We start from the raw sequence: 144,179 nt of genomic DNA, 5'->3' as shown, positions 1-144,179 counted from the left end.
ACATGAAAGTGTCAACTCACGGAGGACAAAATTTTTCTCAGCCGCTGTCCCGAAGACGTCTACATGATCCGTCACTTCTGCGGAACCACGCCCAGCATCAAAGGATTCAATCTCTCCAAGACCGCCATGCTTTTTCTCAAACATGTACTCAGTAAACGTTGAAATGTATATTTTTTCCCTGTCTGTCTGAGATAAAGCCGCAGCCGGGCCGCTGCCGAGTGCGCCATCTGGCGGGCGCTAACGAAGGCTATGTTCAGCAGCCTTAGTCAGCCAATCAGTGGGCTTAGAACGGGCCAATCGGTAGGCTTAAATTGGGGACGGCCAATCGGAGGGCTTAGGAAGTCTGGAAAATGTGGAGAGTGATCAGTAGGCTTAGAATGGACCAATCAGGTGAGCCGGTTAATTAGCATAAAGGAGCAGAGCTGTGCTCAGCGATACACATGCACCAATCAGCGTGAAGTGGGCGGAGCCGAGTAATGAGCATAAAGGGGCGGAGCTACAGTCAACCAATCAATGAGCAGTAGGCTTAGCACGGGCCATTCAGCGTGAACTGGGCGGAGCCAAGACAACAAATTAGCATAAAGGAACGGAGTAACGGTCAGCCAATCAAAGATCAGTAGGCTTAGCATAGGCCAATGAACATGAAGTGGGCAGAGCTAATGGCAGCCAATCAGATGACTTTGGTTTTGGCTTGTGTTGGATTAGAACTGGATTATGGCTTAGAGTTGGGTTCGATTTGGATTACAATTGGATTGGAATTGGATTAGAGGAAACTCTTGGCTATAAGACATATTTATACTACTGACAGAATGAATAATAGCACAATGCAGGGTTCGACGTGATAACTGAAAGATAAAATCGAGCGAAAAAGGCCTGCACAGAAAGTGTAGTGCGCAAGCTACTTCCTCGTAAAATCCCCAGACGAAGAGTGGGTCGTCATTCACTGTAGAGACAACTACAGAGGACAGCTCATCTTTTAGCAACGTACTAATACGATGCTTCAGGAAGGGGTTTTCTTCCTCACAAAGGAAGCTAACGCGCCACACCAACTGTCTAGCAAAAAGGTGAACCAAATGAAGACCACTATTCAACAGTCAATGAAAGAGATTACCCCTTTGCATCCTATCAAATTTTGAATTCCATACTTAGGTGGCAAAGACTCTGTGCATTTTATTGACAGAAGTCCTGGCGAGAGGCACTGGGACAGAGGGACTGTCAGGCAGAGGGACTTGCAAAAAATACCCCACGCGAGAGGCAAGCCGCGTGTTACACACAAATGACCGGGCGACCGGGTGAATGTGGATAGCTCAACAGCGTTCCAACATGGGCTCAACATGTTTATATGAAAGGATACAGAGGTAGCAAGCGAGCGGTGGTATAGATCCGTAACTTAAAACCCGAGACTAGGGGTAAAAAAACGACAACAGGTGTGACACGTTTGAGACCTTGTCTGTGTTGTCGTTTTTTTTTGTTTGTTTGTTTGTGGGGGAGACGTCATTTGGTTCTTTTTCGACAGATGGCGTCTCGGAGCAGCTTATAGCAGTGCCGTGTTTGCCAAAGGAAGTCTGGCCATTAAAGGAGTACAGAGGGCCATCCAAAAAAAATTCAGATTAAGACTTCTGATGAAAGTGTGTGTGTCATTATACCGAATAGCGCGAAAGGTTTTGATGTGTGCAATTTGTTTCCCAGAAAAAACTCACATAAACATAGCTCCGCGCGACCACCCTTAACTCGCCACTCCAGCTATAATGAGGATGAGGAGGAGGAGGTATGATGCCACGTCACCGATGGCGGTATAAGAGGGGATACCAGCTCCAAAGGCCCCATGTATTTTCTATGGAGCACGTTTCGTCCTTAATCTCGGGTAATATTCGACAGATTTTCACCCGGTTTGTTTTGTACGATAACTTGTCCAATGCTGCATTTGAACTTTATTGTCGATTTTTGATTATTGCTCTTGACATTTTTCTAGGCGTTGCGAAAGCACGGGAAAAATTGAATGCAACTTTGAAGCGCTCTTGTTAAAAACTAGAAAGAAAAATGAAAAATCCGCATTGAAACTCGGATGTAGAATTCTTTCCAGAGTATTTTGATACCATGCTCATTGAAATCCGCTCACCCGTTATCGAGATTAAGGGCAAAATGCAGAGTTACCTAGAGCCGTAGGAGATGGTCCTGTCTTCCCCCTGCATGGTAGCGCCTTGCCGTGGATTAGAAGGGAGAAGTACCACTCCGTGTAAGGAAGCCCCCGTATTCCAAACCCCTATCCTTCCTTCTCGTGGTTTGAGTCAGAAGGGATCAGAAGCCCATTGTAGGAGGCCCACTTGGTGCCTCAAAAAGCGGATTAACTGATGGCCAAGGTGGCCAACCGGCCCTTGGTAGGCTTTCCGAAGTGAAAACGGGTAGCAGCCTTTTGGTCGGGGACGTCTCCATCAACGAAGGAAACGAAAAGGAGCTCACATGTTATATTATCAATTTCGCTTTTGGTAGCGGAAAAGACACAATAAAGCAGATCAAAAACTGAAAACACAAAACGTTATTCAGAGATTCCCGTAAAGATTCCAATAATCCGTGCGTTGACAGGAATACTTGTTCAATAAAAACGATAGATGCATGACATTTCACACTGCCTCATAACAGAGATTCATGTCCACTTTGATCGAATGATTTCTTGTTATCTCTCGGCGGAAAGCTGTATGCGAACGTTTCACGAGTATTTATACAAATTAGAAGCGTATGTGTATGGCTCAAGATGAAAGTTTCGATGAAGGCTAAAGCATAAAAAGTTCAAGATCAAGGTAGAACGGCAACAGAAGGTGGTTTTGTGACAAATTTACAAATAGTGTCACGTCAGGAAACGTGTCACATGACTCAATAAGAAACAAAAAAAGAAGGACAAGGAACGACGAAGCGAAAGTCAACGTGGACGAAGGGCGGAGCGTAATGGAAACGGAAATAAAGAATGTAGCAACCTGAAGCTTATCCGAGTTTGTGTGAAGTCACGTGATTTCCTAGTTTTGCAAACAAATTCCTCTTCTGCCAAAGAAATCCTTTTATTGCCCCACTCGTGAAGAAAAATAAAAAGGAAGGGGAAGAAAAAGAGGACACACAATATATATGCTTTTGTATTTCATTGTTGCTTCCTCGTGTCTATCGCCATATTCAAATCTGACGCCGGTGTTCCATTGTATATGTTTTTCTGCTCCATCGCCGTTCAAGTTGGGAGCCGGAAAAAACGTCCCCGGAAAGAATGTCCCCAGAAAAAATGTCCCCTGTGGAAAGGTTACCGTGAGCTCCCGAAAGAAACAAAATAAGGGTGTTGAGGTTAGGATCGCATGGTATTTAGACGACAGTTTGTTGCACCACGTTTACTGAGCATCCTGTCATTGTTAATGCTTATTCTGTGCTGTGAAATGAGGGCCAACGTATTTCCAAGCAATAAGCTGAAGGTCCCCGGAAGAAGTATCCCCTGTGGAGAGGTTACCCAGAGTTTCCCCAAAATTGTTCACAACTACCGTCTAAGGATTCATTTGCTGTCGCATTTACATGGTGATACTCACACAAGTCTGCTTTAATTCATCAAGAAGCAATAGGAATACCGCCGAAAAAGCGTGTAAAGCTGACGACAATGAATCTGCAAATGCGGCATTGGAATCTTTGTATGCAATAAACACCGGGAGAGAAGAGCCTGGAGCAATTTCTTCGCGGCATTGGACGGACGATATGGTTAACGTCAGCCGAACACATGTGGATCATGAAGTGCGTGCATAACTATAGAATAGCAGACAAAAATAAAGAAATATAATGGGCAACATTTCCTTCTGCTCGCCTCACCATTGTTTCGTGTGACAATGATATCCTGTATTCACTCTTGTAACTTACTCTATTCCACCCGCAGTTGTAGGTATGTAGTTGAATTTTAAATACTTTCTTTGGTATTATCAAATCAAAGTCGGTGCATTGTTTTGCGCTATAATCCTTCCTGAGGGGCTTGGAACGTAGACATTTTTTTCCAGAACATTTTTTGGGGGACATTTTTTCCGGGGATATTTTTGAGCATAATAAACATCCGAGCATAATAAATAATAAACTTTACTTCGGTGTGTCTTCTATGCCTTTGTGCAAATTCAAACACAAAGAATGTTTTTCCTTTTGGACGTATGAGAACGCTGGAATACACAGACACTGTGCACATGAAGTCACACGAGAGGATTTCTTTTCTGTGGGGTCTTTTAGTGCACACTGCTTCTCGCCTATTCTAATTGAAGTGTGCGTGAACAATAAAAAAAATCGATCAAACGACCGCTGCCGTTTCGATCAAACGGCGTTCGACCAAATGTCTCGCATTCAATCAAGCGACCTTCCACCAAACGGCGTCCAATCAAATGTCCCGGAACCTGAAAACACCGCAGATGATTTTCTATCGACGCACTTTTTGTTTTCGCTGCTGCTAAATAAATAAGGTACTCTCTCTAAATGGCGGGATTAAGCTTTAGATCTTTTCACCAAACACTTTTCGAACGAACGCGTCGATCAAATGTCTTTCGATTCGACCAAGTGGCGTTCGATCAAACGTCTTCAATCAAACAGCGTTGGACCAAATTGGCGGACCACGCGCTAGCCGTGTTAGCCACCACGTGCCGATTTCCGATTGTCGCTAAAATGTAGTTCCTGAAGGTGTTCTTTCATGGGGTAGACGCTCGGAGACCATCGCATGCGAAATTCATAAGTTAATTTTTATTTAATTGTCGAGAGTATACAAATGAACGTTACACGGCATATCTTGTAGCCGGTGCATCGCTAATAGCAACCCGAAAGAAATTATTTCGCCAGCATGAACCGTTTTCGAGTCGTTCAGCCGGGAGATCTTAGTGAGGAGCACGGTGTAAGTCAAAAGCAGCAAGACGATACACAAGTCGTACAGAGCGCGAACCAAGGAAGAAACCACAGACACATTTGTCCCACAAAGCTGTATTCCCTTCAAGAACCCCTCTTTTCTTAGGAGATTAGCCGTACATTCTTGTCGATCCGAACAAATGCAACAAGGTCACGCGTATTGTTGGAACTACATGCCCCAGCGAAGTATTGCGCACTTCCTGAACAACGGTACTGGTTACGGCACCCAGCGCCTCTAGCGCCATCTGGTGGCTGTCTAGACCCCGGCGCCATCCCGTGCCGAGAGTCGGCGAAACTGAGCGGCTGGTATCCCCTCATAAGGAGAACTCGTTCTGGTTCGCCGGTCAGTGGGTGTCAGCGCCTTGTCCCTTTGCCGCCGTAAACCTGTTTTGCCAGTTCTCCCGGAGAATTGGGAATAGAAGGAGCGGCCGAAGCATTACCGAGCAAGAAGAAAGGCTTTATCAGAACCCCGAACAGCCGAGTAGCAGACGACAGCCGAGTAGCAGACAACATTTCTCTAGGCCAATCGGCGAGCGTTCTCCTTATAGCGTCAGCGCGAGGTTCCAGGCGGATCACAGGCTGGTACTGTTCTTCACCACCGTTGCGCAAGATCGCTTTTTCCGGCGTATTTTAAATTCAATTTCTGCGATAATTATGACTCTGTGGTGTAAATTACTTCGCATGGTGCATCTTACTGGCCTACTTAACAGTTTTATAGGAAGAAACCTGGGTGTTAAAAATGACTTCTGTGCTATTTTAATGGGACCTGCTTATACCTGAGGCACCACCCACCTTTTAAGGTATTTAACCAATCACAGGCCGAAATACAGTTGTCTATTATTACACCTTTCCAGTACTTATACCTCACCCTTACTTACTGCGTGCCACCATTTTGTGGAAACTCGATTGATTCGGATTGAAACGGATACCACCGGTGAGAGACCAAAACGACGGATTTTGCCCCACTTTTATCAACGCCATCTGCGTGGAGAGAGGCATGTTGGGAAGGCTCAGAATTGCAGAAATGGTTCCTGGCAGAAGTGATTGGCCAGGAGAGCCGTACAACCTCTTCTTCGTAGCAGACGACTGCTCCTATGAAGTTTTAAATCACGTAATTTAAGTAGATCGGAAAAAAAATGAACAAAGATGTATGTATAAATAAAATGCAAATATATAATGCAACATCCTATGTAGAAGGGTCGTCCTTCTTGCTATTTTCTTGCTATCACGGTCTTAAGAGGCCATACCAGTCGGCGAGCAACTCCGATTCACGATTTTCCCGACTCTAGATGGCGCCACGCTCGCCGTCCTTATCACGCCGTTCGCCTCAGACTCCGAAATAATCCCCATTGTGCATGGTTGACATCGCGAGTTTAAGGCGGCACGAACCCTCTGCGCTGTTTGTCGTGAGGTAAAGTGTCGGACTTTGACACAAAAGGTCCGCAGTTCGACTCGAGACATTCACGTCTTTTTGCGTGTCTCCTATTGCTATATGAGTACTTTGTTATTTGTATTTTGTTGTTATATATTTATGCTACAATTATTGTTTCCACAACTCACTGGCGTCTGTACTGACTGATTATGGAATTTTTAGTTGATCTTCGTATTGTTTTACTAGTGCATACGAGTACAAGTGTGATCGGATAGTACGGATGGCATTATGGGCAGTACACACACAGATGGTATTATAAACAAATGTTGCCAGCAGGGTAGTTTCATTTTAGAGGAGCAGTCTAGAGGCCCACAACTTTGTTTCTGTTTTTGGTCAGTACGGAATGTTAGGCGGCCGAAAACAGTTTTCCCACAATTACTACAACCGTAGCGAAATTAGGACGCCTGCAATAGCTCCCCGAACCTCCCGTGCGCGAAACACCCTCCTTCGCCTTCACGATAGGCACGTGATGAGCGCCACCACGCGCGTCACTATGTGACGCAAGTGGTGAGGACACTTCTGATTGGACCTGGGGGGCCCTATCCTCGTCAAAAGTAATCGACCTCGATTACTTTACGTCACAAGCTGTAGGGCGGGGCTGCCACGAAATACTCCGCCCTTAAATTCCGGCCGTTTCAATTGAAATTTATACCTAGTTTTCCTTCGCAGCCTCTCGGCCCTAATCTCGGGCCGTGACCCTACGTCATTTTGACGTAACAATGACGCAAAAGATTAGTTTCAAAGCTGAAAAGTAATGTAGCGAAAGAGGGTCGATTACTTTGAGCGGCGATGGGTTTCGTGATGGGTCCGCATGCGCATTTCCGTTTATTGTGTTGTATAAAGTCTGTATGTGCTCGTCACAACAAAAAAAATCATATCTCCCTTCGTTTTTGTTTAATAATGATAGAAAAGCACCGCGTAACACCGTTTCTCTGCTCCGATAGCGGCATCGTATGCGTGAAAGTGGCGGGCTTTTCGAAGCGTCGTCTGAGCCGTACGTCGTACAATCAATGTTGTTGCAACGTAGCGGTGTCCACACGAAAAACTCATCGATCAAAGTTCACTGTTTGTTGAGTAAAACTATCAATGCTCATTTGCGGTATCATTACCACCCCCACAGCTCACGAGCAAAAGAAGCATATTGAAATGCGAATTATCATTTCGCATATCGAGCACACGAACACACAGAAAAATATAAAGAAAAGCTCATAAATAAAGCTCAAGATTTAAAGCACGAACCGATTTCTCGTAAACGCGTTTACGGTTCGCGCCACACTGTCCGTTCGACCCTTTGCAATGATCCTTCGCGCTTTTATCGTTTTGTTGCCTGCCATCAGCGCCATCTCACGGGCACATACCGAATCATAAATGCAAAGTACAATCACGGTGTCACACAAACATTGCCGTCTTGCACACCTGTACGTCAAGAAAAATGACAAACAGCAAAAAAGGAAATTACGAGCGTGCTTTTCCACGCATTTTCCACGAAATTCAATTTTACGCTGGTAGAGTTTTCTGTTTCCCACACCTAAGAACCGAAGCAACAAGGCAGGGCGGGCAGATCACAGGTGTGGCCTTCGGATTCTCAGGAGGAAACACCGATAAGGCGGGTCGCTTTCCAAGATAGCACGTGGGGTGATTAGTTGATAGAAGGTGTCAACCACTTTTAATATTCACACCTTGTGCACCAATTGTGCACTAATGACAGAAGAAATTTCAAGTAATCGAGGTAGATTACTTTGACCAGGATAGGGCCCTGGGATCACATGATCGAGGTGAGCAACATAGCGCGGGCCGGAGTGTCTGGTATCGCTTCTCCAGCTACGTGATGTCCGAAACGGAGGGTTTGAAGGCTGTCCACGACACAACCACGATTTTTTGGGACCGCAGACACCACGGGAAGAACGACTGGTGCAGCCCGAAATTAACTGTGCTTGTAAAGCGAAAACCCCGTGCTTCCCGCGCAGTTGGTTCAGTGGCTAACAGGTGGCGCCACAATACCGCCGCCATCAGAGCCGTATATTAAAAGGGAGTCTGGCCATTGGGAGGAGTCACAAAAAGAGGCTCGACCTGTCAATCACAGTTTCGCTCCTCTGATTGGTTTGCTTTTTACCAAGGGGGTCGCCATGACACCATACTGCCACCCAAAATGGCGACGAAAACAAACACACTGAAGCGGGGATTTCGTGACAAAAAAGTCTCACAGACTAACCTGATTTTATGCTGCAAATGTACATCCTAATATAAATTTCTCGGAAATCAGTTTCAACTTATGCTCATCCATCAATATCTAACTGAAAATAATACGTTTTGTCGCCGGTGTTAGGCCTAGTGAACACGGCGATCACAAGGAAATCATAACAAAAACGGCGCTGTGCTGTACGATCTTATTTTTAACAGCTGGATTTCATGGATATAAACATTATTGCCTCTTATATTCCAACTATTCATGTAGATTTGTTTAAAAATCATACCGACAACAGAATGTGTCCCAGCATGTGGTTCTGACGGCAGCGGTACAACGACGGAAGCAGACGACAATTCCCAACGTGCCTTACGCTCCCTAGGTGGCGCTTATCAAATTTGCACCAACAATCCACTACTTTTGCAGATTGCGAGAGGTATCCATTTCAATCCCATCCAATCCAATTGCCACCCAAAATGGCGCTGCCCATGTTGAATAGGGGGGCAAATAGTGAGGATAGGCTGATTGATAGCGCCCCATATTTCAAGACTTCATTGGTCGGACAGCTGAAAAAGAGGGTGGAGCTTCAGGTATAGGCATGACCCATTAATGGCCAGACTCCCTTTTAATATACGGCTCTGGCCGCCATCGCTTGCTTTCTGCTACTGTGAATTCTGAGATTGCACAGAAGCCACGGATATATTACTCTTGTGGTCGTAATCTTATTTTCTCAGGCTGCATATATGCTTCGTTTTTTTTAGAAAACGTGATATTAATCATATAAAGAATCGAAGTCAACAAGAAACAGCTCGCAATGTTCGTAGCAGACGGTTTTTCCTACGAACGAATGAGGGGCTCTCTACCACCAACGTCACAGTAGAGTGGGTGTGGTCTGCAGTTGGAGCGCTCCGGCCTGTCACCGCGGCAGCGATTTTCCAAATGAATGGACCATTTCCGACAACGCGAATGCGCATGCTCAGCCTCACGTCCGCCATCTTTGCGTGGAAAACATCGGTATTGTTTACTGCCGGCGCTTGCGTGGTTCTTGATGGCGTATGAAATATCTGGCGTGTGACACACGATGCCTGAGAAGTGTTGTGTCATCCGGTGCCGAAACATGAAAGGAATAAGTGTTGGTGTACGATTTTTTCGCTTCCCCCTCGAAAAGCTTCACCGAAAGAAGCGCGATCTGTGGATTGCCGCTATTGGGCGCACGAAGAAGGACGGCACGGTCTGGGAACCGGCAAAAAGCACTCGCGTGTGCGGAGAACACTTTCAGAAAGGTAGGCATATGCGTAAAGGTGAGCCATGTGCTGACTTTAAAAGCTGCTTCGACATGCTTCAGGCGAACCATCGGCTGTACCGTCCGACCCTGACTACGTGCCAAATGTGTTCGGAGTTCCCCAAACATCGTCCTGCGACTTGGAAAATCGTGCCGAAAATGACGGTGAGGCCTTCGGAAGACATTTTTGAGTTACAGTCGTCAACCACACTTGTTTTCAGTTCTGCACAACGGCCGTTTAATGTTTTGTCGTTTGTGCTTCTAAAAACAGGCACGGGAGGAGCTCTGGCGGGCGTGTGTGTTGAGGTGTGTGTGCGGGCGTGTGTGAGGCTGTGGCCTTGCGCGCCCCACCCACGAGCACGCGACCTTCAACCTCTTCTTTGCTACAGGTGTCCCGCTGACGGAGAAATCAATGACCACACTGCGTGGGCTTGCTGTACTGCCCCAGAGCATCACTTTACCTTTACCCAACGATCTCCCAGTTCCGTCAGGCTCATTCAAACCGTGGGAGAGTACATGAGTTGCCTGTGCGCCCTTGACGAGAAGCCCCAGTTCGACGAACGTATCGACAAAGCAGTGAGAAGGAACGAAGCGCTTCGTAAAGATCTTTATCCACTGGTAACATGGTAGCTTTTGTTTCAGGTTGCCGCCAGTCCCCCAGGCAGTGTGATAGTCACATCTTTTTCATTGGTAAAAGTACGAAAAACGAAAGTTTCGGAAAACATAAAATGTGCCCAGTGAGACCCCTGCAGGTGATGGCTGCCACCATTGGATTAGCATCATCCGATAGCTTTAGACATGACTTCAAGCGCATTCTTTGTCCGCCTAGTATCGCAAAAGCACGAGTGGCACGCGAAAATTTTGCATGTTCTTAATTATTGCTAAACATCCGGAATATGTTTCACGATTTATTCCACAGGGGCAGAATTATGCCGGTACTTTGTGCTGCTGGTAAGGTACCTTTGCTCTTTTTGATTGAGACGCAGGGCTACCTTTCCGTGGAGCGATTTTTCCACACAAAGGCGCTCTTCGTATGTTTACCAGCGCGTTTTGCTTCGTAGTCTTTGTTTTATAATTTATTGCACTTGTATATAACTTATTTTGCACTTGTGGTGCGTATGTTTATTTCTTCCTTTGGAGACGCAGGGCAACACTTTCGTGGGCGACTTGAACTATCTATTACACACTTTCATGGGAGTCGCACGCACGACGTGTGCGTATGCACGTGCGCATATTCACTATTCTCCCGCACATGTGCTTGAGGCAATGCACATACGTACGCTATGAGGCTGTCGTGCGAGTTAATATTAGGAAGGCAGAACTACGGCCACAGGGGAGAGAAAGTTACAACACCTGGGAATACAAATTTGTGGCCGCGTGGTTGCAGCCGCCTCTTGGCTTGGGCGCGATAGTTCTGAAGCTGTGCATGCTCTCTTTAATTAATTTCATGCTCCGTAGCGTTATTCCGGAACCACGACGAGTGGTACAAAACCCGTAAGACCGCTGTGATGACAATATGTTGCTGCTCTCAAGTATAACACGTTCGCCCTCCACGAGATGTGTATTGTCATAAGCAGGAGTGGGCAAGTGGCAGTGCCACCGTGGGAATCAAAATTTCCGACAGAACAACGCACAACTAAAATCTCTCGTTTCCTGTAGCCGTAGGTACCTTAAACCATCGGTGTGGTCTTCACTAATCCTCTTGGCATCCATGCGCTTGAACCCAGTCACTTTATATCATGTGAAAGGTCATGTCTAAAGCTATCAGATGATGCTAATCCAATGGTGGCAGCCATCACCTACAGGGGTCTCGCAATGGGCACATTTTACGTTCTTCGAAACTTTCGTTTTTCCATAACTTTAAAACCCGAGACTAGGGTACAAAAAAACGACAACACAGACAAGGTCTCAAATGTCTCAAGGTTGAGACCTTGTCTGTGTTGTCGTTTTTATGTCCCCCAGTATCGGGTTTTTAAATTAAGAATCTACTGCAAACGTATCTTTATTCGCGATGTATTAATTTTCGCGAATTTCGCGACCGCTAAAAAATCGCGAAAAATTGTACTCGCGAACAGAGCTTGACATTGATCCCGCGGAAGGAAACAGACCAGGAATCGCGAAATTAAATACCCGCAAATAAATTCCCAAATACGATTCGCGATAATTAATACATCGCGAATAAAAATACGTTTGCAGTGTACCACCAGCTCGCTTGCTACCGCTGTATCCTCTCGTTTCGGTTTTCGCACTTTTACCAATGAAAAGGATGTAACTATCACACTGCCTGGGGAACTGGCGGCAACCCGAAACAAAAGCTACCATGTTACCAGTGGATAAAGATCTTTACGAAGCGCTTCGTTTCTTCTCACTGCTTCGTCGATATGTTCGTCGAACTGGGGCTTCTCGTCAAGGGCGCACAGGCAACTTATGTACTCTCCCACGGTTTGAATGAGCCTGACGGAACTGGGAGACCATTGGGTAAACGTGAAGTGATGCTCTGGGGACACTAAAACAAGCTCACGCAGTGTGGTCATTGATTACTCCGTCAGCGGGAGACCTGTAGCAAAGAAGAGGTTGAAGGTCGCGTGCTCATGGGTGGGGCGCGCAAGGCCACAGCCTTGTGCACCGTGCCTGACAAAAAAAAAATCGCTCCGCATCTCTCAGGCAAAAATAAAAGATTCTCTCACTTGGCGTCTAAAGTAAAGACATGACGCCACCTTTTCAAAAATAATCAAAGAAATCGAAGATGGCATTTTGAGAAAATTGAGATGCAGCATTGGCAATTTTCGCCTACCATGAGCGATTCTCAAGCTAATAAACACAGAAACTACTGGGCTAAGAAAAATGAACTCTATATAGCACGAAAGCTCTTTCAATGTCCTATGGAATGGCACTAAGGTCGATGTTTTCAGACGTTCCGTCATGAAGCAAATTGGTAACAAAGTTTGGCCTTTTTAAACGTTTACGCCAAGTTTGCCATTTTTTAACAGAAAATCTGTGGCTCTCAGAGTTCTGTGGGTGGCTGTCGACGGTGTCTATGGTGCAGCCCTTTGATAGGCTCAATACTTACACTCAGTCAGCCTAAAGAAATGCATTACATTCAGCAACAGCTATCCAATTCAGAAAAATAAAAAAGGAGAAGAAGGAAGTTCCTAAAACTCCTTGAACTCCGTCTTTATGTATATATGAACAAGATAATATGAAAGGAACTTGACGCGCGAGGAGGTCTCTGAGCACAAGTTCCGTCTTATAATGCGCTGGTTATCACCCGGAAACTTCAGTACTATATTTTTAGACACTCCTTGGTTGTCACAGGGTACTTCACATTACACCAGACCTCTCGTTCAGCGTAGAGTCACTAGTTCAGCGGAGAATCAGTGGCCCGGAGCTTTTCCTTATCTTCCTTAGAAGCCCTCCCTTTGTTCGCGGTGCAAAGACAGACGGGTACAGGTTTTTGGGTCATCCAACGCGCAACCAGCAAGGAGTGTCGAAAGATGGAAAATCGAGGGAACCGGTATCGAAAAATTGGGCGTATCTCAAAATAACGTGATCCAAGTCCCCGTTCACAAATAAACAACATAAACATGAAAATGCAAACGCCGAACTTTTACTAACCTAATAATCAACTAACTAAAGTGCTGTTCCGTCGCGTCCGCCCCGCTAAGCCTAAGCCTACAAAAATGTGGATTTCGTTCGCTAAAATGACTTGGACAGACATCGAAATTTGTTGAGTTTGTGTGGTAAATAGTGATGTCGGACTTTTAACGACGGCATATCATCGTAGGATGCAACCGAGCATTGTCGTTGGTTTTCCTTGTTTCGCGAACGTGAATTTGGGTTCCGGAAAAGACGGTTGCTCATTGCGTGGGCGGATATAATTCTGTAGTGGCCGCTTGATTGATTTTTCTTATTGATTCACGTGGAGCGTTGATAAAAAATAATAAAGATAAAAATAAATCGATCGATAAAAGAAAGAAAGAGAAGAACAAAGAAAGCTGGCAGTTCTAAATGCCGTTATCATGAGGAACATTTATCTGTGCGTAATCCGCTTGCTCGCTGTTTCAACATTACGAACATTACAGGGCAGCCCTGTTGAACTTTACTGGAGTGTTTGTAAAGTCGGCCTTCCACTAACCGTAAATACGAGAGATTCTCGTTAACCTTATGAAACAGTTGACTGAGTCAGCACAAACCCGAAACGGCAAAATCGGGCAAATTGACGTTTCATGTGAAGCTAATAAACTCATCTCACTTCTCTATACGCGCAGCAAAACAAGAACAGGGTTGTTGGTCTCGGTGTGCTTTATCTTTACATTACACGAGCCGCGACAATTCTGGCTCAGACAATAATCCCTTTACGAGCAGCTAAGTAAGCTTTTGTTCTGGTCTCCAAGGCCATGCCCTAAGTCAGCGGTCCATGAAAGTAAAGAGAGAGGAGCCAGCAGTACGGTGCGCATGCGCACCGCTTGCTCGGCGGAAGGATACGCGCGGTTTTCCTTTCGCGTCACCAGATGGCAACACCGAATGACGTGTTTCACTAGGCTTTCACTAGGTGTTTATGCGTGCTCACATTTCATGCTTTTTTATAAAAACGAAAAGTGGTAGACATATAAATTTGATGTCTATCGATTCCTGAAATATTTCGAGAGAAAGTAAATCGGAAGCTTTTTTCGAAATAGCTGTAGAAGTTTAATAAAACCTGTTCAAAGAGGAAGGTGAAAAATTATGTATTTTTTTCACGTTCGTGACGTCGCCGTAAAATACATACGAGATGTATCAGAAATGTATTAACATTATCCTATTCATCTCGTCTTCCTCTTTATAGTGAAACAACCCGCGTTAAAATCTGCGCGGTGGTTACCGAGAAAAAGCATAAAATATGTTCCATAGGAAATACATTGGGACGGAGAGCTGGTATGCCCTCTTAACTAGGCCTAACGTTAGGGACGAAACATTACATTTTCGCCTAAATAATGATGGCGGAGCGAAAATTGAAGCTGATTTTGCAGATGCGTACATGAGGATATATACTCACAGTATGAAATTAAAGTAGTCCGTGAAAATTTTTTGTCACGAAATCTCCTCTTCGCCGTTCCAAGCACCATCCTCCATCTTGGAGAAAATTGGGTGTCATGGCAGCTCCCACGGAAAACGGTAACCAATGAAATGCGCCTAAGTTTGATTGACAGGTCAGACTAATGGCCAGACTCCCTTTGGCATACACGGCACTGGTTTATAGCTTGTTTAATAGCGTCGTCACGAGATGGCACCACTTCCATCAAATTTTAAATTTACCGCCGCAGCATTGACGTAGTTGCTGCTCAACAGATGGACTACTTCCTCCGAAATTTTAAATTTCCCGCCCATAGAATTTCGTGTCATGTTCAACAGATGGCGCTACTTACGCCACATCTTAAATTTCCCGCGTCTTGTGACTTATGGCGAATTCCCTTCGACTTTTTCCTCAACAGATGGCGCTATGTCGAATTTTAAATTTCCGGCAAATAAACCTCTACCCGACAAACGTCATCATGACGTTGGTAGACAGACCGAAACCAAAACAGATCGGAAGGGGAAAGCTGGTTTCCACGAATGAGCAATTGTTCGCTGAAAGAAAGTAGGACCGAAGATCGCGTCCCTTTCAGAGACCATCGTAATCCCCTCAAGACCGTGGCTTTCAGGCGCGACCTTGTTCGCCACTAGCTTTGAACGTAGTTCGACTCTACCAAACTCGTGGCGCTGTCGAACATTATGACGTCATTTGTTTACAAACAGGTAGAGGTCTATAGTCTTCGCTCTTGCTGAAGAGAGTCCTCACGATGATTTCATTTCAGAAAAAAAAAAAAGAAAAACGACGAACCACTTCTACGTCAGTTTACTGTCAGCTCCGCGATGTATTTCTCAGTAACACAATGAGCAAGTTTAGAATTAAACTCGCTCACGCAGTGCAATTGGATGGAAAGTGGGAGGTTCCCCTGGCTGAGGTGAATGTCCCATTTGCAATTAACAATGTCACGGATATCGTTAATGGTATATTGTAGTCTGGCCTCCTCGATACTGTCAGCATCACGGAGCAAGGACAGTTTCTTGCGAGAGAAAGCATTTTTTTACCCCTCCCTCCACTGCTAACAAAGCACTGAAAAAACCATAAAATAACGAACAAATCCAATCTGTTCTTTTTTCTTTTTTTTCATGGCACATTTTTTGTTATAACAAATAGATCACAGATATCTTTCAAGCATATTGTCATTTCAAGGAGTGAGCAAAGCATAGTGCTGCTCTAGTTAAAAAATCAACAGTTGAACATCTACTGAAAACAGTAATGGCTTTCATACTCTAATTCATCCTGTTATGCAAAGGAAGTAGCCGACGTATTGTAAGGCAATTACACACATGTCTTGCTGTATGGATAAATATTTCTTCTATTGACATTACATAACACAGTCAACCTGACACAGCATCGGATCGACCTTTAAATTAGGTCAATCTACACACCGTCTGAGGACGACGATGAGGCAATGCTGATTTTGAGTTGAGATATCCAAAGAGCATAGCGAACAGAATGCCCAACAGATCGCTGGTCTGTTTGTAGAGTTTCTCCGAAAAAAGGCCGTCATATCACACACAAGTCTTGACTGATGAAGCTGTAGGACGACTTTCCCGTTGCATGAGAGAGGTTATTTTTTAGAAGGCTGCCTCGCTAGTGTCCGGTGAGGAGCGAAGTAGCTCTACACGTGATTGCTCATGCCGACGAGCTGCTGAGGTTTCTACAGTGAGCCAGATGGTATGAGGCACGAGGCAGTGACAGAGACAATCGTGGAGTGTCCGTACTGCATTCCGTGACTGCTACAACGAACTCAGATGCTATGAGGGAAAGAGACAAAGCATACACACACACCAGAGGGGGCTCTGTCGCATCAGCGATGGAGAGAATATTAGGAGGTGACAGGGCAGACCAAGAAAGGCCACGTGACTACCTCCCTCTGGATTGGAAACTGTGCTAGGAGCTCTGTTGAATGTTTCAGACATCTTTCTGTTAAGTGTTTCTTTCCCCATGCTTTTATTGACAACTTCCACGTGACGACAGCGTGCGTTGTAGACGTCATAGACACACTGTAATCACTTTTCCGCAAGGGATACGCCTGTTTTGAGCGAATAAAGGTGTAAAATGATTTACTGTGTATGCCAGAACTTCAACGCAGAGTACGGAACCGCCGCGTAATGGCAAGTCCCAAGTAATCGAGAACAGAACGGTGTGGAACCGTCTTCGTCCGTGTGTCTGAGTAGATCGGGAGAGAATCATATTTGTTCTCAGTCTTACTTCACCCGTCTCAAGCTATCGGGAAGCTGTCGGGAAAATGTTGACAATAACCGCCAGTTCTGAGCCCATTGCGACCCCGAGCTTCTCCCGGTCGGCTGTGCTGCTCGGCACAGCACGGTTGACTCCGGTGCCATTATGCTTTCCTCGGACATCACAATAACATTAATACAGCGGGGATTGCCTTGGTACAGAATGACTACGAGTTACTGTGCATATCATATACTGATGTATACAAAACACAACGAAACTGTGGCACTACCGTCGGTTCTTTTTACTTCGAACTTGGGCAGTGCCGACTTTTCCACCAAGCACCCACTTTGCGAACCAGGTAGGAAATCCTCCTACGAGTCGAACGTGAAGCTAGCGCACAAGGTGGTGAGACTGCAAATCCATACCCGGTGACCGAGACCATTCTCGTCTTCGTCGTGGTACAAGATAACGTAGCTTCCATCGCGCGTCTACGCAGACTGAAACACAGCACTGTGTACCTTGTGCTTGCCTTGAGTGCGCCGGCTAGTGTTTTGTCATCAAGCACGAACGATTTAAAGGGATAGTCGCATCCGGAAGCGTGTTCCGGAACTGTCATGGTCACGTTCCCTGTCGTTCATAATGTACCCCGGCAAATTTTCTCCGCACAAATCCTCTTGGTTGACTCAGAAACGATTTTTAAATGTTCGCGCTTCCGGCGCGCACGGCAATCCCCGCAAGGCGCCGACCATGGAGGAAGGAAAGCTAAGGAGGGAGCGCAGCGTGCTTTTCTCGCCGACTAAGGGTGTGGCAGAAGTGACGTCAGAGGTTATCACGTGACTCGGACGGCCAGCCAATGTAAATTTCCGGGTCTTTAGTGCCGCCATTTGTTGTGGGCAAGCAAATTGCTATCACGAGGGAAAAACAAGACGGACGTAGAAGTTGCTCAAAAGTAGATTACTTACCCGAGCATACCGCAATGCAACATTGTGGACAGTCTTTGAAGAAGACTGTGATTAAACACGGATTTCATCTTCCTCAGTTCGTGTGACGTAAGTGAACAACACGATTTTGCGCCAAATACTGTTTAATGCGATGAAAGATGTCAATAAAATAAAGTAGCCTGCTCAAGTCGTGGTCATGTAAATATATACATACGAGTACACAGAGAAATATAAGAACGTATATTTGAAATGTAAGATATAGGGTGTGTGCTGTAAAAGGTCAGTCATATTTTTGTGCAAGACGTGATACCTCCTTGACGCGTACCTCTGATACGCACAGGCTTAAAGAATGTTTGCTAGAGGAACCTACGAAAAATTTGTGGTTACCTAGCACTCTGTAACAAAATAAATATGACCACAAGCTTTCGCCTCCATCCATGGGTATTGCGCATAGGAAAAACATGAAGTTTGCGTGGTCGTATTTCTTTTGTTGCGCAGTGGCTGGTAACCACGATTTTTTCGTACGTTTCTCTGGCATAAATTATTCAGTGTGTGGCAGCAGAAGTCTGTCTGTCAAGTAGGTATAGCGTCACGCGCGAAAATGTGACTGATCTTTTATAGCACACACCCTGTACATAGGTATCCGGGCGCTGAACGTACCATGGTTAGAGAAGGGAAGCGAGAAATCTGGCACAGCTGGCAGGGCGCCGCTTTCGGTACGGTTAGCTGCACAGCCTGCACTCACACTACTGAACGTATCTACTGTCCCTTAAACTGTGTTAACTTTGTGTACATTTGCCGGACCCTCTGTACGTGCATGTTTTGGGACACTTCTTTGCCAGCATGGTGCAGCCTTATTTTGATATATCTATGTGCTACTGATTTGATAAGGTGGACAAGGTGGTTATCAAGAGGTGAACTTTCAAACATGTGGTCGTGGACAGATGGAAAGAGGTCCTGGTCGTGCAGGTCATGAACAACCTCTGCAATTAGTACCTGAGAAAGGTTTGGCGTGGATAATTTGTTTTGAGAGATGGCGTGACGGACAACTTTCTCACACTTTCTTGCAATCTTGACTACTCCGTCTGAAGGAAATAACAGTCCTCCTCTGCTCTTGCGATGAATTAAGGAGTATGTTGATGAATCGCTTGCATCTATAGTTAGAACGTCTGAGCATGCGCTACACATCAAGGACCTCTGCAACTGGCGCACAACGAAACCCGCAATGTAGGTGATTGCCCTTCCAGCAATGTCTGTTATTCGTCCTGGGTCCAGGCAATAATCATGGTCAGTAGTGTCGTCAATGTTTGATTCCTCAGAAGATGTCAGGAGCTGTCTGCGCGGAGTTGTCGAATTGATGACTTGTTCGGGAGATGGTACACTTGCGCTACTGACACTCAAAATGGATACTGACTCTAGTGGCAAACAGTTCCCCGTGGTGACCTGCTGTATCTCGTTCTGGACGATCAAACGTTTAAAAGCAGAGCTGAACTGTCTTGCATTTGGGTTATTGTTCTGACGACCATGTGATCTGATAGCGCCGAAAAAGAGTTCCAAGTGGTCTTGGCATATCTTATGTGCTGGAATGTACTTGAGGACCTTCTTTCTTGAAACTGTTTCTTCATATAGCTGCAGCAGGCTATGCATAGCAATTTTAAATCCCAGGAACCCAGTCTTTCGATTTGTGTTGAGTATCTTAGGTCCATTTCAGTTCTCTCTGAGGTTGGACAAGTACTGTTGCACTGATTCGAACAAACATGTCACCCTTCCAATGTTGCTGCTGTTTAGTGGTTTTTTCAAGCTCTTCTGGTGAATGCTCTGGGAATTTAGCACGTCAAAGATATCATTGATGTGTCTTAGAAACTGTTCTGTCGCCTGAGACCCCTCAAAGCCCTGTACATGGTTGCAGCGGCACTCAGCCAGAGCATCTGCGACGGAGGTACTCAAAACCTGGGCTGCCAAGCTAACCTTCATTGGCTGTTTGCGCCAGTTGATGTGTGCAGCACGGAGACGGTTGGCCAGGTGGAGACCTTGGTCCCTCTGGATCTGGTGCAGCTTGTCTATGTAGTGCCAAGAAACCATCCTCCCAGCTGCACTCTAAGAAAAAAAGGTTGAAAACGGGTAGAAGCGCAACAGTTCTCCCCGACCTATTTTCTTTCTACCGACTGCAGGTTCAAGTTGTGTTGTTTCTACCCTTTTACTCAACTCTCTCCCCCTAACGGTAGAACCACTGTGGCAATCTTGTCACTATTAGGGTTCAAGTGACTCTTTTTTCTTTTTGTGTGTTTCGTAGCAGGGTCACTAATGGAAGTGTAAATGAAGTCACCCAAGCGACGAGAATAGTTGAGGTTTACTAATCCTGCGCACAAAGGCGTTTGGTCCAGCTTCGAGGTCACTGTTCAAGAGATTAGCCAGAGCGACCAAACACAGAGCGGCTGCGCTTGCGCGGAATCGCTGATTGCGTAAAAGGGGTCAGTATAGAGACGAACGCTGGAAGTCACAGACTGTCGGTTTGAACGTGGACATTGCTGCACCGAAGGCCATGCGTGCGGCCTAATGGCTATGCTGAGTCGGGTATTCGCATGTCCATGGTGGAAGGTGTTATCGGTTCAGCTGCAATGGTATGAACATAAGCAAGGTGGAGTTAGGACAGAATCAGGTGAGTAATTTTGATATTCAAGATTTTTCATCCCGAGCGTCTTATATGCAGTGATCAGATGTGTTTTGCGCATTGCGTGTTCGGGTTGATCGGCATGTCGTCTGACACTTTTTCAGCATCCTATGAAACTGCAACATGAGCAAATGCGTTGGTGTAATACACGCAGGCCACCATGACAACTTTAGCACGGCACCTTATCAGCGCCCGCCGGATGTGATTACAGGATCCACTTCGAAAATGAAGAAACGGAGCCATAACATACGGTGAGCCACTGTTTGATGGGAGAAGGCACTCATCGCTCGAGTCATGGTTTGTTAGATGTGCTCTGTGTTATTTATTTATTTTTTTCTTGGCTTTTGTCCACTGCCGGGATAGCCTTCTTTTTGCATGCTTATTTCTGAGGAAATCACACATGTAAACATATTTCTGAGGAGTGAAACATGTACCGTCGTTACTATTTATCGCTTATCTTAAATGCTCTATTTATGCCATTTACATTTCAGTTGAAATCATCCGTCCTGCCACGTGTTCCTCCGGGCAGATATTACACACCGAGCGGAGATTCGTGTGTATTTAGAGCGACACAGTAGTGTGAAGTCTCAAGCCCTCAGAAGTTATCCCGATGCCCTTGTTATGGTGCATGCATGTGGAATTTATGTGCAAGACAGTCTATGCAAGTGCTGTGTAATCTGATGGATGCAACAATGGAGTCGTCTGTGTTGTGTCGTGTTTTCTTTCGTGTCTCCGTGCTCAGGCTTCTTCAATATGGATGTACCTTTCGCATTGGTAAGCGCAAGTGTACGATTCCAATTGTGACGTGGTAATAAAATGCTGTGACCAGTAACAGTTGTCTACGTATATATTCTATCTCATCCACACAAATACTATATGTCAAGTTCTTCTCAAAAGGGCAAACGTCCTTCATGAAAGGCGGAGTAAATATTTCCCTACAAGGTCTAAATGCCCCGTCATTACGGGTAGAGATATGCCACCGGTAGGCACAGCACGAATAATAGCAGAGATTCTTACCATTTCGGGTAAAAAATTATCTTCCAATAAGGGAGAACAGTTCTACTCACGGTAGAACTGTCTTCCGGGAAGGGTTGAATATTTAGCGTCAAGATGGGCAGATATTTCTCATCCTTGGGGTAGAGGTGTCTTCCATATGGAGAGAAAAGATGACCCCCCCAGAGGAATAACAGTTAACCATGTAGGGGCAGAATTTTGCCACTAACAGGGTAGAATTCTCTTCAGACTCGGGGGTAGCACCGTTCCACCAGTGGGGTAGAAATGAAGGGGTAGAAGTGTTTCTACCCCTCACTTTCTACCCCAAAAGGGTTGAGAATCTGTAACAACACACTTCTACCCCAAAAGGTAGAAAATTACACCTTTTTTTCTTAGAGTGTGGATCAATTATGACCTTCTTGTCACAGAGTGTATTCCTGACAAGCTTAAGCATATGGCACGGGTCCATGAACGCTGCAATTGGCTCATCAGTGCACGGGTGTGGAAAGGGCGTCTTCATTTTTTCGGTGTCACTAAAGCTGCATCCCAAGCTCCTAAACATTGTGAAGTGAGCTGGTGCACCATCACACGTTAGGGAAACAATGGTGGCCCCATTGTCATGAGCATGGGTGAGGCCCTGAGAAACAAGACTTGCACGCTGTTCACCACCCAAGCCATCAACAAGAAAATAGCCAAGGGGCAACTTCCAGCGTCCATTGATGCCGACCACCATTACTACAAATGCTGCTTTGGCTAGTGGTAGAGTGTCGCCCTCAGTGCCTGTGCCCATGTCAACGTAGCCTTGAAATTTCTTTCCATCCCATTCCAGCTGTTGTCGGATGGACATTTCATCTACCATCATGCTGCAGAGTGTTGGAATTCCAGCTTTTGAGTTGGCTTTCACTTTCATTTTCAGTGCAGCTAATGCCTCCTTAGAAAAGCCTGGTGCTCCATCAACAGTTTGGTACAACTTCGTTAATGTTTTAGGATGAGGGAGGCAAGTGTCAAAGACACTTCGGACATAATTGTACGCTCTTGGCGAGTAGAAATTCAATGTAAGTGCAAATGCCCTAAGCTCCGGGGAATACTGTGTTTGCAAAAGTTTTCCACTGCGTTTAGCTAGCTGTCTTTTCAGGAGATCTTGATTGGCTGCGCCCAGATTTTCTAGTACAGTTGCATTTTCTTCGAGCAAGATGTTTTGTCGTTTTAGGTCCCTGATTACGTCCCTGAGTACAGCGTTGCGCTTTTTCAGTCTACGGTGAGCTTGCTGGAGCCGCTTTATTTGCTTCCTGCTCTTGGCTTGTTGCTGAGTGTACCATTTGACTCTTGCTCTAAGGAATGCCTTTTCTGGGGTGTCGACGGGGGCTGTTCCCTACAGTAATAAGGGGTGATAAACAAATCTTCCCTCTTCAGAATGAAAAAGAAAATTGAATAACAACATGAAATTTTGTGGGACGATGCAGAACCATGTACATTTGCTAGGAAGCTTTTAAAACAGTGGGCTCATCATGTCGCAACAGGCACTTGGTCCTACTGGAGGCACCCATGTTCAAACTGACTACTATTGTTTGTCTTTGTTCATAAGTCTAGCATAACCAGACCCTCTCTTGCTAATCACAAGTTGTAGCGGCTGCACGATAGCCTTGGTACCATGATGAACACACCTGTTCTGCTTCGAAACCTTACTCCCACCCTGACTTACTTGAATCACTTAAGTACTGTTGGCAGTCACGTAATGTATAAAGAGTGTTGCAGGCCCATTCATAACTGTCACAGAATAAGTCAGCAATAATACCAAGTAATTGGGAATTGATTGATTTATTGATTCATTTGAAGAAAATACATGCACAGAACATAGTAGTAGATTTAGTAAGAAAGGAGAATCAACCATGCAAATCATCACATTAAATCAACATGCAGCAAAGTGACTCCGTGTCACCTGACTGTAGTGGTAAATATACTACCATCATGCAGTTTATCTGCTTCTCAAACAGCACCATGTTAGCTGGACTTCTGTATATCCCAGTGTTGGCCACTATCTTACCAATTGTAGCTGGTCATATGCCTGAGGTTGCAGATATGGCTGAGATGTCCACTGGAAATCGGTGACAGAAAATTCAGCCGAGCACATTGTGACAAGTCATGTTCTAAAACGTTCACTGAAGAACTCTTAGTCACAGTCCCTAGGAGCCAGCGGTATAGTAAATAAGATAAATGAATAAATAACGTTACATACATCCATATCCTGGTCGGTGGGAGGACTTTGGTAAGGTTGGCGTGGGGACTGGAATCATGTGCTGCCCTGTAACATTATGCATAGGCATGCGACAGATCATCATGTATGTATCATGTAACATATGCAACAGATGCGCATGTAAGAAATATCGATAACTACTGGTGTAATATGGAGTTTAATGGTTACGTAATTCGTATTTCAAAGGCAGTGCATAGCTGTTTAACACATCACAATGCAGGAATGGCACTCTAGGCTTGCCACTTACCATGTCATCAGCACTAACAAGTGGGTGCCAAAGGAGGTCACCTATTTCCTGCAAATGCAAAATTTGACCTCTCTGACTAATGACAAATGAAAGATTCACATACAATTATCTGTCCCATGCATAAAGAGTAAGGCGCCATAATGTTGGCACTGCGAAGTGTTTGCTCCTGTGCACATTACACTTAAAGTTGTAAGCTTCTCTCAGTATTACTCAACTGCTTGTACAGAAGGTCCCGGCTGTGCTTCGACAACTGCAATGCTGGGTACAACAGCTGCCTGTATCTGGAACTGAAAATGTGGGTCACATCGGTTGATTCTATCCATGAGGACATGACGGACAACGCCTAGCACAAGAAAGTCCATGCGCCATAATGTTGGTGCTGTAAGGCGTTTGTACTGCTCCCATGCACTTTACACTTCCTCTTGTCAGCTTACCTCAGTGTCGCTCACAATGGATTGCGTGGCAGGTTCAGGCTGTGCTTCGTCAGCTGAAACGTCAGGAAGAACAGCTGGCTGTATCTGGAACTTAAAATGTGGACCACGTTAGTTCCTTCTATCCATGAGCACACAATGGACATCACTTAGCCCAAGAAAGTAATTGAGCATGTCACGTGGGTCAAGCAAATCCTGTCAACCCATTTCAGTTTCTGTGTGTTGCGCACTGAACAAAACATTACCGTGTCCACATCCGCAGCCTCACTTGAGTATCCAGGTCCCATGAATAGTCCAGGGGCCTGTCAAAATTTTAGTCTTCAATTTCAGTAAGCAGCATTGGTAACAGATAGTGATGGGCAGTACCTTAAATACCAAGTACTCAAGTAGTACTTTAAGTACATTTCAGTGTACTTGTACTTTACTTTAAATACATTTTAAATCGTGTACTTTGTACCGTACTTTTTCCCGAGTACTTTCCCATCAAGTACTCAGGTGCCCAAACTTGGACTCCAGACAAAAAATCACAAAAGAGTATCAAATGACCACCCTACTAAAAGCGCTAAAGTGACAACAAGAAAATGAAAACACACAGATATCGGTATCTGTGTGTTTTCGTCGTCTTACCTTAATTTTAGCGCTTTTAGTGGGATGCAGTACGAGGAGTCCCAGTCTGACATTTTACCAAAAGGATTTTTGTGCTGTTGAAGAGCATATTTGTTGAAGCAAATCTATTGTTGAGATTGAGATTGTTGAGAAGTTGTCATTTCAATTCTCTCAATGCAGGGTTATATGCTTTTTTTACATTGTTTCCTTCAGTAGTAATTAATAATCATTTGATATCACAATGTGTGATTGCATTACATGATAAACACTCTGAAATACGTGCTTTCATATTTACATTGTAACGTTTTTTTAACTGGTCACATGGATTACTTTGCTGCAGATTACAATCGTATAAAAATGATGGCTTATATTGTGCTTGATCCTTTTTTACTTTCTTCATATTTTTTTAAACGTGGTGTATTTCGAAAAGCAGCATGGAATGCCTAGAAATATATAATGTCCGTTGGCCTGTACTTTTTTTTTTCTTGAAATTTCCTATCCTGTTATAGCAGAGGATTAGCACTTGATGAATACTTGAAGTACATTTGGAATTGGGTATTTTGTACAGTACTTGAAGTACTAATGACACCAGGTACTGGGTACTTTACTTTAACTATAATTTTGAGGTACTTTGCCCACCACTGGTAACAGAACATATTATGTAGAGGTCTGTGCAAGCATAACAGTAACATCGCCTCTGCACAAACGGCAGCAGTACGCAAAAATGTACCCAGTTTCGCTTCAATGCAGGTTGCAAACATATGCCAGGTTTTAGCCACACGCACACTTTTTCGTACGGTTGCTGTTAGTACAAGCGCCGTGTTAATGCCAAGTGTGCGCAGACCTGCGTACAACACTCCTCCCTGTGCCCTGTCAGCTCGTACCTCAACCATGGGACAGGTTTCAGGCACTTGTGAAGTAGTTTCGGGTGGTGCCACGCTGGCTGCACTTCCTGAGGCTGAGGTCGCAGGCTGAAATTATGTAGCTTCTATGTATTCCTATGACCAACGAAGACCATGTCACATGTGTCACTTTTTCCTACTTGAGATTGGTACGCAGCAGTCGGCACTGCGTTCTCTCGAAGTCGGACATTGGTTAGCGACGATCGGTCTATGTGCTCGTCTCGAAAATGCAGGGAACACACGCAGGCAGACTTCGGTGGTTCCCGCTCTGGAGAAAATCCCAAAGACTGAAGCCATGCCATACGCTTCTGTTGATTTCTGGGTAACCTGAGCGAAAACATTTACTTTCTCAGATCTACGTTTCAGTACTTCCCGCTGCGTCGGGAACACTTACCTGTGAAAGGTGACTCCCTGCAAACGCATAGTTGAACGATTCCTGCACCCGCGAACTATACAACTCGGCATGGTTGTTAGATGGTTTGAATCGCACCCTCACTTTGCAGTAATTTTCCTTGGAGTCTACGACGACATGCCATTTAGTCGCACAAGTGCGGCGCCAATTCGTCCACACAATCGGCTCAGCTGATCACAACACCAGCCGATGGGCGAGAGGGCGGGCGAGGCTTGGGAAAGGGGCAGAGAGGGGGTTGATTGCCCACAAGAAATGGCGGCCAGGGAGCTTCCGGCGTCCCCTTTGAATGACGTCATGCTCCCTCCTTAGCTTTCCTTCCTCCATGGCGCCGACGCTGGATGACGTCACCCGGATAAACCAACCATCAGGAGGCGCTCCTTCCCGCCGGAGTTCGGTGTGTGTCTGAGCGTGCGTCTGACCCTTTTCCTTGTTGTCTTGTCGCGTTTACTTTGAAGTACTTTGAACCACAGCGTGTGCCCTAGGATTTCACGCCGTTGACGTGCGATGTCACAGTCAGGAAATCGGTGCTACGTGCCCGGGTGCACAAAGACTTATAATGTGAATCCCGAGCTTACATTTCACCGACCTCGCAATGGCGAGACGAAACGAAAGTGAGAGGCAGCGATCGCCAGCCACTACTGTGGTGTGTCCCAAGGATTGAATGTTTCACGCGTCGGTTCCTGTCATTTCGCCGACGACACCTATTTCGATGAAGATGTATTGCAAGTTCGGCTCGCTCTACGGCAGAAACGGAAGCGGCTGAAGATTGACGCCGTGCCTACCATATTCGATCAGGAACAAGGGCAGGAACCAGTAACGGAGGTAAGTGACAATCCTGCGTGGTCACAGTTACGCTGCGATGAAAAATATCATTTGTCACAGTAAACATCATCGCGAACACCTGGCCTCGCCGCCGATTGTAACGTCACATCGGCTACTAATGTACACAAATTATTACAATGATTGCAGCATCCTGACGCAATAGTACGCGTACTTTCGAGAAAAAAGATTGGTGTGTTGTTGCTGTGCTAATGGTCGCCTGTATTATGCAGGAGTAATAACGTAACACTCCCACATGACAGCGTTATTCTAATGTTATTGCAGCTAGTGGATGTTTCTGCAGTTCATAGTGTAAGCCTGATGGCAGCATTCAGGGATGTGAAAACATCGCAATCTGTGTTTGGCTACGTCCGAGACACTTCACGTTGCATCAGTATTCGACTGCAGCCTTGTTGCTAATTTCTGGCTCTATTTCAGGCGGCAGCAAGCACGTCAACGGAATCAACTGGATTTGGTATATTTTGTCAAGCCACGAAAATATTGGAATTCTTTTTGCACGTCCCACAAAATAATGGATATGTACGAGCCCTGAAAATTGTCGAGTTCTGTGAAAGGTATCTTGTGTGATGCGGCTGCCAGTGTTTATAACATAATGTGGACAGGCAAATAACTGTGCCAGTGAAACAGGGACCGCAAAGGGGAAGATTTATTTGCGTAGTCATTTTTATGTTTGTTATTGTACCCGCTAGGCCCTCAACGTATTCTTTTGAGTGTTAACACTCAAGGCCATATTTCAGATGCGGAGGTCATGGCTGAAGCAAGTGCTGGGGACCCACTTCACGGCGCATCTCACAAGGGGGTTGTTATGCCCTGATTCCAGGAAGAGGAAAACAAAGGACACAGACTTGCATAGTGTATTACTACACCAGATAAGGATCTGACAACATAAACCCTCTTAACATTCCTGTGGCAGCATACCTGTAACCACCCAGACTTCACACCACATTGATTTAGAACCACAGCACAACATAATAAAATAGCTTAGGTTTATTTGCCTCCCATACATAATGGGAGGCAAATAAACCTAAGCTATTTTGTTATTCCCACTCCGTCATACTCCACTGTATAATAAATCGATACAGTTATAGGGTCATTCTTTATTCCCGTCACTACACCGCATTGACAATCGGCACAGAGTTCAAAATATTCCCACCTCGGCACTAACTTAGTGCAGTACAGTCTGGATTTGATGCCAGAGCTAATACCGCCACGTGTAGTAGTTTTTGCTGTACAGATGGGTAGACAGTCTGTTGACTGCAACTGGAGATACAGAGTGACAAGAGAAAACATCCCCCACACTGCAATGATGAAAAGATGAAAATTTTGCCGACATAGGCACACTACGTGTAAATGAGCCCTTGGTCATCCCCCTTGCCTCCCATCAGAGGTTTTCGAGGATACTATAGGTGTGTGGTGTACGGATAGGTTTATCCTACACCACACACCTATAGTATCCTCGTCTTTTTTTCAAAGCAAAATTTTCGTCTTGCCACTACAAGTCTCCAGTTCCAGCCATCAGTATGCACCAGCTTGTCTCTCATGTCAACACCCCCAGCCTTGATAACACGTAGACGGGAACTTCCTCCTGATTGCTTGGACAATGCATCCAGGGCATCTTGTGAATGACGAGTATGCCGTGAACCTCAGGCAGCTGGAAAAGACAACTCCACATGACATTTCTTTTTGTTTAGCATCATATCTTGTGGGCATTTGCATACCTGCCAAATCTCCCGCAGTCTTGGGAAGACAATGGCCAGAACAGACACTATCCCAACCTTGGAGTTCAAAGCCTGTGCATTCCTCCCTTAGTTCCAGGGTCTCCCGCAATTTGAATGTGGAAGGTTGGCAGGTGTGCAACATAGTACAACAGAAAAATGTCCGCCTTTCAGGATGAGCCCGATTCCAACTGCTAACTCCCTCCCAAACCAGCTTCCCTCCAATTTCGGCAAAATCCATTTTCTCCCAAAATGTGTTACTCTTCAGTAACATGCTTCCCCCCTTCATTGGTACCTCAAATGCTTCTGTTTTCAGACTTGTAAGACTTTCCTTCGGAGTTTAAAATTCCCACTGGATATCTGTCAATCAATCAGGGTTTTGTGTTGCCAATCAGGCCATGGCTAACTGGCATAATTGAGAGCATGTCGAGACTAGCTGAGGCGGCTGTGTTGCTTCACTTTTCCTAATGGAATTGTTGGACCAGGATTCTCTGGATCGTTCCACGGCTGTCGTCCAAGCTTATGATTTATGGGGGAAAACTTGTGTAGGCCAAAAAGCTGCTGAGAATAGTCGCCCTTTTGTATACAGCCCTTGTCCACTTTAGGTGCGACAATTTGCGTAACCAACAACACCCGACTAGCACCCGAGTTTACCCTTCCGGATCTTGATGGGGGGTCATTTAAACCGAAAAATTCATTACGGTCGTAATCATATAGCAAACGGGAGAGCACTGCAGCAAGCTTACCTGTGGTCCTGGGGATTGAGTCGCCTAAAATGTTGATCATAGCGGCAGAATTGATGCGCGTACACCACTAGAAGCTCTACGGAGGCAGATGTCCCTGAGTAATGGGTGTTGTGTTATGCACTGCACGGCGGCACTGTTGCACTTTTACAACCTTGGCAACAGAATGGCAACACAGGCGCTCGTCGGGCTCCTGTGGGTCGCAGACTCCACACAGACACCTGCCGATTTCAACATTCTCAACTGCTTCGCACATCCGACGGCAACCATGCAAAGAGATACGTCACCTAAAAATGTCATCCCGCGGGTTAGCCGCAGCCACATCTCGTGGATGGTCGGCGGGTTCCAGAGGCATTGGGTCCGTAGAGTATGGGTCATCATCCACCATTAACTCGTCGCCGCTACCGCTAACATGTTCGTCAGAATCTCCCCCAGACAGAGAAACATCACTCTCGTTTTCCGACTCCATGTTTGCTCCCTTCGCTTCGCGATCGCCAAAACAGGCGCGCGGCTCGCATTTGCCCAGGGCGCACGCTGATTGGCCTTATCCGGGTGACGTTTGCTCCCACTTTTAGAGAGCGAGGACGCAAGCATTCCGGTTTCTTTTTCATCGGATTGCGCGGAAAAATACGGGGTAAACGGCACTTAAGTGAGAACTGAATTTTCCATCTTGCAAAAATATTTTCGTTTGATTTTAATTAAAATAAATTTAATTTCTTTAATTGAACTCCAAAATTTCCCAAGTCAACCTAGCGTTTTTTGTTTTTCTTTTACAGAATTAGAGAGCCCGTAGCGAACTTAGTCCGATCCACCAAGAAATCCGCTCGATATTGCAAACGGAACTGCCCAAAAAAAGTCCCGAAATTGAGGCTTCAAAGTTACGGGTATTCAACGGCGCACCAAATCAGACGCAAAGATTAGTGGAGAGGAGGACATGCTCCTGCCCCCATGAAAGATAGAAGGTCGAAAAAAAACAGGGCGGGAAAAAAGAGGCGGAATCATTTTTGTTTGTCGCTTATCAACGTATGGTGGAATGTCACCCGCCTTGTTATCGGCGTGTCTCGTGCTGCACGCCGGTCCGGCGATAAACTCTTCTAGCTTCATGGGGCAGGAACATGTCCTGCCCTCCGCGCATTTAGCGACTGATTTGGTGCGCTGTTGAATACCCGAAACTCTGAAGCTTCAACTTCGGGACTTTTTTGGGGCAGTTCCCTTTGCAATATCGAGCGGATTTCTTGGTGCACTCTTAAAAATGAACTTCACCGCATAGCACGCTCCAAGCCAACCATCATCTCGAATGATACCGTTATCTGCCCTGATTTGTTGAAAACGGGAGGCGTACGCCTTTTTTGTGACACTTATGCTGTTCATAATTGTCACAAAAAAGGCGCACGCCTCTCGTTTTCAACAAATTAGGGCAGATAACGATATCGTTTCAGATGATGGTTGGCTTGGAGCGTGCTATGCGGTGAAGTTCATTTTTAAGAGTGTGGATCTGACTAAGTTCGCTACAGGCTCTCTAATTCTGTGAAAAAAACGTGAGGTTGACTTGAGAAATTTTGAAGTTCAATTAAAGAAATTCAATTTCTTTTAATTAAAATCAAATGAAGATATTTCTGCAAGATGGCAAATTCAGTTGCCACAAAAGTGCCGTTTACCCCGTAGTTTTCCGTCGCCCGCTTTTTATAAAGCCCTTATGACACGTTTTTTGAAACACCCTGTATAATGCTGTTCTACTAGTACCTTTAAGCATGGCCATTCTGTTTTCATGTTTGCAGGTGATGCATTTTGCTTAAAATGCGATCTTCAGTAAGGGGGCGTTCACACGGGCCAACTTTCTGCACCAACTCGGGCCAACTTTGGAGTTGGTGGCAGTCGGTGGGAATCGGTCGCCGAGCGAAAACTTCGGAGAGTTGGTGGTTGTCTAATCAATCAACGTGAGGAACATTGCCACGTGACCCTCGACGGCGTCAAGCGATTTCGTTCCTGTCGTACTGCCAGGCATGGGTTCAAATCCTACAGGGGCACTTGGGAATTTTTTTTTTATTTTTTGTTTACTAGCGCATATAAACATATCATAGACATTTTTTGGAGATAATGATGATCTTCTGGCGAAATAAAATGACTTCGCTTCCATTAATGACAGCTAAAAAAAAAGTCACCAGCGGTTAGACTTGAACCCATACACCCCGATTGCCGTAAGGTTGGTTGTGGGCGGAGCTAACGAGTTAGTACGTGTGAATGTGGAGACGGTACCGTCTTGAAATTGGTCCAAAGACGTTGCTTCGAGTTGGTCTGAGTTGGTGCTGAAAATCGGCCCGTGTGAACGCCCGCTAAGGATCAAGCACAGGCTGGAACGGAAAAGGAGAACTGCCATCTTTGTTCCCATGACACACTTCAGTAGGCGAAATGGGACTGTCTGGCACATATATTAGGCGGAATGGGACGCCGTGCAGTTCTGGGTGAGGGAACACGGCGAGGGATTGGGAGATAATCTGATAAAACGCGTTAGGCGAAATGGGAAGACACGACTGCAGCGCCAACTCAGCTTTCGACATTCTTCGGCCTTTCCGCACCTCCGGTAGCTATATACTACACTCTTAAAAATGAACTTCGCCGCATAGCACGCTCCTAGCCAACCATCATCTCAAATGATATCGTTATCTGCCCTGATTTGTTTAAACCGGGAGGCGTACGCCTTTTCTGTGACAATTATGAACAGTATAAGTGTCACAAAAAAGGCGTACACCTCCCGTTTTCAACAAATCAGGGCAGATAACGATATCATTCGAGATTATGGTTGGCTAGGAGCGTGCTATGCGGTGAAGTTCATTTTTAAGAGTGTAGGTCTACTCTACGCCTCTCGTGCTCTACGTCCTCGACTGGCCTGCTGTCAGGGATGTGCATAAGTACTTTTGTTCTTTTCGGTATTTAAGTATAAATACAAAATACTTTGTCGAAAGAGGTATTTAAATATTCCTCATAAATACTTTTCCATACGAGCATTTAGATACAAACATAAATAAAGTATTTATATATCGTAACTACTAGCATAAATAATGTGAGAGGGATATCCACTGGAACTACAGAAATAACGATGATCGTAACAAGAAATGAGCAAGGAACAATACCATGTATTTGTTAGACGATTTTTACAACTTTCTCCAAGAGTTCATCATCCAGGCGTTCTCTCCACAGGTGCCGATGTACAATGGCTCGCATTAATTCTGAAGAAGATGCTTCGTTCAACTGGGTAGTTGTGTATAGTAGGGCCTGTTCGGGTTTCTTCTAGGACTTCTGCGCCTTTAGGTCATTGCATTTGCATTTCCACTTGACTGTGGAAGCGATCTTCGTAGTTGAAGAAATCGACCTCGGCTGCCTGAGTTCCTACTTTCGTGTCTGTCCTTGATGGAGGCATCCTGCTCTGCAGCTCGTAGCAGGAACTCTGTCATTTTCTTCTTTTCACCAGCCAGCTCTTTGGAAAACTACCTAAGCGCATAAAAAAAAAAAGAAGGAATACAGATGCAAGCACGGCCGCTCATTGTTGTCTTCAACATACACGTGAAATGTGTCTCGAAAACCCGTTAGAAACTGCCGCACATGAGTCGTCGCCCATGAGTTCTTCGCGACATAATTTCCACACGAGGACATAATGCTGAAATGTCTGACACAAGTCCGTGCGTGCAGACGTGCTCATCCTGGACCTGGACAAACTCAACAACCTTAAAGGGATTCTGGCCAGAAGTTGCGGGAGCTCTTTCCTACTTGCAGTCGATAAAGCACCCAACAAGGACTCTCCGTACGAAAATTCATGCATTAAAACCCCACGGTTTCCCTAAACTCGAATTTTAAACATTCGACTTCATCCGAGTGCAGCACGCCTAGCGTCAAACCTACAAAACATACGTTTATATAGAATATCCACCCCGGCCCACCATCAAGATGACGTCAACACGGGGGCCACTCGCAACAACCACAATTGGCTCAAACGCGTCACGTGGTCACGCAATACCTGTCAATTTCCTTCACGAAATGGCATTTCTATGTTAATATGTTTTATTACAGAGCCTCAAAAAGAAAAATATACCCTGCATTTATCACCTGCAACAGTTTCTACGATTTTCTTTTCAATCTGTACACGCGTTCCATATATGCTTGCGTATCCGGTCACCTGTAATGGATGCCGTATGCCGAGCTTGTGAACTGCGAACTTGTGTGACTCCCGGTTCATCCTCTTTGTTCGGGTCATTGGGTTGGTGTTGGAGTTGGTCGCCATATTCTGAACATTTCACCTATCGTTGCGGTGTACTGTTCTTGATCTGCTGCGAAGCGACGAACCGCAACGGCAGTCACTCGTCTCAGCGAAATTCTGTCTGCTGCATCTCAAAGGAGCATGGGGACCTGATGATACCTTCAACTAACGAAACCAAGTGTGCTCTCGTGTGGTCCTGACGGAAAAGTAGTTTCAACAAGGTTAGCAGATTTATTTTTCAGTTCCAAGTCTACGTACTGAAAACCATGCAAGTGCAGTCGATCATTCTCGTAGCTGTTGTGTAACGCGTATGCTTTCTTACGTATCCCACAGAACCCTCCACTTTTTCAACCAAGTTATCTTTATGAGATCCTTCTGATGGCTTCTTACTAGGCTATGCCGCTCCAAAGCATTGAGATGACGAAGCGTCGTGGTAGCTGCACGTCCGCTTTCGAAAGATGTAACAGTCTTTCCAGACTGTGCTTACTGGCTTTGTATAGAGTCTGGCAAATCCGACAGACTTGGACTGCCTTTTTCAAGAAAGTTTGAAATGTAAGTATGTGTATATTGTTTTCACATATCCACCACATATTGAGCGTGTGTATGATTGTACTTTATATGCTACAGCATATCAGCGTACATTATTATTCAACACGTAGTGTGGCAAACTCGACATCAGTCACACAAACCCAACAATTGCCTTTTCTTCAATTGCTTATTCAGCAAACTCGCAATCTTACCCTTTCAGGGTTCTGGCTATTCATCACGATACTGATGAGAGGTCTACCGCAAATGAATTTTGCAAACTGTTTACTAGGCCATCTGTATCATCCACGACAACTGCATATCATGTATCAGTGGGAAATGCCAAACGGAGTACTGCGTTGACCGATAACGCGCGGTGTGCGGCCCTGGATGCTGATTTCAGCCTAGCAGAACTTGACGCCGCTTCAAGTTCAAGAAGATGCAAATCGTCGCCAGGTCCCGACGGCGTTACCTACAAGCATATAGGCAGCTTACACATCAACGCTCAGAAGACTTTATTAAGTCTAATCAATAAGAGCTGGAATGAGGGCAAACTTCCTGCGATATGGAAAATCTCCAGAGTAGTGCCCTTGCTGAAACCGGGGAAATCTCCCAGGGCCAATCCTTCAGGCCAATTAGCTTGTCGAGCTGCGTGTGCAAGGTAATGGAAAAGATGGTGTTAAGTCGAGTGGAATGGGTCATCGAGACACAAAATCTGCTTCCAGAATGCATGTCTGGCTTCCGTAAGGGCAGGTGCACTATGGACAGCGTACTAGACCTGGTGACCTTCGTAGAACATGAACGCGCGTAAGGTCGCACGACAGCGGCAGCATTTTTAGACGTCAAAAGGGCGTACGACACGGTCAGTTACAGCCACGTCCTATATGATCTGTATAGCCTAGGAATACAAGGTCGGTCTCTACGATGGATCGCAGACTACCTTGAAGGGAGGTCAGTGTATGTGCAAACCGAAGACGGGAATAGTGACAGGCATGGCCTCACAAGCGGGGTGCCACAGGGCGGCGTGTTGAGAGTCCCCTGCTGTTCAACGTGGTCATTGCGAACCTACCGCAACGGTTGCCGAAGAACGTGCACATTAGTATGTACGCCGACGACATCTGTATATGGTGCTCTGGTGTGCAGATGCCCGCATTGCGGCAGCGCCTTCAAAATGCCTTAGATTGTACGGTCTCCTTCTTAACGGAGAGGGGCATGGACATATCAGTCGGGAAAACCGTATTTCTTCCCTTCAGTAGAAAGAAAATGAAGACTTTTCAACTGAAGCTTGACGGCCAGCCAATAAGGAGAGTGTCTCATCACCGGTTCTTGGGAGTAATAATCGACTCGCAGCTCTCGTGGGCTGCGCACATTAAACATCTCAAGGAAAGAACTGACACACGTATCAACATCCTACTGCGCATCAGCGGCTCCCGCTGGGGAATGTCGACTGCGTCTCTTCTCGCCATACATAAAGCACTCATTCGGCAGATGATGGCCTACCATTTGCCCGTACTGCATGGAATAAGCGACACGTCAGAGAGGACACTGCAAAGTGTATTATCGAAAAGCTTAAAAGTCTGCCTCGGTGTACCTTGTGCAACTTCAAATGTCCTAACTACAGTAGAAGCCAGAGAACTTCCATTAGATGTACTGAGGACGCAGGAAACAGTGCGACACTACGTTCGTCTCTGCACGCGGCATCACAAACACCCCCTTGCAAGGAAGGTGGCACGTCGAAATTCGCAATTCATCAACGTGATCGCTCCATATCGCAATGCTTTACCAAAAGCACAGTTGACATTAACGGCGGTCGACCCTCCGTGGACACTGCAACTTCCTCGTATCGCGCTGACTGTTCCTGGTGTATATCACCAAAAGGCTTCACTACCATCTCCAGTGTTGAAACAGTACTGTCTGACTCTGATAGAGAGCCATCGTGCTAGGACCGCAATTTTCACAGACGGGTCGACGTCAACGTCTGGGTCTTCATCAGCGTTTGTTGTGCCACAGCAGAGTAGAGAAGGAATGGCAAGGCTTTCCCACAGAACATCGTCGACAGCAGCGGAATTGGTAGCCATGCAGCTTGCAATGCAGTATGTGGCCGCACGCTGGAGCCCGCGCAATGGGTCATATATTGCGATTCAAAGGCCGGCCTCCAAGCCATAACATCATTCTTGGGAAGTGGCTGTATGGCGCCAATAGTACGGGACATTCTCATCGCATACAAGAAAGCAGTAGATACTGGCCACGACATACTGCTTCAGTGGATTCCTGGACATGTTGGCATACGGGGTAATGAAGCTGCAGATGAAATGGCGGATATAGCGCACCTATCGTCAACGGAACACACGGTGACATATTCCACGTCAGATGTGAAGCACATGTTAAAATTGCTGACAGAAGACATTTGCAGAAGACGATGATTACAAGTCGACAGGCGGCCATCCTTGCTTCATCAGATTGACCCGGAGCTGAAATTCCGTGTTCCGTCCAGCATACCGCGACCTATACAAACACTTTTGCATCGGTTTCGCCTTAACGTTCCGTATGGTCAACAGTTTCTCCATAAAGTCGGTAGGGCTAGTTCAGCAAACTGTCCAGTGTGTGCATCTGTGGAAAACACGGAACACATCGTTATGCACTGCACAAGATATGCATCCCAAAGGGCTACATTGAAGTTTGCTCTAGACCGCTTGGACAATAGAACATTCGATATAGTCAAGGTGCTGGGTGTATGGGAACCCGGGAAGAGAGATGCGGCGTTGTCAGCGCTTGTCAACTTCATAGTGAGCAGTGAGATGGTATCTGTATTTTAGGACCGCATTCTAGGCATGTGTCGTCGAGTTCCCCGTTCCTGTTAGTTTCTTAGCTCACTTCAGCTCACTTCTACGGGATGTAGCTACGCATAGGGACGTACAGTTCGGTGACTGGGAGGGGTGATGTCTTTCTATTTTTACCTTTTCATCTTTGCAGTTTTCTTTCTCCTTTCATTCATTTCTCAGTCATTTCATTTCCTTTGAGGGAGTAGCAGAATTCGTCTGTGACTTATTCAATGTCTTCCGGTTTTTTTTCTATAATCAAACTCAAACTCAACTCAATTGCTTATTTTTATCATATCGTGTTTTCGTCTATATCTCAATTTACCAACCAACAAAGTATTATTATTTTAGTATAATCGTCTGATATTTAACAAGTCACAGTTTTACCATGGTTTTGGCGCACTATAGCCCGAGTTGATTATGTGCCATTAAATTGAATCATCATCATCTTCAACTGCCATTATTCAATTGAAGTGCCAGGTGGATATAATGATATGGCGAGATATATTTTTTGCTGTCATCCTGGAATTGCTCATTTCAGAAGAATAGTCACCGTGAAGTTTGTTTTCGTTTTCGGAAACATTAAGATGACTAAAACCAAACACTTTTCTTTCAGAGCATCCCTTATGCACCTGCATTTCAATTCCAATCTGTATTACAAGAATGGCAGACTACTCAACAGAGATGAACATCTGAAAGTGAAAGAGCTGGAACGAAGATACATTAATCTGTCTGAAAGGTGCTTAGTATGTGTGTGAGTCGAGGACATAGGTCTCAAGCTGATTCCTGTCTTCAGAAGAGGTGACAACTATGCTCCTTCTGTCTATTAACCAGCTCCACTTTTTAGGGTTCCCTGTAAACTAATGGAGCACATCATGTACTACCACGTTGTCAACCAAGTTGAGTCTGTCGATTTCTTTTTTTAAATTCCAGCATGGCTTTAGAAAAGGGTATTCAGGCAAAACTAACGTAGTGGAATTCGTTCACAGCATTTTGAACTGTCTTGATTTCTGGGTCCATGTAGATGTAGTATTTTTTTATTTTGTAAGGGCTTTTGACACTGTGCTCTATGCTCGCGTGTTTGCCAAAGTAGCCTAATTAAAATTTGATCCTGCTACCTGGATATGCAGTTTCTCAACTAACCATAACCGTGGGGACAACTCGTGAGGAGAACCTATCATATCGCCACCATGCAGCATTTATTATGTTACAATCGCTTCACATTTTAATCTAGTCAAAAGCAAGGCCTTTTGGTGATCGGTCTTGTATGATTACATGCCCCTCCGTTATGTAACCCCACACTGCGTTCTTCTACCTATGACAGATAAATAAATATATTGCCAAGTAAATTGTTTACAAGGCTCATTACCCCATCTCACCACATTACCTCAAGCAATTGTTTTAGTAGTGGCCCAGGGTATGAAGCTCGCCACTAATCATCATTCAAACAAAGTTCATAATGTAAAATCCTTTACTGAGAACACCGGCTTAACACAACAATTAAGAATAAAGAGAGTAAACATTTCATTGCCTATCCAGGTGGCATCATCCCTACAACAGAGAACAATCAAAAACAACATCAAAGGAGCCAAATCGGTGGTGCGCATTCCTTTCATCCAACGTATTTCATACGCTATTTGGAGGGCACTGTGCCCATCAGGCATTTTGACTGTGCATATCAACTTGAGTGTATAGAATGTGATGCAACCTACATTGGCAAGATAGACAAAAGACGCGGGACAAGACTAAAAGAGCACACAAGGGACGTTGCCAGGGCTACTAGTGCTTAGCTTAACTAACCAAGACCGAATTAGTCTACTATTGCTGTCCTAAGGGACATATATTTTGATGGTGCAGTAACCTATGCACATGCCTAGCGATGGGGCCCTAGAAAGTTCCTAGAATCCTGCTTTATCAGGTGTGATGCTTCAGCCTGTAATACAAACCGTGGCCCCCTATCGGATGTGTATGATGCCCTCTTAGATAGGCTGATGTGCTCGTCTTTGGCCTTTGTTGTACTGATGATGCCACCCGGATAGGCGACAAAACGTTTACGCTCTGTTTTTAATCGTTGTGTTGAGCGGTGTTTGCAGTAAAGGACGCTACATTATGAGGTCGTCACCCGGCTTTTGGAATATATTTTCAAATAAAGTTGTTGTTTTACAAAGCTCAATACATTGCAGAAATCATTCTCATTGCCTATCATTTTGGGGGTGCCATGCTTGCAGTCACATGAAGCACTGAAGGGCCAATTAAAAAAAGTAAACGCAGTCTGATTTATGTTCTTGCCGACATTGCACAGCGTATGTACGAGGTAGCTCCATTTCAGAAGCCTGAGAACACTCAACGCAATTAGTGTGCTAGCATCAGATATGGTGTACAGCATTACATATTTGCTTTTGCTTTGGTTATAAATAACAAGAATTCATCTACCAGAGGTCAGTGTTTCACACATCCTGCTTTCCATCAACACTATTAAAAGGTGTGACCCCCAAACCTGCACAAAATTCCTGGAGAGTCTTTACTGGACACTGTTGCTGTCCCTCTCACCAGGTGCTCTCTATAAACCTGATTCACAGTTCTGGATGCACTGCCTGCATGCACTGCCTAACTTCAGCATGCTTTCCCAACACGAATGGTAACTGCTATGAGGAGTGTTGTACTTACTGACAGCAACATGAAATGCTGTACCTTGACAGGTAATGTTGATATCCTTCTTAAGACCGTAGAGAGATGTTCCTTGCTCCCTTTATTCCAAATTGTACTATCAGACGCAAGCCCACTTGCCACCAAGCCAATGAGTTGTGCCTCACAGTCAGTGCAATCAAGGGAATCTATCACTCAGGCTCAGGAAAGCTGTTTTCCATCGGGATCTGATCCAGGACTGAGCTGTGAGTAGCCCCGTGAAAGCACCAGGGTTTCTTCGAATTTTAGATGTGCCAGCTTTTGTTTTCCTCCCCCTCCTCCTTTTTATGTAGTAGCTGATTACTTTAGCCTTGTACTTTTTTTGGGATTGAAGATGTGGAGATTATGTAAGAGGTGGAACTAGGCTTTAGGCAAAATGAGGCAAAGTGTGACTATGTACAAATCTTCTGAGAATGTGTATGTATCATTCACACAAAGAGAGGATAGGCGTTACATCTTTTTCCGGTTTTGATATTTATTTATCTATGAATATATCTCAAAGGCCCTCGCGGGCATTACATGAGGGGGGACATTAACATGGGTCACTTAACAAATACGGAAGTTACAAGGAACATACATATTTGGAAGACAGACTCTGTTTTTCGTTTGTTCATCAGTCTTGCTCAAGAAATTGTTCACTGTAGCAATGGTACACAATGTCACGAGAGGAGTGCTCATCTATCGTTCCGCAAGACCCATTAAAAAGGACTAGTGTTGTGTTTCAACACAACATATTGAACTCATGAACCATGCATCATCCTGAGAGCTATAAATCATCCCAAATACCGATGCTGAATTATTTTAAATGCGATAGACGTGCTGTGCGAAGAGGTACCTCCAGTTAGGATCTTGGGTACTTGAAGCCTGTGGCATTTTCTGTGGGAAAGGCTTCCCAGACCCTCTTCACTGCACAGGCTGGGATGACCATGCTCTTGTTTTTCGCAAGCTTATGCCATACTCACCTTGCAAACTGGCGATACGCAGTGTATCTGCATCGTCTACACAGATGTACATAAAATATAGTTTAGGCAAATAGGTAACCGGTTACAGTACAGTGTGTGCGCAGTGTCATTTCTACATGTACCTGAGAGCAACTGCAGTTTACCTGCCCACACCCTGTATATTACTACACATGCTGTGTTCTTTTAGAAACCAACATTGTTTTACTTTTCACTGAATCGACAATCAAGAACACTCAATATCGCTAAAAACCTACGCTAAAACCTTATGCACAGGGCACTGCATAAAAACGTGACTCAGGACACAGCACACTGACAATTACAAATTTGCCTCTATTAGTTTTCTCCAGTTCAGAGTTGTGTACTGTATAGTCTTTTTATGTGCTGCGCCCTGTACTGGAGTTTTTAACGACTTTAATGCAGGACCAAACCAGTTTTGGGCGCCCAAATTTTAACATCGTTCGACAAGGACACATGTGACTTATTTGTGAATATAGTCGCTCATAGGTTCGCGCTGCCCACGGAGTTCAATATGCGACCTTCAGGACAGTCATATTGAAGCATAGAAGTTGGAAATCTTCGTGGGTTGTAATGCACTCATACTGCAGTCATTCGGCAGTGTTTTCGAGCTCCTGGCAGCACAAGCATTCGATCTCCTTCGGCATTATGACACACCAGCCACACTGGCACCATGAACAGCAAGTGCGCATTAAATATCAGAACACGAAATTTCAGAGAACGTTTACGTGTTCGATCACAGTGCGCGTTAAAAAGCTCATCGCTTACCTGAAGACAGGCGACTCATGCTGTTTGCTCCATCTGTGACCGATGTTCGTAGAGCTCTAACTTCGTCTCGCATTCGCGGCATCGGCGACGTTTCGAAAGCCTACCGAGCTGTTCAGCACGCAGAATTTTCTTCTCGATCGCAGAAAGGTCAGAACGAAGTTCCGGGCTCGAAGTCTCCGCATTTCTTCCTTCGACGTCCATATTGAAGATCGCTTTCCGGACGGATGCCGGCGCTCTCACGAACTCACTAACAACAGAACTTCCGGTCCGGGCGCCCAATGAAACGTGAACCTCGTGCTTTCGTCACGCACACGGAAATTGGAGGATGTCCACTACAAAGAGGCTAGATTTCGGCCCCGATTGAGCGAGTTGAGGAGGAAAAGCGAAGCCAGTTTTCAGCTCGCCGTTTGGCAAACTTTGCCGCCGCGCACAGTCAAAATATTTCGCGTGTGGCTTGGAGACATACCTTCGTAATAGATGCAAACGAAAGATTTGTCGAACTTCTGGTCAGAGTCCCTTTAAGCATTTTGGGAACGCGATATTTCGTATGTATGTTCCTGACACCGCAAGGGTTACTTGCTATGTCACAATCGTTGTGGTGATTTTGTTGCGGAGTCCCACTTCAACGAGTTTGATCCTCCTGTACGTCGCAAGTTCCGTTGTTCGCATTCAATGTGATTTCTCCATGGCTTTTAATGACGACGCTCCTGATGTGTTTGTACTTTTGCCCACATTCAAGCCCTTTTTTAGGCGGGCCTTCTTTAGTTTCTTTAGTTAGTCTTCGGTTTTATCTTTGTATGCTTTGTTGGTTTGTAGTTTGAATTTTTTGCACTGCCCAGAAGGCATGGTCCGTTGGCGGACGCATAAAATAAATAAATAAATAATGTGTATTTGGGAGTACCATTTATAAAGTATACGCAAAAATATATACCTGGAACTGGTTTTGAAATGTAATTATAAACACATTTTTCAAATCCGTACTTAAATACAAAATATAAATAAACGTATTTATATTTTGGATGCAATGTATTTCAAGATTGGCCATACGTGCCTGCTGCTGCTGCTGACTATACAGCCGATACGTAGCCGACTTCTGTTTCTTTATTTAGGCCCAGTGTTATGCGCATGCAACGAAGTTTTATTGCCGCCGTACACTCTTAAAAATGAACTTCACCGCCCAGCACGCTCCTAGCCAACCATCATCTCGAATGATATCGTTGTCTGCCCTGATTTGTTGAAAACGGGAGGCGTACGCCTTTTCTGTGACAATTATGAACAGCATAAGTGTCACAAAAAAGGCGTACGCCTCCCGTTTTCAACAAATCAGGGCAGATAACGATATCATTCGAGATGATGGTTGGCTACGAGCGTGCTATGCGGTGAAGTTCATTTTTAGGAGTGTACTTGACGAACGATGCAGTTTGTAGTGGTTTCGACACATTGTTGCCCGTCCTCTTAAATTTTAATTTTCTAAACGGCAATTGGGCGAAAATTCTGACGTAAGAGTGTGGGTGGCTCGTACTCTCCAATTGATATATTTTCTGGGAATGCAGTTAACTTGAACAGGATAATGTATGCTCAGAGGAAGGAGAGTTGCAAATACGATAGGAATTCGGAACTCCGTTGCATATAATTGTAACTTGAATTATTCCATTCACAGGCGTTACTAGGGGGTTGTGACATGGGCAGCCGCCCCGGGCGCCTTGTCAGAGATGGGGCGGCGGACGGAAGGGGCACGGAGAACTGTAAAGCTGGATAATAAAGCCACGATCTTTCGAGAGAATTCCCACTAGATAGGATTAAGAATAGAATAGTTCTAATTAATGTGTACTCGCGATTTTTCTGTAGATCTTTCAAGTTCCTCGACAGAATACGTGCTTAAGTTGTACGCAAAACTTTGCTTTCTGGGTACTGTGCCATCTTCACGCACTGCTTCTTGGGGGAAGCTTTACGGCCATCAGGTTTCAATGTCATCTCAAAATGGCTCCACTCAGTCATTTATGACAGCACAGTGTTACGTTATTGTCAGAGCAGTAGCGTGTGTCTTCAAGTCGTCCTTCATTTCGTCAGTCGCTTTGCATCAGCGATTTCTTATGTTCCTCAAAGTAGTTTGCAGAAACATCCTTCGAAGAAACGCAGCGCGCCTAACAGTATATTCATCAGTGTATTACTTTAGGCCAGAGCTCGGCTTGAGACAAGCTCAATCGCGCGCCAAATCTGGTCGAGCGCCGCACTCATCTAGCAACTGTGTGCCGGGGAGGACAGACGGTCAAAATAGCAGACGAAAACCCGGATGAACGCTGCGAGAGATCCCTAAAGGACGAGTATTTTTAATTTCGGTAATTCATGATTCCACACTCCTAGGAAATACTTACTCCTCACAGTACAGTGCTCATCAGCCGCAAGAATATCAAGTAAGTGGATTGCGTCGCAGCGAAGCTGCGTATCGACTCTCGGTGAAAAATTCGCCTTCCCCGGTTGTCGCGCAGCGGCATGCCTTGGAGGAAAGGGCGATCCGCAAAAAGCGCTTCGACGCAGCGTGAAGCTTGGATCTTATTTCTTAGCGGTGGGGTTAGGAAGGCCAGCCTTTGATTCAGTTTGTGACCTCCCCGTAACCATGAATGAGGAAAATCCTGCTCTCTTGCAACATTTCGTTAACGCGATACAGGTGTAAGCGTGCAATGTGTGTCGCGAGCGGACAAAAATAACCGTCCACGGAAAGTGCGTGTCGTTCAAGGTGTATCGGATTCGTGTTTGAATAGAGCACTCTTATATATGGGTATGGTGACCCCGAATGGTGAAGGAGGCGGTGATAAAAGCGGACCGTCACCTAGCCCTAATTTCCACATTTCTGCGTGTCTCTTCTTTTTTGAGACGAAGGATACTCGATCGAAGATACAACACAGATAGGAAAGCATTATCTTGCAATACTGGATATCAAAGCCTATTTTTCTTAAAGCACGAATATTGGTGTCCTATTTTTCGTCGCTTGTCTGGATTTCATTGTACACTTAACATTCTGCTGCTGGATCTATCGTGTGCATCCACGGAGATTTTGCCGATCTTCTTATTTCAATTGTTTTCCATCCCAGTAATCGTATAAACGAGACACCGCTGCGGGCGTTTATAACAAAATGTCAAGGTTATAATGCTCCAAATCGATTACACGTTAACCGATTATGCGGAATGGGTTCAATATACGTCGGGTAGTGCTGAGAACGAAACTGCCTAACGCGTACAATCGCTTAATAAAAACTGGCCGTACAAATAGAGAAGACAAGATCGTCCTGAATTTCTTGAAGCCCATTCCACCGGAATGCGTAAGAGTGCGAGGGAGAATTGAGTGGTCGTGGATTGTTCGGGGAATTGAGCCCGTACATTGGAAGGGCGAAGTCTTGCACTGGCATTGCACGTGATGCGTATTATGCAAATAGGTCGAATCACTAAGGGAATAATCGCGTGGTCTAAAGTAATACGTACATTTACGAGTGATTTGCGACCTTCTTCACGCTACTCGCAGCGCAAAATAGCTAATGAATGCAGGAAGTGCGACGCGCGCTGAATTATGCGGAACACGTATAGAAACTGAACGGTAAATATACTTGCACGAAAACTGCGAAAAAGTATCGGTAGCAAGCCCCCTTTTCTTGACGAAGTATTTTTGTATGGACAGTCGCATGCGACATTTAACGCAATCTGTTCAGAAACTGGATTATAGTTATCAATCATGAAAGTACCGTCGTTATCGCCTGTAGTCGCTATCCGTCGCGAATAAGGCATGGAGACGTCGCTGCCCATCGCGACACACGTCTAATCGCGCTACGCTACTTTTTCAGACATCGCCTGATGTGCTAAGCAGTATACGTACGTCTGCCGGCATTTCAAACATTTCCCGCTTCCTGGGTGTTCGTTCCTCCGGTACGACATACGCAGGTCCTGCAGGGAATTCAGTTCCGTTGGAGTCAATATTGCATGAAGGTCGACTTTGTGCTTCTCTGACATTGCGCGTATACTTCCAAAGGGTAAAATATGGAACACGTAAATCGTGCGTCGTTGTTTCGTCCGTCTTTTTTTTTTTCTGCTCTTTTTCTTTTCATTCCTTCTTCTTTTTTTTTTCTGTTTTGCCTATATGAAGCGTAAATTGCCTGAGTACTGTAGCTTCAATCCACTTGGAGTATTTTTCTTCTCGAAATGCGCCACGCCACCCAATGTAAGCTATACACTGTAAACTTTTTCACACCTCTAAAGGTGTGCGCTATGAACATTCAACCTGGTTGCGTAACATTGCATCTACAGGATGATATTTTACCAAATTTGGAAAGCATTACTAAAGATCAAGTGTCAGTGCAAATCTTGCTTTCATTATGTCTTGGATATCGTAGGTACGAGCTAATGCATATATGCATCGCTAACGATAATCGAGCACGCGCAAGTGTCTACAATACTGTTGAACAATGTTGAGATGTTGAAAGACTGAATTTTTGGAGGACAGACAACACTCGAGTACAGAAAATTTGTGCGAAACCGTGCTCCATTATGATGTTACCAAAATTACACCTAAAAAGGCGTGCGCCATGCACGTTGTTACACCTTTAAAGGTGTGAAAAGATTTAGAGTGTACCGCAAAGAAGGTCCCGCTCTAACTTGACACGACGCTGAAGCGGTTTGTTGACCAAGTACCAATGTACGCACGCTTTTGCTCGATAATGTAATCACCCGCATACTTAGAAAAGACATCCGACGAAAAGTGAGAAGGTGGCGAGGCTGGCCACGCCGGGGTGTCCAGTGTTCGTTTCGGGATCTTCTGGTGTAGTCGTTCCGTGAAAGCATCTCGTTCGTATACAGGGTGTTTCAGTTAAATCCCCTGGCTAAATAATTCGCGAACCGGTGCACCAATCGAATGACTTTCTTTTTTACAAGTATCTGTCCAATACCGCCTACAAGATGCGCACCGCGTGAATGAACGGGAGGCGCTCATTATTTAAATAAAAATGCAAATGAGTTTCGTAAAAAAGCGTAACTTCTAAAGCAGGGCGCTGTCGGTATTAAAATGGGTACTACCCCTTTTGGGACCTTCAGTGGACACCTTTCAGAGAAAAATCTGCCACCGAAGCGGGTCATTTGTTGCAGTAATTAATCGGTTTCGGTTTACGTATTTTTGTCGCGGCTGGTCGCGGCGAAGTGCAAAAGGACGGAATTCATTGGTGTAATTCATTGGTGTAAGGACGTAATTCATTGATGGATAAGGGAGTGAAAGAGCGTCTTTTTGCGCTTCGCCGCGACCAGCCGCGACAAAAATACGTAAACCGAAACCAATTAATTACTGCAACAAATGACCCGCTTCGGTGGCAGATTTTTCTCTGAAAGGTGTCCACTGAAGGTCCCAAAAGGGGTAGTACCCATTTTAATACCGACAGCGCCCTGCTTTAGAAGTTACGCTTTTTTACGAAACTCATTTGCATTTTTATTTAAATAATGAGCGCCTCCCGCTCATTCACGCGGTGCGCATCTTGTAGGCGGTATTGGACAGATACTTGTAAAAAAGAAAGTTATTCGATTGGTGCACCGGTTCGCGAATTATTTAGCCCGGGGATTTAACTGAAACACCCTGTATAATTATTATGAGCAAGCACTCTTCGTATTAAACATTTCGAGCTGTTTACGTGGCACACAAAAGTGAGTCCCACCCTAATCAATGCCATATGCACAACGGCTGGATGCCATTTCCATCGCAAGGCGTTAGCGTGGTTTCTCGGTCTTTAGCGCCGTAACTTCCTCGGGCTTTCCTATACATCATCATTTCCTAAATGTGATAATGTTTCCTATTTGCGTCAAACCAAAAATTTGCTTTGTAGCAGTCAAGCGTAATATTCCGGGGGAGGGGATCAGTGGTCGGAACACACGTCCAAAACACGATTTGTCACTTAGAAGTACGACCTATATATACCCGGGGAACGGAATGCTTCCTCTAGTGAATGGCATTTCCATTGACTGTCATTCGTGCGGTTTACAGCGGACAAACAAAATCGCGCATGATTAGGTTTAGCGACCCGTAAAGTACTGAACCGCATTATACGACGCTCTAATTGCAATATTTTTGTGGCTTTAAAGGGCTCCCTAAATACGTAATACGGTCAGGGCCAACCTTTGCACAGAATGACATAGTTATACCTCCTGATTTGTGGAAAGCAAGGGGCGCACGCCTTTTTTGCGACAATCAGCATAACTACATAAGTGCCCCAAAAAGGCGTACGCCTCCCGTTTTTAACCAATCAGGGCGCAGAACGATGTCGTTCGTGCTTATGGTTGGCTAGAAGTAGAGTCACTAAGCTTATTTAGTGACGCTAGGGCTCTAGAAGTGTGCCATGTCCATTTACATTTACAATACATTAACTTTTTTTTTCATTGTATTAAACATATCCCCCTCGCCTCGTGCTGTGCCGTGAAGTACGGTTTTTAGAGTGTAGGAGCAAAATTTCAGAAAGTATAATTTCTCGCCATTATCTGCGTGTTCAACACACCCTCAATAAATGAATATGGCCGACGCGTTGCTCTGAGACTAAAGTTAATTCCGGGGACGAGGTTAGTTCTTTTTATTCTTATTTTCTTCGTCAAATTCTACGAAGTTCGTCCTTTTTACTGCCAAAAGTATCATTTTACTAACTTTTATGGTGTCTTTTTTTCTATCTTTTTTATTCGTTACTGTTTTTGACCTTGCTGTTTTCTACACTCTTAAAGATGATGGTGGGTGGTGGTGATAGGGCTTGCCGTTGTCGGCCTCACGTATATGGGCAACGTCACGACTGACGCCCTGGGGGAATGTGCGTCCTGGGCCGACTTCTAAGGGAACTGTGCCGACATATGTCTGAAAGCGTCTGAGGAAAACCCAGGAAAAACTCTTAAAGATGAACTTCACCGCATAGCACGCTCCTAGCCAACCATCATCTCGAATGATACCGTTATCTGCCCTGATTTGTTGAAACCTGTGTCAACAAATCTGGGCAGATAACGATATCATTCGAGATGATGGTTGGCTAGGAGCGTGCTATGCGGTGAAGTTCATTTCTAAGAGTGTACTGCGCTTCCGGCATCAAGAGCACGTAGTTCGCGCGGAGCAAAAGCGAATGATTTCGCTAGACTAATTAGGTAACCGAATGCCATTCCCGTGTGAGCATACTGTACATACCCGTGTGGACAGCGAACGAATGGCATTAAGTGTTAATGTCATTCGCTGGAAATGGCATTCAATATCCCTTGTTACAGGGGGGAGCGCTCTGCAGAATCAATCGACGTACTATAACGAGATTTCACACCGAGTCGGGCAGGGTGGTCCAGTCTACTTCTCCGATTTTTTTCTCTCTAGCATATATGAAGGGCTACTCCCTAAGAAGCATATTGACAGTGAAAGGAATTGGGAAATAGTTGATGGTTATTTTTTCTGTTAATTACCGTGGCATTATGCAGTTCATAATTGGCCACAAAAACAGCGTTAGCTTTCGCCCTCCGTTCTCGGCAAATCAAGGGAGAGAACGTTGCTGTTCGGGATGATGGTTACAGCGCCCTTTACTGAGAAGTCGCTGCAGTTATACTTTGCGCCTCTGAACTTTACGCCCATCTCCGACACAAAGTATCGTTTGATGAGCTATTTTGAGTCGTCATGAACAACGTTCGTGAGAGATATGAACGACGTCACGAATGGGCATATATGTGGGAGGCGGCGCTGTTGAATTTACCCATTTTCCGTAGCCAGCCCATCACAAAATGGTGGTTGGGCGCGTTGCCCCAAAATCACAAAACGACGCGCTTGCTACGAGAAGAAACGGAATTTCGAGGCAAACACAATGGCATAAATTACTTTTAGGTATCCTAACCGACGGAAGGTGAGCGAGGTGCCGAAAAAGTACAAAATTTTACAAGTGAGGAAATTTTGCGATTTTTTTTTATTCGACAAAGGAGACCTTCCAATCTTCAGAATCTAGGATACAATGCGACCTATTTCTGACAGTATGTGCAAAAAAAAAATCGGCTGAGTATGTTGAATGGTTATGACGCTACGCGGCGTCAAACTTCATAAGAAGCGCTGTGGTCGAAAGATCCGCATCTGAGTAACAATTGATTTAATTGAACAATTGATTGAATAACTACCAACTATTTTCAATTACTTTCACTGCCAATATGCTTTCTAGAGACTAGGCCTTGGCGTGTATTTGATATATGTTTGAAAGAAAAAAATCGGAGAGGTCTAATGGACCCCCCTGCCTGATTCGGGGTGAAATCACCCTATACTCACTGAGGAGTTTGAGGAGCTGTGAGCTTCAATACAATGCCGTGTATTAAAAGGGAGTCTGGCCATTAATGGTACCTGCGTATACCTGAGGCTCCACCCAGTTTTTGAGGTATCTAGCCAATCACAGGTCGAAATACAGTTGTCTATTATTACATCCACACAGTACTTGTATCTCACGCTTATTTAGTGGGTGCCACCATTTTGGAGAAATTCGATTGATTCGGATTGAAACGGATATCACTGGTGACAGACCAAAACGACGGATTTTGCGTCCACTTTTATCAACGCCATCTGCATGGAGAAAGGCATGTTGGGAAGGCTCAGAATTGAAGAAATGGTTATTGGCAGAAGAGATTGGCCAGGAGAGCGGAACAATCGCTTCTTCGTAGCAGACGACTGCTGTGTATGAAGTTTTAAATCGCGTAATGTAAGTAGACCGAATCAAAAATGGGCAAAGATATATGTAACTAACATTCAATTATAGAATGCAAACTCCTAAGTATATAAGGGTCGTCCTTCTTACTGTTCGTAAACTCAGCGTAATAAACTTACATAATGTGACGGAGAACACCTAATGTTTCCAAATTGCAAGCCCTGAATTGTCCCCAATCCACCATACAACAATGATCTGTGTTCTGTGTTCGCGTTCATCATAATTCATCCTCTCATATTAACATCTGTGAAGCGGGGTAGTGTCCTGAGGCCATCACGGGGAAACATCCCATGTCATCATCACTTCTCCTTCATTTATTGTTGTTGTTCCCGAGAATCATTAGTTTCTCCTGACGGCTACTGGGCCAACTTCTTGCCTGTTAGACCCATACTGTTACACTCTTAAAAATGAACTTCACTGCATAGCACGCTCCTAGCCAACCATAATCTCGAATGATATCGTTATCTGCCCTGATTTGTTGGAAACGGGAGGCGTACGCCTTTTTTGTGACACTTATGCGGTTCATAATTGTCACAAAAAAGGCGTACGCCTCCCGTTTTCAACAAATCAGGTCAGATAACGATATCATTCGAGATTATGGTTGGCTAGCATCGTGCTATGCGGTGAAGTTCATTTCTAAGAGTGTACGCGCGTGCAACACAGTTTTGCCGCCGTGCACCCTAAAAACTTCGGCCGTGTTGTCGCTAAAGTAATCATTTAGTATCTCGCCTGCACTCTAAAAACAGAACTTCACCACATAGCACGCTGTGCGCCAAATATTGCCAACAATTATCGTTATCATGTTAGCCGGGTTATCGTGTTTGATTCGAAGAGAGAGGGGGGCGTACGCCTTTTTGTGGCAATTTTCATATATCCAAATTGCCCACAAAAAGGCGTACGCCCACCTCTCTCTTCGAATCAGACGCGATAACCATATCATTCATTGCAATGGTTGGCGCACAGCGTGCTATGCGGTGAAGTTCTGTTTTTAGAGTGTGCCCTTGGCCGTTACGTGAAGAAGGCGTGACGAACTGAGGTGATTGCCACGCGCCCTCAGCCAATAACTGAGCATTTTATTCTGTGTTCTTCGTGCTTTATCTACACTCCTAAAAATGAACTTTACGGCATAGCACGCTCTTAGGCAACCATGATTTCGAATGATATCGTTATCTGCCCTGATTTGTTGAAAATAGGGGGCGTACGCCGTTTTTGTGACACTTATGCTGTTCATAATTGTCACAGAAAAGGCGTACGCCTCCCGTTTTCAACAAATCAGGGTAGATAACGATATCATTCGAGATTATGGTTGGCGCACAGCGTGCTATGCGGTGAAGTTCATTTTTAAGAGTGTAGGGCCCCAAGAGGGTGATGGTGGTGGTGCTGGTGAGACTGCTGCCCGTAGTCTGTCACGCTAAAGCGGGCAACGTCACGATTACCGCAAGGGGAATTGTACGTCCTGGGCAGACTTCACGGTGAACTGTGCCGACATTTGTATTGGAGCGTTTGAGAAAAACCGAGGGAGATAAATCGCCCGGACACAACAGCCGACGCCCTGACTCAGTCCCGGGTCGCCTCCCATTCTCGTCGTGGAATGCCGTCATCGTAGTAGGTCACGGGGGCTGACCTACAACAGAACTTCCCTGCATAGAGCGCCAACTATTTCCACCGGGTCATCGCTTCTGATTGCGAGAGAGAGAGAGGGGGGGAGCGAACCTTTTTTGTGTGTGTCAATTATCATGTATCCAAATTGACACAAAAGGGGGTAAGTTCCTCAAAGCGATACCCCTCTCATTTGTGACATTCGTTGGCTCAAAGCGTGCTATGCAGTGAAGCTCCGTTTTTAGAGCATACACTCTTAGAAATGAACTTCACCACATAGCACGCTCCTAGCCAACCACCATCCCGAATGACAACGTTCTCGCCCCTGATTTGTTGAAAACGGGAGGAGGAGCCTGTTTTGTGACATTATGCACGGCACAAAATAGGCTCCTCCTCACGTTTTCAGCAAATCTACGGCGATGACGTTGTCATTCGGGGTGATGGTTGGCTAGGAGCGTGCTATGTGGTGAAGTTCATTTTTAAGAGTGTACATACGTTACGTGGGAAGCCATAAGAATTTTGCTTACACAAACACGTACCCTCAAAAAACCAGCCGTATTTGGCGTGGTCTAGGAGGCCTCTTCCAACCTCCTGCGGGATGACGCTATCAGACCCTTTGTGGACCAGACCAGCGTGGAAGAGACACGCGAGATTTCATTTATTCCAGCCCATAAATTATTCCACGCCAACACTGGGATGGGAGATGATCCGGGTTCGAACCCGTGCGCCGGCTGTGCTGTCGGGGTGTTTCCTTTCGGTATCTACTCAGGGGGCTTTGAGGGGGAAAATCACTTCTGCGTTTTTGTTCATTCGTCAGAACGTTTGTTCGCACAGCGTTCAGAAACGGCGCAAAATATCGTCAAAACAGAAGTACTGGCATGTTCTCCTTGCTTTGCCCTCGCCAATGACACATTTTGTGGAATTCCAGAACTGTCCGTCGATTCCTATTGAGACCGAATTCGCAAATATTTCAGTGTGCGACACTCTATCAAGATGGCAGCGCATGTTCGAGACGCACCAAACTTTCATTTATTAAAAATCAACGGCTAAACCTTGTCCTCTAAAAAAAAAAATACGTCATTGACTAGAGAAAAGCTAAGACACCACGCCAGTGCCAATCTTATGATGATAGTTTAGAGCGCTCACGTGTCATGTGCGAACGAAAATCACCCATAGATTTCTGAAGAAGTGATTCCCCCTTAAGACAAGTCCCGGCACAATTCCCTACGAAGTCGGCCCAGGACGCATCATTGTCCCCTAGCGTCATGCGCGGCAGGGAGAGCGCTCGGAAATAGCGTGCACCCACCACTAGCACCACTGAAAATTGCAGTGATGGCCACTAACAACTTCTACAGTAGTTTAACTATAACTACTAACTACTTCGCAATGGAGTAGTTTAACTAGTAGTTCAACTACTATTCAGGTGAGATAGTTAAAACTACTTCTTTAACTATTGCAATGTAGTTTAACTACATCTCTAACTACTCAACGTTGTCTATCAACACGAATCCCATTCTATAGTGATGAAAGGTGAAAGTCAGAACATCAGTCCTCAGAACATCAGTTCTTTCATGTTCCGTTCTATAGTGTTCTTGAACACCTAAATATGAATCACAGGCAGTGATGAATGTGAAGATTTCGTGTGCATGTACAGCACAAGCGCATTGCTACATACAGCGCATTACATTACGCATTGCTACATACAGCGCATACAGCGCATTGCTCTGCACCTCCATTCTCATCAAACGTGTAGCTCAAGGTAAAAGGCGGAAGCACAATCGTGCAGTAAAGCTTGCGGCAAAATCGGAAGTAAGAGTAGTTGGCGCCTGCAGTAACCTAACTACTGTAGTTAACTACTCAAAATAGTAATTTAACTAGTAGTTGCACACTACATTTCTGCAAGTAGTTGATAACTACTTTTTAACTACAATCAGGTAGTTTAACTAGTAGTTTAACTACATGTAGTTAACTACTGGCCATCACTGGAAAATTGTTCCTCTATACCGACACTGTGAGGCTTCCTGTGTGCGTCACAGCGAGTGACATCAACCTGACTCATTCGTTTTGAGGGCTTCTTGAAGCAGTTAAGAGGTTTCGAGAGAAGTGAGCAGAATTCGCGCGTGCTAGGGTTCAGCTACGGAACGGATATCGTCCTTGCGCGAGAGTGCATATTGTTGACTGCGCAATCCGCCACAGTCCGCAATGGAAACGCGCTGATGGAGCTGTCTCTGCTTCTTGAAATCTCATATTCGTCCTTGACACGGTAGCGTCGTATAGTACGTAATAGCCAGACTGTCACACGTACGTCATTCAGCGATCATTACCCAAGCAGCACAATGTATACTGAAAGTCGAGTGCAATAAGGGTGGACGGTATATGTCTTATCGGTGTCCCGTAGTTTCAAGAGTCGGTTCAAGGTCTTCCACCTACCCGTCCACCCCTATTGCACTCGACTTTCAGTACATTGTGCCGCTTGGGTAAAGTCCATTGAAGATGCGTCACCTGCATTGGATTCAATGTGCCCTGACACGATACCTGGATGTTCAATACGCGCAGAAAGATGAGAATGACACTCACGAAGAGCTGACTTTAGGCTCGAGTACAGCCCTCATGGACTGTAAGTTACAAGTAGACTCATAATGCAAAATTTATCCGTGCAAACTCTCATAGTTTTCTATAGATGAACAGGAAGAACGAACCGCACGTTCAGACCTGGTTACGTAGGCATTACATACTGCGCCCTGGCGGACGTGAATGAGCTCTGTTCCCAATAGTTGGCTTCACCATAGCTTGATTGCCAATCGGAGGCTACAGGCCATGACTTCATGGCGGAGAAAACGCCGGTTGAAGAAAAAAAGTCATTTGTAAATAATTGATTGGATTCCCATTTGATGTAAATATTTTGCGCGGGCACTGTGGCCATCGTAAGATTGTATGCGACAGCGTTAGCTGATTTACGTTAATCATAGACAACGTCCAAAATCTGCCGTTCGCAACGCTGTCGGCGAATTGGAGCTGCGTTTCCAGAACATGGGTAGCGCATAAATGTACTCCATGACGTTAAAAGCTATCTTTACGAGAATGGTGTCATTGTCTCCGTCCACGAGCGAAGGACATGAATACTTTATTTTTTGAAATCACAATGTTTACGCATAATTTCGCCACCTAACGCTATCAAGAGCCAAACGTTCGACAGACTGATATCGTTCTCTCTCCCGATTGGTTGAAAACAGGATGTGTAAGTCCCACCTCTCTCTCTATCTCTCTCTCTCTGTTACAAGATAGGGTGTGCCAGTAGCCCCCTGTGCAAGCGACCGCGAACCATGTGATCATCGCACGTGCCACTTACAGGAGGGAGCGTCACTTGTTGGCGAACTACTTTGCGCGGATTGATTTTGGGAGCGTGGGACAAACGAAAGCAGACGTCCGTCTTGCGACCCTTCATCAAATTCCTGGAAACTGTACCGGCCTGATCGACTCCTTCTAATACCCCTTTCAGCGTCGTCAGCGTCATCCTCATCACCATCCCCTCATTTTCCCCCAATAACAATGGGGTACTGCTCAATGAGCGGAAGTTATCCTCATATCATCGTCATCATGTATTTCTCTCTCTCTCTCTGGGTGAGGGCTGTGCTGTCTGCGGTTTTTCCTGGGTTTTTCTCAGACGCTTTCAGACATGTGTCGGCACAGTTCCCTTAGAAGTCGGCCCACGACGCACATTTCCCAGGGCCGTCACTCGTGACGTTTCCCACCTCCGTGAGGTCGATAACGGCGAGCCTTTTCGCCATTTGCACCACCACCACCACCTCTCTCTTGATAAATGCCGAATGTAAATTGTCCAAACAAGGCACACGCCTCATGCTTCCAATAAATCGGACCAGCGAACGGTAATATTCGGTACGATGGTCGACAGTGTGCCCGGAGTATTTGTGAAGCGGTTTAGGTATGAAAAAATGGCAAGTTTTAGCATATTGGGATGTCTCTACACCGGTATTGTCCCTAAAAAAAAACATGACGTGCAGAGCAACAGTGTCGTCGAAACAAACAAAAAAAGAACGCAGGAAGGGAGTTGCCTCAAGACAGAAGCCGTCGATATTTCGAACAGAGACTGTTCTTCTTCTGGGCACCGTCCTCATCATTGGCATGGTATTTAAAGGGTTAGGTGTGACGTGTTTAAAGGTTCATGCGAATTGTGGGTCAACAGCCCGGAGGGAAGAAAGGGTCCGTACGGGCTTCTACGGCCGGAGTGAATGGCTGCTTTGTTAGAGTGTGCAAAGCAGCCATTCACTCCGGCCGTAGAAGTCCGTACGGATCCTGTCTTTCCCTAGGGCTATTGACCGACAATTCGCATGAATCTTTAAACACGTCACACCTAACCCTTTAAATACCATGCCAATGATGAGGACGGTGCCCAGAAGAAGAACAGTCTCTGTTCGAAATACCGGCGGCTTCTGTCCTGAGGCAACTCCCTTCCTACATCTCTACCGGTTCGCTGGATTTCTACCCATCTAACAAAAGAACGCGTATTTTAAAATGGACTGATTCGTTAACGTATCATTGTCAACTTGCTTACGGTTTCACGTAACTCTATAATGCTACCAATCGATGTAAACGTGACAATATTTTCGATATTTCACGCTTAAAAGCGTTATCTCTCTTACCTTAATTTTTTTCAAGCTGAAATGAGCGAGTACCGGTCGCAGGAATCAAACTCACACCTGTCTGATAGCCGATCTGGGGGCTTAATCGCTTCATCGTCGTTACGGTCGTTACAAGCTAACGAGTGGCGGGAAATTCAAAAAGACGGGCGGCAAATTGAAAAAGGTGGGCACGTGATAAAACACGTGCACGGCGCTCTTCGCGCGATACGTGAAGGCCGTGGTACACGTCACATGCAATGTGTCACGTGCCAACCTTTTTGAATTTCCCGCCACTCGTTAGCTTGCAACGACCGTAACGACGATGAAGCGATTAAGCCCCAAGTGTGCTTCCATACTACACTGCGCCGACATTGCGCTTTCGTCAACGTGACCGCCATCAATCAATCAAATCAATCAATCAATCAATCGTCAACGTGACCGCCACGCGCACTCGCTGTTTTTTCATCAACTGATGTGCTTGGGAACCATAGCATTTTTGTTGTTTTTTTTCGAGTTCATGATGCACTATCTGCAGTTAACGTTACCCTGTTTTCCCTCATGTGTAACTGACCCTCCGTAGGGGAATGCAGTCAGAACTGAACTGTTTTCTCAATGTACTCCATGATGTTCGCGTTTTTATGCGCCCTTGGCATAATAAAGAGGACGTTCCAAAATTGCACAATGGGACAGTAAGTACATGACTTCGCACGAAACCTGAAGTGAGGCGAACACGGACGACGAGAATCGGAACGACACGATAAAACGGAGATGAAATGTCATTTGAAAACAAGGATTAACAGGGATACGAAGCTGTATCTTAATAGAAAAATTGGGAAAAGATAGACGCATAAGTGAAGCGTCTTTTACCCTCACGAGTGAAGTGATAAGTATAGGGTTCCGCGTTTTCGATTTTTATTTTTGGGCTGATTCCGAGCGTATGTTTTTCGGCGTTATTGATTTCCACGAAATCGGCGTTTTTCGATGTTTTTTCCTAGCGTGTACGTGGTTTACCTGACAGTTATCGGCGAATAGAAATCCAATGTAATTTCCGCACGACGTAGCTGCGGTGGCGTTTTACGGCTAACGAAAACGTAAACGGACATCTTTCACGACCATCGTATATTTCTGTACGGTTTTATAATCTGCATCGACAACTTGCTTGTGCATGTGCTGCAATTTTTTTTTTTTTTCTGTCATTATTCCTGGAATGTCCCTCTGTATTCGATGATTTTTATTTTTGGATTAAAACCAAATGAAGGTAAACTTACCTGGCGTATGTTTTTGGTTGTTTTCCGATTAAAACCGAAAATGCGGTACCCTAGTGATAAGGTAGAGAGACTTTAAACTTGAAAGAAAAGAGCAAGTTCCATTCGTCTTCCCATTTCGTCTTGTGTGCCGACGGTTCCTGTGCTTCACCATTACCTTCTCTAAGTGTCGTGCAAACTTGAGGAATTTGTGTCGCATCAAAAAAATTGGAGCCCATATCACTTTGTATGACTGTCGTCTGTGTTCGCATCGCAGCAGACCTTCCAATACGCTGGCCGTGACGATGCGATAGCAATCCCCCCTTTGTAACTCATGTCTCGAACGAGCACCAACCCGAAGAGCAAACTGTTTCCATGGCGGAATATGATCCGGGAAGGAACACTTTCTCCCCGACGACATTGGCGATATCGATTTCTGGCGGCGAGGAGGAGATTTTCCGCGGTGTCTTATAGAACGTGCATCGCAGCCACCCATTTCTACATGCAGGAAAGCACCTGTTTCGATGGAACTTGGAAAACGTAATCCGATAAAATAGCGCACATGCGCGGGCAACCTGATGGGGGAGCTTCGTGATTACGGTCTGACTTTTTCGAGCGAAATGCCTTAACCGGTGTCGGGGAGGGAAAAAAGCTATATTTCAATATAACTTCTATATTTTGCTATATTTCAATCTGTAATTCCAAGTGAAATTGGATGCTACCGAAACATTCGGGTAGGTGATCCGGTTGTTACGTGTGGCGAATATCACAACGTGTAATAACGTAATGGAGAATGTTGTTGACGATGCCAGTCAACTGTTTTTTTTTTTTTTTCGACTGTTCATGTGAGCCACGGGGGCTTGTCAACCAGTTCATGTTATTTATGGGGCACTGCACCTGCACCCCTCGTTGGAACGTCCCCGAGTGGGTCAGTGTAACCTGATACCCAAAGCAACGTCTTCCGAGAGGCGCATCTGGTCACTGTTTCTGGTGCCTCTGTCTGTCCCTTCTTTTTGTAAATAAAATAGTCGTCTCATTTCAAAGCTACGAAGTGGTCGTGTGTTTTCTGGTCTCTGCGAAGTTCGGGCGCCCCCCGACGTTTGTGTTCGACGGACTTACATACGTGTTGCTTTCTGTCCAGCAAGCCGTCCGCGGGTAAATTGCATATATGTTGGTGAAACATACGAGAGGGGGGGGGGCACATACCTCGCCATTTAATAGGGACCAGCAGCACATGTTGTTACATCAAATGTGTTTTGCATACTTATTGTTGCACTCAACAACTATCGACATCACGCATTCGTATATAGATCGCTAGAACTAACTGGTGCCCGTGATACATGGTAAAACAGTCTGTTACGTGATTGGAATTGGGGGAGAGATCTGGTTTGACACAAATGGTCCTAAATCGATTCGGCAGGAAATAATCGGGGGCAATTGGGTTTTGAAATGGTTACGCACGTTACAAGCATTAATTAGAGCAGCCATGCGCAGTTTTCGCCACCATGTATGTTTTGTTTGTCTCTTTTTGGTTTGTTGTTAGCACCGCGAAACATAAATGCGCATATTTTGCACCAAAAATAAGCAAACTGACGCGGTCGGTGTCGAATAAATGACGTATACCGCTAGAACTTCCGGTAGCCATTGGCGAGGAAGGGCACAAAAAGAGCCAGGTATATCCCGCGTCGAAAGCGAATCAGTCGGTGCCTTTTTGCCCGGTTGTAATGGAACGAGCATCGATTAATCCAAAAAGTAATCGATAGAAGTGGGCGACCACCAAGCAGATGCTCTCTCAGTGATTAGAAGAGCTGCGCTGCCAGAAAGGTACTCTTATTCCAGAGACGACAAGATTTAATCCTTTCTAAGTTTACCCTCGCCGCGCAATGGACCAGCAGGCGGAGAAAACCCCGTGCTTTATACAACCTTCTCCGGCTTGAGACGATTATCGAAGCATAGAGATAAACTTGCTCCTCGTAGCCTACAATGCTGGAAGATGCGGTGCATTAATGCTACACTCTTAAAAATGAACTTCACCGCATAGCACGCTCCTAGCCAACCATCATCTCGAATGATATCGCTATGTGCCTTGATTTGTTCAAAACGGTAGGCGTACGCCTTTTTTGTGACACTTATGCGGTTCATAATTGTCACAAAAATGGCGTACGCCTCCCGTTTTCAGCAAATCAGGGCAGATAACGATATCATTCGAGATGATGGTTGGCTAGGAGCGTGCTATGCGGTGAAGTTCATTTCTTTTCCTGGGTTTTCCTCAGACGCTTTCAGACATATGTCGGCACAGTTCCCCTACACTGTTAAAACAGAACTTCACCACATAGCACGCTCCTAGCCAACCATCATACCGAATGATATCATTCTGTGTCACGATTTGTTCAAAACAGGAGGGAGGCGCCTATCTGGGACAAGATAATCTGTCCCAGATAGGCGCCTCCTCCCAATTTCAACAAATCAATGCACAGAATGATATACTTCGGAATGATGGTTGGCTGGGAGCGTGCTATGTGGTGAAGTTCTGTTTTAACAGTGTAGAAGTCGGCCCAGGACGCACATTTCCCCAGGGCCTCAGTCGTGACGTCGCCCACATACGTGAGGCCGACAACGGCAAGCCCTTTCACCATCACCACCACCACCACCATCATTTCTAAGAGTGTACACTCTAAGAATATATCCGTGCCGGTTGTTTGTCCAGAATTCCAAACATCGGGGGGGGGGGGGCGTACGCCTTTTTTGCGATAATTATGAACAGCATAAGGATCACAAAAAGGCGCACGCCTCTCGTTTTCAACAAATCAGGGCAGATTATCTGTGAAGGGAAAGTCAACGCCTTTCGGCTAGCTGGGAAAGGATGCATGAGCTCTTCGGCGGTTTCGGTATGGCGAAAAATGATCTAAATAGGAAAGCTGCGGGAGCGGACATCTTGCACGATGAGGAAATGTCCAATGGCTCCAGCTGAATCATCTCCGTTTTTCTTTTACCAATCCATCAATCAATCAAGCAATCAACCATCACTGAGTGGACTATATAGACGGAGAACTACACATGGTGTTGAAAAATGACGCAACGCACATGGCACACTGCAGCTAGCTGGCTATAAAACGATGCAACAGATATTGTCGTTGTATATAGTAAATTACAATAGACTAGGAAACGTAGCGAAGGAGCGCACAAACATGATAAATAATTAGGAGTAGATCTGTCGAATAGACAGACGACAAATTTATCCACAGCAAGAGTAAGGGATCGTCTCCGTATCAAACTTCACATATGTGTTTCTTGTTTCTGTGTGATATCTTAACGTTTCCTGGTCTAATGTTTTTTTCGTATTGTATCCTTGCCACCATCTCGCATGTATTTTTATCATTCTTTCATTAACAATACGCGCGTTGTTTCGTAATTTCATAATTTAGAGTAAGAAAATAAATCTCTCCAGTGTCCATTTCATTGCGATACACTCTAAACTATTAAGCTTTAAGTGTTGTTTTTTAAACCAGATATTTGATTACGGCTCGTATTGGTCTATGCACTTAGCACCTGCGAGCTCTGCGTGACTATCGTGAGAGATCCTGTCGCAACCTTGTGACTGGATATGAGGATGATTTCAAGGCCAATTATTAACCAATGAATGAAGGTAATGAAAGCACTCCATGTGAGAGGAACGTAGGTGCTAGTTGCGGCGACGGAACTGCTTGCCGTAGTCGGCCACGCTCAGGCGGGCAACGTCACGTTAACCTCAGGGGTATTGTGCGTCCTGGGCAGACTTCACAGGGAACTGTGGCAACATTTGTCTTAAAGCGTCTGAGGAAAACCCGGCGAAAACACCCAGATAGTTGAATCGGTGTCATCTCCCAGTTTCGGCTTGAAACGCCATCATCGTAGGAAGAACACAACATTCCACGAACAATCGAATAGGCGACCTCCTTGCTTGCTTGGCCAACCGACCTACTTTCCGGTGTTGCGGAAGGCACGTTGCCCTGGGAGGACTGTACCTCCTGGGCCAACTTCATAGGGAACCTTACCGACAGCTGAGGAGAACCCAGCGTAAATACCCAAGGCAGCCGTGTCACCTCCCAGTTTCGATTATCTTAGTCACTAAGCCAAGGTAGCGAGGTAAATTCAGCGGATAGACCTCTACCCGAGAAACGTCATCATGACTTTGGTAGACAGACTGAAACCGAAACAAATCGGAAGGGGAGGGCTAGGTTCCACGAATGGGCACTTGTTCGCTGCCTCCTATTGAAAGAAAAGTAGGACAGAAGGTCGCGTCCCTTTCAGGTACCATCGTAATCTCCTCAAAACCGTGGCTTTCGGGCGTGACCTTGTTCGCCCCTAGCTTCGAGCGTAGTTCAAGTCTACCAAATTGGTGGCGCTGTCGAACACTATGACGTCATTTGTCTCCAAACAGGGAGAGGTCTATTGGGAATGGACATGCCGGTCATTCGGCCGGTTGGTACAGTCCATTTGGAGTTCAAAGGATTAAGGCTGTCTCCCGGCCTTCAATACATTCGGGGAGTTGGGATTCGGTAGATTGGGAAGACACCTTTTTCCACGTCGGTCAGATTTTCCCCGTACGTTTTTCTTTTGATGATGATCTGGGAGGATACCCACTTTGTATCGGGTGGACCTCGTAGTGAGCAAAGCTCTTCAAGTCTTGTCACGTGATACTTTTACCGCCTTCAGGAAAGAGCTGCCACGTGACATTATGGCGTTAAGTGTCTAATGTCTTACCACTTAACGTCGTCCTTGCGATGTCACATGGAGATATGTAATTGCTTTCGTCCGAATGACAGTTTCTACCTAATGAGATCGCCACAACTCATTCGCCGATAAAATGCCGATGCTTTCACTCTCATTGTCTGTACTTCTCGCATAAAACCACTTTGCGCCGTGCGGAACAAGGTTATTTCATAACGTGAGATAGACGAATGTTCTTTGATGAAGGAATGGGGGGATCAATGGAAGAAGTGCACAAGTGCAGGCGAGCTGGTACATTATAAAAACGACGATAAAACCTGAGACACGGAACAAAAAAAGACAACACGACACGTTGGGCGGAGTTGTTTGAAATTTTCACTGACAAAGGAAGCAAAAGAACGCATGACAGCGCCAAAAGGGTGGCATCGACATCATCGCGTTTAATGTGACTACAAAATGGCATGCGCTTGGTGGATATAATGTCATTCGAAACCGTAATGCTATTGTACCTATAGTCAGTCGAGTATCAGTCAATATGTCATTTGTTCCGCCCGTGTGGCAATTTACTACCTCCTGTGATTCGCGGAAATCGCGGTGCAACAGCTATTTGTGGCAAACACGGAGAGCTGATATTGACACCCCCTCTTTTTTTTTTTTTTTTTTACAGCTACACTTTTAGAAATGAACTGCGCCGCATAGCACGCTCCTAGCCAACCATCATCTCGAATGATATCGTTATCTGCCCTGATTTATTGAAAACGGGGGACGTACGCCTTTTTTTTGTGACACTTATGCTGCTTATAATTGTCACAAAAAGGCGTACGCCTCCCGTTTTCAACAAATAAGGGCAGACAATTATATTATTCGAGATGATGGTTGGCTAGGAGCTTGCTATGCGGTGAAGTTCATTTCTAAGAGTTTAGCGTAACTGCAAAGAGGCGTACGCCCCTCGGGCGTTTTCAACAAATCAGGAGAGAGAACGAGGTGATTCGGAGTGATCGACGATGTGGCTAGGAGTGCGTCATGTTTGAAGTGGGCCGTCGTCGCACTTTGCGCTCGATTGATTGCTTCTGTATGAAACCCTACCGGGTAAATGTTTCTACCCAGTTTGCACTTTTCTTCTCTCACCTGTCTCCATTGCCTGAGGAGTGGCACAGGTTGGGACAAAAGTTTACGGAACACGGCGAGCGGCGTACGTTTTCGTCGGTACGGCACTCTAGCGACCGTCGGAAGCGTGTGAGTTCACTGTTTCGGAGGGGTGGAAGGGTGTGCTGTTGGCAGTGATGGGCAAAGTACCTCAAAATTATACCTGAAGTAAAGTACCAAGTACCTGGCATCATTAGTACTTCAAGTACAGCACAAAGTACACAATTCCAATTGTATTTCAAGTAAAGTACAAAGTATTAGGCAAAGTACTTGAAGTATTCATCAAGTGCATTGCGAATTTAATTTGTAGGAATCAATTTGTTGTAAATTGCTAGGAAATTTCGAGGGAAAAAAGTACAGGCCAACGGAGATTATATATTTCTGGGCATTCCATGCTGCTTTTTGAAATACAACATGTTTAAAAAGATAATATGAACCAGGTAAAGAATGATGAAGACAATGTAAGCCATCATTTTTATACGACTGTGATCTGCAGCAATGTAATCCATGTGACCAATTAAAAAAACGTGAAATGTAAAAATTAAAGCATGTGTGTCTTTCAGAGTGTTCATCATGTAATGCAATCACACATTGTGATACGATTATTAATTGCAAATGAAGGAAACTATATAAAAAAAAGCATAGAACCCCGCATATGGGAGAAATGAAATGCCAATTGACCAAGTCATTGTGCTGCCGGTTGCAGTGTCATAATGTGTGCGTGTCTTTGCATTCCATTCGTAATCATAACACATAATCTTAGACGCGTTTATACTTTTTCAACATTTTGAGCCTCTCAACAATAAATTTTCTTCAACAAATATGCTCTTTAACAGCACTCGAAAATCCTTTTTGACGCAATGTCAGACTGGAACTCTTGGTACTGCATCCCGCTAAAAGCGCTAAAATGACGGCAAGAAGACGAAAACACACAGATAGCGCTATCTGTGTGTTTTCGTTTTCTTGTTGTCATTTTGCATTTTGATACTCCTTTCATGCATTTTTGATACTCCTTTGTGATTTTTTGTCTGTAGTCCAAGTTTGGGTACTTGAGTACTTGATGGGAAAGTACTCGGAAAAAGTACTGTAAGTACGGTACAAGGTACACGATTCAAAATGTACTTAAAGTAAAGTACAAGTACACAGAAATGTACTTAAAGTACTACTTGAGTACTTGATACTCTGCCCATTACTGGCTGTTAGTGACAAACAGCGGTAGGTTCCATCCCACACTGTTAAAACAGAACTTCACCACATAGCACGCTCCTAGCCAACCATCATTCTGAATGATATCATTCTGTGCAATGATTTGTTGAAAATGAGAGGAGGCGCCTATCTGGGACAGATTATCTTGTCCCAGATATGCGCCTCCCCCTGTTTTGAACAAATCATGACACAGAATGATATTATTCGGAATGATGGTTGGCTAGGAGCGTGCTATGTGGTGAAGTGCTGTTTTAACAGTGCAGGCGCACCCAGGCGGCACCGCAACTACCACAGCGTGTCGCTCCAACCCCTCCTCCCCCTTTCTTTCATTCTTTTCTTTTCTTTTTATTTATGTCTTATTTCTTAATTTTATTTACTTATTTATTTCCGGAATAGCAAGCCGACGTCCCGTTTGGCTGACCTTTACCCCGTTTTTTTTTCTTTTCGTCTAATAAATATATCCCTCCCCCCCTCCTAAACAGTGAACTCACCTGCACTCTGAAAAATGAACTTCACCACATAGCACGCTCCTAGCCAACCACCATCCCAAATGACAACGTTCTCGCCCCTGATTTGTTGAAAACGGGTGGAGGAGCCTATTTTGTGTCGTGCATAATGGCACAAAATAGGCTCCTCCTCCCGTTTTCAACAAATCTAGGGCGAGAAAGTTGTCATTCGGGGTGATGGTTGCTAGGAGCGTGCTATGTGGTGAAGTTCATTTTTCAGAGTGTGCTTCCGGCAACCGTTAGGGTGTCGCAGCGAAGAGAAAGCACGACGCGCGCGAGTTTCGTAAACTTTTGCCCCCACCTGTACAAACTACACCGTAAAAAGAGAACACCACTCCGTTACACTGTCATCACCATCCTGCACTCAGACTGATGTCTTTCTGTGTTCCCATTGTTGAAAACGCGTATGGCGTACGCCACAGCTGTAACACTTTAGACGCAAAGCGCCGCACAATAGACGAGTTCAGAAAATCCCAGTCCTCTTTGCGCACGCGTTGCATCCTGAGCGCTTGCTGAGCGGGGGAACGAAGAACAATCCTTCACACATATCGCTTTCGCTGACCCTGACACGTCGTGGACAGTGGACCGGTACGGGAGAAATCGGAACAGTTTGGAGGCCACCCGTTTCTTTCGTATTAGTAAACTCCCACAGTTCAAAGCGGCGCTAAGCACGCTGGGATTTTCGGAACTCGTCTATCGGTGTACGCCCATCACATCTCGCCCACTTAGGAGCGATACGGTTCGAATGTTGGCTGGCTTTGATCGAGTTTTGCCATCAGATTCTGTCTTTAAAGCAGGGCCGGTGCTAGGGGTGTGCGGGGCAAAGGCACATCGCGGAGGCTGTTTCACACCATTAAGTGCATACCCGATATTTTAAAGAAAGAAAGTAATCCCTGGTTGAGGGCTTCGTGTGCGGGGCCTATGCAATGGCGCACTCTAAGAAAAAAAAATGTAGAATTTCCTACCCAAAGTTGCAGCAGGACAGTACTTGCACCATTTTGTGTCAATCCACACGCGCCTCCTCCCTCGCGGGTGTAAGCGGCGGCGCCCCTTTCCCTTGCTTCTCTGTCTCACGTTTGTTCTAACAGAAAATATAGTAGAATTTCCTACCCAAGCTGGTAGAACGACATATTCTACTATCTAGTTTGTTTCTACTCTGCAGTTATACCCAAAAGCTAAAACTGGTTGGAGTAGAAATGTGGTTGCAACGCAGCTCTACCGAAATGGGTAGAAAATCGTACCTTTTTTTCTTAGAGTGCGGGGCTTAAGGGCGGTCGCCTTACCCGACCCCCCCCCCCCTATCGCCGTCGCCGGACCCATTACAACAACAACAATAAATGATGACGATGAGACGGGGTGTTTCACAGCGGCGGTGCGGTACCCTACCCTATATTGCACTGGGAACATTACAGCAGTGCGCGTCTGTGCTCACTAAAACAGCGTGGGCGAAAGTGAAGGAAGCGCAACATTACGCAATGCGCGACTGGCTCTTAGTTTTGTTAACTCGAGGAAAGCACTGACGCACTAAAAGTCTATGGCCTCTCCTTTCACAATTACACGCTTTATTATTTACATTTCCTACGTGCAGATATACAGCGTTCGAGGGTGTCAATTCCTTATTGTTGTATTTCTGCTTGTTTGATTTTCGGAACGCATTTGTCAGAAGGCGGCGTACTTATTTCTCAAATCATTTTTTCGTACCGCTACAAGTTGACACCAGAATGATGTACTCGAGTAGGAGACTAAATCGTGAAATTACAACACGTCGCGCTATATAGCACAACCGAATGCGATGCGCAACGTATGAAATAGAAAACCACAGTACGGGTGTATTCATTTCCCGAATTACGGCTCTATAACCATTTTTTGATAAAGGGGGTGTCGTGTGATAGGTTGGATTGAGAGGTCCATCATAAAGAATTATGACCTGGGATCAAAGGGCTTTTCGCGCGTATGCTGCTATGGTACTCCAGGAACTAGGATCGTTGTGTCTGCAAAAACCTGCACAAGTCACAGGAGCGTATTACAGATACAATAATAAGGCGCATACCTTCGGATCCCCCCGAGTGTACGTAGATTATTTTAAAAATCCTTCGTTTCCCGCCCTGTCGGTATCATTAACGTACAATACGTTTTTTAGGTTGATCCCAAGTTAAATCTCGCCGCGCGTCATTTAAGAAAGTGTGCGCGCGCAACCTAAATTGCAGCGACAGCTGAATAGCCCCCGTAGCAGTGGGCTGTCACTGCCGCTCTCCTCGGTTTTCTCCGAGTCTCAGGACTCGTGAACTGCCTGTAACGTTGTGCTAGTGTTTATTCTCTTCTTTCTTTTTGTTTCTCTTTTCTTTATTTGTGTTTCTCTTTTCTTTATTTGTGTTTCTCTTTTCTTTCTTTGTGTTTCTCTTTTCTTTTCTTTTCCTTTCCTTTCTTTTTGTTTCTTGTTTTCTTTCCCTTTCCTTTCTTTTTGTTTCTTTTTTTTTCCTTCCCTTTCGTTCTGTTTCTTGTTTTCTTTCCCTTTCCTTTCTTTTTGTTTCTTTTTTTTTCCTTCCCTTTCGTTCTGTTTCTTGTTTTCTTTCCCTTTCCTTTCTTTCTGTTGCTTTTTGTTTTTCTTTCTTTCCTCTGTTTCGATCCCCCTTTTTCTTTTTCCTTCCTTTTCTTTTTCGTTTGCCCCTTCCCCCTTTTTTTTCGGAATAGCAAGCCGGCTCTTTGCCTGGCTAACCTTTCCTTTCTTTTTTTCTTAATAAACATATCCCCCCCGTAGCAAAACGCGCTTCCGGGTAAGCGCGCCGAAACTCGTTAGCGAATACGAATTCTCCGAAACAGGCTATCGTTCTGTTCCGAGCCGTCGGCTGTTAGCGCAGTATAGAAAGGAAAACAAACCATGAGTACGCTACATGGATAATCGAACAGGTTACCCGCAACGCATGCCGCTCTGTCATCAGCCGACGCTCGCCGTTGCAAGTAATACGCGAGACTGGTGCGCAGCAACGAATGTAGGGCATAGTCGTAACGGTGGTGGGATGTATGTACAGGCTTGTCCTCAAAGTGTAAAACCTGTGCGTATGCGACCCTCGTTGAGTGATTGATCTGTTCCCCGCAGACTCCGCCTCATTCCCCGGAACCTGCTCATCAACGAGACCTGACGTTATCCCCTCTGCAGAGACATGAGGAACCTTTATCCACTCAGCGTGGTTTTTATCGTCTTTTGCAGCACACAATTGGGTGAGTCACATCCTTGGTTCATTATGCCGTCTCGTTTGGAATCGATTCGTCGCACAACGGCAAGTTTGCGTAAAGCGCTAACCGCATACGCCGAATTCTCGATGGAAAAACGGCCGCCGTCACCGTTTTTCCGGTGAGCCGACGCGAGCAATGGGAACTTCACCAATTTCTCGACGACAGCGGTTGACAGAAAAATCCGGCGAAGAGCGGAAGTGGCCGCTCGACGGCAGCCGATAGGACCGCTCCATGCGCTATCGTTCCACGACGTGATGTGGCGGGCATTTCGGATGCCCGCATGATCAACCTGGGAACTGGGAAGCATGCTGTCGCTAGCCCGCTGCTGTCTGAGGGCGCTTTTGCGGCGCTTGCTATGCGAATATGTTTTGAGCGCAAGAACTTCTTCCGTGTGGCACTATAACTTTTCTTTTTGTAGCAAAATATTTATCAGTTAATTTGAAGTCAAAATTTAACACGGAGTAGCGAAACGCCCGCCACAGTGGAAATCTGTGCATGCGGTTCGTTCCGCCGTTTCTCCGTCTAGTTGTCGTGCCGGTGGGCAAGTTGGCCGATTTTCCGTCGAGAAATCGTCGTATGCGGTTAGCGCTTTAAAGTTGATTTGGAGGCTACCCAAATCGCTGGCTCGTTCCCGAGCGATGCCGATAGCAATGTGGGGAAGCAAAACCTGAGAGATTTCTCGCGGGTTAAAGAACGTCAGAATTATCCCCAGTCCTATAGTCTGTGACACGTGTGTCGTACACACACTCACTCAGAAAACGCGTAAACCCAATTTTCTTTTCAAAAACGAGTAAGGCTCTGTTTTCGTGCACGCTTGCCGTTCAAGCGTCTATAGGTCACCGGTAATTTCGTGCGGAAATGACAGTGTCCTCGCTTCCGTGTCAAGCGCCTCACAGGTTCCGCTAGGCAGGGTGCTTTGTGACCGCTGCGTGTTTAAAATTGTTTTCCCAGTCGCTTCTGAAGCAGTACGGGCGGCTGTTGCGCTATTGTGAAGGTCTGACGATTCTCTGCGGGCCTACAATGCCAGGTATTGACACAGCGACGGTAATGCTGCGTACCTCTCCTACACATGAACGTACGGAAGAATATGAAAGCCACAACATCAAAAACGAATTTAACACATTTTTTTATTTTCAGCTAGGGCTGAAAATGGCTGCTTCCGCACGTGACGCAAGCTTGAAGTTTGCTTGTTGCAGCCGTTATACTCAACGTTACATTACGTGCGTGCTTACCGTCGGTAAATTAGTTTGTGTACACAAACAGAAAAACGCAGTCTATTAGCCAAGTTCTTGCAATCGCGCTTTACGGCTTTCTAAAGATGTTTCTAGAGCCAGGCACATCCACCTTCAGCACACATAGCATGCGTCGTCCGCTAGACTAGGCACGGAAGTCGACACTTTTCCCGTGATTCTTAGAAAGTACCGTTCACGTATTCACAATCAGTTCATGTTCACGCTTAACTGTGCAAACGAGCTCTGCACTTGAACGTTATAAGGGTTGTGTGTGTTCTCCCAAAGTTGTAACTAGAGTCACTAAAGTACCGGGGCTGGACATTTATGGATTGCACCGCAACGTATATAGGGGAAACAGGTCGAAAGGTAAAAACAAGAATCAAGGAGCATAAATATGACATAGAAAGAAACGCGAACAAACGAACAGAGTTATGCGAGCACGTTGAAAAGACTGGCCGTGCGGTTAACCTAGATACCCCCGATATTCTAGCTCGTGAAGGTCGCTGGGGAGTAAGGAAAAATCTAGAATCCTGGTACATCAAAACAAGTCCAAATTGCATCAACAAACATCCGGGTCCGCTTCCCGATAGGTACGCCCCCCTGTTTAAATAGCTGACGCGTGACGGATGAACATCGTTCTGAAAATGAGGCCTGGATAGCCCCCGAAACGTTAACACTGACTGTATATTTTAAGTCTTGTTTCTCTCCTGTTGTGCTGCCGGTGTGGCCTACGTATTTTACTAAATAGAGTCTCTAAATATGGGTACAGAGTATCGCATTCCTTTTCCGCGCCGTAGCCGCCGTTCGGTGTCCGCGATTGGGCCCGTCGTATCACGTGGTTTCTCCTTCCAAGAAAGCGCCGTCCAAGTTGAGTCCTCTCCATCGAAAACCGGGTTCCTCGGTTGCGAGCTGGCCCGACTGCGCGCTGTTCTCCAGCGGAGAAGGGGGAGATGTGCGTCCCATTGCTAGGCAACGCAGCCGCGCCAGACCCAAGATGGCGGTCTCGCTCGCCGGCATGGCTCAGTGTCGCTACTCTGCTCCCTATTTAGTGACTCTACACTCTTAAAAATGAACTTCACCACATAGCACGCTCCTAGCCAACCACCATCCCGAATGACAACGTTATCTCCCCCGATTTGTTGAAAACGGGAGGAGGAGCCTATTTTGTGCCGTACATAATGGCACAAAATAGGATCCGCCTCTCGTTTTCAACAAATCGGGGGAGAGAACGTTGTCATTCGGGATGGTGGTTGGCTAGGAGCGTGCTATGTGGTGAAGTCCATTTTTAAGAGTGTAGTTGTAACTTTCTAACAACTTTCTAACCATCTTACACGTCGTGAGGAAGAGGAGGAGGAGGAGGTGATGGTGGCGTAACTACTTGCCGTAGTGGGCCACGCTCAGGCGAGCAACATCACGACTATCGTAAGGGAGATCGTGCGTCCTGGGCCGACTTCACTGGGAAAGGGTGATGGACGCGCAGAAAATATTGGCGCAACGAATACCGCCATTGATTTGGCCGAGACATCATATGGCAGCCACCTTTGCCAGTGAGGAGGGTCTCGGGAGACGTCACGTGCTTGCAAGAACCAATAAGGGTACGGGCAGTTTCCTCGCCACAGAACTGTCCAACCACTGCACAAAATGATAGCGTTATCTTTCGTGGCACGCACGCCTCCTCGTGAAAGTTAACAAAACTGCCACACACACACAAAAAAAAAGGTGCTGAGCGCCACCACTTGTCAACAAATGAGGGGAGAGAACGATGTCATTCGGGATGGTGGTTGGCTAAGAGCGCCCTAGGCGGTGAAGCTCTGCTTTTAGGCCGTAACAACAAAGAACGTTGGGCTAGTTGGTAAGGATACTGCATGGTAGAAAGGCGCACAGAAAACACGGACAAAAGAAGACGACACCACCTGCGCTACTCACAACTCTATATTTAATCAAAAGACACAAAACACGCACATCGCAACGCCCCTTAAGGCTGATTCACATTACAGCGTTTACGGCTGCGTACGGCGTCTTACGTGTACCTTCGTTCTATCCTGAAGGATGTTCCGTTTCAATGATTCGCTGTCAGAGGACGTAACACGCAAGCGCAACCGTAAACGCAGCAGTGTGAATCAGGCTTTACGGCAGCAACAGCTTCAATCAGGGTCATCCCAAACAGAGATAAGAGGCCCCCATCCGCTGCTATCAAGGAAGAAAATCTCCCTCTCCGATAATGTTACCGATGCCTGACTCACACACTTAACGCCCATCTTACTGATAGCATAGGCCTCTACTAATTCTCTAGTCAAGGCATTAGAGGACACCGCAACAACTACAGTGTCTTGAAAAATCGGGTTGCACACACATCTACTGCAATGCAGCCGTAGGCCGTAGGCCGCAGCCGTAGGCAATGCAGCCATTTTAGGCCGTAGTTTTACGCAGGGTGACGTGTTATGCATAGGTTATGCATAGCAACCTTGCGAACCTCAGAGGTTAGCGTGACGGGTCTCTCGCAGTACATGCACCTCTGGTGAACTTTTACACGCGTAATTCGTGAATCTTACCTTCTTTCATTCAAAAATGCATTTGCCTTTATTCAAAATTGTCGATCAACTGTCCTCAATACATGCCGTTTTCACCGCTTCCAGTTTGGTGCCAAAACGACATCCGGTTTCACAACAAACACGCTCAGCGCCACCAAAGTGGTTTCCAGACCCCCTACACCCCCTAACACCTCCCTGCCCCCGCAAATGTTCAGTGACACCCCCTAACTTTTTCACCAGGGTACCGGTAATGACCGGTACATGCCGGTATCGATATGTTAAGCTGTAACGACGAAACTATAATAATGACCCCCCCCCCCCCCCGTTTTTTTCCAACGCCCCTCCGTGCTTGGGATGCTGGATAAACCACTGCAACCACTGTACCGATTGACACAGTTATCGCCTTTGGTTTGAGGGTCGTACACGCCTTTTTGTGGCAATTCAAATTACCGCAAAAGGTGTACGCTACCCGTTTTCAACAAATCAGGAAAGCGAAAGATATAATTCTGCATTGGCGGCTGGTTCCGAGCGTCCTTTTTTACGTCTTTTACGTCTACCTGAGAATGACATGTATAGGCAGTATAGGAAAAGGAAGGCGCATTGAAACATGGGCTGCCCTGAAGCAGTGAACTTTTCTGGCCCCCTTCTATACCGCATGCAGCTCCACCATTCAGAACAACTGACGGCGCTGGGTAGAGCGGATCGCACCCGAGACAACAAAAAGTGGTTCCTAGCCTCAAAAGCAAATTTTCTTTGACTACACTTATTGTCTGCGTGCTCCAGAATGCTTGCGCAAGAAGCACGAAAGTTGGGACGTACTTGCAGGTCTTTCTTTCGTAGTCTTAGCTTCTCAAACTGTAGTAACTTATGGTGTCTCTATCGGCGACGGTTTACCGCTATAGGGCAAATTGCAACATGTGCTTCAACTCGGAACTGTAAACGTGGCATACAGCATGTTTCAGTTATAGATCCCCGGGCTATAATACTTCGCGAACGGGTGCACCAGTCGAAGAACCTTCGTTTTTGCGAAGTATCTGTCCCATACCACCTATCTACTGGGGGACGAATAAACGAGTGGGAGGCGCTCATTATTTATCAAACTATTATTTAAAGTATTATTTAAATCAAAATTCGAACAAAAAATTTCGTGAAAAAAAACACAACTTCTAAAGCAGGGCGCCGTCGGCATTAAAATGGGTGCTATCCCCTTTTGGGACCTTCACTGGACATCTTTTAGAGAAAAATCTGCCACCCAAGCGGGTCATTTGTTTAAGTAATTACCTAATTGGTTTCGGTTTACACATTTTTGTCGCGGCTGGTCGCGGTGAAGCAGAAATGGACGTAGTTCATTGGTGTAAGGACATAATTCGTTGGTGGACAAGGGAGTTAGAGGGCGTCATTTTTCGCTTCACCGTGACAAGCCGCGACAAAAATATGTAAACCGAAACCAATTAATTACTACCACAACTGACCCGCTTCTGGGGCATATTTTTCTCTAAAAGGTGTCCACTGAAGGTCCCAAAAGATCCCAAAAGGGGTAGTGTCCATTTTAATGCCGACACCGCCCTGCTTTAGAAGTTACGTTTTTTACGAAACTCATTTGAATTTTTATTTAAATAATGAGCGCCTCCCACTCATTCAGATGGTGCGCATCTTGCAAGTGGTATCGGACAGATACTGGTAACAAAGGAAGTACGTCGACTGGTGCACCTGTTCGCAAGTTATTTAGCCCGGAGATTTAACTGAACCACCCGTATAATCTTGGATATTTTGTATCACTCGTGGCACGGAGGCTGTTCGCACTTAATTACACGATGTACGAGCTACTAAACATCATGGTTAGACAATTGTATCACCCTGTCATGGTCATTTTTATAAAAAGTAACTGTAATGTAACTGTAAGTTACTTTCTCTCGGTACCTGTAACTAGTTACTAGACCAAGAAAGTAACTATAACTGTAACTTTGTTACTATTTTTGGCAGATAAACTGTAACTCAGTTACTTTTTAGAAGTAACTTACCCAAGACTGGTTAGATCCCTTATATATTGATTTGTCTGATGATGATGCTTGATCTTTTCTTACTCGTGAAATTACTCTCTGTCTGCCTCTACTGGAAGCAAATAGATCTCACGCAGTCGCCAGCGCATTGGCACCGACAATCAGGTGGTGGCTCGGTTCTTCCCAGACGGCACAGCCGGCACCAGGATTTGAACCCGGGAGAGCCGTTCTGCGCAGCTCCCCAATAACGTTTGCCATCACGTATTTCCTTTGTTTCGACGCAAAAAGCGAAAATGTCATTCGACGGAACGCACAAAATCCTGGCCTAAAAGCGATGGTAATTAAGCAAATTGTATTTTTTTTACTGCAATTTACAGATTTTTACGGAGATCTCCATACTTTTTAACGGGTGATCTCCATACTTTTCCTCCGACGGGTGTGGCAACACTGCCGAAGTGAAATATTTTGCGTGACAGTTCCTGAATGTAGTTTTTTTGTTTAAATTCTGTGTTAGAGCCGCGAAGCAACTGTGGCTATGAGCGGCGTACAGGCGTGGACAGATGGAGAGAGGACAGCAGGAAGGAGTGGGGGACGGGGGGGTTAGAATGCGTTATGGGCCGACTTCAGTGGGAACTGTGCCGACATTCGTCCGGAAAGTCCTCGGAAAACCCAAGGAAAACCTCAGACAGCGCAGCCGGTGACAGGATTCGAACCCGTGTCACCTCCCGCGTGGAAAGCGATCGTCCTAACCCACACTATGCCACGGGAGCTTGTGCACGGGAGCTGAAGGAAGTATACGCTGATATGACGCAGTAAAAAGATATATGTTCCAAGCGCCCTTCCGTTACTCATTTAACAACAAAGTTCTCGAAACTGTTTCATCCACGTAATCGTTCCGATGAAGACTTAAATCACGCGCTTAAATGGAACATCGCGATACCCGTACGACTGAACAGCATGCGGCTCTGTGATGCGGAAAAATCTGCCTAATATAATGTCCCCGAGCGGCTTTATTTTTAGCTCCGTTCGGCTGAGATATGCGGCGCTTCAATAATGTGGTCTCTAATGTGTGATACTCCATGTCAGCTGGCGTCAACCTGCGGGGGAGGCGGGGGGGGGGGGGGAGAGAAAGGCGAATGTTTAAAACCGCTTACGGCGCAGTAAAGCAGGAAAAAATCTGGAAAAGTTAGCGATGCTCTGTAAGAGGATCTCATCTGAGAGCGCCTGTTTCACGCCACCAATGCGTCAGCTTACATGTATGATTACAACAACGACAACAACAACTTTATTGCGAAATCAAAACGTCGGTTAAAGTTGGAATATATTTGTGACGATAGACTTCCATGTCTCGCTATTGTCCAGAAGCATGGTCTTGATTCGGCAAACAGGTAGCACTGCTGAACAGAAGCGAACTCGCTTGTTGCTTTTTATTATTATTACAGTGAACCCTCGATATTATGACCATGGTCGTTCTTGAAAATTTTGGTCATAATGCGGAATTGTCATATTAACGGGGGCATTTGCAGAGGTTTCTCTAAATTGTTCCCCAAGAGTATGGTCGTAAAGCGCGTATGTCAGATTATCGGGGGTCATATTAACCAGGGTTCACTGTATTTAGAACTACTCTTTATTTAACTACGAGTATTTTGGTGGCGAAAGCTATTGGAAGCTCAAAGTGGTTGTAGGAAAACTTCCTCCAGACACTTAAAGGCGCAAAGTTATAGTGCTGTTCAAACGATATGAAGGAGTCGTTTATATACACATTAGTCATTGTGGGAAACTCAGAGCGAAGAGCTGCGCATTGAAGATATGGCACAAACAACAGAAAGGCTTTCGTCTCCGCCCTGAAATGCGTCACTCCCTCCACGTGTCAGTTTTTTTTATTACTATTTTATTATAACGATGGACGCAACTAATAACGCTACGCTGGCAGTCTGCCCACGGGGTTGTTTAATCGCGCGGTCGCCCAACACAGAAAGCAGAAAGGGAACGACTGGCTGTTTATTCTTGGATTGAATCACAACTGGTCGGCTGCAGTGCGACAAAAATTTACCACTGTCTGGCACGAGAAGACGCACGTGAAACAAAGACGCCTTCAATTCGTGCAGAATTTCTTCTGGTTGCTGGTATCATTGCGTTGCACGTGACAGGAACATTGCCCTGTCTATACTTGCGTTTTGTGTTCCTGTCCCTATATACCGGGTGTCTCAGTTAAATCCCCGGGCTAACTAATTCGCGAACCGGTGCACCAATCGAATAACTTTCTTTTTTACGAGTATCTGTCCAATACCGCCTACAAGATGCGCACCGCGTGAATGAGCGGTAGGCGCTCATTATTTAAATAAAAATTCAAATAAGTTTCGTGAAAAAAGCTAACTTCTAAAGCAGGGCGCCGTCGCCATTAAAATGGGTCCTACCCCTTTTAGGACCTTCAGTGGACACCTTTTAGAGAAAAATCTGCCACCGAAGCGGGTCATTTGTTGCAGTAATTAATTGGTTTCGGTTTACGACGTATTTTTGTCGCGGCTGGTCGCGGCGAATCGCAAAAGGATGTAATTCATTGGTGGACATGGGAGTGAAAGAGCGTCCTTTTGCGCTTCACCGCGACCAGCCGTGACAAAAATATGTAAACCGAAACCAATTAATGACTGCAACAAATGACCCGCTTCGGTTGCAGATTTTTCTCTAAAAGGTATCTACTGAAGGTCCCAGAAGGGGTAGCACCCATTTTAATGCCGACGGCGCCCTGCTTTAGAAGTTAACCTCAAGCTCAAGTAAACGATACCATTAACATCGTTACGCCCTTGCTTGCGTCGTAATGCTTTGATCATCATTTGGTCATTATTTTGATCATTTTGATTTGATCATCATTTATTCTGGGGTTTTCATACCAACTGTACACAAATTGCTCTCACCTGTATCATTTGCTAGCAGCTGGTTACCCACATGTGCAGAGTGACCTGTTTGTTGCGCAACCTTCTGAACTGTTCTGCACAACCTTTTTCACGTATTGGTGGCCCGTTCTCCGAATGAGAACATAATACCGCAGGTGCAGCGCGCCATCACAAACGCTTCGATGCCAGTGTTCTATCACCGTACCCTGCTAAATCAGGCACATAAACGTCCCGAAATTCTCGAGGTAACGGATGTTCCTGGCTGCAGGAAAAGTGACTTGAAAAAGTAACTGAGTTCCAGTTACTACACGAGTGAAGTAACTATATAAGTTACAAGTACAGTTGGCATGCACAAAGAGTATCTAGTTAAGTTACAGTTAGAAGTAACTTATATAGTTACTTTACAGCTACTTTCCAAATAGCAAACGCAAGAACTCCAGTTCAAAAACTTTTATTCCAAATTCTTTACTGTGAAATGAATTAACAATTTATTCCACGAATCACGATGTGGGAGAGATGGCATGGCTCTTGCTCACTCTCCCTCACTAGGTGCAAGTTGGATATAACATATGCATCAGTTACTAAAGTACATATATTGCGAACAATGACAATAATAAAACAAGTTCCACATAAACGGATAACAGGCAGGGACTGGCAAAGTAAAACCGCAAGAACAGCTTTCGAATCTCACGCTTCACGCATTGACCACGCAACCTTTTGCGTTGCTGGTTGTAAAGATATGCTCTAATCCCCATACTTAGTTCTAGAGTGCGGAACTTTCCATTGTTTCTATGACGTTCATTGACGTTTGAGTAGGATTCCTCGAGCTTATAACAACAACTATATTTAAATGAAGAAGAGCAGGAAGTTTCATCGCCAGGGGCATAAGAAACAACAACAACGACAATAAATGAAGGAAAAGTGATGATAACGTGGGAGATTTCCCTGCGGTAGCCACAGGGCCCTACTCCTCTTCACACAGGTTAATATGAGAGGATGAATTATGATGAACGCAAAGCGACGACAGGTCGGAGTTCTGTTTAGAGCTCTTCGAGGATTCCATAAGAAAACGAAGAAAGGCATGCCTTAATGCCTTCCTATACCGGGTGTTTCACGAAAATCCCCCGACTGAATAATTTTTATTTATTTATTTATTTATGCGTATACGCTACAGTACGGCATTACAGTAGCGGGGTACAATAACCAAGAAAGTAACAATATTGACATCGGTAAGCACAAACACCTGTACAACACTATGCGAACACAGCAAACCGACCTCTCCGGTCAGCACTCAAGACGATTCCAGTCGTCTATCGTTTTCGGGAAAAACGAGTAAAGAAAACATCTGTTCTGCACCTGTATGGCTGGATTTTCTTATAATGACCGGATCTTGGAGAAATATACAGAGGGGTTTCAGATATCTTTCCTTCCTTATGCCCGTCTTATCATTTACGATATTTCCTAAAAATTCTAAGTTTCCTTGAAAGTCACTGAAAAGGTTAGCCAGCTGGAGGACTCGAACCCAGATCTTCTGGATTACCGGTCCAGGGCTCTATCAATTGAGCTAAGCTAACACGCCTTCTCAGCGACTTCCAGGGTGCGTCATCTGAAGGGACAAACCAGTCACTCTCTCTCACTCATCCTCCTTTCACTCTTACATTTTTGCACACTCATACACACATTCATACGACAGCAGTAAGGATCGACGCAAGCGGCAAATGTTAAGTTTCCTTCTTCGGTTTGTTAACCCAAGCAGCACAATGTACTGAAAGTCGAGTGCAATAGGAGTGGACGGTATATGTGTCTTATCAATGCTCCAGAGTGATGTTTTCCACTCAAAGATGGCGGACGCAATGGCTGGGCATGCGCATACGCTTACTCGGAAAAGGTCCATTCCCTTCTTACATTGTATGTAGATGGGTAGAAATCCAGCGAACCGGTAGAGATGTAGGAAGGGAGTTGCCTCAGGACAGAAGCCGCCGATATTTCGAACAGAGACTGTTCTTCTTCTGGGCACCGTCCTCATCATTGGCATGGTATTTAAAGGGTTAGGTGTGACGTGTTTAAAGGTTCATGCGAATTGTGGGTCAACAGCCCGGAGGGAAGAAAGGTCCGTACGGGTTTTTACGGCGGGAGTGAATGGCTGCTTTGTTAGAGTGTGGAGGGGATTATGTGAACGTAGTGATCTAGGCTACAGACCGGTTGCAGAAAAATGGAAGGTTCACGAACACGTGGACGAAACGGGACAACAGGCAAGAATTCGCAAGCATAGCGAAAGATAAGGAGGTTAGTGGTTACGTGGGGAAAATTCCAGAACGAGCAATTTTTTTTTAATATATATTTGTAATACAAAGTTGTGGCATGCAATAAAGAGAGCAGAAAGCAGTGGCCATGCAGAACATAACAGATGATAATGGAGGTAGATGGGAAAATCATATTTTATTTGTGAAGTGTTTCTAGGGTGCCTTGTGATTTGTTGATACCGGACGGGTGAAGAGCGTTGAACTTGTATATGAGATAAGACTCCCTATCACGTCTGTCACGTGTGGATCTAAACCCGGTTTCTAGAATATATAGTTTAATGTTGTCAAAATTGTGACCAGGAACGTTAAAGTGTTCGGCGACTGCTTTCCCAAAGCAGTCGCCGAACACTTTAACGTTCCTGGTCACAATTTTGACAACATTAAACTATATATTCTAGAAACCGGGTTTAGATCCACACGTGACAGACGTGATAGGGAGTCTTATCTCATATACAAGTTCAACGCTCTTCACCCGTCCGGTATCAACAAATCACAAGGCACCCTAGAAACACTTCACAAATAAAATATGATTTTCCCATCTACCTCCATTATCATCTGTTATGTTCTGCATGGCCACTGCTTTCTGCTCTCTTTATTGCATGCCACAACTTTGTATTACAAATATATATTTTAAAAAAATTGCTCGTTCTGGAATTTTCCCCACGTAACCACTAACCTCCTTATCTTTCGCTATGCTTGCGAATTCTTGCCTGTTGTCCCGTTTCGTCCACGTGTTCGTGAACCTTCCATTTTTCTGCAACCGGTCTGTAGCCTAGATCACTACGTTCACATAATCCCCTCCACACTCTAACAAAGCAGCCATTCACTCCCGCCGTAAAAACCCGTACGGACCTTTCTTCCCTCCGGGCTGTTGACCCACAATTCGCATGAACCTTTAAACACGTCACACCTAACCCTTTAAATACCATGCCAATGATGAGGACGGTGCCCAGAAGAAGAACAGTCTCTGTTCGAAATATCGGCGGCTTCTGTCCTGAGGCAACTCCCTTCTTACATTGTATGTGTTCGACATGTTCATCCCAAACATTGATTGAATCAGACGCTCCCAACACTCCCCTAGCGAGCACCCCTTAAATTATTTTCCTGTGGACCCCCTTATTCGGAAGATCTCAGAGGGCCTAGCGCCGCTTTGAACCATGGGAACTCGCTTATGAGAATATCTATATAGGAGGATATCTATGTAGGAGGATATAACGAAACGAGGAGGAATGTTCCCCCCTTCCTCATGACAGTAATCTCCCGCAACGAGGAGAGCTGGGCCTGTTGGTACGAGGTCATAACTTTAGAGTAGCACAGAAGTCATTTTTAACACCCGGTTTTCTTCCTATGGGCACCGTGCGCTAGAGTTTTCTGTCGACGACAGCGACTCCTTGAGAGGAAACGCGGCGTAATGCGCTGGTACCAGCCAGCAGTGCCTAGCAGTGCTGTGCTAGTTTCGCCGTTCGAAAAGAGCGATTTGAAGCTGCCTGCATAGAAAGTCAAATGGGAAAACAAAATGGAAACTAATTCTATGTGATAATCTGCCACGACAACCAAGTTGCTGTGATAGAGAGGCAACTTGACGTGAAGTTTTCGTCCTTCTCGCTGTATCGTCCCGCCGATCACGTATTTGAGAGAGCGCTTTCACGGCAATCCACCCAACGTGCCGCTCAAATCTGTTGTTTCAAACTTAGAACTCATTCCTTTCATTTAGTATATTTGTCAATGACCAGTTGAGCATCACGATGCGAACTTATAGCACAGCAACTGACGTGTAAAGTTGCGAAATACACCAATGAATGACCAATGAACATCGTGGAGCTTGGCTAAAATTAGTGTCTGCCATATGTCGTACAGTATTTATCTCTTTTACTCTGACCCTAATTTTGCGGCGTGTCGGCGAAGACTGGATTTGTACCTCGTCTTCCTTCAATATAAAGCTTGCATGCGAACACAGGGAATTATTTGTCCTCCCCGAGCTGCGTTTCGTAAGCCGTCATGATTCTATGTAGGTGCATTCTCTCCCTATGATCTTATTATTGTTGCCAAATCTTGTGATCTCGGTTTACAAGTGGTTCTTTGCTCCTTCCTATTCGTCCGCGCACACACACGCAAACACACACAAAAGTAATCATGCGTTTGTCGAACAGCAACCTCACTGTTTCTTCTTAATTATTGTCATTTTTTTATTTTTTAGTATAGTTTATGTTTTGTGTTTCTTTCGCGTGATATTTCTGGCTGCTTCTATGTTGCAATTTGCGACAATGTGTCTGATGCGCTATGTTCACCTATACTAAGGCCGCTCTGGTCGTTTTTAGCACTAATAAAACATTATTATCATTACATATCCAGTTTCAAACAAAAACACGCCTTATTTATATCCTTAAACAATCTTGATTGACTGATTGATTTTTATTACTGTGGCTGTGCATCAAATGCAGGCACAAAGGGCTAAAAGGGAATCCCACGACTTGCATGAGCGATGCAACATTGGGAATAATTTGACTAAGAAACTGATTCTCACGGTGCATCATCACGTTAACGGATTATGCATAAGAAAGAAATGAGAACGTTTTTTTCCGCTATCTTCGTAATGTATATTCCATTTTGTTGTTGACTGTGATTATTCATGTGAATTCTTCAGTGCGAGATTTCTGTCCTCATAGCGCAGGTACTGGACGTAGCTAGTCTCTGATGTGTAGTCTATAATTGGTAGTCCCTTGCGGATAAATATGCACTTAACTTCACGTAAATACGGGCCACGAATACTACACGCTTGTCTGCGCTACACACTGTGTCACACATTGTGCATAGACACATAATGTTCCACGTGCAAAAGGCTTCCCCATCGCATACATTTTACGTGGCAAACCACTTTCACACAAATAGTCTCACGGGTTAATGAGTCCAAAGCCCAAAGCCGATATATAAAATTCGGGAAAACACCCGTACGCACCAAAGCTACATACGCGAAGGCGCCGATACGGCGTCAGTACCAGACCGTTACGCGCGAAATCGCCACGGGTGGCGCTGTCGATCAAGCGACCGCAGCGTCCTCTCGCTAGTGCACGGTGCCCATAAAACTGTTAAGTAGGCAGGGGTGGTCAGTTTTACTATTTTTTCGTATTACAGTCGACCCCCGTTTATCCGGACGGTGCCGTTCCCGGCGAAATCGTCCGGATACCGGGGCATCCGGATAAATGAAACGACCGAATAGAAAGGTCCTACAGAGCAAGGTTTAATTAAAACACAGAAATCTCGTCAATGACAGCTGTTACATAGTGGTGTAGGCACTCGATTCCTGCAAACTTTTGCTAATTGCATTGAGTTGAGTCACGCTGTTGCGCTGCTCGCAGAATGTCTGAGCGGACCTCAATGTCGAAGCCTTGTTTCTCACTGGCGTCTTCGGCACCGTCTTGCTGCACATCATCGGAATCAACAGCAGCAATCACAACGTCATCAGTCATAGCTGCACACGCGTCATCATCCTTATCAACGTCAACGTAGTCAGAAACCGCAGCATCATCTACGGCAGTCGCAGTAAGCCTCTGCATCAGGGATCGCAGCTCAGCTAGGGGAATGTCTTCATCGGCCAACGGGCCGTAAGCAGCAGGCCCTCGGATTGGAGTTTTCCCTTCTAGAACCGGACAGTTGCTCGAGATATTTCCAAATGACTCGACTGGTCAACGTGACCCAATGCACACAAATAGAAAAGGGGGTCATCGTGCACGGTTATCTCCCCTACGGAGGAATGTAGGTCCCTGACGTGTGACGGGAATAACCCCAACACAGCGAAAAGGGTGACGAAGCGGGGTCAGCGTCTTTTCTTACTCACGGTAGTCCGGATAACTGAAGCTGGATTACAAGAATTTCCTACTTTCGTTCCCTGGAATTCTTGTCCGAGTCCGGAAGCTGAAGTCCGGATAAACGAGAACAAAATACATGGAGGAAAATCCGTTCCCGTGCCTTTTGTCCGGATACCGCGGGATCCGGATAAATGAAGTCCGGATAAACGGGGGTCGACTGTATAATACTAATACATAATACTCCACAAAAACACGTATTACAAATACTTTTCGAAAATGTGTATTATAATACATAATACTAATGCTGTATTATAATACATTATTTATTTATTTACATAAGTACCCTACAGCGCCGGAGCAGGAATTATGGTAATAAAGGAATACATAACTTTTTGAAAAGCCCAGGGCGTACACAACATTTATTTCACGATTTACAGTGCCTGGTATATGAAACAATAGATGCATTACTGATTATTTGGCTTTAATAACAGTTTCTCAAAAATTCAATCTGTGAGTCAGTGGTAGATCCTGGGGGGGGGGGGGGGACAGTCAGTTTATACATTGGATTTCCCTCTCTCCCCTCCCCTATTACGCGCCCCGACAAAGACACCGCCCCCCCCCTCAAACCGAGGGTCTGGATCCGCCCCTGCTTCGAGTGCTCTCCTGCACTCTTAAAAATGAACTTCACCACATAGCACGCTCCTAGCCAACCATCATCCCGAATGACAACGCTCTCGCCCCTGATTTGTTGAAAACGGGAGGAGGAGCCTATTTTGTGCCGTGCATAATGGCACAAAATAGGCTCCTCCTCCCGTTTTCATCAAATCAGGGAGGAGAACGTTGTCATTCGGGATGATGGTTGGCTAGGAGCGTGCTATGTGGTGAAGTTCATTTTTAAGAGTGTGTATGGTCGAAGCAAAGAACGTCTTGTGGCATATTGAACCACAAGACGTCTAAGACATGTCCCTTCTAAGCCTAGCCAGGGTTGAGGGCAACTGTCCCTCCTGAGCTGCCCCTCCCCCCCCCTCCAGGCGTGGGAGGGAGGGGCGAAGATTTCCCTCGTACCAGAAGTACACTCTTAAAAATGAACTTCACCGCATAGCACGCTCGTAGCCAACCATCTACTCGAATGATATCGCTATGTGCCCTGATTTGTTCAAACGGTAGGCGCACGCCTTTTTTGTGACACTTATGCTGTTCATAATTGTCACAAAAATGGCGTACGCCTCCCGTTTTCAACAAATCAGGGCAGATGACGATATCATTCGAGATGATGGTTGGCTAGGAGCGTGCTGTGCGGTGAAGTTCATTTCTAAGAGTGTAGAAGCCTGCCTTGGTGCGTACATTAACCTTGGACACAGAGCTAGAAACACTTCCGATTGCTCCTTTCTTCCTGGGTAATTTGACCCGAGAGTGTACACTGACTAATCTCCGAAAGAGTAGGTGTTCAAAGAGATGACGACCAAAAACGTGTGGTGTGCTGACCCACCTGACCGGATTATCACCATGCTGATAGCGCATTCGGGGTGAACGAACACATCAAAATCCGAGAAATATTACTGGGGTATTATAATACTTGTAATACGCGTTTCTGCGTATTATTATACTAATACAAATACATTTTTAAAATCTTTATTATAGTACGTAATAATAATACAAAAATGTATTACAATAATACTATTATAATACAAAGTATTATAATAGTGCCCAGCCCTGCTTGAAGTAGGCCAGTAAGATGCACCGTGCGAAGTAATTCACACCACAAAGTCATAATTATCGTAGAAATTGAATTTAAAATACGCCGCAAAAAGCGCTCGTGCGCAACGGTGGCGAAGAGCAGTACCAGCCTTTGATGTGCCTGGAACCTCGCGCTGACGCGATGGAGAACGCTTGCTGATTGGCCTAGACTCTAGGCCAATCAGCGAGCGTTCTCCTAGAGCCCTAGAGAAATGTTGTCTGTATTCCGCTGCCGTCTGCTACTCGGCTGTTGGGTGTTCTGAAAGAGCCTTTCTCCTACCTATTGAAAAATCCTACAGGAATTCTCACAAGAAATGTCTCACAGAATCCTAAGAGAAATTCTATGGGATTATTGCCCAAATTCTTACAAGTTTTCTCATAAAATTTCTTATCGGATCTCTATGAGATCTCATAAAGTTTCTTTTAAGGGTTTCTCATAGACATTCTTATAGCTTGTTTCTCACAAGACTCATTCCAAATGTTCTTATAAGATTTGCAGGAGACAGTAAAGAAATGATGTTCTACACCAAGTGGCAATCCGTGTAATCTGTTCACTCTTTATTTAAATCGTTCAAAAAAATCGCATGTGCAGAACAAAAGAACTCAGCCTTGTAGCCTTCGGTGGATCGGAGGGCCTCTCATTAAGATATCGTGTATATGCATCTGAAAGAAAAAAGAGAAGAAAGTAAGAACTTCATAATCTCAATTGTGACATTACGATGCGACATATGCTCTTGTTTGGAAAAGCAGGCAAAGCATGTGTGTGCGGAAATTGGATGAAGGAGCACACATTTTAGAATACAGGCATATGGTGCAATAAAAATCATAATCTAGGCCAGAAAACCACAACTGTGATACACACGCTCAGTTCAGTTGGAGTATTAATTTATACTCGCAGGTAATGGTGACTACTGGGCGGGATAAGCTGTTTTAGTTATGATAAAGCATATCGCTGTGAAGAAACCACTATTGCGAGCCATATAGAATTTCAATATGAGAATAACGAACGCTGCTTTAATTTTCATGATCTTTTTATGGACCTAACACATTCTGCTTTATGCACCTTCCGTAGTCTGCACTTCCTGTTCCAAATGTAAGACCGTAAACACATCTACATGGTGTTTATACGGTCTTACGTTTGGTACAGAATGTTCAGCATGCAGAAGGTTCTGAAAGAAGAATGTCTCAAGTCCGTAAAAACAGAAAAAAGTCGTCTACAAATAAAGATGCATGGTAGTCATGCATCCAGAGTAGTCATGCATTTTGGGTCACCATACAAACGCGATTGTCTAAGAGCATAAAGCATAATTTGACTTGCAGCGCAAGAAAGTTGTAAAAAAGATGCAATACAAATGCACAATCGAGCAAGACCTAAACAAATACAGCTTGAATTCCTAAAAACCATGCACTGTTAAAACAGAACTTCACCACATAGCACGCTCCTAGCCAACCATCATTCCGAATGATATCATTCTGTGCATTGATTTGGTGAAAATGGGAGGAGGCGCCTATCTGGGACAGATTATCTTGTCCCAGATAGGCGCCTCCCCCCTGTTTTGAACAAATCATGACACAGAATGATATCATTCGGTATGATGGTTGGCTAGGAGCGTGCTATGTGGTGAAGTTCTGTTTTAACAGTGTGCACAGCGCAAAATTGCAAGACAAGAAATGTCATTCTGTCCTAAGTGTTTGTCGTACTTTCCTCATCTCCCACACTCTTAAAAATGAACTTCACCGCATAGCACGCTCCTAGCCAACCATTATCTCGAATGATATCGTAATCTGCCCTGATTTGTTGAAAACGGGGGGCGTACGTCTTTTCTGTGACAATTATGAACAGCATAAGTGTCACAGAAATGGCGTACGCCTCCCGTTTTCAACAAATCAGGGCAGATAGCGATATCATTCAAGATGATGGTTTGCTAGGAGCGTGCTATGCGGTGAAGTTCATTTTTAAGAGTGCACCCCTACACTCTTAAAAATGAACTTCACCACATAGCACGCTCCTAGCCAACCATCATCCCGAATGACAACGTTCTCGCCCCTGATTTGTTGAAAACGGGAGGAGGAGCCTATTTTGTGCCGTGCATAATGGTACAAAATAGGCTCCTCCTCCCGTTTTCAGCAAATCGGGGGCGAGAACGTTGTCATTCGGGATGATGGTTGGCTAGGAGCGTGCTCTGTGGTGAAGTTCATTTCTAAGAGTGTACCAAAAAATGAAGAGGCGTGGAGGATACTACAACTAGTAAACAAATATGATATTTCATGGTTTGCTGAGGGAGATATAATTTTCTCTAGCGGGAGATCAACAATATTCTAAATACACAATTTTGGAAGCTTCAATACAGTACTTCCGATATCAGCGTACCCTTACCGTTAGTTTATACACCTCAATCATTTTAAAATTTTAGACGTTAGACCGAACACCTCACGCAAACAGTAACATGAAACTGACTACAGTTGACGCGATGCATGGACGGATTCGGCGGTCAGTCGAAACAATGGGAGGAACTGGTCTACCGAAATAAAGTTTTGCACTTCAAAACACGAGGTATGGGTATATTTTCTTCCAGTCGTAATAAGGCCACTCTCGGTTTCTGCACAAAAAAGTCGATAAAGCTGACTAGAAGACGCTTGTACTCAATGTACACAAATCCAATGCCCTCTAGGAATGCGTACTCCTGAGGAGCAGTCACCACGTTGAATGAGATAACTGAGCTTACCTCCACGCATTTTTACTTCTGCCCGGTTCCAGCCACGCTGCCGTCCTCAGCATACCAAAACGCCAGTTTAATGTTCTTGTTGAGGCCTTCCTATGTCGTTGTCTCAGATTCCGTGATAAACTTGCGTGAAGTATCGCTTCCATGCCGTCTTCGATGTAGTTTACGTGGACGCATATTGAGTATTCGCAGCAGACTCCTGCACCGTTCACTACATGTGTTTGAATGGCGGCGCCAAACGGTCAAACCACGAACACCACGAACGCCACGGTCTACTAGATCATCTTTCGTTGAGGCCACAGGGGTGACACAAACCCGCCATTGTTGTAACTACCCTCAAGCGGGTGCTTTTGGCAAAACTGCCATCTTGTCCTGGTCGCACGTCATAGAAAACGTCATTTTGAGGTCATGTGACTTTGTTTACATGTCGTTTTACCGCTTACCGACATATTTTCGCCGTCATAACACCAAGAGATGACCGTATTTTGCCAGCGTAAACTATGCGGTGCTTCTTCCGCAACATGGTAACCCATTTCACCTTAGTTTAAGTACATCGCATCGGCTCGGTAAGTCTTAACGCGTGGTCGTCCTCACATCTTTGTAAGTTGTCAACAATACGAGGCTTTATGTGTAAAATTGCGCGTTTTACTGCGAGATTATCGGATAAAAATAATTACCGTGGTCGAAAAACATCCAAAACATCGTACAGAAACAACAACCGCATTGTTTGAGCAATACATTGGATGCCACCCCTGTGGTTGAGGCACGGCGACAGTCTGAGAGAGTGAAACACAGTAGAGAATACTAGTAGAGAGAGAAACACGGCGCCAGTCTGTCACATGACTCAGATAGCACAACTTCAAACATTCAATAGTGCTGTTTCTCTAGACTTGGATTTCCTAATGCCATGTTGACAGTCGGGGGGGAGTCTTCTTTGTTATCATGTTTAATGATAACAAAGAAGAGGAACGAGGGAAAGGTCAGCCAGACAGGGTGTCTGCTTGCTATTCCCAAAAAAAAAAGTCAGAGAGAGAGTACCCAGGCGGGCACAGTCCGGTTCACAGGGCGACCAGGAGGTCGGTTGCAGCGAGGTAACGGAGGAGCAGTCTGGTGACTACGCACTGTCGGGCGCGCTGCACGGGGCCGAGTAAGGTCCGCAGCGTGAGGTGCAGGCCAAGGTGTGTGAGCTGTTGCTCAAGTGCGGCTTTGGCCGAGGAGTAAAGGCGGCAGTGCAGGAGGAGGTGGGTAGTGTCCGCCACCACACCACATTTCGTGCATAGTGGGGAACCTATGTTGCCCATGAGGAACTGGCGCGATGGGGTCTTAGCGACGTTGAGTCGTAGGCGGTGAAGGAGTGAGCTCTCCCTTCGAGAGAGGCTCAGTGGGATGGTGAGCTCCATCTTGACAGTCGGGTATTACGTGTTCATCCAGGAAGTTATGAAAGTTAAGGTTTATCCTATCTTTCATAGTCTTTTATGCACCCACACTCTCGAAACCTTTCATAATACGGGCAAGTAAAGACACTGCAAAAAAACGTGTTTTTTTTTTTATTGAAAGTCAACATACTGAACGAACGCTTAGGAACACATGTCCTTGAACGCTCGTCCTGTGTGTGTTCTGTTCGTGTCTTCCTTGGCGTTCGTTCAGTTACATTTAATACAACAACAATAAATGAAGGAGAAATGATGATGACATGGGATACAGGTAACACAGAAACTGGCCTAGAGTCAACTTTTACTGCTTTCATTCGATTTTCATGAGCTAGATTATACAGGGTGTTTTTTCTATAGAGACACAATTTTATTAAAAAACTATAAGGGCTATAGCCATGCTGTTTTCACTGCTATCATCTCTGGGCCGACGGACGTTGTTGGTCATATGTTGCTCAACCGTCAAATGACTAATTACCTAAAAATCGTTAATTTACTTTCTAATTATAAAAGCTACGAAGCTGTCCCAATCAGAACATCTGTTCCTTTCGGTGACCTGATATCGTAGCCGTTTTCAGAACAAAAATCTGTTCGGTAGATCGTCCGCAAAACATTCGTGAAGGAACACCGTTTTTTTTTTCTTTATTTTGTTCATTGCGTATCTTCAGAAACGCGTCTTTCCTTCACCCCCAGTGTGAGAGGGTCGAAAGAGCACACTGTCGCCTCTTGCTTCCTGGAAAAAGATTAAAGGAAAACAGGAAACGCAACCCAAGATAAGGGCAGTTCCGATAGCGTCACCCGATACACGTGTTTTTGTTTTGTTTCCGCAAGTTAAAGCTAATCTTCGACGCGTGAGGCTCCTTCACCATCTCACATTGGAGGTGAAGGAAAGACACCTCTCCGAAAATGCGCAATGAACAAAATAAAGAAAAAAATCATGTTCCTTCACGAATTTCTTGCGGACGATCTACCGAACGGATTTTTGTTCTGAAAACGGCTACGATATCAGGTCACTGAAAGGAACAGATGTTCTCATTGGGCAACTTTGTAGCTTTTATAATTAAAAAGTTAATTAACGAGATTTAGGTAATTATTCATTTGACGGTTGAGCAACATATGGCAAAGAACGTCCGCCTGCCCAGAGATGATAGAAGTGAAAACAGCATTGCTATAGCCCTTATTGTTTTTCTTTATTTACAATGTGTCTCCATTAAAAAAAAAAAACACCCTGTATATGTGTGTCAAATGAGGAGCAATCAATAACACATTTGATAAGTTGTGTCAGAATTCCGCCAATGTCAGTACCACTGAAATCTTTCAGTTCAACGAATAATGACATCACCATCGACTCAGTGGTCGGAGACTGGGAGTGGTGCTAAATTACAACACACGAGGGGCAGTCCAAACGTAACCTTAATAAACCCTAAGTAACCCCCCCCTCGCCCCCGCGTTCACTGAGCGTTGGCCATCGCTCACGAATTCCGGGAGAAAAACATTCTTAGGTTTCTCATGTGTGCCGCTTTGATACTAGGCAGAAATATACTACCTTCTGATTTCCTGCACGGCGGTGCCTTCTTTGTTTGTTTGTTTTCCCTTCTCTTTCCTCACGTCGTTTATTTTGTCAACATGAATCGTACTTAACGGGGTCCTCGAATGGGTTCTCACTTTTCAATGGTTTTGGGGGGCCCAACACAACGAGCAATTTGGGAAATGCTGCAATAGGAGATCAAGGAAACAGTCAAAACCTACGTCTATATCCGATATTTCATAAAGGAAATTCCAATGTATTTGCTCTATCGCCTCTTCGAATTTATCGAGGCAATTTGGCGATCCAAATGCTGTAGAGTGATCCAAAGGAAGATGGCCAACGAACACTGCATGTGACAAAATGTGATAGACATCCATTGAGTGAAGTATACCTGGGGTCACGTAAATAGACTTTTTATGGAAGAAAATGAAGCGTAGTTTTGCGTAAAAATTTCCTAACCTAACCTAATATAAGTTAATTAACCTAGAGCCGGTTAAGCAGAGCTGTTCAAGAGATAAAATAAAACACCCCTCCTATTCATCCTCGCCGCTAGACCATGGACGTTCTTGTGGAAAAATCTATAATTCTCTCCGAAGCGTGCAGATTTACAATTCTCCATTCAAGCATCTCACTAACAATCCCTGGTTTTAAGCTAAAAATGTGTTCTTATCAACAAAAAAGGTTTATCATCATGACATTATTCGCAATGGAGCACCACGAAAACTAAACTGGACAAACAACACAGCGGCGACGCTATTGCCTTATAGAGGGGTGATAACACTGTGTATTGTCATCAAGTAGGATAAGTAGGTGATAGCAGTGTCTATTGTTATCAAGTAGGTAACATAGTGAATAAACCCTATACAGCATATCAAACGTGGACCTCAAATTTTCCGCCATAACACTAAGGGTCGATTAACACGATGCAACTTTTGCTGCAACGTCGTTCAAGCAAGGTGTGCGCGGAGTTGAAGTTGCAGAGGGTAACTTAAGTAGTAAAGTAACAGTTACGGCGAACACAACCCGCATGTGGTGGTACACTCTTAAAAATGAGGGGGGGGGGGGGGTGTCGAGGTAGCTTGCCGTTGTTGGCCGCACTCAAGTGGGCATCGTCACGACTATAGCCAAAAAAAAAAAGGAAACGAAGGTGGGAGAAAGGGGAGTACCTGCCTACACTCTTAAAAATGAACTTCACCACATAGCACGCTCCTAGCCAACCATCACCCCGAATGACAACGTTCTCGCCCTAGATTTGTTGAAAACGGGAGGAGGAGCCTATTTTGTGGCCATTATGCACGGCACAAAGTAGGCTCCTCCTCCCGTTTTCAACAAATCAGGGGCGAGAACGTTGTCATTCAGGATGGTGGTTGGCTAGGAGCGTGCTATGTGGTGAGGTTCATTTTTAAGAGTGTAGGCAGGTACCATCATCATCACCACCACGTGAACTGTTCAGCGCATTGCTCGGAGGGAGAGAAAAAGGCAACGCACAAAAGATTATCATTATACAGAGCACAAGTTCCCTTTGTCAGCAGCTCCTCAGCGCCGATACTGTTTCTTTCAATCGGATATCCTTACACACGCAGATGTCGGCACGCACTGAAAGGCAGTAGCGTGAGCCGTGCCTTATGCAGTGTTGTTCTATTTTGGGAGTGTCCAATATAGGCAACTCCTACATGAGTGGGTGTCGCCTTTAGGTTATTATTATTTAGGTGTTGCGTAAAAACTATGTTGAAAATCCACATTGTTTATGATCTGGGAGTCAACTGTCCACACGGTAGGATGCACCACTAAACATAGCGTTGTGTTCTTTGCAGGAACTGGGCTCCGCTGTTACGTCTGCAACAGCAAGTATAACACATCCTGCATTGCCGACCCTCCGGAAAAATACCTCGTAGATTGCGAAACCCAGACTGGACGAGCCAGTTTACAGCACATGAATGTCACCTTCAAACTCTGCCGTGCGATGTACATGAACAGTAAGTAACACCCCACTACAATTGTACTGTGCATAGCTTCATGTTGTGAAGAATATTAGTCAGTAGGGAGACCACATAGCCCGCTTACTGAGCTGCGGCTATACGCTTCGGTAAGGCAACGAGGACAATTTCTAGAAAGTCCCTATTCGACTGACTCATTATGAGGGCGGTCGCATCCGTTCCTGTCCAATTCCGAAAAGATGGCGTGATTTTATTCCTCCTTGACCACTGACCACAGCATCGAAAATCCCACGTGTCATAGTGGCATACTTTGACTGCTGCTCGGTGGAACGCATGCCAAGGGCAGACAGCGAATGGTGAGAATATGCCGACGTCCGAGTCAGCCCTACAAAGTGTCCTGGCAAGGAGCGTGAAAGTGTGCCTAGGTGTTCCTCGAACCACCTCGAATGCCACAGCTTAGGCAGAAGCGCGGGAACCACCTTTCTCAAAACTTCGGATTCAAGAATCTCTACGCCACTATACCCGCTTGGAAACGAAACATCGTAGTCACCCATTGGTCCGGTCCATTCTTAAGAGGAACTCGTCATGCATACATCGTGCAATAATGCCGCACCGAGCTTCAATCCCGAAACGCGAACACGTGTCGGACAACCATCCCGTCTGGACGCTGCATCAGCCTGTTGCCGAGGAGGAGGAGGAGGAGGAGTGTCGTTGGGAGGAACCCGAGAGGTCTGCCTGCCTGATTAGGCGGCATGTTTCTCGGGAAGGGAAAGGTGGTGGAGAGGAGGAGAGGAAAGGGTGAAGTGGAAGACCGAGCGGAATCCACTCGGGGGGAGGATAGCTGCGTCCATGGGCCGACTTCAGGGGAACTGTGCCGGCTATTACACATCTGAGGGAAACCCAGGAAAAACCCCAGACGGCACAGCCGGCTTCGAACCGCGGACCTCCCAGTCTCCAAGCGCACGCGTTACCGCTGCGCCACCGGAGCTGGTAGCCTGTTGCCTACCTTGAGGTCCCAGGCATTCCGAGCAAGAGATCGACACCTCCTTGCGTTCCGCGCCAACACAGCCTGACTGATATTTACAGCTTCAGCGACAGAAAACAGTTTTACACGGATGGACGTACTCAAAACGCGGGATCTACGTGTGCTACCGTCATGCCACAAGAACATGTTCAACTGAGGTGGTGCTGGTGAAAGGGCTCGCCGTTGTATAGGCCTCACAGAGGTGGGCAACGTCACGACCGACGCCCTGGGGGAATGTGCGTCCTGGGCCAACTTCTAAGGGAACTGTGCCGACATATGTCTGAAAGCGTCTGAGGAAAACCCAGGAAAAGCCCCAGACACCCTGAGTTCTACTCCCTGAGTGATCGCCTGTCCCATCAAATGTCATCGACTGCTGCGGAGCTTCACGGGTTTCTGTTGGCGCTTTGTCACATTGCTTCTTCTCCAACTGGCCTCTCGTGGGTGACATTCCACTGACTCGCGAGCGGGATCTTGGACATCGTGCGACAGCTGTTCTAATGGCATTCCTTGTGGACATCGCTGCGCCTCTAACTTATTGGACGAACTAACTTTTATTTTTCGAGTGTTTTGGAGTAGCAAGCTGCTGTGTCTTGTAGTTTTGTTCCATCTCCATATTCTTCTTTTCTAACTGTAACTCTCTAGGTTTCGGGGTCATGGACGTTCCGAGAGGTGTGGCCCGCTTCTGACACTCCAAGATCACCGGCTGTAGGAATACGCTGTGCAAGTAACCGAGCGTTCTGCGCATATCTCCTCTCCCAGTTACTCCACTCGCAAAGCCCCATTGGCTTCGGCGGCGCCCTCCCTCTTCCCTCTCACTACCTCCTCTCATGCGTAGAGCACGGGGACCAAACCTTACACCCCAAGTCTCGTACATGTGTCATACTTTTGTGTGTTTTTTAGAGTGTGTATTTGTGTTCTGTTTTGTAGGTTTTGTATATCCATCATTTTTGCACTTACGTCATCAGATGCGTTTACATGAAGACGGCAGAAGGCGACATGCTGCTTGCATGTAAACGGTTGCACGACGACTTAAATACTAAGCCGTCGATTGAACGCCGCTGAATCGACAACGTTAGGTAGTTTAGGCGACAGCTGTCGTCTGCCATGTAAACCGGCAAAGACGACTTTGCAAGTTCTATCCGCTACCTTACTTCCTCCCCGGTAGTCATTTCCTCTCTCGCAAGAAACAACGTGTCGGAAACGGGAGCTCCTCGCAATCAGCGGAGGTGCATTTGGAATAAAGACAGCGAGAATTTCATGCTGTGTATCATCCTGGAAATGAATATGCATCACAGCTTGACTCCAAACCGTCGAATGTTGTCGGACTTGAAGAGGCCGCTTCTGTCGGATAAGTCGCTCGTAAGTCGCCTGGCGTGTGGGATTCTTCCAGTCGCCCCAGCCTCCCACATGTAAGCGAGTAGAAGTCGACTGGGCGAGATAAGTCGACTAACACGTTTAGTCGACCTATGTGTGCATGCAAACGCGGCTATTGAGGCGCTTCCACGAAAGAAGATGGGTGTTGCCCAACTCCAATTGTTTTTAAATAAACATATATTTTCTGCTCCTCCTTCTTCCTCTGTCTCTGACCGTCATCCACCTATTATATTCTGAGGCGAGAGAGAGCGAGGCAGTGACGTATGGGAAGTTGTCGAATAACTCGACTGACACGGTTATATGGCGGAGTTCGGTCGGCATTTGTCTTCTGAACTGCCCAACCCGAGGGACTTCCTGCGTCGACTTCAAGAAACAAGACGTTTAATCAACCTAAGTACAGTCGGACCTCGTTTTATGAACCCTCGATATACGAATTCCCTCAACTTACGAACGGCTCCACAGGGAACCAAACTTTTTCCGTGTATTTTGACCTCGTTTTACGAACCCTCGATATCCGAACTATGAACGGATTATGAGGGAACGGACCCAAAGTAGCCAAGCCATTCTGACCTCGATATACGAACGGGCGTTATGAACGTACAGAGGACAGGCCAATGGACCGGAGGATAATGAAAGTTCTTCAGTACATGCTGCCAAGGTCAAACATACAATGTCCCAACGCCACTACGTTCCACAAACATGATTCACCATTTCCTGAAAGAATAATTCCGGCGTTTACAGCCGAATGGTTGTGAGTTTGGACCAGGTATCCGAGATGGAAACATCTTGCCGTTCCAAGAGAAGGCGTTCAGTCCTGACAGCTGGTGACAAGCGTGATATTTGTCGTTGGAAACAGTCTCATCCGCGCGTGATACGGTACTTTGAGGACCGGGTGGATGAGTCAAGTGTCAGACTTCTGTCATCTCTTCTAAACAGGATAGACCCTGCACAAAGTATGGTGCAAAGCACAAGTACGCAGTATTTTCAAAAATAAAACTTATTCAATTCAATTTCCCGTGTTTTTGTGAGGTATTTGTGCACTGCACTCCTCGGACCTCGATTTACGAATACCTCGATTTACGAACGATTTTCTGAGAAACGAAGGGTGTTCGTAAAGCGAGGTTTGACTGTATTTACATGCGTGGTTCCCAGAAAGGCTCCAGTTTCCGAATGAGCGCATTCGGGCCAATCCGCTGTCACGTGCCCTAGCATAGCTGCGTGTCTTCAGCTTCTTCAGTTGACGCCACTACACTCCTCCCGTCTAAGTTGAGCCGAACCGCTGGGGTGGACGACGGTCCCTGACGGGGTACCTTCGGGTCTGAGGGTCGTCTTCTGAATGAGCATCACAATCAACGGCGGAATGGCCAGGAAGCATCCCGTCGGGTGAGATACCGAAGTCTAGTAGATCCGGCAGGCGAATCTTTACTGTGCTAATCTTGCGTCGACTGTGTAGACCGGTTAGCATGCGGACGATAGATCGTCTTATTCAGTTAAGTCGACTTGTGTGTCGGCTTTCGTGTAAAGGCAACTGGTGACACCTGTATCCTTCCATGCAACGGTTAAGGTCTGTTCCGACATATAGCAGCGCTCTATTATAGCGCTACAAAACAGCGCGCAAAAACAGCGCTCACTGTTATTGGGCGGTTCACACTTGCAAAGCAGCGCTAGCGCTATAATTCAGCGGAAGCTCGGTGGTCGTTTCCGGTCTCTCCAATCACGGCAGCTCCGGGGTTCGACAGCATGCGGACGAACAAGTTCGATCAAATGACTCAAGGAAAAATACCAGACATTTTGGATAACAGACGCGCCGGTTCCGACGTAGTCGCCGTGCCGTGAAATGTGGAAGCAAAGCAACTCGACGACTTGCGCGACGTCATCGCTGAAGGGCCTCCTCATTGGCCAACAGGAATGTAGTGTTAACATTAGCGCAGAGAAAGTTGACACGAGCTCAACTCCGGCAAGCGCTTATTTTTAGCGGTTTTGAGCACTGCGAGGAGGAATTTATTGCGCTATTTTATAGCGCTATATATAGCGAATCGCTATATGTCGGAACAGGCCTCTTTGGCCTTGAGCGCGTTATGCAGGTGGTCAAGTGCGCTGTTTTAGGAGTGTGCTTATGAGTCGCTTTCTCGAAAGCAGTCACGTAAGGTTTTTTTTCTCATTACCATTCGCAGTTGACGGCCAGGAGAAAAGTGTGGCTCGCTCTTGTGGATATCGGGAAATCGACCGTCCGTGCTACACCACAGCCACGATGCAAGTCAAGTCTAAAGTGTGCCAGTGCAACCAGGATGGATGCAATGCCAGTACAACTGTCAGTCCGTCCCAGCTGTTTTTCCTCATTACTGCTACTGCCATCATGATGATACTCTTCAGTGAGACTCTATAAACTGGTTTCGCACGACCAACACCTCATGAACATTCCTCAGCACTGGAGGGCACCGGTAGTGAGGACAACAGAGAACTAGGGTAGAACTGTAGGTATATCGTTTACACACTGAAATGAAACGCTAATCGGAAATCAGTGCTCGTTTTCGGAGTTGCTGCATTTAGTTCGCGGATGACAGGCAATAAATGGCTCCTCGTACACATGGGTGGAAAGTAAAATTAGAGAGCGAATGGGTTCTAGCCGAGTGCGTTATACTCGCTGGAAATGGGTGCGGAAAATTGCTCTGCATATGGGTGAGCGCAGTCAATTTCATGACCAGCCATCGTGCTAGACACGCGTAGGCGTTGTCGAAGGTAACTGACGTAAGGCTATCTCAGTATTTGCTACTGGCTCAACGCGTTTAGAGTTCTCCATCTATAGCCGCTTAATTTAGAAAATAGTGTCACAACTACGAAGCGTTTTCCAGCGACGCGTGCTTTTGTCATAGTGGTGTTTCAGCAGCTTTCCCGGGTAGGCCAGTTAGGCGACGGGTATCACTGGTACCCTCATTCCGAAGTATATAGTGTAGGCATTGGTGCTTGGAGTAGTCGTCTCTTAAAGGGGCATCAAACAGGTATACAAGGTGCACAGCTTCCGTACCACTCTGCTACGCTGTTGACAGTTAAAGTTTCGCGAAAATTACTGTTCAGAAGAGGTAGAGAATGTCTGCAAACGGACAAAATACTCGCGGCACTCTATTGTATACTCATATGGCCCGCAGTGATGCAACGCCAACAAAAGACGCGCCAATCAAAGTACATTAATTCATGCGTTATCGGGAAGTGAGGCCATATTCTCCCACTTGGAACCCGCCATGTCAGCATAGTCACACCTATACCTAAAGCCCACAATTTCTTATTTCTACACGCACTATATTTTCCGCCTTAGCAATACTGCGCAGGCCGGGATGACTACACGGCAATGTGCCCCCCTAGTATACCACGGGCGCTCTGGCGAGTTCACTTCAGTGGTCCTGTTCCTACAACCGGTACACTCTGCGGGCCACAGCTGAAATGATCCATTGCCCGATTGGTGGCAATGCCTCCATGGCGCGGAAGGAGAGTTTCGAAATGATTAGTCTGCTTCTGTGCCATTGTCTCTCGGTAAATAGACTCATTAAGCTTAAATAAATTGGGAGTCCCGATTAGGATACTGTGAACCGTGGAGGTGGCTCTACGCAGCGGTAGATTTCCGCTTCACTACGACCAGCCGCGACAAAAATATGTAAACCCAAACTAATTAATTACTGCAACAAATGACCCGCTTCGGTGGCAGACTTTTCTCCAAAAAGGTGTCCACTGAAGGTCCCAAAAGGGGCAGTACCCATTTTAATGTCGCCCTGCTTTAGAAGTTATGTCTTTTTTTACCAAACTCATTTGGGGGGGGGGGGGGGATTTTTATTTAAATAATGAGCGCCTCCCACTCATTCACACGGTGCGCAGCTTGTAGGTGGTATCGGACAGATACTTGTCAAAGGAAATTTCGTCGGTTGGTGCACCCGTTCGCGAATTATTTAGGCCGAGGATTTAACTGAAACGCCCGGTATATTGTAAGCTGCACTCGCTTCAGCACGCATGTTTAGTGCCCCTTTAAGTGTTTCACTAAAATTCATATCGACATGCTAGTGAAGTTGAATGTCATAATATGTTGCACGTTAATGATTACTTTCTCTGTCAGAGTTGTTGAGCAGCGATTATACAAAATCGTCAACACATCACATGCGGCATCATGTACACCAGACCGCCCAAAACAATTGCGGGCGATGGGCTAACACATCATGGCCCGGTTCACCAACGCTATCGGATCAAGGGTCGCTGAAACTTCAAGTTCCCACTGAATTCTTTTTTACAAACGTTAGTTGGTGATGTGATGAATGTTTCAGTACCAATAACTCCCTTTAGTGAAGCAGAGTTAAACTTTAAAATCAAGTTAAGGGACCGTTGATCTCGGTTCAAATGTTAATCGGCTTTGGTGAAGCCGGGCCTATGTCATTCATGGTGCAACTGACAGTACTCCAGAAGGATCCACATATCTAATATTGGTGGGTACCTTAAGGTGAGAAGTAAATACACATGTGTAATAGTATGTGAAGGTGATTAAGCCACCCCAACAACACTGAATATCCTCTGGACGTACGAACAATGTCCCAACGGATTCGCACGTCCGATGGATATCCCTCAGACATCCATCGGACGTACGAATTCGTTAGGACATTATTCGTACATCCAGGGGATATTCGGTGTTGTTGGGACAGGTGGAAGTTTACAAAGAAGGAAACTAATGAACTGCATGATTGCAATAACTAAAGGGCGGTATTTATGCACAATTGTGGAGGCGTAAATACTTGGAAAACAAGTCAGTTAATGCGTAACCCTTGTGTGTGACGTGCGAAAGTACAATGTTCGTTTCAGTCCTTTGAACACCCCCCAAAAATGCCGAAATAAATAATACATAAAGGAACTTCACCTCGCTACACAAAATTCACTGTACACAAGAAAACTGTACGCGGGAATGCATATGTCTTCGGCAACAGCACATCTCGGAAGAATGGCTGAAGTATTATTTCATCCTTCAGGTGAGCAAGCAATTCCACGTGAGCTCTGTAAACCCACCTTTTCGGGTACTTGCATTGCTCCACGGATATTCGTCGCAAGAAGTGGAAAAACGCGTCCTTCTTGTAGTTCCTTCTAGCGACTATGGTCAGTGACGTATGGTCAGCGATGACTATGGTAAGTCCTACAATCGGGACCGCCCACTCATCCGTGGAAGGCTCCTGCGATTGGCTACCAGCCTTTGCACGACGCCCCCGCTTCGCGGTGTAGTGACGGCTCTCTCTCTCCCAAGACTCCACTTGGCCGCGCCGCACTACATTCGCACGCGCGGAGTGATTCTTGCGTGGGGGCGCGGTCAAGTGTATGACTTATGTTGTCACCGACTATAGAGGCTGCTCTGCGTTGTACAGTGGTGCGCAAAAGTTCACGAACCGTGCGAGCGGTGTATCTTTACAGTTTCTCCTCGTCGCGACACCGCGGGGGAAGTGGGCTAGTTCTCTCGCGGGATTCCAAAGAGGGCGCTGGCTGCGATACACCGCTGTAGTGTCGGTATCGCATGAATGTGCTCGTGAAGTGGTTTGGATTGGCGTCGCTGTACCGGCGCACTCCCCCAACGGGTGAACCAGCTTGCCTCCGCCTGCCGCTAGGGTGTCGCGCCGACGAGAAATTACACCGCTCGCGCGTTCCGTAGACTTTAGTTTGGCCCTGTACTACGACTCTTTTGATTGGCTGCCACCAAATGTCCACAATGTCAGCGAAGATGAGCATTTCTCACACATTGTAGCGCATCAACCCGACTTTCCGATGCCAGTTGTTTCTTACTCACGACCTTCTCCACCGTGCTGATAGGTCATTCACCAATTCTCCGGATTGCCTGTGAATCAGCTCTCGTACTGTCAGTTTCATTATTAACCACCAGGCACGACGTCCGTCACATACCTTACCTTTCTGTATTTCACAGCTCTGGGAAACGCTGCCTCACATCATCCTATCTGCTCAACGATAGCTCTGATGAACCGTGTGTGTTGATAAGGTGTTACTGTTTTATTCAACTTGACGACTGATATGTCTTCAATGTGCTGTGTAAATCCGCAATAACAACTTTTTCTTTTTACTTTTTTTTGCAAAGAGTCGCTTTAACATGCTTCTGCATAAGAAACAAACTCAAGTGAAACATGCAAAGAGTACATTGTTTTGCTTTTGTTGTAACAAAAAAAAAATAAAGTTAGTTACAACCACTAAACTGAGGTCTAGTTGTTCTTCCTGTAGCCTGGCTTCCCGTGGAAGTGCATGGGATGGAAACGCGGACTTGGTCCGTTCTGAGCACGCTTGAGGACGCTCCAGGAATGCACGTAGCAGAGCCGTATAGTATTAAAAGGGAGTCTGGCAATTAATGGGTTATGCCTATACCTGAAGCTCCGCCCACTTTTTCAGCTTTCTGACCAATGGAGTGTTGAAATATGGGACGCTATCAATCAACCTATCCTCACTATTTGTCCCCCTATCCAACATGGGCAGCGCCATTTTGAGTGGCAAGCAGGGGCGGATCCAGGGAAGATCCTCGGGGGGGGGGGGGGGGCACTAAAAAAAAAGAGAGAAGACGGGGGGGGGGTCGCCTTGTAAGACGACGAGCTGCTGCCCTTTCATATCACACCAGAACTTTATTTATGATCTACATGCTGCGAAGCTTAGCAAGCTGTAGAGGCACGCCACCGTGCGGCGTGTGCGGAAAACGGAGCGTGCGGCAGGAAAATCTGCCGGAATGGGGGGTAGAGGTATGTCTCGGGGGCCTGGATCCGCCCCTGGTGGCAAGTTGATTGGATGGAATGGAGTGGATACCTCTCGCAATCTGCAAAACTAGTAGATTTTTTGTGCAAATTTGATGAACGCCACCTGGAGTGCGTGGGGCACGTCGGGAATTGTCGTCTGCTTCTGTCATTGCTACGCTGCCGGCAGAACCACCTGCTGGACACATTCTGTCGCCGGTACGATTTTTAAACGTATCTACAGGAATAGTTGGAATATAAAACGCAAGAATGATTATATCCATGAAATCCAGCAATTAAATATAAGATTGTACAGCGCAGTGCCGTTTTTGTTATTATTTCGTTGTGATCACCGCGATCGCCATGTTCACTGGGCGTAACACCGGCGACAAAACGTATGATTTTCGGATACATATCGATGGGTGAGCATCAGTTGACACTGATTTCCGAGAAACGTATATGAAGATGTACATTTGCAGCGTAAAATCAGAGTAGTATGTGAAATTTTTTTGTCGCGAAATTTCCGCTTCACTGTGTTTGTTTTCGTCGCCATTTTGGGTGGCAGTGAGGTATCATGGCGACCCCCTTGCTAAAAAGCAAACCAATCAGTTGAGCGAAACTGTGATTGACAGGTCGAGCCTCTCTTTGCGACTCCTCCCAATGGCCAGACTCCCTTTTAATATACGGCTCTGGCACGTAGCTAGCAGGGAACGGTAATGGTAACCGAAACAGGAACAGTGTATTACCAAAACTGGAGATGGTAACGGAAACAGATATGCCGTACCTTGATCGTCCATTACTAGAAACAGAAATGAAAAGGATCGTTCGGTATTCGATTGGAGCAACGGCTACCAGAGTTCGAGGTAACTCGTTGCAAGTAACTCGTTACTGTAACGAAGTTCCTTTGTTTGGTAACTTGTAACTTAACTCGGTACTTTTGCGCCGTGGTAACTTTCAGAGGAACTCGTTCCTTTTCCATGTAACTTTACCGAAGTAACTTAGATTCCAAGTTACTTTTAACTCGCTTTTCACTCACGTCCACTCATTTTCTTGCTTTCTCTCCGGTTCTTTCACGGTATTTGATGTCACAGAACGTGATATTCAATCAGTGACAGTATTATATTCAGGAAGTAAGAACCGCTGCCACTGAAATGAAGCTAAACCATTGTGCGCCCACAGGGGGTAAGAAGCAAAGCGTTCGGATAGACAGACCGAAACCGACTAAAATGGAAACACATCGGAAGGACGGCTAGGTTCCACGGACGGGCATTTGTTCGCCGTCTCCCACTGAACGAAAAGTAGGACCGAGGGTCGCATCTCTTTCAGGGTCCATGTCGTAATTCCCTCAAGACCGTGGCTTTCGGGCGCGACCTTGTTGACCTCTAGCTTTGAGCGTAGTTCAATTCTACCAAATTTTGGTGCTGTTGAACACTATGACGTCATTTGTTTACAAACAGGGAGAGGTCTATTGTTGGGCATGAACGAAAACGATCTAAGCGTGTTGCACTCCTCCGCAGGCAACTCAAGGACTAACTCGACTGCTCACGCGCGCTGCACCTGCGTAATGCTATTTTGTGTCCGAAGTAACTTGAAAGTAATTCGTTCTTTTCTTACAGTAACTCAGTAACTGCGAGTTATATTTCATGCTGAGGAACTTCGTTATTAACTTAGTTACATTCTGCACACGGTAACTTAACTTGTAACGAGTTCTTTTTGACGGGTAACTTCTCAATCTATGATGGCTACCCCTGTCACGGCGAATGACATGACTGACATTTTATTTTTGTACTTTGTAACTCCATTCCCTGTAAGATATGCCCTGAATACTACACGAGAGCATGGAAAGCGCAATATTGCATCTCCAGGGGTGCATCCGTCGGTTGCTCGTCCCAATCCTGATGTCGACAGATGCGACCTACACAACAGGCTCCACGACTAGCACAAGAATGCGAGCCTACGATTTTTGTTTTGTATTTTTTTGTGTATGTGTGTTGTTGTTGTTGTTTTTTTTTTTTCATTCCATCGTGGCTAAGGCAGTATTATTTACTACTGGGAGCGTCCGCCTGTGGATGTGACAGCGGACGGAGGTCTGATCACGGCCATTTCGAGCGGCTGGAGTCCAAGCGTGACACTCTTGGGGGATGACGACACGTTTCTATACAGCTCTTTTTAAATATCTTGCAAGATGCGCGCATCCGAAATTACTTGCGTATTATGGACGTACGACTCGGTCTGTCCTCTAGCTGCTCTGTAACAGATGTTCCACTACCGGAAACAATAACGGAAAAAAAATTTATAGGGTGGTATCAGTAGTCTCTTTTTCGCGAATGATAATAGAAGGTGCGCTCACACAAGTTTCTTAACCTGCTTCGTATACAGTTCTTTCTTTTCTTTTTTTTTTGTCCTTTACAGAATTTTTATACAAAAGCTACGAGAGCAGCATAAATGTCGTTTTTGCTGTCGAGTCCTACGGCCGTGCAGACATCCTCTGGAAGAAAGTGTGATACTATACCAGATCATTAATTACCTAAACTTCCTTAAGTAACTTTTTAATTAGGTTATTTCGGGCAAAAGCAAAACAGCAGATTGAGCGACTATCCTGGTTCCAAGCCATCTGACGTTTAACAAATCCAGAAACATGCACGCGCGTTAAAATATCCATCCCCGAATGTTGGTGTGCAAGTCAGACGAAACCGAAACCGCGGCAACCGGTGACGCTAGGAATACAGCCAAGATGCAGAAAGCCTGCGCGCTCGTCGACTTGACGTAACGATTTAGAGTCAGCCAATCAGGATCTTGTTTTCAACGGCCGTGGCCAATCACGAACGTGCTTTCAGCGGTCGTGGCCATGGAGAACCACCGTCGTCTGCGAGTGGTGATTGAACGTCCCCGCATACTAAATGGGAAAACTTGGAAAGAGAGTGGAAAGAGGTCTCAATCTTTCTCAAGAGTGATTTTCTAGAAAGCGTCTTGCACTTTTTGTCTAAATTTTTAGGTCTGCAGGTTCCACGTGAGCGCAATCATTTGCGAGTTCTTGAATTCGCAGAGCAGCGAATCGCACTAGCAGACGAATTCTGACTATATACGTCCACTTAGCGTAGGAGGGAGAGGAGGTAATGCGCAGGATTTCTCTAGCTAGGTAGTGTTGATACAGCGCTCATTTCACGTCAAAGGGCCACGTGATTTGGAGCGATGCAGATGATTGGAGTAAGTACCGCTTAGCTGGCCAGATAAACCGCTTTTCGGCCTAGATAAGCTAGAGTCACTAAATAGGGAACAGAGTAACGACACTGAGCCGCGCCGGCGAGCGAGACCGCCATCTTGAGTCACGCAGGGTTCCGTAACCTAGCAATGGGAGGCCAATCTACCCCTTCTCCGGTATAGAACAATGCACAGTCGAATCAGCTCACAACCGAGGAAACCAGTTTTGGATGGAATTGACTCAACGTGGACGGCGCGTTCTTGGAAGGAGAAACCACGTGACACGATCGGCCCAATCGCGGGCACCGAACGGCGGCTCCGGCGTGGAAATAGAGTGCGATACTCTGTACCCCTATTCAGTGGCTGTAAGGTCAGCCTCCGTCGGTGAGGGTGCCTCCTCAGCCACGCTTTTTTGGTTTCGGCTCATTTGCATATCAAAATTCGAGGATCGATATTTTAACGCGTGTGCGTGAATTAGGATTTTTTAAAAGATAAATAGCAGAGTTCGGGGGAACTCGTTACTGTAACCAAGTTCCGTTTTTTGGTAACTTGCAACTTAACTCGGTACTTTTGCGGCGTGGTAATTTTCAGATGAACTCGTTTCTTTTTTAGGTAACTTTACCAAAGTAACTTCAGCGAAGTTCCAAGTTACTTTTAATTCCCTTTTCATTCACGTCCACATATTTTCTTGCTTCCTCTCTGGTTCTTTCATGGCATTTTATGCCATAAAACGTGATATTCGATCAATGAGTATTCTATTCAGGAAGTAAGAACCGCTGCCACTGAAATGAAGCTGAACCATTGTGCGCCCACAGGGAATAAGATCGAAAGCGTTCGAAATGTTGGACCATAAACGAAAACGATCTAAGCGTGTTGCACTCCTCCGCAGGCGCCTCGTGGTCTAACTCAACTGCTCACGCACGATGCACCTGTGTAGTGCTATTTTGTGCCCGAAGTAACTTGGAAGTAACTCGTTCTTTTTTTAAGTGACTCCGTAACTGCGAGTTACATTTCAGGCTGTAGAACTCCGTTATTAACTTTGTTACATTCTTCACACGGTAACTTGACTCGTAACGAGTTCTTTTTGACGGGTAACCTCTCGATCTATGATAAATAGCTTCCAACGAGACCAGACTTTCATTCCTCTATCTCGCTTTTGCCCCAAATCCCCTAATCAAAAGTTAATGAATTTTAGGTAATTAGTCATCTTATAGCAACATACTTTCTTCGAAAGAATCTCCGCCTGGCCGTGTAACTACACCGCAAGACGAGATCTATGCTGTTCTCGCAGCTTTTTAACGAAAATTCTGGAAAGGATAAAAGCACTTTTGGAGCTCTTTCACTTATCTGGAAGCCCTGCTATCCAGACATTTTCGCAGGTAACTGTCTAGTCTGGATAAACAGGGGTCGACTGTATAGAGGGAAAACAGTTCGAAATGCACTTAGAGTCCAAGTACTTTTTTCTTTATTCACATACCTTAAAGCAGTTGAGACACTTTCATAGATGTTTGGTTCATTACATTACGGACGCGTTGTACTTCACGCCAGAATACTGAAGAAATATAGAATTATTGATTTACGTGTCTTCCTTAGCGAGATACAAGCCCTCCAACACACTGCCAAACAAAGCGCCGAAGTGAGAGAGTTCAGAGTTGCGTCCATTCCTATTGGCAGCCGTAAGCACGGGACTTCTCGTGCACCGCCTCACTGGCAGCGGCGTCCGCTGTGATGTCAGAGCCACACGAGTTTCAGTATAAGCGCTGCCCATTTTCTCCGCTTCTGTTCCTCTTTTCACCGTGAAACTTTCAATGCAGGTTCACAGTGGTAAAACGAACCGTCTTTTACGTTTATCTGGGATAACGTGGGATGACCTGTCTCAACCCCATTAAAGGGAGACTTCAGAAGAAAATCGAGTGCAGGCTTTCGCTACTATTTCAAGAGTGTATTTCATCACTGTAACTTGGATGCAACAGAAATATGCGGAAATATGTAGAAATGTGTAGGAACCATGCTACATGTTCAAAAGGGTTTACTGTTTCTGCATTGTATTGTGCCAGAAAGCTGCATGCATTCTTGCACATGAAGCAACATGTTTTATGGTACATTCCTTACACCATCTTAAAAAAACAGCGCATGTGTAAATTTACAGTAGGCAGGACCCGTTGACCCTTTGGATGGCTTGCTTTTGGAGTTTTCCGAGGAAGGAAGCCACTGCAAAGAAAAGGGAGGAAGCTGAGTTAACTACACACCAAAGACACAAAACATAGTGCCAATGCACAAGAACATTTCAGAGAGTGTCCAGCCTATCACAATCGCGCTTCACCATTTTTTGTTTCGAAAATGTCCGAGCATAAAACAGATCCACTGATGTATACACCATTTTGAAAGTTTCAAAATGCTACTTTTTTTAGACACATACTAGTGCAAGGCACTGAATTCATGTGTTCGGACGCTTTTCCGAAACAGTCTATGAACGTAATTACGTGTCACGTATGGATTCCATGGTTCAGGTGAGAGCAGTGCATGCTCGGCTCTCGAAATATTTTGGACACCCTTCATGGTAAGGCAGTATTCTATACAACAGCACCTCACGATGAGATGATGCTTCTGTGTTATATCCTGCCCTCAACACAAAATTTTCTACAAAACGACAAACATGAAGAAGTGCCAACAAGAAAAGTAAAGACCAACAAAGTCCACTAGGAGGTCATGATCACGGCATTCTGGGACTGGAAAATGAAAGTTAGGATCGACATCAAGGTGAAGAACAGTACTCTGAATGCACTGCAAACCTGCACCCTCCTGCACCAGATGCGTGATGCAATCCAAGCACAAGAATGTGGCATGCTGAGCGGCAGATTTTGCAATCTGTACGACAATGCATTGTATGACAGCATGTATAGTGAAACTTATTTACTACAGTGAAACCTCCTTAATACGTACCCGCTTAAGCCGTAATTCCAACAAAGCAGTAGTTGCACTGAATCCCCGTCGCGACTCCCATTGAAACCAATGTATTTGTTACCCGCTTAAGCCATAGTTGCTTGCAGAGCTCGCTGTACCTTGGGTTGATTTTCTGTTTCTTTTCATCTTTTTCCAGGATGTAAGGGGCGATAGTGTGCTCCTTCACCCTCTCACGTTGAGGGTGAAGGGAAGACGCACCTCTGAAGATGCGTAATGAACAAAATAAGGAAAAAAAAAAGCTTTCCTTCACAAATTTTCTGCGGACCGATGAAACGGATTTTTTATCTGAAATTGGCAACGGTATCAGGGGACGGAACGGACCAGATGCAGTCATTGCAACCTCATAGCTTTTACAATTAAAAAGTTAATTGTCAAAAATTAATTAAGACATTCCCTCAGGAGTTTAACGGTGCCTTCCTAAGGAGTGCCTTTCAGTGCAAACTATAATGCAATTGATTTCATCTCAGAAACAGCGATATACCATATTTTCTAAGACGACCTTGAATATAAGATGACCCGAGTTTAGGGTACACGAATTTGGGGAAAAAAAGCAAACAGGGATTGGGAGACAGTATAGCAGTTGGAATCAATGCACAATACCATTTAGTATCATCAATTTCTATGCTACTGTGCAGTGATGGCCAGTAGTTAAACTACTAGTTAAACTACCTGATTGTAGTTAAAAAGTAGTTATCACCTACTTGCAGAAATGTCGTGGCAACTACTAGTTAAACTACTATTTTAAGTAGTTAACTACAATAGTTAGGTTACTGAGGCGCCAACTACTTCCGATTGTGCCGCAAGCTTTACGGCACGATTGTGCTTCCAACTTTTACCTTGAGCTACTTGTTTGATTAGAACTGAGGTGCGGAACAATTATGTTGTGCATGTGTACTAAATCTTCACTTTTAATGCTTGTCTAGTGAAGCCTCATTTGCAGCGAAATAATTCTGCAAGTTAGTTTATCGCGTAGGCACAGAAAGAATCCCGCCGCAAGCTTTGTATTTGACGACCGTAGCAATAGCCCGAGCCAAAGTTTATTATTGGTTGCGATTCATATTTAGGTGTCCAAGAACGCTACGAGGGATTGGTGTTGGTGGACAACACTAAACTAGATGTAGTTAAACTACATTGCAGTAGTCAAAAAAGTAGTTTTAACTACTCCCCTGAAAAGTAGTTGAACTACTAGTTAAACTACTCAATCACAAAGTAGTTATAGTTAAACTACTGTAGAAGTAGTTAGTGGCCATCACTGCTACTGTGTTCTTTCTTGCGAACTGCACACAGCTCATCGTCCTCCGTTCCGTACAAAAAGTTAGACAGACAACGACGACGACGATATCGTCAGGCACATTGCACCAAGTGCCCAAAATTTACTCCGCTGGCACAATTCTTGTTCTCCCCGTTGTTTTAGCCATCTGGTAACACTTAATTCTGATACTTGAAACTGCCTTACCGCCGCTAAATTGTTGCTGTATTTACGAAAGCGCTAACTTTTCAACAAAACACCAGAGGCCAACGCAATGACAGTGAACGAAGAACGAACGCCGTCCTTGCCGTCCCCATTGTGCTCGTATTGCCGTATCTGCATCGCGCTGACACCGCAACACGTGGTATAGGTGGCGCTATTGGCCGATCCCGTCACCCGCTTCTGCATATTCATATATATGCTATTCATATATATATATATTCTGCATATTCTTCGCATATTCAAGTATAAAATGACCACCCACTTTGGAACACTGGATTTTGAAAAAGAACAAAAAAGTCGTCTTGTAATCGAGAAGATACGGTATCTATTTCTAAAAAACCTGTTTGCAGTTAGCTGGGGCACACTGTATGTTTGAAAAAAAAAAAAAAACTGGTGAAATCAACCGGACCACCATGCCCGATTCGGCACGAAGCCACCGTGCTGTAGTTCCCGATCCGTCCGAGGCTGCCATAAAAAATCAATCAACCGAGATTTATTTTTCACCTATACAAATACGGGTGAAGGGCGATCCAGAAAACAGCTGTCTAGCAGCTTCAAAAAAAGATGCGAGAACCCGTATGTAAGCTCTAAGAGGTAGAGGAGTTGAAGCTGAGTGTAAGAGTGGCAAAGTGTAGTGTTTGTCATTCTATGTTTCACTGGCCTTGGCTACAACGGCGAACCCTCGGTAGTATATGACCCCCAATAATCTGACATGCTCGCTTTATGACCACTGTCCTCGGGAACCATTTCCCCCGCCACGTAAATCTACCTCGTTAGTATGACAATCCGCTTATCTGACCGAGATTTTTGTCGAAGGAACGGTCAAACACGTGTGTTATCTTCTCGTTATTATGACCGCGGCGCAAAGTCTTTGGAGTGGCCCAAGAAAGGGGGTCAACACTGCAGTGTCTCAGGCACCCACTACATTTAAACTAGGATGCCAAGATCACGCATGGCTCCCGATTTTCGACCTTTGGGATTACTCGCAGCACATTTCGGACCGCTGAAGTGCTTAAAAGCGAAGTGACATCGGGACCAGGTCACACTGTGCTGCTGCTGTTGTAGAAGTTAGAACGACTGGAATGAAGCGGAAGCAATGATGGTGCAATTCTCCCTTCATGAAATTTGATAACTGATATGTAGTTGCACCAAGGAGACATTGGTAACCGCCTGTTTCAAGCAATAAATCATCGTGATTTCTTACGTAGGGTTTTGTCCTTGTGTTGTTTCGCCTTTTGTCTTTCCACAGTGGCCTGTTCGGTCAGAGGAGGGCGCATTTCTCGTTAGTATAACGATTTGGTTTGTGACCGAAACCCGCGGGAACGGTGGTGGTCATATTAATGAGGGTTCACTGTACTACGTTGCATGCAACGTTATATCTGCATGCGTGCAGATATAATGTTGCGTGCAGACATAGAGTAACATTGTGTGCAGATATAACGGTGCAGGCATGACCAATTTTCTCACCTGTCTCTCTGCGTGGACGACTTCCTTGGAAAGCAAACCTACTGGACGGAGGCAACTTCCTCCGCTCGCTGGACAACTTTACTTGCAAGATGCTGCGACTGTAAATGCAATATAAGGCACTATAGGTACTCTGCACAGCATACCGCCAATACATAAGGCCCTCAGTTTTCCGCGATTCTACGAAATTTCGCGGAATCCTTCGTTCGACACAGAATTTCACGAAATCAGTTAGTTTTAGCAGTGTGCGGCTATTTGAGTTTTCAAATTCGAATCGAATATAAATCACTCAAAGTATTCGATTCACGACTCGAATGCCCAATATTCAGGTTTCTGAATATTCGACTATTCGCTGAGTACGGATGACATGTAATGCTGAGCCACAACAGTGCTTCGAATCTGTCATTTTAGAAAATATTTTTTGTCCCCACATTATCCAAGAAAATTAAGCGTTTCCTGTTCCAAGCAGCCATTGACTGCTCACCGCGGAGAATCACGGAATTTACGAGTTGGTGCAGTGGAATTTTGAATTCGCTGCAGCAGTAAACTGAGGGCCTTACCAGAACTTCAGAACAACAGCAAAGCATAAGAAAGGCATCGTACTGCATAACAACAACACTGCATTAACCATGACGATCAGAATGTGTTGCAGACCTGCCAACTTGGGGGAAACCAAAACATCGCGGGGACATTTCCCTGGGAAGTGGACCTGCTATTTTACGTACGAGAAAGGCGATGTTGATAGGCTTTTGTTTACATGTGCAACAGATGATGGGTTGAGCCCAGCAGTTCATCGGGCACCACTTATTTCCACAAAAGATTTACAGCAACTGACCTTGCCCTCTTCAAGAAGTCCCCTAAGTAAGCTTGGCTTTGACAAGGTCCACGACACTTTCTCAAAACAAGATGGAGGCACAAAACTATGTCCTTGTTTGTTTGTTTTTTTCACGATGCTGAACTGCCCCCACACTCGGCATTGTTGTGTGGTACGGATAATATAACGAGCATTACCTCGCTAATGTGGCTGAACTTTAAAAGCCCATCTGAACTTCCCAAAGAGCCTTAGACAATTATGTAGTTGTTACACGAGTTACCACAGGTGCGGCTTAGCTTATGACTATTTTTCCCTGCTAGGTACTTTCCCACACACACCGGTTTTAACGAAAGGGTGGACAGTGTATCTGGAACAGCACCACCCTGCAAATGCACGAACAATGCGTAACAGGGGCGCAACCAATTTCGAGTAGACCTTCCTGGTGCCTTCCCCCAAGCAGCTTTAATAAAAGCGGTGACAGTGATTCAAGTCTTCTGGAAGGCCACTGACTCGTCCATCCATGAAAAGCACACAAGGGCACAATCCAGTCTTGGTAGAACCCTAGAACTGACCCGCTTTGTTGTACACCATGCCAGCCCAGGGGCATGGACCACAGGGTTTATGGCCTCCGTTATGGTCTTTTTTGTCGCAGAAATCAGTCGTGTCGCATTGCCCGCAGCTCATCTGCCCCCAAAATTTCCAAAACGTTCTTAAAAACGGGTTCCTGCGGCTTATCTGTGATGCGGCTTATACGCGTGAAATTACGGTAGTTAACAAGTAGTTTAAGAAAGTAGTTGGCATAATATGTCAGAATGATCAGGTACAGTTGTGCATCGCTATCGTCACTGCCGTCTGCGGCGACTGCAAACTCACTTTCTGTTCAGTGCTCTTATCATGCACGCTTGCGCGGAGTTTCCCATTCTGCCAACAATGAACCTTTTCCTCATACGCGTCGCTCTCCAGCAAACCATGCTCAGAGCACATCACAACCACGACCTAATAGATTCTAACGACCATGTCATAATCTGCAACCCCTATGAGGAGCCCATCCGCACGATCCGCTCCTCATCGGCCTGCAAGATCTACATCGTGATTGGACAACAGAAATTTTACTTTAAACGCGCAGAAGCGGACGTACGACTACCGTAGCAGACGACAGCAACAGCTCCTGGGAAAACGTGTAGAATGATGATGATAATCAACTTCAGAATGAAACAGCTTCCGCAGGACACCCATCGCTTGTACACAAATACTAAGGCAAGCTAAAGTACCAAGTATTGTAGAAGTTGAGGAAGCGATAACCAGACTGACAAGTAGCGCCACCGGTAGCTTCTGAATGCGGTGCTGGGAAGGGGTGCCTATGACATGGTCCTTATAATCCAGTAGGTCTTTTTCAAAACGAATCGACGTGGGTAGCACTAAGGACCAAAACTGGTGTGGGGTCGGACGGAGGAGCTCGCACCACTTGTGTGGTCTCCCCACTGGTCCCCACGTCTATCGTCCCCATACTGCACCATAACCCTCTAACCCCGAAAAACCCTCTCTGGCACCTCAAAGTCTTGCGCATAAGCCACTGTGAAGGAGGTCCGTTACAGTAGTCTCAGTTCCAGCGCACACATACCGCTTTGCAACGTCAGGAACATGGGGGATCGTCAGGAACACTGTTGCATGTGACATTTAAAGGAGTACAAAGGGCCATCCAAAACAATTTCAAATTTTCAAATTAAGAAGTCTGATGAAAATGTGTGTGTGTGTCACTTTACCGAATAGCGCGCAGGATTTTGATGTGTGCAATTTGTTTCCCAGAAAATAACTCACATAAATGTGGCTCCGCGAGTTCACCCTAAACTCGACACTCCAGGTATAACGAGGAGGAGAAGGTATGATGCCACGTCACCGATGACATTACAGGGAGAAGTCGTTCTAATTCTCTCGTCAATTGGAGTCAGAGCCTTGTCCCTTTGCCGCCGTAAACCAGTTTGTGCCGGTTCCCCCAGAGAATGGGGGATAGAAGGAGCGGCCGAATAATGACCGAGCCAGGACAATGCTTTTTCAGAAACCCAAACAGCCGAGTAGCAGAGAACATTCCTCTGGACCAATCAGAGAGCGTGGCCCCTGTAGCGTCAGTGCAAGGTCCCAGGCAGATCGCAGGCTGGTACTGCTATTCACCGCTGTTGCGCACGATCACTTTTTGTGTCACACTTTAAATTCACTTTTGGTATGCTAAATTCGGGGAGAAATCTGACTCAGTTACTCAAACTAACTGTACTGGTTTGGTGCAAACTGCGATGTATTTGCTGCCAAACAAGTTAGTGTGCATTCAGACAGCGACAGACACGCTTCACCCTAAAGATGCAACCTCCAATCCGGGGGAAGAATTGGGTTAAACCCTAAAACTTCAGGCTCTGCTTATACTCTCTTGCAGCGCACAAGAGTTGCTACGTTTTGCTCTGGAAAGTACTGGTTCAATTCAGTTGCTGCGATAATTATGACTCTGTGGTGTGAATTACTTATCATGGTGTTAAAAAGTCATTTTTAACACCCAGTTTTCTTCCTATAAAAAGGTTAAGTAGGCCTGGGAACGAAGGTACACCCGTATACGCAGTAATGTGAATCAGCCTTAAGTGTTGTTCCCTGTGCACGCCGTAACATATGATGCAAATAGAACAAACAAACAAACAGACGGTTTTGTGAATGAGCACCCTTTCTCTTTTCATACACTTGTCTTTCACTCTCCCATTTTTCTTTACATGTGTGGCGGCCCGTCTGTGAAGACGAAGACGTGCCTCTGCTGCCACGCGCTACGGCACTGGCACGGCAGTTCTACCGGCACCGTCCTAGCGTGAGGCCACGACCATCTGCCCGCTGGGACATTCCATCATCGCCGGCCAGGACTCATGTAGAGGGACACCACCTCCTCTACACATGTTTACCTCACCCAATCAACTGTCCCTCCGGCTCTCCCCTTTTGGCGTCACTCATTGAACCAGTACTTTCCAGAGCAAAACGTAGCAACTCTTGTGCGCTGCAAGAGAGTAGTATAAGCAGAGCCTGAAGTTTTAGGGTTTAACCCAATTCTTCCCCCGGATTGGAGGTTGCATCTTTAGGGTGAAGCGTGTCTGTCGCTGTCTGAATGCACACTAACTTGTTCGGCAGCAAATACATCACAGTTTGCACCAAACCAGTACAGTTAGTTTGAGTAACTGAGCCAGATTTCTCCCCGAATTTAGCATACCGGAAGCTTTTCGACCCGAATTCGCATGAATTTAGAGCACACGATTATTTATTTCCCCGATTTTTACCCTCCGAATTTAGAAGAAAAATATTTCCCGAATACTTCAGGCTCCAAGCATAAATAAGGGCAGGAAGTTGTATTCTTGCCATTCCAATAAGGTACAGCTGTGACAAATTTCGTGGACAGACCAAGCCCCCGACTGAAACTACGTGCCACTCTGTTCACACATTATCCAAGACACTTTGCATCACATAGAGGGAAGTGATGAAGTGCTCTAAGCACATGGTCAATCCAAGAAAAGAATCCTTCAAGTCCAATGTGGTTTGAAAATTAGACACACAGTACTGGTAATTAGCCGATCCTTCAAGTTTACGAGCAGACTATGCAGAATCAAGTGTAGGAAAGACGACAAAGTAAAGTTGTAAAATTCTGGTACGTACCCACACACCTTCTCTGTGACCTTAGGCCTGCGATGCCTTTTTTTCTCTGTAAATGAAGAGGAGGACACATCAATAGCTTGTACTACCATGGTCCCTCAGTCAGAGCATCGAACCGAACCGGAACGGGAACCGAAAACCACAATTAAGCGTTATTTTTAGCTGGAACTGAACTGGAACTGAACCGTAATTACTAGCACCAACTTGGGTCTGAACCGGAACCGAACAGATGTAAAAACTTCGGTTACCGGTTCGAGATACCGGTTCAGTTTCGACTGGTGTGGTGGGGGGGATTGTGGGGATTCGAGCAGTCTGCCTGCCTAGATTGGCGGCACGTTGCTTGGGGAAGGGATGAAAGGGGGCCCTGCTGGTCGAAACACACACAAAGAAAAGCATAAAAAAATGTAACCAAGAAATCTTGCGTCATTTTTAGTGGCTACCTATAATTTTGCAGCATAGTATAACCACAAACCAGTTCCGAACCGGTTTACAGCCTCTGAACTGGTTAATCGAACTCCGAGGCTGAACCAGAACCAAACCTTTAGGGCCGAGCCCGAACCCGAAACAAACCGAAAAACATTTCGGTTCAACGCTTCGCCCTCAATACTCTTCCTCAAAGAGTGTTTGAACAACGTGTATCGTAGGCAGTGGAAAGAGTAGGAATGGCGGATGGAACGGATGTCTGGAATCAGCAACATTCTACCTGCTCTTTCTGTGCCTCAACAAGGCAAACTATTTTCAGCCTAAATATATGACCCGTGCAGAGCTCTAGTACTGAGCAAGTGATTTTCAATTCGCAGTTTACATTCCAGTACCTTTCAGATGCTTGCTTCTTTGAAGCAGTGCCGATCATTTCAAAATGACTTGTGAGGTGACCGATGACAATTTCGCATGCACAACGGTGTATCGCCACTACTTGAAGGCCATTATAGATATTTTAATTATAGGCCGTTACAGGCATGCTTAACCAGTTTCAGGCACCTACACCAAAATAGGCACTATTGCGAGAATAGGCATTTACAGGTGCTATCAAAATGATACAGCAGGTTCCTCACACCAAATTCATACACCTGTATCGAAAAGGCACTGTTATAACCGTGCGGAAAAAATTGGCATTTGGCTTTGAATCCATGCTCTAATGCTAAGTAGTATACACCCTCAGCACTGTGCAAAAGACAGCTAATGGTACTTCCAATTCCATCCATAGTACACTTAGAGATGCGAAGCCCCGAAAAAAAAAAAAACTGGAAATTTTGGGGGAAAAAATTGTCTTTTTCGTTTTCTTTCCTAGTCTCCAGAAAGATGCGTATACGAAGAGGGGAGTCAAGTCCTGTAGATCACATAAACAAAATACAGAAGCCGACACTGAAGATTTTTGTTTAAGTTTAATTTGTACAAGCTTTCGCGTGGAGGTCCACGCTTCCTCAGGTACAAAGTGAAGTGGTGACACACATAAGTATATATAGTATAGACACTGCTGTACAAAGAAAGGGAAGAGGAAAGGAGATATGGCGCCACATGTCTGTGTACAATGAATAGCTGGGCAGACGGATAAGTGACCTCTAACCGTTTAAGAACAGTAAAAGGTGTTGTTGTGAACAAAAAGGCTCGCCAACCCAGTTTCGCGGAAGGGGGGTCAGGAGTATGGGAAACGAGTGGCCCAGAATGGACAAAAGGGAAGGTTACGGATTATCTAACGGAGTACCAGACGATGGCTGAAAGTGGGGATTCAAGAATTGTGCACAAATAAATATAGATATATAGCCACTAAATTTACATAAGCGGATATAACGAGCCAGGACTAAGATTCAGACCATTTGGTGTGAGACACTTGAATTGCGAAATTAAGTAGGACTCTCTATTCTTACGTTTAATGTCGGTGCGGAACCCAGATTCTAGCAATATAATTTTCAAATCAGTTTCAAAATCGTGATTAGGTTGATTGAAGTGAATGGCGACAGGAGTTTGGCGGGCATTTAGGATATCAAATTTGTGGCCATAAAATCTTTTTCTCATTGTGTTGGAGGTTTCACCGATGTATTGTGAATTGCACTTGCTGCAGAATATCAAGTAACAAATATTGGGTGAATTACAGTGGAGTGAATGACGAATTTTCAAACAGAAGTCACCCAAAGTGCTACGGGCAATGGTGGACGGCGCGATAAATTTACAGGTCTGGCACCGTGTACTACCACAAGGATAACAACCCGGCGAGCGCTTCATCATGCATGATGACGTGAGGATGTCGCGCAAATTTTTCGATCTGCGGAATGCTACTAATGGGGGAGTGGGAAAAATTTCCTTTAATTGCTCGTCAGCATGTAATATATTGAGGTGGCGTCTAAGAATGGAATTGGTATTGACAAGTGATTTATGATATGTGGTGGATAAAACTACATTACTTAAGTCCTCTTTACGTTTCGGGGTGAATAAGGACTCCCTGGATAGGCTAGATGATTTGGCAAACGAGTCATGGATGAGTTCAAATGGGTAATTTCTTTTTTCGAAATCAGATACCATTTGCTGAGCATGTTTTACAAAATCAGTCTGATCTGAGCAGATTCGTTTCAGGCGCAAGAACTGACCATATGGAATACTCCTTTTCTGGTGATTGGGATGATAGCTTTCATAGTGGAGATACTGGCGCTTGTCCGTTGGTTTCTTGTATAGTTCAGTGGTCAGCCTACCAGATTTACATGACACTGTCACATCAAGGAAGTTGATGGATGACCTTGAATAGTTACAGGTAAATTTAATTTTGCTATGCAGAGAATTGAAGTGATCAAAAAATGACTGCAGAGATGCCTCATCACCAGACCAGAGGACAAAAATGTCGTCGATGAACCTGAGATATATAAGTGGCTTAAGGGGGAAAGAATTGAGGGCTGAGTTTTCAAAACGACCCATGAATAAATTGGCATAATTAGGTGAAACCCGGGAGCCCATGGCAGCGCCATGAATTTGGACGAAGTGTTGATCGTTGAATACGAAGTTATTACAGCTAAGAACTAGTTCTAAAAGGGGGATGATAGCGGGCATGGGAAGAATATCGGAAGGGTGAGAATTAAGGAAGTGTTCAACAGCAGAGAGACCTTCGTCATTGGGAATGTTAGTGTATAGCGAAACGACATCCATTGTTGCCAACAAAATGTCACCATGGTTACTGAAATGGTCATGGACAGCGTCAATTTTGGAAAGGAAATCGTTTGTGTCTTTGACAAAGGATGGGAGAAGGGGTGGGATGTGTTTGATGCAGTGGTCAGCAACTAAGGATAATTTCTCTGTCGGTGTGTTTATTCCTGAAATAATGGGTCTCCCAGGGTTATTGGGTTTATGAACTTTGATCAAAAGATAAAAATTACCTGGTGTAACGTTCTTAGGACGCAAGAATTTGGAAATATGGGACGGGATAAGTTTACTAGTGACGAGTTCATCAATTTTCTTATTAATAAGAAGACAAAAGGAAGGGGTTGGATCCTGATCGATAGCTCTGTAGAATGAGCGGTCACTTAACTGCCTGTCTGCTTCCGCGATGTAGTCGGATGTATTGAGAACAACTATACCGCCACCCTTGTCCGCTGGTCTGATAATAATGTCATTACGGGCTTTAAGATTTCGTAGCGCTACTTTCTCACAATTAGACAAGTTATCAGTGTGTACAATAGATTTCGAATAATTTGTCTTGATATCCTTGTGAACGGCCTTGATGTAATTGTCAATAAGGGGGCTAGTTCTAGAGGAGTCCGGCGTCCAGCTAGAGGGGTTTCGGAAGGGCGCGGCATCTGAGCTCTCCAGAAAGAAAGCCCAAAATTTCCAGGCGACAAAATTCAAAAATGTAAATTTTCGTGCCTTTGATGCGTTCCAACCTGCCAAACAGTGCCCTAGGTGCCTCTAATCTGCCAACAACCACCAAGTTAGAGCTCTGCCTGGCCGCTCCAAGCGATCGCGATGGCATTCACATAATGTCGGAGATCTGGTCGGTGTGGAGGGTTGTTCTAGTTACCTATCGCTGAGTAGACAGCAGTCTCATGGGATGCTCTGCTCCGCATTTATACCTAGGTGATGAACACTACTAAATCTTCTAGCTCATCGTGTGCTGTGGTTTGGCCGGCAATGCTTCGACTCAGCAATAACCATGTTTCTTTCCATTTTTTCAAATTTTTTGAAAAAAAAAGCGGAAAAGGAACTTTCTTTACAGTGATTCAAAATTTCAGGAAGTTTTGCATCTCTAAATAAACTGCCCAAAAATAGATGATTGCACATGTTGCAATACTTGAAATCAATGGGACACATAATGAGTAGCTGCAACACTTGCTGTCAAGACAGTCAAGGGAGCACCCTAACATGCGTACTTATGGAGGTCAGTAACCCCATGATATAGGGCTGTTCGGTTGGGCCAGAGGGCGCTCCCGTTTAATGCAGTCAGCGCCACTTGTGGCGATTGTGCTAAGTTTTCCAAAGTAGCATGTTCTCTCATCATGCACATGGGATGTGCCATGTCAGCATGACCAAGTTGTGTTGCACTTCTGAATAAGGCAAAATGGACTTAGGACTGTTTCCCCATCAAGTTGGAAGAAGGAAAACCGTCGACAGCTTTCGAAGCATGACAGAACATTCTCAGACAGGCTCAAAGTACAAGTAAAATGTGACTCCAGGTGCCGTAGATCTATTAGCTCTGAGCGAAACCTGAATCAAGAATAAAGCGTGAATGCATACAGTTAGATATCTCTGGTTTGAATTGTTTTTCTCAGGTTTGCAAAGAGGGTGTGAGATTTATGAAATGAATGGAGCGAGCGCTACGAATGCTTGTCAGCAGCCAGTAGCCCGCTCTTTTGATGAGCGTTTTTTCTTTTTCCTCTTGACTTATTCCAACCCAAGCTACCACTTTGCACACATACGTTATTGTTTCAGAAGAGAGGAGCATGGGAGTCAAATCAGAACAGTCATCAAACAAGAATTTAGATGCCTTTGCGGCTGAGATTATCGACTTTGAGACGCTTGAATGCGAATGAGTACCGTAATTTCACGCGTATAAGCCGCACCGCAGATAAGCCGCAAGACATGTTTTTAGGAACATTTTGAAAATTTTCTGGCAGATTAGCCGCGGGCAATATGAAATGACTGATTTGTGTGACAAAGGAGACCACAGAGAAAGCCATAAACCCTGTGTTTCATACTCTGGGGTCAGCATAGTGCGCAACAAAGAAAGTAATGTTTATAGTGTTCTACCAAGATCAGATTGTGCCCTTGTTGGGCATTTTTCATGGAATGATGGGTCAGTGGTCTTCCAGAAGACGTGAATCACTGTCACCACTTTTGTTAAAGCTGCTTGGGGGAATGCATCAGGAAGATCAATTTACTCAAATGTAGACCCGTCCCTGTTACGAATTGTTCAGGCATCGGCAGGGCAGTTCTGTTCCAGAGGCATTGTCGGCCCTTTAGTTAAAAACGGCGTATGGGGAAAATACTAGGAAAAAATAGTCATCAGATAAGCCGCACGGGTGGATAAGCCACAGAGCGCCCGTGAGAAAAAAAAGTCATCATTAAGCCGCCTCTAATACGTGTGAAATTACGGTACTGACTTAATGAGAGACATGTCACGTGTACAACACAACCTTCATAATTCAAGGATTAATTGCAATGACTCCCCGGTAGACCCTGCGTAGGTGTGATGATTTTGGGATTCACACGCACTCGCGACATCTCATAGTTCTCCTGTGCTTGCCAAACACTCGCTGTCTAAATATTTTCCTGTAGAGTTCATTTTCAGATCTGTGACATAGAAATTCTAGCCACTTCCAGGATGTGCTGTGGCTTTCTCCCGTATATCTTAAGCATGATCCACACTAGTGCGTTCTGCTGCGTGCGGGTGCTGGTTACCTTGGCAACAGATATGTGCGTGACCTCCCGCAGCGGAACGCAAGGAGCTCGCCCGAGCTCAACTTTTTCCGACTTTTTGCAATGCCCTTGATCGAAAAAGAAATAGCAGAATCGGTTGATATATCAGAAATTATTTCAGGGTTTGTAGAAAGAAGAAAACATAGTCTTGCAAGTTTGTAACTATATGTACCTAATGTCTGATTTATATATTCATATTCTGACCAAGAGCTTTATATTCGTATGAACACGTGTAAGACAAGCCACCGAGCAGTACACAAGAGTGTGGCTAATGTCACGATTGTGCTTCATGGTGCAAACGCAACTCCGGCCATGGTTATGTTTCTTTATTTTATTTTTTACTTCCAGCATTTTTTGACTATCCTTGCGTTTGCTCACCAAGAGCGAGGGAGGCTTCGCCTCCTGGATGCCGGCCAATAGGAGCATGCAGAGCGCAGGCACTTCCCAAGCCACTGCTCGCAGAGGCTGGGAAGTGCCTGCCTCTCCGCGTCCTCCTTATTACCGTTATTTCGCCTGCCACAAGGCTTCTGCCATGGCGCACCAATTTAACCAACGGCTTCGCCCTCCGTCAACATGGGAACGTCACGAGGAATGTTAATGTGAACGAGGACAAGCAGGAGTCGTGTCTCCGCCAGTTAACGGAACGCGAAGCCGTGGGTTAGACTGGTGCGCCATGGCAGAAGTCTCGCGACACGCAAAACAACTGAAACACTGAGCCATCTCTTAGGCGAGAGGAGAGGCTTGAGAAGCGCATGCCCTCACACTTAATCAGCAAATGCAAGGATAGTCGTTTCCCAAGGACAGGTCCCTTGTCGGTTCACATGACCAGACCACACACCTGACTTGAGACGGCCTTGCAAAGGAGACTGTGATTCAATGGAGCTTGTAAAGAGCCCATTACCTTTATTGTGAGCAGGTAAGGTCTCGACGGGTTGCACAGCTTCCTCGCCATCCAAGGACCCCAATAACTCTAGTGGCAGACGACTATCTGACAGGGAAGACAGTTGCTGCTGACGCTGAAAAACAAAGCGTTTGCTGAAATCATGAACCTGTCGCAACACTTCCTCCGAAGTTATTCTGAATAATTGCAACGCGTAATTATTTGTCTCAATATGAGCCTGCATGCCAAGTGTTTCGGCAAAGGAGCTAACGGCACGTAGAAAACCGGCACTAGGCATACAGGAACTCTTGCAGCTCTGGCGTCACAGCACGCGTCTCCACCGGCGAAGAGACACGAGAGATGTCACACGCTTACGAGAACCGGTGGGGAACAACCTGAGCTCTGATGTCACAGGTACGGGTGTTGAAAGGTTTATGGGTCATATATAGGTTAGGTTATAGGTTATATAGGTATCGTCAAGCATGACACAGACAAAAATCATTCTTCTGTGTCCTCAACACTTTAGTATGCAATACAATGTGTGCATGACGTAATGAACTCAATTTATCAAAGTGTCATTAAACCATATGCATGCATCGATAAACGTAAGCCAGACCCCGGGTAGCAAAAGGCTGACAAAGTGATCAGCACCATCTAATAAATGAAACAAACATTGGTGTACAAAGCGTACGTTAAAGCTGAGTAACATCTTACAGACTTACTACTTCCAAGTTTCGCACCGTAAAACCACCGTACACTGTAAAATGGACGAACTTTAATGCTGTCAACTTATGCTTGAGGACTCTTTCTCGACAATGACGGTTGAAAAGGTACAAAGTAAATTGATCGCGACCCGCTCATGTCCGCGTCCCAGACACTTCGGGATATGCCTCATATGACTGTTAAGGAGGACCAAAACACAGTCATCTGTACTGTTTCAGCTACATGGCATGCACGTGTTGCACTGTCACAGTGCACTTCTGCGTTTAATCGCTTTGGTTCGATCACTAGGATCCAATAAGGTGCAGGTTACCTTTGCCTCCTTCTGAGCATAATTCTTGCGATGCTGAGCTAGTCTTTCCGCTCGGCGACGAGATTTTAGTTCGGAAATCGCTTTCGACACCTTAGTTGCTGCTTTCTTTCCCGAAGAGAAACTCTCTTCTTCGGGGGCATCACTTTCGCTATCGGGGCAAGGATCAGACGTGCGTTCTTCCTTCGTTGCCATCTCTGTTGGACTCAGTACTAAGAGTCTAAAAATGAGTTAATGAACACGAAACACAAACTCAGGTTCGGACTATGGAACACAACATAGCGCTAAAACGTAGCAACCGCAACAACTGCAAGCATGACTAGGGGGCTGCCATTAAACAAACCGCCGCCTGTCGGCCTCAAATGGAACGCTTTGACATTATTGATGGGAGATACTATCAAAACATTCGATGCTCTCAAGAGCTTTTCACTATTGACTTTTATAACTATCGGGCCTATCAGATGAACCAGAATTTCGGTAGTATCGCGATAGTTTTTCGGACTATCGATATATACCGCGACATATTGGTGGTGCGCTTCACCGAGCTTCACGTCGCTCAAGCGGCTCAAGCTAAGCCAATCCAGCACACCTGAATTCGGTTTTCGTTCCTGTCCGTAAACGATCGATAGTTTATTCGCACCGCATTTAAAGTTTTTGCTTCTTTCTTTGGAAAGCGAAACTTTCTGCGAAGATTGCGTTTGGCTCCTGCAAACTACCAATGGTTTGTTCACTCCATATTTTAAATTTTAGCATGATTCTTTCGAAAGCGAAACTTTCTGCGAAAATTGCGTTTCGCTCCTGCAAACTACCAATAGTTTGTTATTCACTCTATATTTTAAATTTTAGCATGTTTCTTTCGTAAGCAAAACTTTCTGGAAAAGAAGCAAAACAGAAGTTTCCATCCGTTTTTCGGAACAACTCATCTGTTTTATGTGTTATGTTTTTCCTTTTATTCCCTCTTTCTTTTCTCTCTTTTTTTTTTTTTTTGTTCGTTTATTGCATGCTACACTCTTAAAAATGAACTTCACCGCATAACACGCAACTAGCCAACCATCACCTCGAATGATATCGTTATCTGCCCTGATATGTTGAAAACGGGAGGCGTCTGCCTTTTCTGTGACACTTATGAACAGCATTGTCACAGAAAAGGCGGACACCTCCCGTTTTCAACAAATCAGGGCAGATAACGATATCATTCGAGATGACGGTTGGCCTGGAGCGTGCTATGCGGTGAAGTTCATTAACGGTGCGAAACTCTCTGAAAGATGTGGGTTCGATCCCTACAGCTGGCTAACCTTTTCAGTGACTTTCATCTTTCATCGTTGATTTCTTAGGCAATTTGAGGCTTTGTGTGTATCTGTCCCCTCTATGTTGTTCCAGCCTCAGAACATCAGTTTATCTCTGAAAGATATCTACCCTGGAGCCGTAACGGTATTTGATTAGGTTGATAATACCACTGGGAGAAGTGACTTCTACATTTTTTTTTCTAATTTCGTGTTAGCGCCGCGAAGCAACTGTGACTATAAGCACAAATACACATGTGGACAGATGGAGAGAGGACAGATGGAGAGGGGTAGGGGACAGAGGGGCAACCTCCGACTGCAATGACGCTGGTAGCGGTCTGGCGCTAGGGAGTCTACATAAGCGACCCCTATATAGACTCCTTAGCTGGTGCTCTCAAACAAAAGAGGAACCTGGGTCTTACCGGAAAAGACGTGTACTTGTGTACGTGTACATTGTACTGTAGACGTGAGAGGCTCGGGGGTCGGCGTCTACTTTTTGGTCCTGGGGGTACACTCGGGCGTTTACGCCCCCCCCCCTCCCCCCGCTACCGCCTGTACCATACAACTTCTTTGGTAGTGCTTTGTGTGGGTGATCCCTATAAGCACGTAACGCCCCGAAATGAAACACGGCACAAATGAATGAATTAATTAGGTGATTGCATTCCGAAACAATAGCGATAACCGCGGCGCGAGTGGCATACATAGCAAAACATTCTGAGAAGGTAGTACACATGTCTAAAAGAGAAAAAAAAAGCCAGGGGCGACACGAGGCGTCGCCCGCAAGTGGACAACCGACATTCTCCCCCATCTATGCTGAACAGAGTTGATCCAACGCTCGCTTTACTCATGCCACGAAACACCTCTCGTCAGGATGTTGCATTAATTCATCGAATGCAACTCGATGTGGCTTTTCTATCTCAGTGGCTTTATACCGCTTGAGACAAGTTGACTCTCCCAAATGCTGTCACTGCGGTGCTCTAGATGATCTGGAGCATATTCTTCTTCATTGCCCACAGCCTTCCCGAACCGCTCCTCCCGGGTCTCTTAATCGGCTGCACTCTCGCCCCTTCTCCCTATCAAAATTGCTTTGTCCCTGGCCGAATCCATACCCACCAATGCTCTGCGCTCAAAGCTCTTTTGACCTTTCTGGACACAACCGGCTCATTATTTCATTCCCCGCATGACCACCAGCAATGGGGTAGAGCATTGCCTCTGGCGATGAAACTCCCAATTCATCATCTTAAAATATTGTTGTTCCAATATTGTTTGTATTGTCATCTTCTAGGATGGGACAAGCGCAATGGTTTCTCACGTCAATTCCAAAATATCGCGAAAATATTTTTTACCGCCTACTTTGTCTTTTGTTGATGGGTGGAAAAGTACTGAGTTCCTGGAAGGTCTCAAATCTTCTTGTCCTCCGCTTTCCTTCGAAGTACGAGCGTTTTCCTAATAAAGCAGGCGAGACAGTTGACGGTGTGATTGAACATTAACATCAACAAGAACGTTTATTGCTGAATGATCCAACTAAACGATCCAACGTCGAACGATAAACAAGAACGAAACGGAGGGGACGAACGCATCAATGAAGGGACCTATTGAAGGTGTTGCAGGGGAGTAGACCGGTCTTTGTTGAAAGGGGCACAAGGACGTGGTTGCAGAAAGAATCCGCTGCGACCCAGTAGCTGTGGGGAGTGACTTGGAATCTTTATCTCCGAAGGATGCCCCAAGACGTCTGCAAGATGAAGAAACAAAAAAAGTCTCAAGGATCATTCGAACTGTTGAGTTTCGACAGCGGTCTGACTGTTTGCAAATCAACGAACAGACCGACGCCACCAATACAAGGAGGGCGATCAATTGTTTGTTTGTTTGTTTGTTTGTGTGAGAGAGAGAGAGTGAGAAGTTACTCAAGGCAACGTAACTAGGATGTCAATGGAAATGACTATAGCCTTCGAATGGGGGCGCAAATTTTGCGCACCCGAGCACGGGTATGTACACACTTAGAAAAAGAGGTGAGAAAAGGTGGTAACTTCTATACAGTCGACCACCGTTTATCCGGACTTCATTTATCCGGATCCCGCGGTATCCGGACAAAAGGCACGGAAACGGATTTTCCTCCATGTATTTTGTTCTCGTTTATCCGGACTTCAGCTTCCGGACTCGGACAAGAATTCCAGGGAACGAAAGTCGAAAATTCTTGTAATCCAGCTTCAGTTATCCGGACTACCGTGAGTAAGAGGAGACGCTGACCCCCCTTCGTCACTCTTTTCGCTGTGTTGGGGTTATTCGCGTCACACGTCTGGGACCTACATTCCTCCGTAGGGGAGACAACCGTGCACGATGACCCCTTTTTCTATTTGTGTGCGTTGGGTCACGTTGACCAGTCGAGTCATTTGGAAATATCTCGAGCAACTGTCCGGTTCTAGGGGGGAAAACTGCATCCCGAGGGCCTGCTGCTTACGGCCCGTTGGCCGATGAAGACATTCCCCTAGCTGAGCTGCGATCCCTGATGCGGAGCCTCACTGCGACTGCCGTAGATGATGCTGCGGTTTCTGACTACGTTCACGTTGATAAGGATGATGACGCGTGTGCAGCTATGACTGATGACGGTGTGATTGCTGCTGTTGCCTCCGATGATGTGCAGCAAGGCGGTGCCGATGACGCCAGTGAGAAACGAGGCTCCGACATTGACACTTTGCGTCCGCACTGACATTCTTCGAGCAGCGCAACAGCGTGGCTCAACTCTATGTAATTAGCAAAAGTTTGCAGGAATCGAGTGCCTACACTACTATGTAACAGCTGTCATTGACGATAACGAAAGGAAAGTTAGGTAGCAAGCGAGCTGGTGGTGACGATCCATAACTTGAAAACCCGAGACGAGGTTTGTGTTTGAGAGGTGTGTGTTTGAGACGAGACGTGTTTGTGTATGTCTGTTTTCGTCCCTACCTCGTCTCGGGTTTTCAAGTCATGGATCGTCATTGACGAGATTTCTGTGTTTTAATTAAACCTTGCTCTGTAGGACGTTTCTATTCGGTCGTTTCATTTATCCGGATGCCCCGGTATCCGGACAATATCGCCGGGAACGGCACCGTCCGGATAAACGGGGGTCGACTGTAGTTACCACCTATGTCAACATACACTCTTAAAAATGAACTTCACCACATAGCACGCTCCTAGCCAACCATTATCTCGAATGATATCGTTATCTGCCCTGATATGTTGAAAACGGGAGGCATCCGCCTTTTCTGTGACACTTATGAACAACATTGTCACAGAAAAGGCGGACGCCTCCCGTTTTCAACAAATCAAGTCAGATAACGATATCATTCGAGATGATGGTTGGCTAGGAACGTGCTATGAGGTGAAGTTCATTTTTAAGAGTGTAGTGTCTGATAAAGGGTGTAAAAGTGTGGTAAAAGCAATTATCATCCAAATCGCTACGAAAACGCGCACGCCTCCTTCGCTCACCGATCAGAAGCGGTTACCCTATCATTCGAAGGTGGCAGGTAGAACTTTGCAACCTTTTAGGCCCAACATATGCCATAACTATTGCCTCCTATAAGATGTAACTGCTCCACCATTTTTTCTAAGAGTGTACAGCCGATGGAAAGTCAGGCAATGCATGATTTTCCAATGGGCGTTCACCACCTCTGTCTGGCTAACCTTTCTTTCTTTTCTTTTTTTTTTTTGTAATAAACCTTCATATCCCCCTCCTCCTCCGAACGCAAGTCACCTGGCGCTTGCAACAAGCTCAGGCTGTAGCCACGGTTGAAATACGCATTGAGTATGATTTAAACTATGCAACTCTGGGCATATTTTGCTATGTACCGTAACAGCAGTCAGACAAATTATGTGGCCGTAGTAGTAGTATAGATGAGACAACTAAACATAGAAGAACAAACATAATGCAAGCACAGTTGAAGCATGACGAGGTATGGCAGTAATGAAAAAGCCAGACAGCGGCGAGATTTGAACCATATGCATCTCTCGATTACTGGTCGAGCGACCTGACCAAATCGACGAAAGAATGAAAGAAGGAAGTCACTGAAAAGGTTGGCCAGTTGTAGGACACGGACCAACACTTTCTGGATTGCCGATCCAATTGCTCTTACCAACTGAGCTAAGTTAACACACCTCCTCAGCGACCTCCAAGGGTGCGTTATCTGAAGGGACAGACCAACCACTCTCTCACTCATCCCTCTTTCACTCTTATATCTTTTCTCACTCATACACACATTCATACGATGGGATCATGTAAGAGAGAAAGAGGGATGAGTGAGAGAGGGGTTGGTTAGTCCCTTCAGAGGACGCACCCTTGGATGTCGCTGGGGAGGTGTGTTAGCATAGCTCAATTGGTGAGAGCCCTGGATCGGTAACCCAGAGGATGTGGGTTCGTGTCCTGCAGCTAGCTAACCTTTTCAGTAACTTCCTTCTTTCATCATTAATTTCTTAGGTACTTGAGGCTTTGTATGTATTTGTCCTTTCTACGAAGGACGTTCAAGTCAAACCGGGACTTTTCATTTTTCGCAAAAGTAAAATGAACTTACAGGCGAGAAATTAGTTTTATTTTTCAACGTTATCTCCAGCTGCACTAATGCACTTGTCCCAGCGTTTCCCGAGGGCTTGGATGCCAGCAGCGTAGAAATCCTTACCGACGCGTAGCAGCCATGATCGGACCGCATTCTTGACCTCGTCGTCGCAGCTGAAGTGGCGGAAGAATGTGTGGCCCCCCAAGGAACGCCTTCAGTGACTCGAAGAGAAGGAAATCGCTGGGGGCCAGGTCTCGACTGTAAGGGGAATGTGGCAGCAACTCCCATCCAAGTTCCTGTAAGGTGCGTGTCCTGAGATACGCGGTATGCGGGCGTGCATTGTCCTGTAGGAGGAGGACTCCATTGGTGATGAGGCCCGGCTTTCCGAAACCGGAGGTGTTCGTGAATGATAGTGTTCAACGTTCCCGCAGAAAGGTCCGTCTTTCGAGCCAGTTCGAGACATGTTATCCGTCGGTCCTTGAGGATCAGGCGCTCCACAAGTTGGATGTTCTCAGGAACTCTGACACTGGGCTCTGAGCCGCCCCGATCGGGATCGTCTGCACTGATGTCCGGCCATCTCGGAACCGTTTGCACCACTCAAACGCTTTGCTGCGGCTAACTGTATCGTAGCCATACTGAGCCTGAAGTCTTCTGTGAATTTCAGATGACTTTACGCCTTCATTCACGAGAAACTTCATGACAATTCGCTGTTCGATGTGCGCGCTCACCTCGTTGTCGGCCATCTTGTCTAGCACGTGTCTTCTGCTTTGCACAAACTTTGGACCACTACATGGTGAACGCGGGGGCCTGTCGCGTGCGAAAATGATGAAAAAGAAGTAGCTGGAGCCATTTGTACACTCAGGAGACAGAAAGTCCCGGTTTGACTTGAACGCCCCTCGTATATATGTGATCCAGCCTCAGAACATCTATTGCCATCATGTGTGACCGGCCAAATCGACCACAGTGGCCTCATGTGATTGACGTGACACACATTCTTGTTTACCAGATTCCCGTTCGTCCTACTTGTGTCCTACACTCTTAGAAATGAACTTCACCGCATAGCACGCTCCTAGCCAACCATAATCTCGAATGATATCGTTATCTGCCCTGATTTGCTGAAAACGGGATGCTTAAGCATTTTTTGTTACAATTATGAACGGCAGTGTCACAAAATAGGCTCCGCCCCACGTTTTCAACAAATCAGGGACGACAAAGTTGTCATTCATGGTTGGCTAGCTGCTGAACCTGCGGTGACCCTCCTGGGGCTAAGGGTCACTATGTGTTAGGAGCGAGCTATGTGGTGAAACTCATTTTTAAAAGTGTATGTTTGTGCGCATGAGTTCGAATGAGAAATATTGGAGAAAGTGTGAATGTGTGTCCCGTCAGTCAAATGAGGCCCTGGGCAAATCGTCTGAAAGCAGGTCTACCTTCCTCACGAAAAGTGCGCAGTTGGTGACGACTTTGACCGAGTGTTCACAGAAGTCATTTTTGACACCCTGTTTTCTTCCTATAAGTAAGATACACCATGTGAATTCACACCACAGAGTCATAATTATCGCAGAAATTGAATTTAAAGTACGTCGCAAAAAGGGACCGTGCGCAACGGTGGTAAAGAGCAGTAGCAGCCTGAGATCTGCCTGGAACCTCTCGCTGACGCTATAAGGAGAACTCTCGCTGATTGGTCTAGAGACATCTTGTCTGCTACTTCTCTGTCGTCTGCTACTCGGCTGTTCGGGTTTCTGAAAAAGCCTTTCTACTGGCTCGGTAATGATTCGGCCGCTCCTTCTATCCCCAATTCTACAGGAGAACTGCAAAACTGGTTTACGGCGGCAAAGGGACAAGGAGCTCACACCCACTGACCGGCGAACTAGAACGAGTTCTCCTTATAACGTCATCGATGACGTGGCGTCATACCTTTTCCTCCTCGTAATACCCGGAGTGGCAAGTTAAGAGTGAAGGCGTGGACCCATGTTTATGTGTTTTTGTTTTTTCTTTTCTGGGAAACAAATTGCACACATCAAAACCTTTAGCGCCATTCGGTAAAATGACATACGTGCACACTTTCATCAGACGTCTTAATCTGAAAATTTTTTGGACGGCCCTCGGTACTCCTTTAAAAATCCGATATTGCCGCTCCAGTACCTTTAAGCGTTAAGCCATCTATCGGTTGCTTACCCCGGGCCGAAGCGGCTACCAGCGTAGGCGGAAGTCTCGGACTAGCGCTGTGATGGGGTGTTTCCAGAACGGGAATGCTACGTCTCTTCAGCTGTTGGAATTGCGCGTAGAGCTTCTGGTACTGACGTCCTTTCTCGAGGTGCATTTCGTTCAGTTCCCCAAGGCGCTCACATAAGGTTTTCTTTTCTCGGAGGCAACCTGTTGACAGTGTTATTCTTTGGGGTCAGTTTATGTAAAGGCGGACTCTTGCGATCTACAGGGTTAGTCTAGCAAACGTTACACATTTGGAGTGGATCGTAAAAATAGAAGACGGGGTTTAGCCAACCCTAAACTTCCCAGAGTGGTAGCCAGTTGTTTCAAGTTTTGTTGGATTTTTTTTTTTTGTGAGCGCTATGGTCCTGTAGAAGAAAAATTAAAAATTAAGAAAAATCGCGCTCTGTGCATTTTCTATGGCCTATTTCACTCAAAAGCCGCCATTTCCTCGTGTGTGCGCCTCATTTTCATTTCACCGCACATAGATGGCACCACCGTACAGAAGAAGAGGATGAATGCATAACGTCAGAATCGTGGTCAGAGTGGGCATATGTCATGTTCTAGGCAGCACCTCCTGTGTGAAGTGATGTGAATGTGAAGGAAAAATTGCGGTGTTTGCTTGAAATAGGCCATTGAAAATGCATGAGGCGAGCTTTTGCTTGTTTTTTAAATTTATTTCTACATAAACATAGTGCTTTCAAAAAACTGCCATACAAGTTGAGACAAATGGCTAGCAGTCTTCAAATGGGGTAGGCTAAAGCCAGTCTTCTATTTTTACGATGCGATCCAAATGTGTAATGTTTGCTAGACTATCCCTGTATAGTTAGCGTTCGTTTGCTTTCCTCCAGCGCTCTAAGGAAGAAATGTAATCGGCGCCATCGTGCAGAACATGCTAGCAAACGTCACGACGCCATTATTTTCATTCGCAGGAATCAGGAAAACTGCAGTAAGCTTGTGGAATTTGTTGATTGCAATCAATCCCCAGACTGTTAGTGCAGGGAATGACATCATTTTGGCCCAAATATCGCGGGCGGGCGGGCCGAGGGAAGCGATTTTGTTGCATCTACCATAGTGTCCCATGTACTGAAAATTTGACGAACTTTACTTCGCCAAAAAATCAGTGAATCCCGTCAGGCCCTCAGAAATGTGTCATTCCCAGGTAAACTCGAGGCGAACACGCCTGTACTTCTTTCGTGTTGAAATTTAGATAGATTTACGGGAACCCCGCGAATAAAAAGTCCCTATAGACTTTCGATTTCGACATGAAGTGAGTACGCCTTAATTACAAGGTGTTGCATCATCTCCTATCGAGACACTGCTACGTTGCTGATATTTCGAAATATTAGAGGTACGTTTTTATGGTGAAGAAATTTCAGCTCGGACATCATGATCGCCTGTAGATTTTTTTTCGCGTCCTTTCAACTACTACTTGTATACGACAATCGCATTACAACACGGACACGAATATTCCGCGGTAAATAAGCCTGATCACTGGGCATCTTGTTGTCTTCCGCGTCGGCCTAGTGCTCAGGCTTATGTACCGTGAACTTCTTTCAGCTTGCCCGCACTTATGCCGTTTTGTCAAAATAAATGTCACAAATATCAAAATAAAATATCGAAACTATATAAAAATATATATCTATGCTACATATAAAATAAAATATCATAAATATCAAAACAAATGTCAAAATAAAAACACAATAAAATTGTCACAAATATTCAACTATTTGGTCATTGTGTTTCGAAAAGGGCTGTTGCGGAAAAGAAAATAGAAAGGGGCACTGATCATTAAAAAAAATGTCTTTTTTTTTTCACTTTTAGACAATATGGCTTATATCCTGACAACACTGCACAGTTCATGTCACGTCGTTTCATTTTACAACGTAGGTACATTTATGCCCAATCATCTGTTTTAGAATACCACTGTTTTTTTTTTTATTCGTGCTCAACAAGAAAACAAAGAGCATGCTTACCTTCCAGCTCTGTCTTCAACGCTATAACTCTTAGTTAAATGATCATCAGAGACATATTTGAGTCACACATTACGAAACATTTTTATCAGGTGACTAGGTCCGTGGGAAGTACATAATAAGTTGAAAGCGGAAGCACAAAAGGAAGCTAGTAGTGACATGTCCAATGTAGCCGATCCAAACACATGTGGACGTGGTCTGTATATATATGTATATAATTGTTGACGGGGTTCGGGTGGTTTCAATGGCGGAGGTTCTTATGTATATGTATATACATACAGACCACGTATCTCGTCTGTATCAGGTCTGTATGTATATATACATACAGGCAGCAGACATAACATATAAGGGATAAAAAATCGTCATCCATATAAGCGATGTCACCTCTACATCAAATATATCGAAAAGTAGTTTCAAACAATGGTTCGTATTCCTACCTGAATACGAAGCATTATTTGAAACTGCACTTTTTGATATATTTGATATAGAGGGGACATCGTTTATATCGATGACTTTTTTTTTTAATTCCTGATATATTTTTGCTAAAAAAGAAGTGCATAGATGTCGTTTTCTAGTTGAGTTATACGGCTAGGCGAGCATCCTCTTGAAGAAAGTATCTACCTACAAGGTTACTATAATCACATAAAATTGATGAATTAATTTTTAATTGGGGCATTTCGTGCAAAGGCGAGATAGCAGAATGAGAGACAGTGCTCGTTAAAAGGCATTCCACGTTTTCAAAACTTTGAAACGCCCACGCGCGTTGAAACATCAACCCCGGAATTTTTGGTATACGCAAATAAGTCGGAACCGAAATCGCGGCGACCGGGAGCGCAGGGAACACGGCGCTCATGTGACGTAACAGGGGACCAAGTGCCTTGGAGTGATGGCGATAATTGCGATAAATGCTGATATGCTAATTAGAGCAACCGTATTACGGCCCAGATAAGTCCCCGTCGGCGAAGGTAGTCAGCTCCTGAGGCGCGCATTTTCGGCACATTTGCATAGCGAAGTTGAAAGTTCGATATATATCGATATATTTCGATATATTGAAAGATCGATATATTTCACTGCATGCACTCGTTTCCGTTCTTTTTAAAGATAGAATGACTTTCGACGCGGATCGTCTCCCATTACGCTATCTCGGTTTTGCTCGAAATTTTGTAATGAATGGGGTAACTAACGAATTTTAGCTTCGCTTTGCACGTACTCTCTTCGAGAGGATGGCGTCCTGGTCGTATAGTTCAACTGCAAGAAACACATCTGTGCGGCACTCGTAGCTTTTCATAAAACTACTTAAAGGACTAAAAAAAAAAAGACTCCCAGTACGCAGGTTCGCGTAGCTACGCGAGAAAAGCAACTTTGCCACAGTATTTATTTACTTTGCTGCGTTTTTACGATTCGGAGACACGGCATCTACTTTCGCTGCACCACGTTTGGCATATGCGTTCTAAAATTCATTTCAAAGCGTCGTTGATTCACGACAGTTGAACGAAATGGTAGAATATAGGCTAGGGCATTGACAACGTAGAGGGAAAACCGCTTTTCAATTTTTCATAATTTATCCGACCAAATCTGGTAGACGAAAATTTCTACAATATTTTTGAGAACCCAGTACATCGCCGGAGAAAATTTCGGCGTCCTCCGTTCGGGCGGTATTTGTTTGCGGAAGGGAACAAATACCCATAGATCGAGAAGTTACCCGTCAAAAAGAACTATAGTTAGTTACCGCGTGTGAAAAATATAACTAAGTTAATATTGAAGTTCTTCAGCCTGAAATGTAACTCGCGGTCGCGGAGTTACTTAAAAAGAACGAGTTACTTCCAAGTTACTTCGGACACAAAATAACACTACACAGGTGTAGCGCGCGTGTCCAATTGAGTTAGACGTTGAGTTGCCTGCGGAGGAGTGCAACACGCTTAGATCATTTTCGTTTATGTCCAACAATTCGAGCGCTTTGCATCTTACTCCCTGTGGACGCACTATACTTCAGGCTCATTTCAATGGCGGAGGCTCTTAATTCCTTAATAGAATATTGTCATCGGTTGAATGTCACGTTTTATGGCATAAAAATGTCACGAAAGAGCCGGAAAGAAAGCAGGAAAATATGTGGAAGTGAGTGAAACGCGAAATAAAAGTATCTTGGAACTTAGCTTAAGTTACTTTGGCAAAAGTTACTTGAAAAAGAAACCAATTCCTCCGAAAATTAGCATGGCGCAAAAGAGCACCGAGTTAAGTTACAAGTTACTGAAAAAAAAAGGAGCTTAGTTATATTAACGAGTTACCTTGAACTCTGCAACTACCCTACTAATATCTTTGAGGATACTGAACGATGATATGCAGTATAACGCTGTCGAACGATTGAATTAGGAAATGAACTTCAGGTAAGGAAGAGGATACACTGGCACTCCTTGTTGAGCTTGTCCACCAGACCCTCCAGTTCATTGACCACCTGCTGTGAACGTGCCTTCGTTTTCTCCATGACGAAGTCCTTGTACGCCGCTTCTTGGGCTACCTGTTGGACGGAATTGAGAACATCGGTGGTGCAACGATCATCCAGGAAAAGATGAATACTGTGGAGGAAGCGAGATGGCTCTCTTCTGTAACATGTAGACGTGTACTTTAAAATAGATGCCGTACCTCGTAAATAAATACATAAACGACAATTGTAATTGAAAAAACTTTTTTTGTTTACTTTTACTTTGCCCCGGAAAAAACGTCCCCCAGAGAAAATGTCCCCCGGCCGGAGTGTTAGCTTCGCGACCCTTGATCTAGGTTAAAAGTTAACCAGCGTTGGTGAAACCGGGCTTATGTAATTTAGTTGTTGCGGCTGTAGTAAGAAACGGCGGGTACTGGAAGCCGTTTAGATCGGTGAGGTTGATGTTAGGTCTCATCACAAAAAGGCAAAAAAGAGACCCTGGCAAGCCATTGGGAATGCTGACTACGTTCGGAGGGCGTTTTGCCCCGTTTAATGAGGGTACCGTTCACTCGCACTCTTAAAAATGAACTTCACCGCATAGCACGCTCCTAGCCAACCATCATCTCGAATGATATCGTTATCTGCCCTGATTTGTAGAAAACTGGGGACGTACGCCTTTTTTGTGACAATTATGAACAGTATAAGTGTCACAAAAATGGCGTACGCCCCAGTTTTCTACAAATAAGGGCAGATAACGATATCATTCGAGATGATGGTTGGCTAGGAGCGTGCTATGCGGTGAAGTTCATTTTTAAGAGTGCGGAAGAAACAAATTTTCTGACTAGCCGATGAAGTACGACGGTAAAACCCAATTGTTGCGAAAGGGTGACTTGAACGTATAAAGCGCTCTGGCGTAAGCTTCATAACATCGAGCGTGGAACTCTGTGAGGGGTTGGGGTGAATGTATGGGGGGGGGGGGGAGGTGTGGTCAGCCTACTGTGAAGTGGCCGGGGGCTCGGTACACCCAGGAGAGGAAGAAAAGGGGAGAGATGATGATGGCACAGGAGAGGGATGGCTGTGCTAACCCTCTTGCTTTGGGATTTGGGTAGTCCAAGGGGACTACCTGCGAGCATCCCTCAGTAGTCTTCGTTGGGATGCTTCCGGTACCACGCCGAAGGAATATTGGCCAAGTTACCCCACGAGCGTGGCACTTTGGGACAAGAACGGGGACGCCTGGAAACACAGAAGAAATCCGCGTAACAAACTTGAGACTAGGGTTATACCATTCTGTCTCAGTGATTGGTCATAAACGAAGGTGTACGCCTTTTTCTTTTTTTGTCAAGAATGGTGTGCTCCATATGCCTTCGGCATGCCAGGAGACACAGCGATACGATACTCAATACTGGTTGGCCTGTGTCATGACTAGGAACGTGTTCGTCTCTCGTGTAATACGGTAAGGTTCGTTTGTCGTAGAATGTGCTGGATAGAGTCATGGGCCTAGTCAAGACCATCCAGATGGAGAAAGTCTGCTTATTCGTCGACGTGACGTAACAACTGAGCCAGCCAGTGAAGACGAACAACCGTCGTCTGCGGGTTCTCATTGGACGTCGCCGCGTACTATATGGGAAAACTTTAAAATAAAGCGCAAAACAGTCCCATATCTCTCTCAAGATCGATTTTCTGAAAAGAGTCTAGCACGTTTGGTCTACAGATTCAGGTGCACAGGTACCAAGCTAGGTGCAATCATTTGCGAGTTCTTGAATACGCAGAACGGCAGAATTGCAGTAGCAGACGAATTCTGACTTTACATGTCCATGTAGCGAAGAAGGGAGAGGACGCAATAAGCGGACCTTCTGCATCTATAGATGGCGTGTCGGCCTATAGTTCGGTGTTTTCTGCTTGTTCAGAGCGTACCTGGTACGACCAAAAGGCCATGGCACGAGAACAGACGTCCAGGATTGTGTCGGGCTTCTGTCCAGCAAGCACCATCTGGAGACAAAGACCTTCTACATATACATTTAAAAAAAATCACGTTCGGTCATTGGTTAGTAAAGCTCGAGTCTTGGCGCAGACAGAAGGACAACGTCAACACAATACGGTTACGATCAGACTGGGAGGTGCTGCTGTCTGGCCGTCCCTCTTGGATTTTCTTGAGACGCTTTAAGACAAATGTCGACACTGTTCCCCGTGAAGCCAGCCCAGCACGCACAATGCCCCCTGCGATATAGTATAGTGACGTTGCCTGCATAAGCGTGGCCCACTATACAGGGTGTTTCAGTTAAATCCCCGGGCTATATAATTCGCGAACCGGTGCACCAATCGAATAACTTTCTTTTTTACAAGTATCTGTCCGATACCGCCTACAAGATGCGCACCGCGTGAATGAGCGGGAGGCGCTCATTATTTAAATAAAAATGCAAATGAGTTTCGTAAAAAAGCGTAACTTCTAAAGCAGGGCGCTGTCGGTATTAAAATGGGTACTACCCCTTTTGGGACCTTCAGTGGACACCTTTCAGAGAAAAATCTGCCACCGAAGCGGGTCATTTGTTGCAGTAATTAATTGGTTTCAGTTTACGTATTTTTGTCGCGGCTGGTCGCGGGGAAGCGCAAAAAGACGCTCTTTCACTCCCTTATCCATCAATGAATTACGTCCTTACACCAATGAATTACACCAATGAATTACACCAATGAATTACGTCCTTTTGCGCTTCGCCGCGACCAGCCGCGACAAAAATACGTAAACCGAAACCAATTAATTACTGCAACAAATGACCCGCTTCGGTGGCAGATTTTTCTCTGAAAGGTGTCCACTGAAGGTCTCAAAAGGGGTAGTACCCATTTTAATACCGACAGCGCCCTGCTTTAGAAGTTACGCTTTTTTACGAAACTCATTTGCATTTTTATTTAAATAATGAGCGCCTCCCGCTCATTCACGCGGTGCGCATCTTGTAGGCGGTATTGGACAGATACTCGTAAAAAAGAAAGTTATTCGATTGGTGCACCGGTTCGCGAATTATTTAGCCCGGGGATTTAACTGAAACACCCTGTATACGGCAAGCAGCGCGCTCCATCTTCACCACCAACATAGTCTTGTGTGTTTGCGCCTAGACTCGAGCTTTTGCGCACAACACTTGTGAGGTCTTTACACCAAGAAAGGTTGACACCGTGTTGCGAGATGATGGTTGGCTAGGAGCGTGCTATGCGGGCAAGTTCATTTCTAACTGATTTGTTGAAAACCGAAGGCGTACGCCTTTTTTGTGGCAATTATGAACAGTATAGGTTCAGCAGCATTAAAAGCAAACAAGGGGTTCGCCTCCCGTTTTCAAGAAATCAGTTTAGATAACGATACCATTCCAGTTGATGTTTGGCTAGCTCTGCGGAGAAGTTCATTTTTAAGAGTGGAGGAGAAGTTCGTTGCGCGTTACCACGTGACGAAGGACGTAGTATAAGTGTGCACGGCCAATGCTAATATTGACTCTTAGGTTACGATCCGCAATGACCAGGACTCTCGACTATATAGTCCAGGAATGAACACGAACAGCAACTAGTGGAGTTTCGTGTTCTTCGTTGCGGGCCTTTGTCACCAGTTCGCTTGATTTATTTAACCATCCTTCCATTACTGTTACAGGTTATCCACCTCCGCCCTTGTTCTGTTTTCCAAGTCACCGGAAAAGGATGATATAATGCTGAGCCGATTTCCCATTGAGCGAGCATCAGCATATAGCGGATCAGCATACAGCGAGTCGGGAACAAAGAAAGAGCGCCCCATCTGTAGTGTCTACATGTACCACCTTGTTCATTTGACTTTTCAATGCGTATACTTACTGCGCGGTACTGGTCACTCGGGTTGAGATCCACCCGAAGGACATCGTGGCTTCCGGGCAGAGAAGTGCCACCTGCAAAGACAATTTCGAGGCTTGCGAAGCACTCGGTTATTCTCCAGTGAATTTTCGAGTAAGATTTATACGGCAGTTCTGTGGTTTTGGAAGCCCTTTCCTCAACGGAAGTACGGCAAGTGGTTATAGTTTTACTAGACAGGATGATGCTTGTCCCATTTATCTGTATTTGTCTGACGCTCTTAGAAAAAGGGTGGGAGCAGTTACACCTTTTAGGAGGAAGTAATATATTGTGCCTGAAAGGTTACAAAGTTCTACCTGCTACCCACGAATGGTAGGGTTACCGCTTCTGATTCGGTGAGCGAGGGGGGGCGTACGCCTATTTGTAGCAATTTGGATATATGATAATTGCTTTTACCACCCCCTTTTACACTTTTTATCAGACGCTTTGCTGACCTAGGTGGAAACTATATAAGTTACCACCTTTTCGCAACTTTTTCTTTTTTTCAGAGTGTACACTCTTAAAAAAAAAGGGTGTACTCTAACTCCTTTTTCTTGACACATATATCACTCCCTTTTTGGAGAGTACAATTGCTCTCAAAAAGGAGTCTCTCACTTCCACAAGAGAGTAACATTATTCCCATACTCCCTAGCGGAGAGTAATATTAATCTCCAGTAAGGGGTTAGAGCGTAACCCCACTCGCTAAAGGAAGTGAGGAGACTCCTTTTTGAGAGTAATTGTACTATCAAAAAGGGGAGTGATATATGTGGCAAGAAGAAGGAGTTAAAGTACACTCTTTTTTTTAAAGAGTGTACGCCAGAGATTTGAGATTTGTGATTTGTGATCCAATCCGCCAAAGATTTGTGATCCAATTTGTGATTTTTCTCGCCAACATATGCAGCGTACAAGTTTTTGTTATTGACTATAGTACGCTCCTAACAGGTTTGACAACTTACATGCCGGACACCGGTAGGCCTTGCTGAACTCTTTCGTGCCGTCTTCATTGCAAAAGGCATCTGATTTAGCGGGTTGAGGATAATGGTTCTTTGTACCTATGTGCTGCGGCGTTATGGGCCCCCGACATACTGTTAAATATTCAATACAGGAATGAGAGAAGTAATCAATCATTATTTTTCTGTTTGTTCTTTTACGTTTTGCGAAACATCGTTCAGTTTAAGGTTTTCAGAACCGCAACGCGCCGAGAAGTCCAGGAAGTCAGATTCTGCCAGAGGGCGTACCGAAAGCGCCAGTGTGATAGCGGGAATCAATAGAAATTGGTCGGTCACGAATCTGAATAAGTCAACCTTGCGGGTGATATGTTATCACCACCGTTTCACGCGCATCATCCGTACACGTGGGACACGTGCTAACGAGTGGGGGCGCTGGAGCATCAAGTGACAGGAGGCACTGTCGTGGTTGTTGTTGTGTGCGCACCAGGGGGCTTAATCGCTTCATCGTCGTTATGGTCGTTACAAGCTAACGAGTGGCGGGAAATTCAAAAAGGTGGGCACGTGACACATTGCGCGTGACGTGTACCACGGCTTTCACGTATCGCGCGAAGAGCGCCGTGCACGTGTTTTATCACGTGCCCACCTTTTTAAATTTCCCGGCCGCTTTTTTGAATTTCCCGCTACTCGTTAGCTTGTAACGACCGTAACGACGATGAAGCGATTAAGCCCCCAGGACCGGTACTGTTGACTTTTCGGCCACAAGTGTGGCCGTGAAGTGAAGTGTTAACAAGCAGCAGAGCAACTATGAGCAAGTACTCCGACTAGCAATGCGTTTATCCGTCGCAGTGATCGCAGAAAGGTTAAAAAGCAAACAAACGACCATGTATAGGGCGTTTCCTTTGTTCGTTACCGATTTTTTTTATAAACATGCTGCGAGAAATACAAGTATGTCATCTGTGCATCTTGGGCTATGCGGCCGGGTGTACGTCCTGTAACTGTTAGACGACTGACTGGCTAAAATTTATTGGATTGGAAAAAGAAAGGAAAATATGGAGAGGTTAGTCCCGACCCAATCAGAACTGGCTACTCCAAAATGCGTTTGTGAGTAAAAAAAATGAGCTAGAAAAAAAAGAGAGAAGAACAAACAAACAAAGAAGCAAACCAACACAAACAGGAAAAGGGTAGAGTAGGTGTAGCACGATACACCATAAAATTTATTCATTGACTCGTTAACCAGTGTTTTTCTGGGAAATGCGAGAATTGCAGAATTGGAGCCAATCATTATTCAAATTCATCGACCTTGCTGAACACGACCGAGCTTTCAAGGGGAGGGAGGTATGCTTGGTGAATGTTCCACTTTTCCAATTTCCAATTTTCCTTAGACACGGAAAGAATCGTGGCACAATGGTGACATATCTGCACAGCTTTCCCAGTTTATTTGTACACGTTATTGCGTTATATTAGAATGCGGATTCCTTATGAACGGCATTTCAACGTTAAGATGCATAATCACACGACCGACAAACAAAAAAGACTAACACCCACGAAGCTCAATGAACGTCTCACGAAGCTCAATGAATACCTAGCAACCAACGGTGAAAACCTTAGACGAAAAAAGCAGAAAAGCTCACTCGATTGAGTTGAGCGCAAATGGTTCTTGATGATTCACATTGAGTTTGCGTGCCCGCACGCATTTTTGCTCGTGCGCGCAATATATGCGTTGAAAAGTCACTTTCAAGCAGTGATGGCCAGTAGTTAAGTACATGTAGTTAAAAAGTAGTTATCAACTACTTGCAGAAATGTAGTGGCAACTACCAGTTAACTAGAGTAGTTAGGTTACTGTAGGCGCCAACTACTTCCGATTTTGCCGCAAGCTTTACGGCGCGATTGTGCTTCCGACTTTTACCTTGAGCTACTTGTTTGATGAGAACGGAGGTGCAGAGCAATTGTGCCGTGCATGTGTACTAAACCTTCAGTTTTATCACTGCTTGTGATTCATATTTAGGCGTCCAAGAACACTATAGAATGGCATTGGTGTTGATGGACAACGTTAAGTAGTCACAAATGTAGTTAAAATACATTGTAGTAGTTAAGGTAAAAGAAGTAGTTAGTGGCCGTCACTGCTTTCAAGTGATTTTAGACAAATGCATGGTACGATCATCTGCACGACAGTGGTCCTACAGCCCAAGCTTGAGAGTACAGGCGCTGCGCCGGACTCACTACCAGAACGTGTTGGTTGCCGAGGTGGGTGGGGTCACCTGATAAATTTTACGGGGGGGGGGGGGGGGATCCCTGGAGGCCTACCGTATCGACCATGGCGGCTCATATGATGAGATGCCCCCTTCGCTGAGAGTTGTATGGCGTGAGAGGACCAGATATTTTTAGAGGTCCTGTCCCCTGGCTGTCCTCGTTTGCAATGCTAGTTTACCTCGATGCATCAATGATATTGCATGTGTTGTGCCCGGTGGGGTTGAAATCAGATTGTTCGCTGATGACTGCACTTTTTTCTTTTTTTTTCTTTTTTTTGCTGTCCTGTCTATTCTCGTGATGACCTAGAAAGCCTAGAAAGTTGATATTGCTGGTGTAGTTTAATAGCTATTTTGCTCGTCCTTTTTTACTGTTAAACCTACAGCACAACGAGTGAGTTGGGGATAATAGACCTCACCCTGTTTGTAATCAAATGAAGTCATAGTGTTCGACAGCGCCACCAGTTTGGTAGAGTTGAACTATGCTCGAAGCTAGGAGCGAACAAGGTCGCGCCCGAAAGTCATGGTCTTTAGGGGATCACGACTGTCCCTGAAACGGACGCGACCTGCGGTCCTACTTTTCTTTCAATAGGAGGCAGCGAACAAGTGGCCATTCGTGGAACCCAGCCCTCCCCTACAGATTTGTTTCGGTTTCAGTCTGTCTACCAACGTCATGATGACGTTTCTCGGGTAGTGGTTTATTCGTGACAACCATCGAGGCAGCAGAGGGAACATTGACGGGATATACAGTGTGTTTCACGAGAATACTCTTGCTCAATAATTCGAAAACGGCGCCACCTATCGGGAAACTCCTTTTGGTGGTGGTGGCTCGCCGTTGTCTGCGTCACAGAGGTGGGCAACGTCACGACTGACGCCCTGTGGGAATGTGCGTCCTGGGCGGACTTCTAAGGAACTGTGCCGACATATGTCTAAAAGCGTCTGAGGAAAACCCAGGAAAAACCCCAGACAGCACAGACGGCACCGGGATTCGAACCCGGGTACCTCCCAATCTTGAAGTGACATGGTCAGCACGCTAAAACTTCTTTTCCTCTTAGCATCCCTGGTGCGCCGGCCACAAACTCGCCCAGTTTCTCATTTGCATGCGTTCGTTAATTAAATAAACACCTTGACTTTTTGTTTTACTTCGCCGGGCTTTGCCGTACCTGTGCCGTAGCAATGGTCACTCTGAGACTAGTGCCAAACCAGTAAAAA

At 45.4% G+C, this 144,179-nt stretch overlaps 3 protein-coding genes across 4 annotated transcripts; 1 reads left to right on the top strand and 2 right to left on the bottom strand.

Annotated features, from left to right (window-relative positions):
- The first annotated feature begins 43,963 nt into the window (after positions 1-43,963).
- LOC135368098 (uncharacterized) lies at positions 43,964-97,912 on the top strand. 2 transcript variants are annotated; one of them, XM_064601173.1, is made up of 4 exons: positions 43,964-44,206; positions 68,736-68,857; positions 92,871-93,032; positions 97,566-97,912. In XM_064601173.1, exons 2-4 carry the CDS (start codon positions 68,800-68,802, stop codon positions 97,775-97,777), a joined length of 432 nt encoding a protein of 143 aa, XP_064457243.1. In that variant the 5' UTR covers positions 43,964-44,206; positions 68,736-68,799; the 3' UTR covers positions 97,778-97,912. The 2 variants fall into 2 exon arrangements, with proteins under 2 accessions (XP_064457243.1, XP_064457242.1); XM_064601172.1 differs by having other exon boundaries at positions 43,965-44,281.
- Positions 97,913-107,347: 9,435 nt separating this feature from the next.
- Positions 107,348-123,885, bottom strand: LOC135369281 (uncharacterized). The gene is made up of 5 exons (XM_064602887.1): positions 123,532-123,885; positions 122,520-122,634; positions 115,724-115,769; positions 111,238-111,335; positions 107,348-107,546 (listed from the first exon to the last, which is right to left on the bottom strand). The coding sequence occupies exons 1-5, from the start codon at positions 123,721-123,723 to the stop codon at positions 107,479-107,481; spliced, it is 519 nt and encodes a 172-aa protein (XP_064458957.1). The 5' UTR covers positions 123,724-123,885; the 3' UTR covers positions 107,348-107,478.
- Positions 123,886-126,386: 2,501 nt separating this feature from the next.
- LOC135369280 (E3 ubiquitin-protein ligase CCNB1IP1-like) lies at positions 126,387-139,919 on the bottom strand. Its single transcript, XM_064602886.1, has 6 exons — positions 139,760-139,919; positions 137,849-137,923; positions 135,916-136,030; positions 133,519-133,539; positions 131,513-131,710; positions 126,387-126,543 (listed from the first exon to the last, which is right to left on the bottom strand). The coding sequence occupies exons 2-6, from the start codon at positions 137,921-137,923 to the stop codon at positions 126,404-126,406; spliced, it is 549 nt and encodes a 182-aa protein (XP_064458956.1). The 5' UTR covers positions 139,760-139,919; the 3' UTR covers positions 126,387-126,403.
- Positions 139,920-144,179: the final 4,260 nt, after the last annotated feature.

Source organism: Ornithodoros turicata, chromosome 9 (genome assembly GCF_037126465.1).
Source record: "Ornithodoros turicata isolate Travis chromosome 9, ASM3712646v1, whole genome shotgun sequence".
Lineage (NCBI taxonomy): Eukaryota > Metazoa > Arthropoda > Arachnida > Ixodida > Argasidae > Ornithodoros > Ornithodoros turicata.
The sequence above is the reverse complement of the archived record's forward strand: the minus strand, read 5'-3'. Positions and strand labels throughout refer to the sequence as shown.

Bases quoted from the DNA above. Each gene is read 5' to 3' on its own strand.
- LOC135368098 (XM_064601173.1), top strand. From the start codon at position 68,800: ATGAGGAACCTTTATCCACTCAGCGTGGTTTTTATCGTCTTTTGCAGC. The intron at 68,858-92,870 runs GTGAGTCACATC...TGTTCTTTGCAG, and splicing joins CTTTTGCAGCACACAATTGG to GAACTGGGCTCCGCTGTTAC. The intron at 93,033-97,565 runs GTAAGTAACACC...TACCATTCGCAG, and splicing joins CCGTGCGATGTACATGAACA to TTGACGGCCAGGAGAAAAGT.
- LOC135369281 (XM_064602887.1), bottom strand. From the start codon at position 123,723: ATGGCAACGAAGGAAGAACGCACGTCTGATCCTTGCCCCGATAGCGAA. The intron at 115,770-122,519 runs GTAATGGGCTCT...CTTCATTTACAG, and splicing joins CTTACCTGCTCACAATAAAG to AGAAAAAAAGGCATCGCAGG. The intron at 111,336-115,723 runs GTACGTACCAGA...TTGCATTTACAG, and splicing joins GTCACAGAGAAGGTGTGTGG to TCGCAGCATCTTGCAAGTAA.
- LOC135369280 (XM_064602886.1), bottom strand. From the start codon at position 137,923: ATGGTGCTTGCTGGACAGAAGCCCGACACAATCCTGGACGTCTGTTCT. The intron at 136,031-137,848 runs GTACGCTCTGAA...TCCGTCCAACAG, and splicing joins TGGCCTTTTGGTCGTACCAG to GTAGCCCAAGAAGCGGCGTA. The intron at 133,540-135,915 runs GTATCCTCTTCC...TAAGAGTTATAG, and splicing joins GCTCAACAAGGAGTGCCAGT to CGTTGAAGACAGAGCTGGAA.